This window comes from Portunus trituberculatus, chromosome 37 (genome assembly GCF_017591435.1).
Source record: "Portunus trituberculatus isolate SZX2019 chromosome 37, ASM1759143v1, whole genome shotgun sequence".
Taxonomy (NCBI): domain Eukaryota; kingdom Metazoa; phylum Arthropoda; class Malacostraca; order Decapoda; family Portunidae; genus Portunus; species Portunus trituberculatus.
This window is the reverse complement of record NC_059291.1, coordinates 25,557,339-25,701,517: the sequence shown is the minus strand read 5'-3', so window position 1 is coordinate 25,701,517 and position 144,179 is coordinate 25,557,339. Positions and strand designations below refer to the sequence as shown.

Below are 144,179 nucleotides of genomic sequence, written 5' to 3'. Positions count from 1 at the left end.
ATAAAAACTCAATGATCTGGTTTTATTTATATTACTAAATGAACATATCCAGATCAACTAATTGAATTTAACTTAGTTTTTTATGACTATCCTTACAGATGGGAGCAAATAAACTTTAGATGCGTATCCCTGCAGTGTTGTCAACAGTAGTATCTTGTGATTCCTGGCTGGTGCTGACGGGTCCTCTCAACACCACTCATTTCCTCACTTCTCGGTGAGATACTGTCTTTTCCTCCAGCAAACACGAGTGTCACTGTACTGTGGTGGTGGACGGCGTGGGGTGGCTTGTGGGTGTGAGTGGGCGTGGTGAAAGCGAGGGGCGGTGCGAGGTGGGAGGTGGAGGGCGTAACGGATACTTTCATCACTGTCATTGTCACTGGCCGGGTGATCTGCCTCTCCCTGGTCGCCATAAGTGCTAGGATGAGCCACAGCTGCCCTACAGGCCATGGCGCCACGCCCCGCTGACCTTTGCACAGGAAATGATAAACAAAAAAATATAGAATAAGCCCTGATAAAAATTTCACAACATTCAGAATCCAGCTGTCTCCTCCATGAACTGAGATAGAAAGGCAAGTTTCAGTTATATACGTAAAAAATCTGGGTATTACTAGAGTTTCCCGTCAGTCTCACTGACAAAAGTGCACCATTGGTAAGTAGACATTTTTCTGAGACACTCGGTTAATTTACATTTTTAGTCAGCCATGATGTGATGTGGCTTCTGTTTTTATGGTGGGAAATGTGGTGAAATGACTGTATATGTCATTTCCGTCTAATTAATATTTTTCGAGTTATGACATTTTTGGACTCTAACTTGTGCCTACCTCTCATTCCCAGTGATCTTGGGAGACCTGTGGGAAATCAAGGTTTTATGTGGGTAACATTAATTTGAGTGATGTGCCTTGCCAAAAATGTCGGAAATCAATAAAATCAACGGCAAGTGTTGTTTTGTTGGCATTGAGCAGTGTTGCCAACACTACACATTTGTCTGTATCCATTACACCACAGCCTAAAAGGGATACTTATCAAATCCAATCTTAAAACCTTCTAGCCAGCGCAGCCTACCTGAACCCTCCCAAGGGTTACTAACTAAACCTACGTAATAACCTGGCTGTTTATGTTGAGTTTGGTTGCCCATCCAGCTCTCCTCAATTCCTAGCTCACCCTTTGCAGGTCTCTCACTCAGCTGATATGATGTGGGAATGTTAACTAACCTAGCAAACATAACCTAGTTGAGGCAACACACACTGCTGATACATCTCCTCAGAAGCCCTCTGGGGCCATGAGGGGGGGGTGAAAGAAAATTCAAATGCAAGCACATGAACTACAGGCGAACTTTGACTAAGGAAACATATCATCTACTTTGACTACTAGAGTTGTAGAGTTGTTAGATAGCGACATACAGCGAATCCCACTGTATGATTAAGAGTTAAGAAGGGATGAATGAAATTTGGTCAGAGTAGAAGTCATGGTCCCTTTTACGCCTTCCGCTCCGACCAGCAGTGTACACTTTCCCTCACAAATTACTAATTTAGTAGTAATGCTGATAGATAAGTTTTGCACAGAACATGGAAATCCCTGCATTAAGTTAGGTTAGGTGTTACCTTAGGTCAGGTTTAATTAATGGTTAAATTTAGTTAGAATGCAGAAATGGTTCAATATGTGTAGAACATGAAATTTCTACATTAGAAAAAAAATCCCTAAATCTAGGAATTTTTTCCAAAGTCTTGGGAATTTTTCTTTAGTAGTTCTGACAGTCAGGAATACTCATTTTGTGTTTTAGGCATCAAAATTCAACCATTAATGCATTCTTTTATTACGTACTTAAAGTAATGTCAGATTGACTCTTTTTCTCCATATTTGATGATATATGGTGGGAAAGAGAAAGTACCCACACACTGGTGCCTCGCTGCTTGCCCTGCAGTTGCACCCAGGTACCTATAGTGCAGGCATTCTCAACCTTTTTTATCATTAAGAACCCCCTGAGTTATAAGACCATTTACCAGAACCCCCAGTAATCTGACATCTAACAGAATATTAATTTAGTGAGTGACATTAACACAATTTGCAATGGTAGCTATTGCAAATGATATTAGATCATCCATCTAGTACCCATGGAAATCTTGTGAACCCCTTTGGATTTGCAAATACCAAGTTGAAAACTCCTTCTGTATTGCCTCCTAGAGCTTCCTCAAATGCAGTCCAGTTCAACAATAAAAAGACAAAAGAAAAGTTAAGATAACTATCTAGAGCACTTTCCTGGCATTATTACTGGTCTGTTCTCTTCCATTTTCTCACATACACCTTTACATGAACCTATGATATAAACATAAGGTAGTGAAGCATCCCTGTCCTTGAAAGGAGTCCAGGGGTTAGGTTAGTTAAAGTTATATATAAGAGTCAATGGGGACTAACCTTCCCTACTGTAACGAAGGCAGAAGGAGCCAGTATTTTGCTTAGGTTATCATTAGATCTCACTGAATTTTTTACTGTCAAACTTTCAACTGTCAGAAATCGTTGGCCATATCTCACTCACCATCAGTTGCTAGAACACACACAATTTCTCAACTTTAAGTACCTATATAGAATGAGATAAGCTTCTTCACATGATTTTCTTAGATTTAAATGATTTTGACGTCGTAGTACTACTTTTCAAATAATTACTCCGTGTATCTAAACCAAAGAAACATGATATGTAGGGGAAGATTATGCCCATACGCTGGCTGTGCCTGGCAAAGTTTGTTTATTTTGGAGTAAAAGTGATCATACTGCAACCGGCAGTTATTTATAATAATACTTTATTGCATCAAAAAAGGACTTTATTTACTCATCATTACTGATATATATTTTCAAATTTATAGTAAAAGCATTTGGGGATCTTATTATGGTATATACAGCCATGTTATCAAGAATTCTGATGGTCAGAGGCTGTGCTAAAGCAGGGTGAACCCTATCATAGCATTTATGAACGATATCACAAGTTTATAGTAGCTGACTATATTAATTTGTGATAGATTTTGTCTTGCTATGACAGACATCATTAGCTATGACAGTTTGTAGATTACAGCTCCTGCACCTCTGTAACCTCTTCAGCACGAAGATGTGTATTTTGTGTCCTCTTAGCGCTCGTGACATATCTGAGGACATGCATAATGTGTCATTGCTTATACCAGGATAGCTATCGAGGTGCCCTGCTGGCAATAATTTATTATTTTCTATGGAACCAATATGTAAGTATAGGACTTATTATGATTTGTTTACCATAAAAGTGAACTACTTTTAGCTATTTTCTGTTGTACAGTATGTCATCTTCAGAAAATTGCTCAGAGCAGTCAAACTACAATTTTTTTCTGACTAAAATTTGCACGGGTTTGTTTCATAATGTACATACCTAGTATGAAAAATCACTTACTATTATCATTCTTATTTCCATTAAGAGAGAGAGAGAGAGAGAGAGAGAGAGAGCTGCCTCCGAGTCAGATATTGTCTCACCACCTCCCAGCCTAGATATGGTGCTGGGGTTATTCTATGTTGCTCTTGGCCAGCTTTCCCTTTTTACACACACACACACACACACACACACACACACACACACACACACACACACACACACACACACACACACACACACACACACACACACACGCAGTGGGTGGACCGTAATGTATACTAATATAGATGGGATACTGTCAAGTAGATTGGAATTGCAAGACTATATGATAGTGGAGAAGCCTGATATAGTGTGTTTGACTGAGACAAAATTGCATGAAAAAACAAAGATAAATTTGGATAATAAATATAATATATGGAGAAAGGATAGGGAGAGTAAAGGTGGAGGAGGAGTTATGATTATGACGAAGAAATAAATAAATGTGGATAAGGTTTGGTATGGGAAGAACAACGCAGAAGTGATAAGCATAAGGATAAAAAGTGATGGAAAAGAATTAATAATCATGGTGACCTATGTACCTCCTAAAACAAATTCTTGGACATTAAGGGAATACGACAATATGATCAAGGATACTTTACAGAGTTTGGAAAGTGTATTATCTGGAAAAGAAAGGTGATACTAGTAGGAGATTTTAATTGTAAGGAGGTGGATTGGGAAAATCTAGTAAGTGGTGTTGGAGAGGAAGCATGGGAGAGAGATTTCTTAATCTAATGATGGAAAATATGATGGAACAGAGGGTGAAGGAAAATACTAGATATAGAGGAGATGATGAACCGGCTAGACTGGATTTGGTGTTAACAAGAGAAGTGTACCTATGTGGAGATATACAATACAAGTGTCCTTTGGGAAAGAGTGATCATGTGGTTATGGAAATGCAGATAGCAACAACACAGCGAAGGAAGGACGAGACATACAGGAGTGGTAGATTGAATTATAGAAAGATGGACACAGAAAGTTTGAAAAATTATTTCAGAAAATTAGATTGGGAGGAGATGTTACAAATCAGAGAAGTGCAAAAGAAATATGAGATTTTTATGAAATATTATAAAGAAGGAGTTATGAAATTTGTACCAAAGTATAAACCGAGAGAGGAAGGAAGAAAGGATTGGTTTAATGCAACTTGTGTTAAGGCTAAGGAAAAGAGAGATGTGGCTTGGAAAAGATGGAAAAGAGCAGGAATATACTAAATAAGGAGAATTATAGAGTGGCGAGAAATGAGTATGTGAGGGTAAGGAGGAGGAAGAAAGAAAATTTGAAAAGATATTGTAGACAAGAGTAAGGAACATCCAAAATTGTTTTACAGGTTCATAAATGGTAAACTTAAAAGAGAGAGTCCATTGAAAGATTAAAAGGAGAGCAAGGGATAGTAGATGACCCTAAGAATATAGCGGAATTGCTAAATAATAGGTTTCAGCAAGTATTTACTGAAGAAACAATGTTTGTAAAGCCTCAGAATGTACAAGGAAATGTGCACATGGATGACATTAAGATACCTAAAAGGAGTTATATAAAATGTTGGAGGAACTTAAAGATGATAAAGCGATGGGACCAGATGAAGTTTCAGGAAAATTATTGAAGGAGTGTAGAGAAGAATTGATTGATCCATTATATGATATTATAAGGTGTTCATTAGAAACAGGGAAGTACCAGTAGAGTGGAAGAGAGCTGAAGTGGTGCCCATTTATAAGGGAGGCAGTAAGGAAGAGCCTCTTAACTATAGACCTGTGTCTCTAACAAGTGTGGTCGGTAAGATTTGTGAGAGGGTGATAAAGAAATATTGGATACGGTTCCTGGAGGATCATAAGTTATTATCGGATCATCAATTTGGCTTCAGGAAAGGGAGGTCATGTGTAACAAATCTACTGAGCTTTTATTCAAGAGTGGTTGACAAAATACAGAGAGAGAGGGATGGATGGACTGTGTATATTTGGATTTAAAGAAAGCTTTTGACAAGGTACCTCACATGAGACTGTTATGGAAAGTAGAGATTTATGGAGGACTGAAAGGAAAAGTGTTAAAGTGGATGGAAAACTACTTGAGATGGAGGGAGATGAGAACGGTAATAAGGGATGCAAAGTCGGACTGGTTGGTGGTGGAGAGTGGAGTCCCACAAGGCTCAGTGCTGGCACCAATACTTTTCCTGGTATATATTAATGACATGCCAGAGGAGTAAACAGTTATATTAATTTGTTTGCGGATGATGCGAAGTTGTGTAGGTGTGTGAAGAGTGAAGAAGATTGTGAAATTTTACAGGCAGACCTGGATAAGATTTGGGAGTGGAGCAAGAGGTGGCAAATGGAATTTAATCTGAGCAAAAGTCATGTGATGGAGATGGGAAGAGTGGAAGATGGCCAAGAGGGTCATATAAGATGGGTGAAGAAGTAGTGTTGAAAAAGGTGGAAAAGGAAAAGGATTTGGGAGTGATAATACAAGACCATGGGCAGTTTGAGGCTCATATTGATAAGATGTTTGGAGAAACGTATAATTTGATAAAAATATTGGATTAGCCTTCCATTATATGGATAAAGATATGATGAAGAAATTAATTAGTATGGTAATTAGACCAAGATTGGAATATGCTGGAGTGGTTTGGTCCCCTTATAAAAGAAGCATATAAGGAAGTTGGAGAGATTGCAGAGAATGGCAACAAAAATGGTTCCGGAATTGGCAGAAATGACCTATGAGGAGAGATTAAAAGAAATGAATTTGCCTACCTTGGAACAAAGAAGAGAAAGAGGAGATTTAATACAGGTTTATAAACTGTTGAATGGACTGGATGAAGTGGATAATGAGCAAATGATGTTGAGAGAGGAAAACTTAAATAGAACTACAAGATCGCATAGTAAAAAGATAGCCAAGGAATATGCTTGAAGGATGTGAAAAATATAGTTTCCCACAAAGATGTGTGGAGGTGTGGAATGGTTTGAGTGAGGAGGTGGTGTCAGCAAGGAGTGTGCATAGTTTTAAAGGAAAGTTGGATGTGTGTAGATATGGAGACGGGGCCACACGAGTATGATACCCAGGCCCTGTAAAATTACAACTAGGTGAATACACACACACACACACAAACACACACACACACACACACACACACACACACACACACACACACACACACACACACACACACACACACACACACACACACATCATGGTAAGAAAACAGAAAATTAGAGAATTGCTAGAAAAGGTGGATGTGAGGAAGGCATTGGGACCAGATGGAGTGTCAGTAGTGAGTGTAGTGAGCAACTGGCAGAACCAATTTGGGATATAATTAACAACTCTTTAAGGGAAGGAAAGGTACCAAAGGAATGGAAAAGAGCCAATATAGTCCCATTATACAAAGGAGCAAAAATGACTGAGCCCCTAAATTATAGACCAGTGTCACTAACTAGTGTGGTGGGTAAGATCTGTAAAATTGTTATCAAAGAAAAATGGTTGGAATATCTGGAGAGAAATTAAATAATTAATAACTCCCAATTTGGTTTTAGAAAAGGAAGATCATGTATAACAAACTCACTAAGCTTTTATACAAGAGTAATAGATGAAGTACAAGGAAGAGACAGAAGGGTGGATGCAGTGTATCTAGATATTAAAGGCTTTTGACAGAGTACCACACAGAAGACTCCTATGGAAAATAGAACACATGGGCAGAATTAAGGGAAATATCTTAAATTGGATGACTGATTATTTAACAGATAGGGAAATGAGGACAGTGATAAGAGATACACCATCAAGTTGGAGCACTGTAACCAGTGGCATACTACAGGGTTCGGTGTTGGCACCAATAATGTTCCAAATATATGTCAACAATATACAAGAGGGTTTGAGTAGCTACATAAATTTGCTTGCAGATGATGCCAAGCTTTTGAGTTATAAAAAAACAAAATGATTGTATGGAATTACAGAAAGATATTGATAAGATCTGGAGATGGAGCCAGAAGTGGAAATCAAAATTTAATACTAAGAAATGCCATGTAATTGTAAGATTAAACGAATATGTACTTACCAAGTGTGAAGTTTGATCATAATTTCATGAACAGTTTAACTGTGTCACTTAGGATTAAATGAGATGCCCGCGTCACCTGCCACGCACCAGTCATTTCAGAGAGTAGGTTTGAGGAAGCAGCGATAAACAGTAATAAATATATCTACATAAATCATCTGGTGATTTCCACACTCAACACTGTGAGAGCAGAGGAAAGGGAAAGGGGGCATTTAATCCTAAGTGACGCAATTAAACTGTTCGTGAAATTACGATCAAACTTCACACTTGGTAAGTATTCATTTAATCTTACAATTTCACTTCACGATAGTTTAACTGCGTCACAATGGATTCAATGAGAGCTTTAGAGTGATTCATCAAAGCTGTGTCAAGGGCCAAACAGAGTCACTCACCGGAAGCTGGTTTACTGGGAGGTTGATTGTCTGTGCGTCCCCTTCCCCTGGGACGCCCTCTGGCCTAAAAAAGGCTTCACCTGGTTCCTTGGTCTGTCCTGTTGGTAGGGTTGCCTAGGCAACTGCTGGGTATAAGAGCTACGAGGCACTTGTCTGTGCTGTGGATACTTCCAAGGTCCAGTTGTCTTGTAAGGACGGAAGAAGGGCCTTCGTCACACTTTTTGGCCACATCAAATGGAAACAGTTCATCTTTGCCAACCTCGCAGTCCCACCTGCAGAGATCTACTAGGGTTTGAATCATGCACATGGATACGTGCCACTTCTTTCCTAAGGTGGTTAAGAAAGTTCACAGAGGAGGTCAAAAGTCTAAGGCTGTTGTTAAGTCTATGTAGGTAGCTGTTGATAGAGCTGCCTTTCCTCTCCCCTATATCACTTATGCAGTGAGCAATTGGTACCAACGCTTTGGAAATCAAACCATTTGTATAGACAAGTCGGGGGTCAATAAGGCGACCTCCTATACTCATGGCCTTAGTGAGAGCAGAGTTGGTTGACGGCACAGTCAAGTTCGGGACATTGCTGGGCAGCTTGATTTTCCCACAGGTGAGTTTCATACCCTCAGATGTAGGCCGACGTCTCAAGCTTGTATTGAGTATGGTAGCCAAACGCTCTGACAGCGGCTCGCCCTTTTCCTCCTCACCTTGGAAGTGGCCAGAGAGTTCCTCAAGAGCTTTAAGGAAGTCTGAGTCATCCTTGGTTGTATTAGGATCAGGTTGCACACAACTGAACTGGTCCAGTTCATCCAGGCAGTCTGGGACGTGCTGGGAGAGTTCTCCTTCCTCACCCTCCGAGGAAGACAGGGTATGGAAGCCACTGAAGTCATGCCTGGGGATGTCCGTATCTGATCCCTTCTCAAGCTTATCGATCATAGATGAACAGTCAGAAGGACCGGGGACGTGACTTGGCCCTGCCACCAGCAGCGCCACCGCGATGTCCGCTGTTGGCTCTGCAGCCCCTGCCGCTCCCCTTGGGTGAGCATTGCAAGTTTCTGGGCCACCCTTCCTCTTCTTAATGTCCTTGTCAGGGGGAGCCATCTCACGCCTTTTCCTGTCCGAGGACAAAGAGGAGGAAGAGGAGTAACGCCTTGGCGTCCCTTTTCTCGGTCCGCCATATGTAAGCTGCAAACGAGAGCGAAATTCCGGCCTCCGGGTCACTCAACGGAGCAGGACACCAAACAATGATCCAAGGACCATGTATCTCCAACAGGTTGCTTACACCTTGGTGTAGCACTGGAAAAAACAGAAGAGGTGAAGGCTTACCAGGCTAAACTCCTTGGAGAGTGCCGGTAACCAAACAAACCGCTGACGAACACAAGGAGCGGCGATGTTTATGGTGCAGTAGCTGGGAGTGAACTGGTGCAGGCATCTCATTGAATCTGTTGACGCAGTTAAACCATCGTGAAGTGAAATGGAAATTGGTAAAAGTAATAGAAGACCTACATGGGAATATAAAATGGACAAGAAATTATAATGAAAAGAAGAGAAGAGAAAGACCTGGGAGTGATTATACAAGACACCCTGACTCCAGAAATACATATAAATGGATTATTTGCTTCAACTTACAAGACATCAACGAACATCAGGGCACCATTCAATTACATGGATAAAAGTATGATGCAAAAGATATTAACCACTATGATAAGACCTAGACTAGAATATGCAGCAGTGGTATGGTCGCCATGTAGGCAGAAAGATATCAAGAAACTAGAAAGGATACAAAGGGCTGCTACAAAGATGGTCCCTGAAATAAAAGATCTTCCCTATGAAGAAAGACTGAAGGAGATGGAGCTACCAACTTTGAAGGATAGACGGGAAAGAGGAGACCTAGTAATGATGTATAAGTTAGTAAACTGTATGGAGAAAATAGATAGACAAGACCTGGTAACACTGATTGAGCAGGGAGACAGGCAAGCAAAAGGACATTCAAAGAAAATGATGAAAAGTCAGTGTTATAGGAATATCAGGAAGTTCAGTTTTCCACATAGGACAGTAGACATCTGGAATGGATTAAGTGAAGAGATTGTAACAGCAGAAAGTGTGTGCAAATTTAAGAAGTTAGATAAATGTAGATATGGAGACAGGTCACTATGAGCCCTGCTTGAACCCTATATCATACAACTAGGTAAATAGCTACACACACACACACACACACACACACACACACACACACACACACACACACACACACACACACACACACACACACACACACACACACACACACACACACACACACACACACACACACACATAGAGATGAATCATACAAAGGAGACCGATTAAATTACAGAAAGGCTGATATTGAGAATCTCAAGAACTATTTTAAAAACGTAAACTGGGAGGAGATGGAAAACTCATTAACGGTTCAAGAGAAATATAACTTATTTTTGGAAATATACAAAACTGGGGTCAGGGAATATGTTTCGAAATATAGACCTAAAGAAGAAGGAAAGAAAGATTGGTTTAATGCAAGATGTGCTAGGGCAAAGGAGAAACGAGATGGAGCATGGAAAAGGTGGAGAAGAAACAGAAATCCAGAAAATAAGGAAAACTTCAAAACAGCAAGAAATGAATATGCTAAGGTGAGAAAGGAAGAAGAAAAGAACAATGAAAAGGACATTGTTGAAAAATGTAAGGAACAGCCAAAATTGTTCTACAGATTCATAAATGGAAAAATAAGACAAAAAGAAACAATAGAAAGGTTAAAAGGAGAAAACGGAATGGTGGAAGACCCAAAAAGTATGGCAGAATTGTTAAATAGTAAATTTCATGAGGTCTTTACTAAGGAATCCAAATTTGAAAGACCACAGGGTAATAGAGAGACTGTCTATATGAAAGAGATTAAAGTAACCAAGCTTGAAATAAAAAAGTTGATGACGGAATTGGATGAGGAAAAGGCAATGGAACCGGATGAAGTCTCAGGCAGAATACTGAAAGAATGTAGGGAAGAACTAGCAAGTCCAATATACAACATCATAAAATGCTCAATAGAAAATGGAACAGTGCCAGTGGAGTGGAAAAGAGCTGAGGTGGTTCCCATATATAAGAGCGGAAGGAAGGAAGAACCTTTAAATTACAGACCGGTATCACTAACTAGTGTAATATGCAAGATGTGTGAAAAAGTAATAAAGAAGCAATGGATCGAGTTTCTTGAAGACAACAAAATATTATCAAATAGCCAATTTGGTTTTAGAAAAGGTCGGTCATGTGTGACAAATTTATTGAGTTTCTACTCTAGAATAGTTGATAAAGTACAAGAGAGAGGATGGTTGACTGTATTTATTTAGATCTAAAAAAGGCTTTTGATAAAGTGCCTCATGAAAGATTACTATGGAAGTTAGAGGAGAAGGGTGGCTTAAAAGGAAGCACATTGAGATGGATGAAGAATTACTTAAGGGGGAGAGAAATAAGGTCGATAGTTAAAGATATGAAGTCCAAGTGGAGAACAGTAGACAGCGGAGTGCCACAGGGGTCAGTATTGGCACCAATATTTTTTCTCGTTTATATAAATGACATGCCAGAGGGAGTGAACAGCTACATAAATCTGTTTGCGGACGATGCGAAACTGGGCAGAGTCATTAAACAAAAAGAGGATTGTGAAATACTACAGGAAGACTTAAACAAGATCTGGAAATGGAGCAAAAAATGGGAGATGGAATTCAATGTGGACAAAAGCCATGTCATGGAAATGGGAAAAAGTGAAAGACGACCAGTGGGAATCTATAAGATGGGAGATGGAGTAGAACTAGAAAAAGTAAAAAGGAAAAGGACTTGGGAGTGACAATGGAAGAAAATAATCAACCGGTAAGCCATATTGATAGAATTTTTAGAGACGTATAATTTGCTAAGGAATATTGGAGTAGCATTTCACTATATGGACAAGGAAATGATGAAGAAATTGATAAGTACTAAAATAAGACCTAGATTGGAATATGCAGGAGTTGTGTGGACTCCCATAAAAGAAACACATAAGAAAATTAGAGACTACAAAAAATGGCTACAAGAATGGTTCCAGAATTTAAAGGGATGGCATATGAGGAGAGACTAAAGGCAGTGGATCTACCAACCTTGGAGCAGAGAAGAGAGAGAGGTGATCTGATACAAGTTTATAAATTGATTAACGGAATGGATGAAGTGGATAATGAGAAACTGATCCTGAGAGAAGAATATGACTTTAGAAGCACAAGATTGCATAGTAAGAAACTAAGGAAGGGACAATGTCTGAGAGATGTTAAAAAATTTTGTTTCTCGCAAAGATGTGTTGAGACTTGGAACAGTTTGAGTGAGGAAGTGGTATCAGCAAAGAGTGTACGTAGTTTTAAAGAAAAATTGGATAAGTGTAGATATGGAGACGGGACCACACGAGCATAAAGCCCAGGCCCTGTAAAACTACAACTAGGTAAATACAACTAGGTAAATACACACACACACACACACACAGTGTAGTGGTTAGCACACGACTCACAATCGAGAGGGCCGGGTTCGAGTCGTAAGCAGCGAGGCAAATGAGCAAGCCTCTTAATGTGTGGCCCCTGTTCACCTAGAAGTAAATAGGTACGGGATGTAACTCGAGGGGTTGTGGCCTTGCTTTCCTGGTGTGTGGAGTGTGCTGTGGTCTCAGTCCTACCCAATGATCGGTCTATGAGCTCTGAACTCGCTCTGTAATGGGGAAGACTGGCTGGGTGACCAGCAGGCGACCGAGGTGAATTACATACACACACATGGAGCACAGCCATCGAGCAGGACACATGCATCTGAGCAGCTCACAGAGATTACTACAAAAGTAGTTGGACTCAGCCCTAGACATATGTACAGAGGGATAGGGGGCCATAGGTTCTCATATCTCCAATTTAGATAAGTGTTAGATCACATATAAGGAATGAATAACAAGAGAGAGATGGAACCAAGTAGCGCTGCTGCTGCCAGGCGTATGGCGGAATCAAAACACATGCTGAGTGATAACCAACACTTTATAGAAACCCCTATTGGTTTAAGGAAACTGACTGATGATACTATGGAAAAGGATTTCTCGGGTTTCAGGGATGAACGAGGTAATATGAGAAGGCTTATTAATGTAGAAAGAGAATTAAGATATATGAAGGAGGTGATGTCCAGTCTCATGGACAAACAAAACTGACTGATAACGGAGAATACAGCCCTGAAATTGAGAGTAGCTCAATTTGAGAAATTCAGTGCAATAAACCAGGAACTGAAAGAGATTCTGGAAATAAGGAAGCAAAATTACGTTCTAAAAACCACTTGCCAAAATTATGAATGCTCTTTAAAGAGCTTGCAGGCCAAAGTGCAGGATGGGATTACAGACAGGGTAGAAGGTGGTCTAGGTGATAACAAGTTGAAAGAACTAAGAAATGAATGGAAGCAGGAGCAAGAAAAGGAAAAAGTCAAATTTTCAGAAGTGGTAAGGAGGCAAATTCAGGAGAACACGAAAGTCGCTGTAATAGAAATTATCAAGGAAGAGGAAGATTTGGTGCGGGATGCAGTGGACAAGAAAAAAAGCTTCGTGATTTATGGGATGAGGAAAAAGAAAAATCCAAACAAATTCACGAGAGAATGTGAAGAAAGGGAAATGGCCAAAACTGTTATCAAACGAGTACAAGACAGCACACAAGAATTTGACCAGGAAGAGGAGGAAGTGATTAGGCTAGGAAGATAGAGTGAAGGGTGTAGGAGACCAATGAAGGTGAAAGTGAGATCTCAAATGGCTGTAGAGGAAATTATGGCTAGGAAAGGGAAGCTGGCCGATGATGTTGATCACAAGGAAATATGAATAAAAAGATATATGAACTTAGAGGAAAGGGAAAAGAAGAAAGTGATAAGAAGTGAAGCTAAGGAAAAAAACAAGGAAAGGACAGAGATAGAGAAGAAGAATTTTTACTGAAGGGTTCTGGATATGAGACTAAAGAAGTGGTACCTAAGGAAAAAAGAGGAGGTCGTGGAGGAGGCAATAAATTAAGTGACTTATACTAACATAGATGGTTTGTTATCAAGTATATTGGAGGTTCGGGATTATTTGAAAGTGAAAAAGCTATATGTAATGTGCATCGTTGAAACAAAACTGAAAAAAGAGATCCATGTCAACTTTAAAGAGGAGGGATATAATACCTGGAGGAGGGACAGGAAGGATAAAGGGGGGAGGAGGAGTGCTAATAATGGTTCGTGGTAATATATGTGTGGAGGATGTGCAATATGGAGAGGACAAAGTGGAAGCATTGGGAGTAACAATCAGAACAGAAGATTTGAAGAAAAGAAAAATTATAGTTACATATGTTCCACCAAAGACTAATACATGGGGATCAGAAGAGCATAAAGATATGCAAAGAGAGGTGATAAAGTGCCTAGATAACATGATAAGAAGAGATAGAAGAACACTCTTAGTTGGAGACTTTAACTGTAAAAAAATAAACTGGAGAGAGATGGAAGTAATGGATAATGTTGGGCAGTGGAGTGAGAAAGTGTTACAGTTGACCATGGTTAATGCAATGGACCAGTGGGTGGAGGAGTCAATAAGATACAAGGGGGAAGAAGAACCATCATTGCTTGACCTAGTTTTCACAAAGAAACCAGAGTCCCCTCCAATCATACAATACCTTAGTCCAATGGGGAAAAGTGATCAGGTGATATTAGAGATGCAAATGCAGTAGGAAGATGAGATAAGTTACAGAGAGGACTATAAAAAAGAGAGATTAAATTATGCAAGAGCGGATTTTGAAAAATTAAGGATTTATTTTGCTGATATTGAATGGAGTAATATTATGTGCAGGAAGACTGTACAAGAGAAATATGACATTCTTACAGAAATACAATGAAGGAGTAAAAAATTTTGTTCCTGTTTATAGAGTTTAGAAAAAAATACATGCTTGGTACAATGCTAAATGCATACAAGCAAAAAAGGGCAAAAGATAAAGCGTGGAAGAAACTCTTAAAGCAGGGAAGTGACTACAATAGTCGGCAGTACAAAGATACTAGAAATTAATATATTAGAGTAAGGAGAGAGGAAGAAAGAAAGTTTGAGAAGGATGTAGTGGATAAAAGCAAAGATGAACCCAAGCTTTTCTACAAGTTTATAAACGGCAAAACAAAGAATAAGGAAACAATTGGAAAAATAATTAAAGAAGGGAACACATACCAAACAGAGAAGGAAATGTGTGGAATCTTCAAAACGGTATTCACTGCAGAAGATGATTTCACAAAACCTAATAGGACATGGGATTGCCAAGGATTACAAGAGATTGCAGTGCACAAAGAACATAACATAACATAACATAAATAATAGGATAACAAAGGGCCACCAGGGCACATCTAGGTTATCCTGTATCAGTCGCACAGCGACCTCGTCATCAGTACTTAAAGATACACTTACAAGTACACAATACATTATATACTAATTCTAAATATTTGGCCCATTAACAGGGCTAAGTCCTGCAGCGAATTCCTCTACAATCTGTGATCCCCATACATGGGGATCATGTCTTGTTTAACTATAGTAAATTTCTTATAAAAACTATCATGCAGCGCTATACATAATTATAAATATGATAAATTTAAGTGCTTATCTAATCTGTTTTTAAACATTGTCAAACTAGTGCTATTTACAACCCTCTCTGGCAATGCATTCCAGAAGTCTACCACCCTATGACTAAAGAAATATTTTCTTATATCTAACCTGCACCCTTGCTTTCTAATCTTCCTGCCATGATTTCTAGTCCTACTTCCCTCCTCTAAGGTAAAGAAAGATCTCACATCTATGTAGTTTGTATCTGAGAACATTTTAAATAACTCTATCATATCCTCTTATACATCTCCTCTCAAATGAAAACATGTTTAATTCCTTTAATCTATCTCTATACTCCAGGCGCTTTAATGCTGGTATCATCCTAGTTGCTCTTCTCTGAACTGCTTCTAACATGTTGATATCCTGCCTATAATGGGGTGACCAGGCCTGTATGCAATACTCTAAATGGGGCCTAACATAGGAATTATATAAGCTACGCACCACTTCCTTACTTTTATAATTAACATTTCTATTTATAAAACCCAGGATCCTATTTGCCCTATTTCTTGCTTTTAAACATTGCTTTGAAAATTTCATAGTCCTGTCTATCACTACTCCTAAATCCTTTCCTCCTCTACTGCCTCTAGCCAACATCCCTCCATCTTATAGCTAAATTTTGTGTTGTCTTTACTTAAATGCATAACCTGACACTTTTTAGAATTAAACTCCATCTGCCACCTGTCTGCCCATGCTATCAGCCTGTCCAGGTCTCGTTGTATTCTGTAATTGTCCTTTTCACCCTGTACTGCACATGCTATCTTAGTATCATCTGCAAACTTTAATACTTTGCTACTAATTCGTATATCTAAATCGTTAATGTACACCAAGAAAAGAAGAGGTCCTAGCACTGATCCTTGGGGTACCCCACTAACCACTTCCTTCCACTCAGACATTGCCCCCATTTAATTCTACTCTCTGTGTCCTATCAGAAAGCCATTCACTAATCCAATCAACTAACCTACCCCTTATCCCATGTAGTCTCAATTTGTACACTAGCCTCCTATGCGGTACCTTATCAAACGCCTTGCTAAAATCTAGATATATAACATCTATGCTATTTCCATCATCGAACTCCTTGGTAATATATTCTAAGATATCGAGCAAATTTGTAAGACAGGACCTCCCTGATCTAAAGCCATGTTGGATATCTCTAATTAATCTATTCTCATTTAAATGCTCCCAAATACTACCCTTAATGATTTTCTCTAGTATCTTACATACTATACTAGTTAAACTGATCGGTCTATAATTATTTGCATCATCCTTCCTACCTTTTTTAAATATTGGTGTAACATTAGCTAACTTCCAGTCCTGAGGTATCTCAGCAAACCTAAGTAATCTTTCAAAGATTAACTTAAGTGCTTCAGAAATACTGTCTACACCCTCCCTAAGTACTCTGGCATGTAGCTCATCAGGACCACTAGCTTTCCTATTGTCTAGTTCAAGAATGAATTTCCTAATAATTCCCGGTTTTATATCAATATTTTCTAAAGCTCTTAAACTACTCGTCGCACTGTTTGTAACAGGATTTCCTATTCTTTCCCTAGTAAATACTGAAGAAAATTGTTCATTCAATAATTCTACTATGTCTTCATTTTGATCCACTACTACACCATCTTTTCTGAGTGGTCCAATCCTATCCTTATTTCTTTTATCACTGACCTTGTAAAAACTATATGATTTTTTGGGATCTTTTTTTTTTTTTTACGTAGGGAAGAGGACCAGTCAAGGGCAAAAAAAAAGAAAGTTAGAAAAAGGTCCACTTGAGCGCTGGCTCTCCAAAGAGTTCAAAAAGTGCCAAAACCGTCAGCCAGAATTAGGGGAGCAAATGCCTCGATACCTCCCTCTTCAAAGAAGACAAGTTGTAGGAATTCGGAAATACAGATGCAGGGAGGGAGTTCCAGAGTTTACCAGTGAAAGGGATGAATGATTGAGCATACTGGTTAACTCTTGCATTAGAGAGTTGGACAGAATAGGGATGAGAGGAAGAAGAAAGCCTTGTGCAGCGTGGCGCAGGAGGAGGGAGGCATGCAGTTAGCAAGATCAGTAGAACAGTTACCATGAAAATAGCGATAAAATATAGAAAGGGATGCAACATTTCGGCGGTGAGAAAGAGACTGAAGACAGTTAGTCAGAGGAGGGGAGTTGATGAGACTAAGAGCTTTCGATTCCACCCTATCAAGCAAAGCTGTGTGACTGGAACCCCCCCAAACATGCGAAGAGTACTCCATACAGGGACGGTTAAGGCCCTTATACTGAGTAAGCAGTTGGAGGGGCGAGAAAAACTGTCGGAGACGCCTCAGAACACCTAATTTCATAGAAGCTGTTTTAGCAAGAGATGATATGTGAAGTTTCCAGTTAAGATTATGAGCAAAGGACAGACCGAGGATATTCATTGTGGAAGAGGGAGACTGTTGAGTGTCATTGAAGAAGAGGGGATAGTTGTCTGGAAGGTTGTGTCGAGTTGATAGATGAAGGAATTGAGTTTTTGAGGCATTGAAAACTACTAGATTTTCTCTGTCCCAATCGGAAATCTTAGAAAGATCGGAAGTCAGGCGTTCCGTGGCGTCCCTGCGTGATCTGTTGATTTCCTGAAGGGTTGGACGTTTCTGAAAGAATGTGGAAAGATGTAGGGTGGTATCATCAGCGTAGGAGTGGATAGGGCAAGAAGTTTGGTTAAGAAGGTCATTAATGAATAATAGAAAGAGAGTGGGTGACAGGACAGAACCCTGAGGAACACCACTATTAATAGATTTAGGAAAAGAACAGTGGCCATCTACCACAGCAGCAATAGAGCGGTCGGAAAGGAAACTTGAGATAAAATTGCAGAGAGAAGGATAGAAACCGTAGGAGGGCAGTTTTAAAATCAAAGCTTTATGCCAGACTCTATCAAAAGCTTTTGATATGTCTAACGCAACAGCAAAAGTTTCACCGAAATCTCTAAAAGAGGATGACCAAGACTCAGTAAGGAAAACCAGATCACCAGTAGAGCGACCTTGACGGAAGCCATACTGGTGGTCAGACAGAAGATTGTGAAGTGACAGATGTTTGAGAATCTTTCTATTCAGGATATATTCAAAAACTTTAGACAAGCAAGAGATTAACCCCTTCGCGCCGGATGTTAAAAACCCGCCTGTATGATATACGGGTGGTAGTGCCGCACCCAGCCGGAAATTGCAAGCTTGTCATAATTGTCGTCTTTGTGTATTATGCTGCTATTTTTTAGTCACTATATCGCCTTCGAAGAGGAAAGTGGACGCTTCTCTCTTCGGAGAAAAAGAGAGAGTGAGTGTGACATTTGCTAATATTTTAGACACAAGCGGGACGCATGTAGCTTATCTTCGAGAGGAAGAGGGGAGGAGGAAGGAGAGGAAACGAAGGGAGAGAGAGAGAGAGAGAGATTAGAAAATTTTTTGTTTTTGTATGTGTGTGTGTGTGTATTTACCTAGTTGTATTTACCTAGTTGTAGTTTTACAGGGCCTGGGCTTTATGCTCGTGTGGTCCCGTCTCCATATCTACACTTATCCAATTTTTCTTTAAAACTATGCACACTCTTTGCTGACACCACTTCCTCATTCAAACTGTTCCAAGTCTCAACACATCTTTGCGGGAAACTAAATTTTTTAACATCTCTCAGACATCATCCCTTCCTTAGTTTCTTACTATGCAATCTTGTGCTTCTAAAGTCATATTCTTCTCTCAGGATCAGTTTCTCATTATCCACTTCATCCATTCCATTAATCAATTTATAAACTTGTATCAGATCCCCTCTCTCTCTTCTCTGCTCCAAGGTTGGTAGATCTATTGCTTTTAGTCTCTCCTCATATGCCATCCCTTTAAATTCTGGAACCATTCTTGTAGCCATTTTTTGTAGTCTCTAATTTTCTTATGTGTTTCTTTTTATGGGGCATCCACACAACTCCTGCATATTCCAATCTAGGTCTTATTTTAGTACTTATCAATTTCTTCATCATTTCCTTGTCCATATAGTGAAATGCTACTCCAATATTCCTTAGCAAATTATCGTCTCTGAAAATTCTATCAATATGGCTTACCGTTGATTATTTTCTTCCATTGTCACTCCCAAGTCCTTTTCCTTTTTTACTTTTTCTAGTTCTACTCCATCTCCCATCTTATAGATTCCCACTGGTCGTCTTTCACTTTTTCCCATTCCCATGACATGGCTTTTGTCCACATTGAATTCCATCTCCCATTTTTTGCTCCATTTCCAGATCTTGTTTAAGTCTTCCTGTAGTATTTCACTATCCTCTTTTTGTTTAATGACTCAGCACAGTTTCGCATCGTCCGCAAACAGATTTATGTAGCTGTTCACTCCCTCTGGCATGTCATTTATATATACGAGAAAAAGTATTGGTGCCAATACTGACCCCTGTGGCACTCCGCTGTGTACTGTTCTCCACTTGGACTTCATATCTTTAACTATCGTCCTTATTTCTCTCCCGCTTAAATAATTCTTCATCCATCTCAATGTGCTTCCTTTTAAGCTACCCTTCTCCTCTAACTTCCATAGTAATCTTTCATGTGGCACTTTATCAAAAGCCTTTTTTAGATCTAAATAAATACAGTCAACCCATCCCTCTCTCTTGTACTTTATCAACTATTCTAGAGTTGAAACTCAATAAATTTGTCACACATGACCGACCTTTTCTAAAACCAAATTGTCTATTTGATAATATTTTGTTGTCTTCAAGAAACTCAATCCATTGCTTCTTTATTACTTTTTCACACATCTTGCATATTACACTAGTTAGTGATACCGGTCTGTAATTTAAAGGTTCTTCCTTCCTTCCGCTCTTATATATGGGAACCACCTCAGCTCTTTTCCACTCCACTGGCACTGTTCCATTTTCTATTGAGCATTTTATGATGTTGTATATTGGACTTGCTAGTTCTTCCCTACATTCTTTCAGTATTCTGCCTGAGACTTCATCCGGTCCCATTGCCTTTTCCTCATCCAATTCCGTCATCAACTTTTTTTATTTCAAGCTTGGTTACTTTAATCTCTTTCATATAGACAGTCTCTATTACCCTGTGGTCTTTCAAATTTGGATTCCTTAGTAAAGACCTCATGAAATTTACTATTTAACAGTTCTGCCATACTTTTTGGGTCTTCCACCATTCCGTTTTCTCCTTTTAACCTTTCTATTGTTTCATTTTGTCTTATTTTTCCATTTATGAATCTGTAGAACAATTTTGGTTGTTCCTTACATTTTTCGACAATGTCCTTTTCATAGTTCTTTTCTTCTTCCTTTCTCACCTTAGCATATTCATTTCTTGCTATTTTGAAGTTTTCCTTATTTTCTGGATTTCTGTTTCTTCTCCACCTTTTCCATGCTCCATCTCGTTTCTCCTTTGCCCTAGCACATCTTGCATTAAACCAATCTTTCTTTCCTTCTTCTTTAGGTCTATATTTCGGAACATATTCCTGACCCCAGTTTTGTATATTTCCAAAATAAGTTATATTTCTCTTGAACCGTTAATGAGTTTTCCATCTCCTCCCAGTTTACGTTTTTAAAATAGTTCTTGAGATTCTCAATATCAGCCTTTCTGTAATTTAATCGGTCTCCTTTGTATGATTCATCTCTATCTTCCTTTCCTTCTTCTATATCCATTTCTAATATTACATGGTCACTCTTTCCCAATGGGCACTTGTATTTTAAATCATCGTTAATTGGTATATTCCTTGTAAAAACTAGGTCTAATCTCGCCGGCTCATCGTTTTCTCTGAATCTCGGGTTTTCCTTTACTCTTTGGACCATCAAATTATCTATCATTAGGTTCAGGAATCTATCTCCCCAGGCATCTTCCCCCATACCACTTTCATAATTTTCCCAGTCTACCTCCTTACAGTTGAAATCTCCTACCAATATCACTTTTCTCCTTTCCTTAATGATTCTTGTGAGACTCCTTATTGTGTCATCTATCATGTCTCTATATTCTTGGTTAGTCCATGAGTTTGTTTTTGGTGGCACATATGTTCCAATGATTGTTAACTCCTTTTGTTAATATGCATCTTAACATACAGTATTTCTGATTTTCCTTCCCAAACTCCACTTGATTTACCACTATCTCCTTCCTTAACATCATCATGACTCCTCCTCCTCCTTTACCCACTCTGTCTCTCCTCCATATATTATACCTTTTATCTATGTCTATTTTTATTGCCTCATTTAACTTTGTTTCCACCAGGCATACAATATCTGGTTCTTCTTTCTTTATGTAATCTCTTAATTCTAATTTACTAGATAAAATCCCATCTATGTTTGTATACATCATTTTTAATCTCTTGTTCTTATCATTTTAGTTAAACTTGCTCCATTCTTTCTCTTCTTTCTCTTTTATATACCATTTCCTTATCCTGTCTCCTATAATTCTCCAAAAATGCCTTCTTCTCCTCCTCTGACCTTTCATTATTTTTTCTCTTGCTTCTGCCACCAGTTCATTGTGTCTCTTCCTTTCCTCCTCGTTTCTATTTTTCTTTATATATATATCTTTGCAACCTTCTGTTTCTCTGAGTTTCATTTTTCTATATAGTACTTCTTCTGCTGCTGCTTGTGATTTTAGTAATATCTTAATTGGTCTCACTGTTCCTTCTTGATATGGTCCCATTCTATGGATTTCTTCTACTTCCTCTTCTAAGTTCTGTCTATCCTCGTCATTCAGATGTTTTAGTAGGTCTTTTACTGATTTCATTTCGTCTTTTTCCCTTCTTGGTCTATATTTAACATTTTTTTCTTTCAGTCCAAAAATAATTACACTTCTTTTTTTCCGCAATTTCTCTTACTAAATTTTCTTTTTTCTTGAGGACTCCTATCATTTTGCTTGTCATATTTTCATCTCTTTCTTTTAACTGTTCTTGAAATACTTCCTGAAATGATTCCTTGTCTTATCTTGGATTCTCCATGCTTGTACTTCTTTTTTAATCACGTCTTGTACTCTTTCTTCTTCTTTGTTAACTAGATCTTTTAGATTTTCTTTTTCTTTCTCGGCTTTACCGAGTCCTTCTTCCATCAATTTCTTATAGTTCGCTATTTGCACTTTTAATTCTTCATTTTCGGTTCTTAGCCTAGTTTCGTTTTCTTCCACTCTTTTTATCCTTTCTTTCAATTTCTGGAGCTCTTTATCCTGTTCTTCATTCTCTTTCATTCCCATACTCTCCTTTATCAATTTATCTAATTTACGTTCGATAGTCAAGACTCTATCAAATAGTGAAGTTTGCGCCGTATCAAAGCCTTCAAATTCTTCTCCTCCCTCACCAACATTGTCATCATCAGCTTTCATTCTTTCCCTTGTCACATACCTGCATTTAGATGGAATATCTTTCTCACTCATTATTATTTAACACTGTATTCATGAAAAAAAATGAGTCCACACTTATCGCCCAGGCCACTGTAAACCCAAACAAAGGTAGTGAAGATCAGCTGATTCTCGGGAGCGACGGTATTGCGTCCTTCTTCTACCGCGTCTCGTGTGTGTGTGTGTGTGTGTGTGTGTGTGTGTGTGTGTGTGTGTGTGTGTGTTTTCACGAATGTTGCAAGGCGGACGATGTAACTTATCTTCGAGAGGGAGAGGGGAGGGAGGGAAGGAGATGGGGAGGAGGGAGGGAGATTGGGAGAGAGAGAGAGAGAGAGAGAGAGAGAGAGAGAGAGAGAGAGAGAGAGATGGGAACAGTCTATGCCATTGGGTAATTTTAGACATAAGGCGGATGCATGTAGCTTATCTTTAGTGATTGGTGGAGACAAGGATGGTGGGAGGAGCACTAGGATTTCAAGGACAGCATACGGCGTGTGTAGTTGGTATCCAACACACTATACGGGACAACTGAACTGAAGAAAGCTCAGAAAAGAAATATGACGTCTACGTAGGCGTCACTGTATTTGCTACTGGGGCTTCATGACGCCCACATAGGCGTCACCGTATTGAAGGGGTTAAAGCTATAGGACGGTAGTTTGAGGGGTTAGAACGGTCACCCTTTTTAGGAACAGGCTGAATGTAGGCGAACTTCCAGCAGGAAGGAAAGATAGAAGTCGATAGACAAAGTTGGAAGAGTTTGGCCAGGCAAGGTGCAAGCACAGAAGCACAGTTTTTGAGAACAATAGGAGGGACCCCATCAGGTCCATAAGCCTTCCGAGGGTTTAGGCCAGCAAGGGCATGGAAAACATCATTATGAAGAATTTTGATTGTAGACATGAAATAGTCAGAGAGAGGAGGAGAGGGAGGGACAAGCCCAGAATCGTCCAAGGTGGAGTTGTGAGCAAAGGTTTGAGAAAATAGTTCAGCTTTAGAGACAGAAGAGATGGTAATGGTGCCATCAGGATGAAATAAAGGAGGGAAAGATGAAGAAGTGAAGTTATTTGAGATGTTTTTGGCTAGATGCCAGAAGTCACGAGGAGAGTTTGAGTTTGAAAGATTTTGACATTTCCTATTTATGAAAGAGTGTTTGGCAAGTTGAAGAACAGACTTGGCATGATTGCGGGCAGAGATATAAAGTGCATGAGATTCAGGAGATGGAAGGCTCAAGTACCTTTCGTGGGCAACCTCTCTATCATATATAGCACGAGAACAGGCTGTGTTAAACCAAGGTTTAGAAGGTTTAGGTTGAGAAAAAGAATGAGGAATGTACTCCTCCATGTCAGACACTATCACCTCTGTTATGTGTTCAGCACACAGAGATGGGTCTCTGATGCAGAAACAGTAATCATTCCAGGGAAAATCAGCATAATACCTCCTCATGTCCCCCCAACTGGCAGAGGCAAAACACCAGAGGCACCTTCGCTTTGGGGGATCCTGCAGAGGGATTGGAAAAATAGGACAAGATACAGAAATGAGATTGTGATCGGAGGAGCCCAACGGAGATGAAAGGGTGACAGCATAAGCAAAAGGGTTAGAGGTGAGGAAGAGATCAAGAATGTTGGGCATGTCTCCAAGACGGTCAGGAATACGAGTAGGGTGTTGCACCAGTTGCTCTAGGTCATGGAGGATAGCAAAGTTGAAGGCTAGTTCACCAGGGTGGTCAGTGAAGGGAGAGGAAAGCCAAAGCTGGTGGTGAACATTGAAATCTCCAAGAATGTAAATCTCAGCGAAAGGGTAGAGGGACAGAATGTGCTCCACTTTAGAAGTTAAGTTGTCGAAGAAATTACTATAGTCAGAAGAGTTAGGGGAGAGATAAACAGCACAGATGAATTTAGTTTGAGAGTGACTGTTAAGTTGTAGCCAGATGGTGGAAAATTCGGAAGACTCAAGAGCGTGGGCACGAGAGCAAGTTAAGTCGTTGCGTACATAGACACAACATCCAGCTTTGGAATGAAAATGAGAATAGAGAAAGGAGGAGGGAACAGAGAAGGGGCTAGCTACTGTCAGTTGCCTCAGACAGCTGTGTTTCGGTGAGGAAAAGAAGATGAGGTTTAGTAGAGGAGAGGTGGTGTTCCACAGATTGAAAATTAGATTGTTGCAGAAGTTAATGTAGAAGAAGTTGAGGGAGGTGTCAAGGCATTTGTGGTCTTCAACAGGAGAGGTGTCCGACCTGGGGACATTTTTGGTCCCCTTCCCAGAGGGGACTCCGAGACGTTGTTTATTTCGGGTCCCATTTTTCTTTTAAATTTGATTTGGAGTGAAGGGTGTATGTGTGGTAAGTGCATGTAGTTTTGTGTGAAGAAGGAGAGCTGTCTTTAGAGGGTAGGCTGTGACTACCCCCTTGAGTTGTGAGACACAAAGGGAAACATTCAACGAGATCACAACTAGCTTTAATGGAAGATTCACAGCACCTCCTGAACTAGTGCTATTAGATCTCACTGGGAGTAAGTTATTGTTTCGGTAGGTGTCTACTACCTCCTCCTACCGAGGAGGTAGTAGCTCTAGCTAGTTTTATCTCTGCCTACCTTTTACTTTTTTTTATAACCTTACTCAAACCATCCCTGACCTGTCTGTACCTAATCAAATCTATATCTTCCCCACTTTTCTGCAACTCTCTATATGCCCTCTTCTTCTTTCTGATCTGTCTACCTATCTCGTGAGTCCACCATAATGGCTTCCTGTTTCTCTGCCTTATATCTTTGTAAGGGATACACTGCATCACTATAGCCTTTACTACAACCTTAAAAATATCCCACATCTCCTGTGCAGTCTTATTTCCAAAACTAACTTCCCAGTTTACCTCTCCTAATAACTGATGTAACCTACCATAATTGCCTTTCTGATAGTTTGGGACTCTTGTCTTATTCACTATATTATCCCTACTGGAATTAATGGTAAATCTAATTATATGATGGTCACTGTTTGCTAAAGTCTCTCCTATCTCAACTTCCTTTAAACAATGCTCAATATTTGTTAGTACTATGTCTAAAACCTTCCTCCCCCTAGTAGGTTTATCTACCATCTGCACTAAATAGTTATCCTGAAAACTTTCCATAAACTTATTTTCACTAGCATCTCCTACCATCCTCTCCCAGTTTACTGACTTAAGATTAAAATCCCCTAAGATAATTGTCTGACTAGTACACCCCCTATTTATCTCATCTACCATAAGGTTGTCTACATCTGCTGACTGGTTAGGTGGTCTATAAAAAGCTCCTACTCTGATAACCTTACTTTTGTTTACTCTAACATCCAGCCATAAGGACTCTACTCTGTTATCTACCTTAATACCATTAACCTGACTGGAAATGAAGGATTTTTTTTACATAAATAACTACTCCTCCACCTATCCTACCAATTCTCTGGTGTAAATACATAATGTATCCATCTACTTCATATTCTTTCCTATTTTCCCTAAACTTTTCCTCATTTACCCATGCCTCCTGGCATTTACATAAAAACATTTAAGTCCTGCTACCTTCCTAGATGCTGTCTCCTTATTTGGAATCCTAATCTTATTCTCTCCTATTTACACCTGGAAACCTTTCCTAATCTTTTCACTATCTCTGTTTATCCTATCTAATTTATGTCTAACATCTTTCTTCTGGAATGTATTTGCTACCTCACCCCCTACACTCCATCCCAACTCCCCCTCCAGACATCCACTCAGCACATCCACACCCTTCCTACTCAGATGCACACCATCCCTAGCATACAAATCCCTTCGCCCATAGAACCTATCCCATACATCCACAAAGCTGACACCCACATCCTTACACATCCCTTTTACCCGATCATTCACACCAATGGCCCTAGACAACCATTCCCTGCTAACATACACACGAGGCAAGATTCCTGACACTACACACCTCCTACCACTCTCCCTTATCTTGCCTAACATTTCTCAAAATCTTGCCACTAACTCCTCCGACCCACCTGCTCTGACATTGTTCCCACCTACATGCAAAACTACTACACCCTCCCTCTCCATCCCCCCAACTCTCTTCTGCACCTCCTCACTCACTGCCTTCACACCTGCACCAGGCATACACACGTTCGTCCTCCTATCCCTGTCTTTCCCACAGAAAGTGCTATCTAAGTACCTAACCTGAGAGTCACCCACCACACACACCTGAGGTGTGCTAGGCACAACCCTCCTGCTCCTCTTCTCTACCCCCTTTTCTCTCCTTTCACTCACCACAACCACCTCATTCACTCCACTCTCACTCTCCCCCTCCCCCTCCAACAAACCGAACCTATTTTCACACTCAACAGGTTTAGTCCTATCCTCCCTAACTGCCTCCGCTTTCCTTCTCCTCACAACCTGCCATCTCTGCCCATCCTGACTACTATCTTTCCCAGTCTGGCTCGCCTGCTCCCTCTTCCCCACTCTGCTCTTCCCGACAGAGGGCCAAGCCACCCTGTCGCCCTCAGAAGGTCCAACCTTCGGCCTAACACTGATCTCCTGCCTAAGTTTTTTCCACTGCCTCCCCAAGCCTCTTAACCTTTTTTTTTACTTTTTAGACAAAAGAATAGTAAGCATTGCAATAAGACCATTCCGGCTCACTAATTCTCTGCCACACTTCACTAACATACAACTCCTTCAACTCAAAGATGAGAACTTCGTTTGCACTCTTCCCCTCACTTAGCTTTCTCATTTCCTCTCGCAATTCTCGGTGCTCAAGAGAAAGAACTAAATTCTCACTCTTGAGCCTACACACCATACACTCAGAAAAGTCAACGACCTTCCTGTCATGCCCACACATCTCACACACAACAAACTCGCCCAGTCCCATCTCAACACTCTCTTTCACGCACTCAATCACACTCAGATATATTGGAAGATTAGTGGATAAATTGGAAGTTAGAAAAGCAATGGGGCCAGATGGTGTACCAGGCTGGGTGTTAAAAGAAAGAAAAGAGCAATTCAGTTTGGGAAATAATTACAAGTTCAATAAATGAAGGGAAAATTCCACTAGAGTGGAAGAGAGCCAACATAATACCGATATTCAAAGAAAGAAAGGCAACTGAACTATTAAACTACAGACCGGTATCACTTAGAAGTGATATGTGAAATAATTATCAAAGAAAAATGGGTTAAATATCTAGAAGAGAAGCAAGTCATATCAGAGAATTTGGGTTCAGGACAGGGCAGACATGTGCATCAAACATATTAAGCTTTTACTCGAGAGACATTGCAGGACTGGAAAACAGTGATGGATGGGTAGACACAGTATACCTGGACATTAAAAATGAGGAAAAAGATTTGGGAGTGATTATACAGGAAAATCTGAACCCTGAAAAACATATAAGCAAGATATTTGGCATGTCATAGAAAATGTTGACTAATATAAGAGTGGCATTTCAATACATGGAAAAAGATATGATGAAAAATTTATCACGAGCATGAAACATCAAAAGCTGGAATATGCAGCTGTGGTGTGGTCTCTGAACTCTGAAAGATATAAGAAGATTGGAACGGATACTGAATATTGCTACAAAGATGGTGTCGGAACTAAAGGACATAACATATGAAGAGCATGGCTAAAGGAAATAGGACTACCAACCTTACAAGATAGAAGAGAATGAGGAGACCCAATATCAATGTACAAGATAGTCAATGGCATTGAAAGATAGACAAGGAAGACCTAGTGCTGTTGACAGAAGATGGAAGGACAAGAGGTCATGTAAAGAATATCAGGATGTTTCGGCAGTACATATACTAAAATTGAAACGATACAGAGAAGATTAGCATGGCCCCTGCCACAGTTATCTGTGCCCCTGCATATGAAGAATATTGGAAAATACAGTTATCCACACAGAGCAGTGGAGAAGTGGAATGCATTGAATGATGAAGTTGTTACAGCACATAATGTTCATAACTTTAAGGAAAAATTGGATAAATGAGACATGGAGACAGGACACTATGAGCTCCACTCAAACCCTGTACAATACAACGAGGTAAAAAAAAAAAAAAAAAAAAAAAAATATATATATATATATATATATATATATATATATATATATATATATATATATATATATATATATATATATATATATATATATATATATATATATATATATATATATATATATATATATATATATATATATATATATATATATACCTATCTATCTATCTATCTATATATATATATATATATATATATATATATATATATATATATATATATATATATATATATATATATATATATATATATATATATGAAAGAAGATCAGGATGAGGCAGTGTGTGAAAGATACTGTAAAATGCAGTTTTGGACACAGAATGGTGGAGGAGTGGAATCCATTGAATGATGAAGTCGTTTCAGCACATAAAATGCATAACTTTAAGGAAAAATTTGATAAATGGAGACATGGAAACAGGACACCATGAGCCCTGCTCGAACCCTATATATATATATATATATATATATATATATATATATATATATATATATATATATATATATATATATATATATATATATATGTATATATATGTATATGAAAAATTTGAAGACTTTATGATAAAATATATAAGGTTTGAAAATCTATTAATTAATGTTTACATATCTTATGTTATCGTCAATACTCACTAAAAATTGAGATAAGCTATCACCCAGAACATGGTGATTGTGATAAGGTTGTGAGTTGTGGGAGAAAGCCAGTATTGCATGTGTGGATAGTGTTGTTTAACAGAGATGGGTGATGGTAATGTTTGAGTGAAAACCCTAGGATAACATGTTTCTATGCTTTTATGTATTTGTGCCCAGTGAAGTAACCATGAACTGACTTGACTGAAGAGTGTGTGTGTGTGTGTGTGTGTGTGTGTGTGTGTGTGTGTGTGTGTTGTGTATGTGTTATCTACATAAAGCTAGTAGTGAAAGATAGTGCAAACAAGTGAAGAGAAAGAGAAAGATGTTAGTCTCGTGTTAATTATACATTCCAGGAAACAAGGAGAAAAATGCCAGCAAAGTTCTCTCCTCTCACAGGAAAAAAGACCAAGACTCCTGCTGGCCAATCTCAGCCCAGCTCTGCCATGGACAAGCTTCGCAAGGCTCTCAGCGGCCGGGAGACCTCTGATGACCAGGATGAGGAGCGAGGGAACATCATCACTCAGGTATAGTTTGTCTGGACGTTACTTTTTTTTTTTTTTTTTTTTTTTGTGTGTGTGTGTGTGTGTGTGTGTGTGTGTGTGTGTGTGTGTGTGTGTGTGTGTGTGTGTGTTATTGTGGCCTGCAGACAAATGCGTGTGGGGTGTAGTAGTGAAGTGTATGTTATGGAATGGTTATGGTGTTGGTGTTTTTTATTGTTCAGTGTGGTGTGATGATATTTGTTTGTAGTGATTGATTTTGCATAACTAACTTATATTTGTCTTGGTTTTTTGCTTTATGTTATTTTACACTTTTACATAAAGTGTTGTTTGAGGCTTTTGATGTTCTCTGTAGATTTTGCTTTGTAGTAAAATGAAGTAAGACTTGAAGAGTGCATGTAATGGATTTCCTACTAATGAGGTACACATACATACTATAGATGTTTTTGCAGTACAGATATGCACATTTCTGTACATCATGAGAAAGCTGACATATTCACATAATGAAAAAGAAATTAAATAAATGTTATTTTTAACTATATTACTGAACTACCTTCACAGTCTATGCAGTGACACTGGACAGAAATTAATCCCTTGCTGGGTCATTAGTACTGTATGTCAATCTTAACAGTGTTAGAAGATTGTTGCCATCTTCCACAGATTATATGACAACCAAATCAATATCAGAGGAAATTAATTTTGAGATGCAACAAAAATTTATTAGAATTATTTGAAGGATTATGTTCTGTCTTGAGGAAGTATGAAAGTATGGAGAAATGTGAAAAAAAGTATCACAAGGATTGAGAAATTTATAGTGAAAAAAAGATCAGTTTTGTTTTCTTTCCTATTTCTTATTCCTTATTGATTAGATTTGAGAAGTAACTTATCTGTTTAATGTAATGAATATTTAGGAGACAGCAGTATGCTGTGTCATTAACACTGTCAATGCTTAATATATTTGTAACCAAAATCTTTATCCCTCTCTTATACTGTAGCTTCCTATTTCATTTTATTGCTTTGATATTGTATGCATGATGATCTGGGATTGAAAAAATTGAATAAATGTCTCAGCTTCTACAGAAGTATGTAGTCTATAATAATAATTCAGAATCCAAAAAGATAGGTAAGTACATATATGAAAAAATTCACTCCTGACTCATCAAAATATTTCTTGTTCCTGTTAGTGACAAGTATTACATATATACAGTATTACATATATACAGTATATATATATATATATATATATATATATATATATATATATATATATATATATATATATATATATATATATATATATATATATATATATATATATATATATATATATATATATATATATATATATATATATATATATATATATATATATATATATATATATATATATATATATATATATATATATATATATATATATATATATATATATATATATATATATATATATATATATATATATATATATATATATATATATATATATATATATATATATATATATATATATATATATATATATATATATATATATATATATATATATATATATATATATATATATATATATATATATATATATATATATATATATATATATATATATATACACACAGTAATACCTCGAGATACAATCGCCCCAACATACAATTTTTTGACATACGACAAAAAATTTCATATAATTTACGCCTTGAAATACGGCTATATTTTTAAGATACCAATAGCCATCAGTAGGTGGCACAGCGATCGCTCGGTGTTCACAAAACTCCACCGCAGCTTCAATTCCTCCCCTTGCTGTTGCAAATGATGGCCTGAGGGGGAGGGGATCATCATTGTCATCTCCCTCAGAAGCCATTTCTTCCAGGTCTCAACAATTTCATGTTCAGTCAGGACTTGCATGTCTGGGCCACCTTCATTACAGTCAAGCCAGTCTTGGACATCATCTAGTATAGCTTGTTCCCCTGTCTCAAGCAGCCAACGGTAGAAGTCATCTGCCTCGAAGTCCTCAAAGTCCACCACAGGATCATTTTCGTGCAGTAACCTTTTCCAGCCACTGGTTTAAGTAGAGAATAGCATCGCCATTACTCGATCTATTGGCGGGTGAGAGCGGAGTGGACCGGCAGCGTGGGTATGAGGGAGCGGGAGGGCATGGGAGTAAGTGCTGCCGCCTAGCGGGATCGAGGGATCACGTGCGGCAGGTTTGAATATGCTTGGGGACAGCTCCGGATAGTGACGATCCGGATACGCGGGTGATTTCTGTATATATACAAGCAACCTCCGCTCAACGAACGGGTTACATTTCTAAAAAATTGTTCGTTGCATGAATTTTCATTAAGCGAACCAATTATAACAAGTTTGACCCCTGACTTGAACTTCCATTGAAAGAAAACAAAGCGAGAGTGCATCATGTTACAATAAAAGGTTTAATGAAAGTAAAAATTATGAAGTTAAACATTTAAACAGTTTAATTTCAGATTAAGTCGTTATAATGTACACTAATGTATGTATGTAAGTAACTTTATAATGTTGATGATCTTGAATTTATGGGAGAGTGGAGCGGGAAAGATGCTAGCCAGCAACCCTTGGAGTGTAAACAAAGGGCGCATCATTGTACTGCATACAAAATTTATGTACCACATTTCCACAAGGCTTTCCATTTTATCCATTGCAGAGTCATGAGTTTGGGTGATTCTTTTAGCTTGCAAGGAAGATATGATCTCACCAGCCTTCTTAATAGAATCTGCTGACTTGAAAATAGTAGAGACAGTAGATGGAGTCAGGCCATGGTGGCGAGCAATGATATTAGTTTTCTTGTTTCTCTCATGTCTGTGAATAAAATCCAGCTTCACTTTGAGAGTAAGAGACTTCCTGGTCTTCTTAGCAACACTAGGCGACATTACAGGACCGATTGCAGGGCGTTTTGGTGGCATGTTGAGCGAGGGAAGACGAGCTGCTGCTGGACACTGTTATTGTTTTGAACTAAGAGCAAGGAAGGGTAGTGGAGTGAGTGGTGTGCGTTTTGTCCACGAGAGGCATTGGCACCAGTTACTCTAGCTCATGGAGGATAGCAAAGTTGAAGGCTAGTTCACCAAGATGGTCAGTGAAGGGAAAAGAAAGCCAAAGCTGGTGGTGAACATGGAAATCTCCAAGGATGAAGATCACTGTGAAAGGATAGAGGGATAGAATGTACTTCACTTTGGAATTTACTATAGCTGGAGGAGTTAGGGGAGAGATAGACAGCACAGATAAATTTAGTTAGAGAGTGACTATTGAGTCAAAGCCAGATGGTATGCAAACGCAGTCAATTTACACTCACACTGAGGTGCTTGGGTGGTCAAGGGGGAGTGACTTGCAGGCTTAGCAGGGGGAAGTTGGAATAACATACTACTCTGTTTAGCATACCAACCTCCTTCAGCCCTCATCACACCAGCACCAACTCCACATGGTAGCAAAATAAGCATCATGAAGCACCGATGCTATCAATACTACCTTGTTTAGCACCTCTCAAATTCATCTCAAGTCTTCATGTTAAGACCCATTTGTCTCGTCGCAGGTATTGTTACAAACCTTGTCTTGGGTATTGTTGCACACCTCATTTCATATCTTAAAGTTGTCAGATGTGTCTGTGATGTTAAGTCCCACCCAAGGATTATCTTATCCAATGTGGATTAATGCATAGCTGATACACGCATGCTTAAGGAGCTTCATCAGTACTCAGAGGTGGAGTTACTCAGACCCCACCTCCCTTTCTATTTATAAAGTGCATCAGCTATGGCTTCATAAACCTTAAGAAGTACAGTGGACCCATACTAACTTCCAGAGGAATCCTGCAACTCATATTCAAAAGACAGTCCTATTTGTGGATAGCTTCATGACACCTTAGGAGGATGTCAGCCAACCACACTGCTATGATGGGCTGGAATCATGGACTTGTACCTTTGGTGATGGTGGTGGTGGTTTAGTGTATGCTTGATCAAAATCTACAGAGGCAAGAGAAAGAGGTGTGTTATATTTTGTCTTGATAGTTGTTTATAATATTAAGGAAACTGACCAGGCATTTAGTGATTGTGGAGGATTTCATATTTCCAAAATGTTGAAAATTTGTGGAGTTTTTAATGTTTGAATAGGCTCCATCAAAGATAGTCTTTATAAATGAGACTTTGAAAGATAATGATGAAGTGACTGGTGGTTGTTGCAGCCCAAGTATCAAGGGATGGATATGAGGTACTTTGAGGAATAGAAGACTGTTTGTTGAGACTACAGAGAAATGTTATTTTTTAGTACCACTCTCTGCTGATGGTCTGTTTATCATGCTGAATTTTGTCTGGTAGCATTTCATATTAATAACTTTAATCTCCTTACCTATTTACCATGTTTCAGACTTTCATATACTGGGTCTGTATGGGAGATAATTTTCCTCTGACAGGAGAGTTGCTTGATCTATATAGGGCATATTTGATTAAGGCAGGGATCAAATGGCAACACAGGGAGCATTCTGTTGAGAAGGAAGTGGTGAAAGCCAGTGAGGATTGTGATGCACTTATGATGCCATTTATGAGTAATGTTAACATCCCAGACATGAGTCACTTGTGTGTTTTTTTATGTAAGAAGGTAAAGCTGGCCAAAGACAAAACAAAATGAATAAATAAGGCCCACTTAGTTGCCAGTCCCAAGTCTGAAAGAGTTAGCCAAAAGAAAGGGATAAATGTCTTGAAACCTCCTTCTTAAATTAAGTCAAGTCATAGAAAGTTGGAAATACTGAAGCAGGCAGGGATTTCCAAAGTTTACCAGAGAAAGGTATGAATGATTGAGAGTGCTGATTAAGTCTTGCATTAGACAGTTGGACAGAATAGGGGCAAGGGGAAATAGGAAAACTTTGTGCAGCGAGGCTGCAGGAGGAGGGGAGGCATGCAGTTAGCAAGATCAGAAGAGCAGTTAGCATGAAAACAGTAATAAAAGGTAGCAAGAGATGCAACATTGCAGCAGTGAGAAAGAAGCTAAAGACGGTCAGTCAGAGGAGGGGAGTTGATGAGATGAAAAACTTTTGATTTCACCCTATCTGATATAACTGTGTGAGTGGCAGAGTCTGGCCTGGGCCTGTAGGTCTTGGTGACACTTGATCTTAATTCTTAGGTGGTACATAAGTGATGCAGTCCATGAGACTATGAGGTGATTGCTGTGTCCAGTAGGAATTATGTAGGTGTCAGAGAGAGAGGGGGGAGGCAAGAAGAAATAGGAATTCTATTATGGTCACTGTGAGGAGATTACAGTGAAGTGGTGTTGTGGTAGATTTGCCTACAGTAAACCTTCTATAAACTGGATCGGTTGGCAGAATCCATTCATCAAATATCCTAGGATCCAATTTATTTGAAGTTTTTTAATATACCTAAGAATGGTAGTAATATTCTGAAAAAAATATTAGTTAATTGGAATGATTAAAACAGTACATATATTTATCCACTTAAAACAAAGACAAAATGAAGAGAGAGGCCACATAGCCCTGTGAGATGTGTTCATCAAGAGTCCCCATGTCCCCACCATATCAGGGTGCACATATCACCTGTGAGCTCCTGTAAGCCATGAGTGACATCATCACCCTGCTGTTGTGCACTATGGAACACTCCTAACCTTCTGGCATTCTCCAGACCCAATGCCCACTGTAGTGTTCTCTGACTAGCCAGAAATCGGATGGAGAAGTAAACCAGAACTGTTCGTTACTGCTGTTTATTATGTACAGACAAGCGAGCGGAGATGAGTCGAGCGGTGTGTGTGTCACGGAGTTTCGGTGCCGACTGACTGGAGAGTGATCCGCTGAACACCCAGGCTGTGACCTCACACCGTCCAGCTGGGGTCAGGTCACTGCACCTGGCCCGGCTTAGCGGGAAAACAGCGGGGTGCGAGGAATCCCCAGGCAGTGATCTCGCCTAGCCCAGCTGTTCTCAGGTAGTTCTACACCTGGGCCAGATTAGCGGGGTAACAGCATGGTGGTAGTAGTGGTGGTGGTAGAAGTAGTAGTAGTAGTAGTAGTAGTAGTAGTAGTAGTAGTAGTGAGGTTCACTACAGTACCGCCCCCCTCCCCCATAGAAGGAGGGAAAAAAAATGAGGTATAAGGGGAAAAGGAAAGCAAAGGTGAGTAGCAAGGAGCCTCTAAGATGCCTGGAAAAAATTAGGGGGTTGGCTTAACCTGCCAAAGTGGGTGATGACGCCCGGAGAAGTGATAGGGGGTGAAGGTGAGTGAACAATAGGCTGTGTAGCAGGAAGGAGAGGTGATACAGGAGGAGGAGATGGTGGCTGGGAGACAGGCGGGGTGGGTGGTGGTGGTTGGGGGCTTGCTGGCGGCTCATGGTCTGCCAGGGGGCGAGGTGAGGACCCCTGCTCCGACGTTACTGGAATCCCTGCGGTGGCGCCCCGTGGCGGCAGGCAGAGCAGTGCCACCTCCCTGGGGTGAGAAAGGCGTAAGGGCTCCACCACTGGAGGAAGGTGCTGCTTGGGGAGCAGGGATGGCACCGCGGGTGGAGTAGGAGGCAGGTGAGCCGCCTTCACCCGGTCCCGTGAAGCGACGTACAGGTGACCCTTAATCTCGAGGGTGACATATTTCTTGCCCCTGTGCAGCACGCAATATGGGCCCATATACGGCAGCTGGAGAGGTCCTGTGGTAGCGCCAGTCCTCAGGAAAACAGCTGCCACATCACGGAGGTCCGCCGGGAAGTGGGTAGGGCAGGAGGGGGGTGGACAAGGAGGAGTGGGCCGGAGGTTCGCCATAGCCTGCCGCAACACCAGAAGGAAGGCCAGGGCGTGTCCCCCGGGCGGCCCAGGTGCCGCGAATTGGCCAGGAAGCCTCCAGTCCTCCCCCGTAGACCAGCTCCGCCGGAGTGTGATGCACATCCTCCTTCTCCATGGCCCTCCAGGTCAGAAGGATGATCGGGAGGGCGTCAACCCAGCTACCAGGATGGGGAAGGGCGCGAATCACCTCCTTGTTACACCACTAATCTGGCCCAGGTATAGAACTACCTGAGAACAGCTGGGCTAGGCGAGGTCACTGACTGGGGATTCCTCGCACCCCGCCGTTTCCCCGCTAAGCCAGGCCAGGTGCAGTGACCTGACTCCAGCTGGACGGTGTGAGGTTTCAGCCTGGGTGTTCAGCAGATCACTCTCCAGTCAGTCAGCGCCGAAACTCCGTGACACACACACCACTCGACTCATCTCCGCTCGCTTGTCTGTACATAATAAACGGCAGTAACGAACAGCTCTGGTTTACTTCTTCATCCGTGTCCTGGCTAGTCAGAGAATACTACAGTTGGTGACCCCGGAGTGACCTCGCCTAGCCCAGCTGTTCTCAGGTAGTTCTACACCTGGGCCGGATTAGTGGGGTAACAGCATGGTAGTAGTAGTAGTAGTAGTAGCAGTAGTAGTGGGGTTCACTGCACCACCATATATATCGCCACCGTCTGATTTAGATGAAAATAATCAGATGGTTACATAGAATCTGGTTTATCTGATATCTGACTTATACATATCCAATTTCTAGAGTGTTTACTGTATATTGGATTAGGAAACATTGCAAAAGGTATTGCTTGAACAAAAATGAATTAGTAGTGATAATTTTTGTGTACATTTCTGATGACAAGTGAGAGGAGGAGTGAATCATGTGTTTGTGTCAGTTATAAAATGTAGTAGGATGTTAGTATATTGTAATTGTTGTATAATTTGCATTCAAGCAAGCATTGTTTTCCACAAAAGTCAGAGATATAGGTAAGATTTCACATGTTCAACTATTTTGAGGATTGTATTGATTATTTGTGTGGCTTTATCAATGAGTGATGAAACCAGTACAGGCAGGTTCCTGTGATCTGACCTAATTTGTTCAACATTACACTTCCTTACACAGTGAATACTCTTACATGTAACAAGACACATTGCTAATTAGAAAAAAAAAAGGATTGTGTTCCATTCCCTCGTCAAAGGTAGTTTTTGAAGCAAACCCATACAGTAACAAGTGCAACTAAGAGATCAGTAATATCATGTTTGTATAGTCCAGTGACAACACAAACATAAATCCTATAACCAGTCATTGACATAAAAACACTGCACTGCATACCTTAACAGTGAATGCAGTAAGCATGTACCTATTTGCATATGTTTGCAAGTAATTTTCTGATGAAAGCACATGTTATGTTCAGAATGATGGAACGATAATATATAGGGAAGTAAGGGGCAGGGGGAGGAATCTGTAGCTTCTTGCAAGCACTCATAAACTCATCTCTGCACATCTCAATCATCATTCATCACTATACAGTCCAAATAACAAGGCAAGTGTTTGTAACTTCCTGGCCATTACTGTCAGTCATATTCTTGTATCATCAGATATCTTTTGCTTGTACACTAAACTTACATTATTGGTTTCTCATGTAACAAATGCTCTTATAATGGAACCTGCCACTAATAGTTACAATGTAGCCACTATTATTTTATTTTATTTTATTTTTTTTTTCTCATCTCTTGAAATTAATGTTATTGTGGTGTTCTGTTAACAATATGCCAGTTAATATGAGGTCTGAAATGTTCTCTCCTTTATCATGTAAACTTTTAGACCAGAAACTAAGTCATACAACACACAGTCGTAAGATGCTATTGAGAATGACTTCCTACACTTTATAGCTTGTACAGAGCTTTGATTAAATCTAGCAAAGAAGAAATATTGCTGTATTTCTAATAATTTGCAAGCATTTCTCCAAGCACAAGGTCTGAAGTTATAAAATTAACAATATGTTTGCAAAGTGCAAATTTCTTGCATAAAGCACTAACTCATGAATGTTGCAACAAACAGTATCCATTGGACAGTGTTCTGTTCTGCAGCAGTCATTGATGACCTTAGATTATTTGTTTTCTTTGTACTAAAACTAACCTCTCTCTTCCCCTAGACAGAGGACACACCACTCCTGCGTGTAAGTGTCTCCCTCTGTCACAATGCCATGCCAGACCCTGCTCTGTGTAATGACAACAATCAGAATTCTGCCACCAATTATTTGAGATTTGAATAAGTTTAGTGCATGAATATGGCCAGTTTGGTATTAATGCAACATGTTTGCATGACAAATTTGTCCAATGTTTTCTATCAGTTAACAGTAGTGAATAGAGCTGCATGGCTTTAGGTCTGCATTCAGAGTAAGATGCATGGATTCTCATGATTGATTGTCCTTTAGCATTAGCTGTGTCTTTCTTATGCAACAGGTGATGCCCCTGAATGCATTGTGTAAAGACTCTTAATACCTTGTTGGAAAGAAAGATAAGAGCATCAAAAGTAGCAGTGCCTTGGCATTCCACATCACCACTTGATCCTTTCAGGTATCAGGCCCACTTTCTTTGATTTTTCACTTGAGTTTATAACATTTACATTTATTTCAGAGCATGATTTTTCTGAAATATTGCTGTAAATTGAGGAACAATAGAAATAATTGGGTAATAGTAGGAAGCAATTTTAAAACTAGGTAAAGAATTTTGTAATTTTCCCATCATGGAGAAAGGGTTTGCATCTTTTCCAACCATAATCAACCGTCACATAATGGTTGATATTATGTAAGTCTTTATTCTATGGTAACAATGTGTTGATAATACACTCACACTCACACATACGTGAAGAGGAATCTGAAGAATGTCTCATAAAAATAAAGGAGAGATATTGCAAATAGTATGTATTACAAATACAAAATACATACTTTTAGTACTTGTAGGGATCAAAAATCATTATTACTTGATTGTGGAATTCATCTGTGTGCTCTTAGAAGAATCATCTCTCTGTAATATGTTGTCAGCTGCAGTGGTTAACACCCAAGATGAAACTGGTTTTTAAGAAGTTTCAATTTGAAGAGCAGTTTTAGAGTTGTTTTCTTGTATGTCATTAAGTGCAATACTTTAAGCAGTATTTCAGAAATTCATACAATCTCCTTACCTTGTGTTGATGCCCACAAGAACCTAAGTTTGATAGATGCAAGTGTCACAGACCAGCAGGGAAAGTAACAGCAGCATGTAGACCTGTGTCATCTCTCTGCCCCCCTCTCAAAACATCATGAAGAAGTAGATTTCCAAAGTAAATGCAACATCATGTAACAATGTCCAAACATTCTGATAGAGTAATGTGTATGATTGTTTCTTTTGTCACCTGCAAATTATTTGGCTTACCATTTTGTAATTATCTTTAATCTGTAACAGTATCCAGACTAGAGATCTGTTGATGAATTTAGGAACTCTGGTCTGGCAAAACTGAAAGGCTCAGGAACCAGAGATAAAAGGAAATTGGTGGAGTACTTGTGTCAAAAGTACATGTAGAATAGGTGTTATGCATTTTTGATATGTGGTTGTAATGTTCTGAATTGTTATTATTAAAACTGCCAGTTTTGAATTTTATCTTATTGTTTAAAAAGAAGTGATGATACATAACTTTTTAATAATAAGTAGTGTGTGATATTATGAAATGCAAAAATGTAATCATTGCAATTTATTCCCCATCACATTGCAGAAAGCTGTCATGTGTTGCATTATGAGTGATGTATGTGATACATAGAAAGTATAAGACCATAATATTCCTTTATATTTACTGGTAAAAAAAAAAAAAAAAACAATGATAATGTGACACCAGGACAGACTAGTACACAAGTATGTATTTATGAATATAAACCCTTTATAAATCACAACCCTCTTGTCTAAATATCTGAGGATCTGATTTATCTAAAGTTTTAGCAATGCACCTAAAAATGGTAGTAGAATTCTGAAAAAGATTGTTAGTTAATTAGAATAATTAAATCAGTGCACATATTTATGTATGTACTTTAACAAAGACAAAAGGAAGAGAGAGACCACATAGCCCTGTGAGAAGTGTTTATCAACAGTCGATCCCCCAAAGGGATGCATGTATCACCTGTGAGCTTCAGTAAGCCATGGGCAATGTCATGATCCCACTATAGTGCACTGTGGAACACTGAAACCTTATGGAGTTTTTTCATAGCATAATTTTGGAACGAAGGAACATAGGAGTAGTGTTGGATGTATACAATCACCTGTGGGAGTCGGTAAGCCATGAGTGACATCATAACCTTGCTATGGTCCAATGTGGATCACTCCTAGTCTTCCAGAAATTTCTGGATTGGATACCTGCCGTATATATTGCCGTTGTCTGATTTGAATTAAAATAATCTGATGGTTATGTAGAATAAGGTTTATCTGATATCTGACTTATACATATCTGATTTTTGGACAGTTTACTGTGTGTATGTATGTATGTATGTACGGTGTGCTATATGCTTGCTTGATTTATTGCTTCAAATTACAATTCTTGTTGCTTTTGTAACTGCTTATTATCTTGCATTTCCATAATTTATATGTTTTTTTTTATATAACTTTATACCCATTGACATTCTCTTACTCTCTTGTGCCTAGTCCTAGTATGCAGTATAAGATATTGCTGACTAAATTTGAGTACATACATTTAATCTTGACAGTCAGCCTCTGATGAGCCAGTGAGAAATATTTTTCTATAAGTCTGTACCTGTTTTTCCTCCCTCAGGTGATTGATAACAACAGTCTCAGCTGGAGCACCAGAGTGAAGGGTTTTGCAATTTGCTTCATCCTTGGTTTTGTAATGTCCTTCCTTGGCTCAGCCCTGTTGTTCCTTCCCAAAGGACTCGTCTTGTTTGCTGTTTTGTACACCTTTGGAAATATTCTTGCTCTATCCAGGTGAGTGCATTATATGCTCACAAAGTAGAATAAATTGAATGTGATGAGGCAAAATTTAGTGTTCATATCTTGTCATCATATATCGATATTAGATACTGCATTTAAAGTGAATTATGTACTATTGTGCAGTGATGTACTGCAGTTTTAGTTACATGTAATATAAACAGCTGCCTGGATACCCTTCTGTCTCAAGGCTTCCTTGAGGCTTTTGTAATTCACTTTAATTTCTGCAGTGTAGGTTGACAGCAAGATTTTATTATTTAAACTATTTGAGCAATATAAGGAATATAACAAGGGTAATGTTAACAGAATTCTTTGGACTAATAATAAGAATATGACAAAAAATAAAGTTAGATCTTAAAAAGAGATAAGCAGAAATTGGTCCTCAAGTGGAGTGGTAGATGACTAGAATAGAGTCTATACTCAGCTTTTCATTGATGTACTAAATAGATAGGGAGCTTCAGGAAGCTCCCTATATATTCAGGAATTATATGGACAAAGATGATATATTATTATGTGGATATAGATGGATAGGTTTAGTGCTAGGGCTGCTAATTGTAGGCTTACTGGCTTCTTGCAGCTCCTCAATCTTTCTTATATTCTTTATGTTCTTACTACCATTTTTTTCATTTTCTACCCTTTTGTGTCCTGCATGAATGCTATTAATACTGATTAATGATGCATTTGCCACTCAAATTATTGTTAGGAAGATTTCAGATGAAGGCACATGGATGCCAATAATATGATTCTGCATAAGGCCCCAGCACTGTAAGAATTGCTCTTTTCTTGACCAGAGATTGACTGCAAACAGGCAACGATGCACAAACAAAATATGTATTGAGAGATATTTGTAGTTATTGTTGTATCATGTATTGTACTTTCTGTTTATCTTTGCAGCACGTGCTTCCTCATGGGACCTGTCAACCAGTGCAAGAAAATGTTTGCCAAGACCCGCATTATTGCCACCATTGTCATGTTTTTGGCACTCTTCATGACTCTCATTGCTGCTTTTGTGGTAAGTTGTCAGAGAGAGAGAGAGAGAGAGAGAGAGATTAGAATAACTCCAGAACCTGAAGCTTTCTATATTACAACTGGGACACTCTCCATATAACTGTTATTACTTATGGAATATTAATTATAGTATATACAGTGCATGTAGCTGCAGTACTGGTTTAAAGTTGAATGATTCTGCATTTTACAGCATATATTTGTTATTGATAGAAAGAATGATCTGAAATTCTTCCAGTTAGATTGATGTAAGTAAAATTTAAAACTTGTGAGAAATGTTTCATGTCAGAAGGATAAAGTTAATTGACATTGATTTGAAGGGCTTCACTGGTTTCATTTTTATTTTTTTTCCAGTAAAAGATTTCATGTTTTTTTTTTTTTTAATGTTACAGATTTTCTTATGATGTGGTTGATTTGACAAACCAAAGTAGATATGGTATAGTAAAAGCTCCCAAGGTTGTAAAAAAAAAAAAAGATAAACAGATGATAGGTGGTGGGTGGATCAGATGTGACTGCACAACTCTGGTCCACTGATTGCCGGCTGGTAGAGAGTAGTATATTGTAACCAGTAATGCCCTTAGTGTTATGTTCCATGATGAAAGAACACAACAAAGGCCATACCTGAAAAAAAAAAACATGCTTAAAGACAAAATATATTTGAAAGCTGTGGTGGTGCACAGCACCTTTGTGGCACCTTTTTTCTTGTGTACTATGGTTTGACCATAAGGAAGTATATTCCTTGAGACCATTGTTGGGTAATATAGTGGACCCTCAGACGAATTCATTCCAGAAGTCTGCTCCATGTCCCAATTTTTCCAAGTCTGAAACTATTTTTTCCATAGGAAATAATGCAAATCATTTTAATTCATTCCAAGACCCCAAATTTTTACCTAAATAAATAAGAATTGAACTATGTAAATTCAATAGTATTTATCTTTTGGTGGTGAGCTTCATGGCAAGGGTCACTTTACCAGGTACAGGTAACTCTCGATTTACGCATGTTTGATTTACGCGTTTTTGGTATAACGTGACCAAAAAATATTATAATTAATTTAATTTGCGTGATTGGTTTGCTTATACGCGATTTGGCCCAACCACATTTTCAATCTGAGCGCCAGACGCAATTTCAAACTGCGCGCCAGAGAGTTCTGCAGCTGGCCGATAGGTGGAAGCTCCGCTCTTCTCGTGCCTCATTTGCAGTCTGCCAGCACTGAGTACAGATGGACTCTCTTCAATTTGCCTATAATTCACCAAGATGGCCACAAAACATCCTTCATCTTCTTCTGCATGTGAGGTTATTTTTGATAAAGTGGTAAAGCTCAGAGGAAGATGGTGACTGACTGTGGTGTGAGTGATGAAGGCAGTGACGCAGTGAGTGTTGTGTTTACGTATTCTCTGTTTTGTTGTTTTCTCATATTATTTTTTGCTTTCTCTTATTATTTCTTGCTTTTCCTTTTACTTTAAATACACTTCTAGTATTTAGAATGGTAAATGATAGAAACGTTAATTTAGCCAAATAAATAGAGTATTTTGTAGGAATTTTTTTGGACCACATCCCGCTTCCCCCCTATTATCTATTGTTTCTTATGAGAATTACATGTTTGTTTTACGCAAATTTTGATATATGTGATGCATCTTGGAACGCATCTATCACGAAAATCGAGTTACCTGTATTAAGAATATACTGAGTGGTGGCAGCACTACCACTAGCATAGTCAGTTAGTCCTGTGTGGATTCTTTGTTTCATGCCTGTTACACCATGTCACTACAGTAGTTAAGAAGTATTTTTGTTAGTTACAAGATCAATGTATATACTTATATGAATATTACTCAGCCATCCTTCCTGGTTTAGTGACTATGATCAGATGAAAAACTGGTCAAATGTCCTGACCCCAGCTGGGAATAAGAGCAAGGCAACAACGTGGAACCAAAACAAAGCAGGAACTAATGTTTACCTCCTGCCACCGGTGCTAGTGTCATCCGAATTCGCCAGATTTGATCCCCTTCGGATTGTTCCAAGTCCAAATTTGTTCCAACTCCAAGGGTGAAAAATATTGAAATTTTTGTTCAAGTCCAAATTACTACTTCCAAGAAAGCAGAAATTATCTTCACAAAATCAGAGACAAAGCATACTTCATCATTAACCTGTAAGAGGTCAGCATTGATTTACCTCCCCAATACTCGTCCAGGTCACCAATAATTCCATTTTCTTTTTTTATTCCATATAACTTAAAATGGGCATAGTTAAAGTTTGAAATCTCCATTTTTAAATGTCCCGCCGGAGCTTGAAATTTAGCTCGCTTTGTGATGCTGCCAGACGTACAACTTCTGAGCAAGGCTTTTTTTTTTATCATTTTATCGATATTTTTCTCCTACAAGACATCTGTATAATGGTTACATATTCATAAAATTAACCCATGTTTTATGAAATGAAAAATACAAAAAATATTTGTAAATACAGGCAACCCCCGTTTAACGAAGGTTCACACAACGAAATTTCGCTACAACGAAGGTTTCGTTTTACTACCATCTGCTCGTTTAACGAACACCAAACTCGCTTTAACGAAGTTTTATCCAGGTCATTTTTTCCAAATTTGAAAGCCCCACTGTATCATGCAAGCTGACAGACTTTTGAATACACCAGGAGCTGCTGGTACTAAGGCCTGCCTCAGAAGAAATCCTGAGACACCTGTAGAATAAAGATCAAGATCAAGCCTCTCGTGGACAACACAGGCGCTGCCGATACAAAGGCCTAACTCAGAAGAAATTCTGTGTCACCTGTAGCATCAAGATCAAGATCAAGATCATGTGCACCACTCATTCCCCAGTCAAAACATAACAGCGTCACCAGCAGCTCATCTTCCCTAGTTCAACTTACCACCAAAACGCCCTGCAATGTGGCCTAACGTTCCTAAGAAGACCAGGAAGTGTCTTACTCTCGAAGTGAAGATGGGTATTATTCACAGACAAGAGAGAGGCCAGAAAACTAATAACATTGCTTGCCACCATCTTGACTCCATCAGCAAGTCAGCAGACTCTATTAAGAAGGCTGGTGAGACCGCATCTTCCTTGAAAGCTGAAAGAACCACCTGAACTCGTGACTCTACAATGGATAAAATGGAAAGCCATGTGGAAATGTGGTACATAAGTTTTTTTATGCGGTACCATGATGCGCACTTTGTTTACATTCAACAGGTTGCTGGTTAGTGTATTTCCCGTTTCACTCTCCCTCCCTTCATAAAGTTAAGATCATCAACATTATAAAGTTACGTACATACATACATTAGTGTACATTATAATGACTTAAATTAAACTACCTAAATGTTTAACTTCATAATTTTTACTTTCATTAAACCTTTTACTGTACTATGATGCACTCTCGCTTTGCTTACTCTCAATGGAAGTTCAAATCAGGGGTTAAACTTGTTATAATCGGTTCGCTTAACGAAGTTTCGCTTAACGAAGTGTTTTTAGGAACGTAACTCCTTCGTTAAGCGGGGGTTGCCTGTACTGTAAATATAATGTAAAAAATAATTTGTTAAATTGGAGTAGTTTACCACAAAATATTGTTTATTATTATTTCTTTCAGTATCTAAGCTTTTTAGTATTGCAGCAGGGTGTGATATTCTTCAAAACATGGCTCAATGCATAGAGCTACATCACACTCATGACAGTAATACTGAGCGTCGCTCCGTTTTTTTGGTCGCATCAAGGTAGGGAGGGTGGGTGAGGGGGGGTGACTAACCCATGTCAGAATGGTGGAAAACTGCTGATATATGCTAGACACTTTAAAGAACATAAATACTGAAGCTGGAGGAAATTTCAAACACGTAGAAAGCGAGAAAGGGGCGAATGTACTTGTACGTGATTGACCACAGATAGTAAGCAAAGACTCCATGTACATGTATGTGGTCGACTTCTTACGGGTTAAGAAAACTACATATTAAGTGTCTAAAATGTAGCACTGAGAATAATGGCTTTAAATTAAAAGTACAGTCGACCCTTGTTTTTCCGGAATTGATGATGCAGGCACTGGTCCAGATAATGAAAAAGTCCGGATAACACAAATGGGTCCTTCATTTGTCAAACATGGTTGTTTGTCTCCTTAGACTTTTTGGGAGTGCAAAATTTTTGGCTGTTTTGGTTTCCCTGAGCAACTAAACCAAAACATACTTAATTTAAGTTAACCTAACACATAAACTAACCTAACAGTAATAGCCGAGCACATACACAAAAAAAAAAAAAATTCATAGACATGAAGTACAGGTAACTCGATTTACACGATAGATGCGTTCGAAAAGACATCACGTATTTCAAAATTCGCGTAAAACAAACTTGTAATTCTCATAAGAAACAATAGATAATAGGGGGATGCAGGATGTGGTCCAAATCATGTATAAGCAAACCAATCGCGCAAATTTAATTAATTATAATATTTTTTCGGTCGTGTATTAACAAAAATGCTTAAATTAAACACGCGTAAATCAAGAGTTACTTGTACAATGAATATACTACCACAACATGCAGCCTTGTCATGCGATGCTGACTGTGTCCACATTGCCAGCTTCACTCTGCACAGTAGCATTAAAAAGTCTGTGTCAATTGCAGAATCACCACAGCCACCCATCGTTCCTCCTGAAATTCTCAATATCAATTTTTGTGCCAGCTGCTGCATATACCACTTCTTAACTGTGACATCTAATGCAACATGTTTTCCACTCCTTACATTTTTTCTTGGTGCACCTTTACCACTTTTACTTGATGATGCATCTACACAGAATTTGGCAGAATATTCTACTGCTTATCTTTTGATTCACTAATGTTCGACACAGTTTGCTCGGCTACACCATACTCCTCACAGACACTCAAAACTCTATCTCCTTTCTCTAATTTTCTTATTAATTCCAGCTTTTAAGTCACAAATAGGGCCACTTGCTTATGTCTAACATCCTTGGGAGTCATAATTAGGAGTTCTAGGTATTGAAAAATGCACAAACTTGTTCATTGATACTAAACAACACAGTGTTCACTAGCATCAGCCGGACTTGTTTATAACTGCTTACCACAGCAGTGCTGCCATCTGTTGGCCATTTCTGGAAGTGTGCAAGGCACTCATTGCTTTAATTCATTTGTTGGCCATCCAAACTCAAATTATCATCTGGATAATGTCCAGATAAACCAAAATCTGGATAAACAAGGGTCAAGTGTATATCTTGGATTGGTAGTGTTGTCACAGTGGAGGATGAAACTGCTCCTAGCATGATGATAACTTTCAAGTTTAATTTCCTGTTTTTCAGAATATTCAAAACAAAATTTTATGATATTCCATTGATTATTAATATCTACAGGCAACCTCCGCTTAACGAGGGGGTTATGTTCCTAAAAAAACCTTCATTAAATGAATTTTCGTTAAGTGAACCAATTATGACAAGTTTAACCCCTGACTAGAGCTTCCATTGAGAGTAAACAAAGCAAGAGTGCATCATAGTAGAGTAAAAGGTTTAATGAAAGTAAAAATTATGAAGTTAAATATTTAAGCAGTTTAATTTAAAACAAAGTCATTATAATGTACACTAATATATGTATGTAAGTAACTTTATAATGATGATGATCTTAAATTTATGAAGGGAGGGAGAGTAGAGCAGGAAATACGCTAGCTGGCAAACTGTGGAATGTAAATAAAGGGCGCATCATTGTATCACATACAAAACTTATGTACCACATTTCCACAAGGCTTTCCATTTTATCCATTGCAGAGTCACGAGTTTGGGTGGTTCTTTTAGCTTGCAAGGAAGATATGATCTCACCAGCCTTTTTAATAGAGTCTGCTGACGTGAAAATGGTAGACAGTAGATGGAGTCAAGCCATGGTGGGAAGCAATGCTATTAGTTTTCTCGCCTCTCGTGTCTGTGAATAATATCCAGCTTCACTTCGAGAGTAAGAGACTTCCTGGTCTTCTTAGCAATGCTAGGCGGCATTGCAGGGCGTTTTGGTGGCATGTAGAGTGAGGGAAGACGAGCTGCTGCTGACGCTGTTATTGTTTTGAACTAGGGGAGTGAGTGGTGAGCGTTTTGTCCACGAGAGACGCTGGTGTATTCAAAAGCCTGTCGGCTTGCGTGATACGGCAGGGCTTTCAAACTTGGAAAAAATTACCTGGATAAAATTTCGTTGAAGCGAGTTTGGTGTTCGTTAAACGATCAGATGGTAGTAAAAGGTAGCAAAATTTTGTTGTGTGAAACTTCGTTAAGCGGGGGTTGCTTGTATTTTATTATCTTATGTAGTTTGTACCATGTTTACAAGTTGCACGATCTTGTTGCATCCCTAATCTTCAAGACTGCTTTGTGGGTTCAAGGAAACACATCTGAGTTTTTATAACTTTGCTTAATTATATTATTTACAAACATTTACACCTTCCGATCCTATGACAACAATGAAAAATCACGAAAACCACAAAAATTTCATCACTCTCTTCACTCAAAGTCCACCTTCAAATACCTCAGATTCTGTCATATATATCTTGAACTCAAATTCATTACACACACACAAATGACCTCATTGATAATAACAACTCTGTCCTCACTCAAACTTCTTCAAATGTCCAGATTTCTTCACAGTATTCATATTACTCAACTTAAATCACTCAATTTAAACTCAATGATAAGATACATCCGAAACACCCTACAATTAACCTTCTAATAAAAACACCACCCTACACAACCTACACAACCTACACATAATCTTTTTCCCTTTATCCAAATATGACACCAACATTTTCTGTGACTGCATTACAACTGTCTGGCTACACTTACTGGTCTTGAGATAAGCGGCGTGGCCATCTTGACCCTCTGATCTGACAGCTCTGTCTTGCTGTCATCTCGCCTTTTCCTCGGCTTCTCTCTCTGCCTCTCTGTCTCTTACACCTTGTAATATACACGCATTACTTGACTCCTTCTCTTCCCAACAACTTCTGGTTCTACAATGTTTATTTTGAATATCTTCGGTAATATCAACTTATATCAGGAACAAGGCCTTCCTCATAGCTTGTTGCTCTCTGCCTCATCCATATCATTTGCTTCTGGCAATCTCTGTTATCACCAAATATGGGGAGAAGGTTCCAGAAGCTTCTTTGGCTCTGTTTGTCTTGTCATGACTCACTGCCTCTTGCTGTACTCAGTGGTCACAGGTTCTCTTATCTATCAGATCAGTGATAGCGTCTTATAATCTTGGTACCTGCTTTTGTGTCTCTCATCTTCTTCCTTCATTTATTCTTCTCCTTTTTACATCTTTCTTCATTTCTTCATTCTTCTTATCTTCTTTCTTACATATTTTATTTCTTCGTGATTTTGAAGTCACAAGATTTGTACACAGCCTGAAACTAATCCATGAAAAAGATACCATTGTAGTTTTGGTGATAGCGAGGTGAAAATGTATGCATTTTCAATAAACTGATAGCATGCTGGGCAAAGAAAGATGAGTTGGAGTGAAAATATATAAATCAGGTATTATTTGTTCTTCTATTAATATTATTATTAATATTATTATTATTATTATCATTATTATTATTATTATTATTAATATTATTATTTTATTTTTATTTTTATTTTTATTATTATTACTATTGTTATTATTATGATTATATTATTGTTACTGTTTTTTTTCCCCATTTTATTTATTTATTTATTTTTATTTTTATTTATTTATTTTTTTTTTTTTTTCCTTCCATGTTGTTAGGATTTGATATTAATACATGAAATGTCATTATTGATATTCAGTAGTGATCTTATAAGTAACTTTTTAGAATGTGGGAGAGACTTGCATTGGTCTAATATGCCATAGGATGTTTTTGTCATTGGTCCCGCATGAAACTTTATGGCAAAAAGTTAAAAAAAGATCACACATACTGACTAAGCTGCTGTGGGTCACTAGGCTTGTTGTAAAATATTGGAGTTAAGGATAATGCATTCCCTCTGTGGAAGGTAATATGTTATGTTTTTTTTTATTTAAAGCATCTTATATCAACTCATCCCCAGATCTCATTGGTCTAGGTATACAAAATAACTAACACCAACTGCTCACTGTTCCAGATCCACAAGAAGGCCCTGGCACTACTTATGGTGATCATACAGTTCCTGGCCATGACATGGTACTCCCTCTCTTACATTCCATATGCACGAGATGCAGCCAAAAAGTGTTTTGCCTCCTGCGTGGAGTAAGCCTTGGCTCATGATCAAGTCCTTCCATGTGTCCTGCTGTGCCTTGCACGTGATATGTGAGTCGTCAGTGCTACGTAATTAACCTGAGATTTTGTATTTATTGTATTTCACCCCAATATGTGAAAGTATATGCTAAGAGACTAGTTTATACATTTCTATGTTTGTGAAGATTGGTGACGATTTTAACTAAGAAAGCATCTGAATAGAAAGGCCCTTGGCTCCTGCAGGGATTAGGTTAATTCAAGATGTGTCAGTCAATATCCTTTTATGTTGTAAATACATAGAGCAATGACCACCATGGAAAATTGAAGCTTTCAGGTTTCATGTGGTATGTCATGGGAGTCTTTAATTGAAACAATTTGTAACATTTCATCTTAAAATGCTAGGTAGAGTGATGAGGGTGGCATATTATACTTTTTGTGATTTTTTTTTTTTTTTTTTTTTTTTTTCAACAAAAACTTCCATCTTGTAGAAATCACACTCATAACAGAGGTAATTTATAATGCTATTTTGACCCCAAAATAATTTGAAATTATGATAAATGAGATATTGATGTCTGAAATTGAACTGACTCATTATATAAAGCTTTCTATTAATGAAAGAACAGCAGAAGAAATTGTTTTGAGGCATAACTACATCATCTTGATCAGTATTTTATGGCTGTATTAACCCTGCAGTATCAAGGAAAAGTATTATGAATGTTATAAATGAGGGATGTTTCTGACCCACACTCTTACTTTTAAGATTAAACCAAATTTTTATTCATATTTTTCCACTAATAGTACGATACACCTCGCATCAGCCTAACTATATTATTTGTCAACTAATGTAGTATACAGCTGATACTTACATATATTTCTGTTAAGTACAACTAAGCTAGTATATAGGGGGTTTCATCTTGCTTTTACGTGAAAAAATTTGTAATTTGTGTACACTATATAACTCATGGTATGGTACAGAAAGCTGCTCCTTACCCCATGTCGCCCTCAAACCAATATCACAGCAACAGTGATGGATAAAAGCTAAGTGCAGTGGAGGCTCAATACGCAAACATCTTAATAGGCAAACTTTTCAATACTCGAACATGAACGTTTGACTTAATACTCAAAAAAATACCTGGCAGTGAAACGTCTGCACACATGGTTGTAAACAAAGGCTCCTGGGCTCTCCCTCCCCACCACAGCCAGTTGTTCCACCACAGTTGTGAGAACAACATTCCTCTGCATTTTGTCTGTAGTTTTTCATTTAGAAACTTACAATGGCACCAAAGAGGCTTATTAGTGAAAATATTTTTGATGAGGTTGTAAACAAGCTCTGGCCTCTCCCTCCTTGTTGCTGCCAGTTGTTTTGTTCTGATAGTGGTAATACTGGTAATACCAAAGCTAAAATACCAGTATACACCAGACATTTTCATGGATGGTGACTCTTACACCCACTAATAACCTCCCTCCTCTTCCCCACCCTTCTCCCCTCCTCTTCTGTGTTATCCTTCACTTACGGTATCTACAAATCAAAATTATAAAAGAATTACATTGAAATTTTGTAAACTTTAGGTTTTGCTAAGGTTAAAATGAATTACCTGATTTATAGGTATCGGTAGTTGAACTTTTGGATGCTCAAACAACCATTTGGAACAAATTAAGTTCGAGTATTGAGTCTCCACTGTATATTGTCAAATATTACATATATATATATATGCAAATATTGTATATATATATATATATATATATATATATATATATATATATATATATATATATATATATATATATATTCATATTCAATACCTTACAAACACTACATTCAAGGTAACAATATAATATGATATGAATGTTGGAAGTTACACTGGATGCCACAAAAACTTAAAAAACTAATCTTCTATTCGCTTGCAGTATCTCATAAGAAACAGAACTAGACATCTTGTTCACAGTCATTATGTCCATTTGCAGTGTTGCCAATACAGTTCTGCTATAAATTTTTCTTTTTTAATAGCATTTATATGATCCAACACCTTGTAAGGTATTACCCCACATCATTCTTCATTGAATTTCCACCTTCTAAATTGTCACGCTTATCAAGAAATAGATGTACCAGCAGGATACTACACTCAAAGGACAGCTTTGGTGTACTTGAGACCACTGCAGTGATAAACTATTTCAGACTTTAATAATTTTTGTGTTAGATATCACTTAAAGAACATATTTTCTTAGTATTTTTTATGAGTGAAGACGTTGGATGAAACTTACTTTCTGCACTGAAACCAAGGGTTTTGATCAAAATAAAACCTGTAGAAGCTGTGGGCCTTGTGAGGAGTCACAACTGTTTGTAGCCTTGAGAGCATTCTGTTGTATTGTGACTAGAAATATTGAGCTTTGATGGTATTGTTTGTGCCTTCCATTTAAACATTTATATATATATATATATATATATATATATATATATATATATATATATATATATATATATATATATATATATATATATATATATATATATATATATATATATATATATATATATATATATATATATATATATATATATATATATATATATATATATTCCTCCATAGTCTCACCAATTTACACAAATGTTTTTATATACAGGTAACATAAATGTGTGCATACTATTAACAGATGGATGGCAATCTATGAAACTGCCCTCTGCTGTATATTTTTTTCTAATAATTTAATGCTTGCTCTTACTGTTGAAGATATACAAATATAAATTTTTGCATACTTTTGGTAATATTGTTTCCAAAATGCTCTGTTTTATATGTGTAGATTTGGTAGAAACTACACTTTAGAGAGAAGTATCTCATACCAAAAGTAATTCACTAAAGCAAAACTTAAGTTGAATCTCTCAGTGTTTTGAGACAAAGCTTGTACTTTTTATCACTCTGTCATGTCTGTGAAAGTAAACTTTTTATTTATTATGCAGTAGCAGTCAAGCAGAAATGACCCCAGGTCAGACTAGCCTCTCATTAGCAACCCAAAATGTCTTGACACCTCCCTCAACTTTTTCTACAGTAACTTCTGCAACATTCACGGTCTTAGATTTAAATTTCAATCTGTGGAACACCACCTCTCCTTTACTAAACCTAATCTTCTTTTCCTTACTGAAACAGATGTCTGAGGCAACTGACAGTAGTCCCTTCTCTGTTCCCTCCTACTCAACAGTCACTCTCTAACTAAATTTATCTGTGCTGTCTATCTCTCCCCTAACTCCTCTGACTATAGTAAATTTCTTGAATATTTAACATCCAAAGTGGAGCACATTCTGTCCCTCTTTCCTTTTGCAGAGATCTCCATCCTTGGAGATTTCAATGTTCACCACCAGCTTTGGCTTTCCTCTCCCTTCACTGACCATGCTGGTGAACTAGCCTTCAACTTTGCTATCCTCCATGACCTAGAGCAACTGGTGCAACACCCTACTCGTATTCCTAACCGTCTTGGAGATAAACCCCAACATTCTTGATCTTTTCCTTACCTCTAATCCTTCTGCGTATGCTGTCACCCTTTCATCTCCGTTGAGCTCCTCCAATCATAATCTCATTTCTGTATCTTGTACTGTTTCTCCAATCCCTCCACAGGATCCCCTAAGCAAAGGTGCCTCTGGCATTTGGCCTCTGCCATTTGGGGGGACATGAGGAGGTATTATGCTGATTTTCCCTGGAATGATTACTGTTTCTGCATCAGAGACCCATCTCTGTGTGCTGAACACATAACAGAGGTGATAGTGTCTGACATGGAGGAGTACATTCCTCATTCTTTTTCTCAACCTAAACCTTCTAAACCTTGGTTTAACACAGCCTGTTCTCGTGCTATATATGATAGAGAGGTTACCCACAAAAGGTACTTGAGCCTTCCATCTTCTGAATCTCATGCACTTTATATCTCTGCCCGGAATCATGCCAAGTCTGTTCTTCAACTTGTCAAACACTCCTTCATAAATAGAAAATGTCAAATTCTTTTAAACTCTAACTCCCCTCATGACTTCTAGCATGTCGCCAAAAACATCTCCAATAACTTTATTTCTTCATCTTTCCCTCCTTTATTTCATCCTGATGGCACTACTGCCATCTCATCTGTTTCTAAAGCTGAACTTTTCTCTCAAACCTTTGCTAACAACTCCACCTTGGAGGATTCTGGGCTTGTCCCACCCTCTCCTCCTCCCTCTTACTATTTCATGTCTTCAATCAAAATTCTTCGTAATGATGTTTTCCATGCCCTCGCTGGTATAAACCCTCAGAAGACTTATGGACCTGATGGAGTCCCTCCTATTGTTCTCAAAAACTGTCCTTCCGTGCTTGCACGTTGCCTGGCCAAACTCGTTCAACTATGCCTATCGACTTCTACCTTTCCTTCTTGCTGGAAGTTTGCATACATTCATCCTGTTCCTAAAAAGGGTGACCGTTCTAATCCCTCAAACTACTGTCCTATAGCTTTAATCTTTTGCTTGTCTAAAGTTTTTAATCTATCCTCAATAGGAAGATTCTTAAACATGTCACTTCACAATCTTCTATTTGATCGCCAGTATGGCTTCCATCAAGGTCGCTGTACTGGTGATCTGGCGTTCCTTACTAAGTCTTGGTCATCCTCTTCTAGAGATTTCGGTGAAAATTTTGCTGTTGCATTAGACATATCAAAAGCTTTTGATAGAGTTTGGCATAAAGCTTTGATTTTAAAACTACCTTTCTATGGTTTCTATCTTTCTCTCTGCAGCTTTATCTCAAGTTTCCTTTCCAATCGTTCTATTGCAGTCATGGTAGACGGCCACTGTTTTTCTTCTTAATCTATTAACAGTGGTGTTCCTCAGGGTTTTGTCCTATCACCTACTATCTTTCTATTATTCATTAATGACCTTAACCAAACTTCTTGCCCTATCCTACGTTGATGATACCACCCTATATCTTTCACGTCTTTTTAGAGATGTCCAGCCCTGTAGGAAGTCAACAGATCACGCAGGGATGCCACAAAATGCCTGACTTTTGATCGTTCTAAGATTTCTGATTGGGGCAGAGAAAACTTAGTAGTGTTCAATGCTTCAAATACTCAATTCCTCCATCTATCAACTTGAAACAACCTTCCAGACAACTATCCTCTTCTTAAATGATACTCGACTGTCTCCCTCTTCCACACTAAATATCCTCGGTCTGTCCTTTACTCATAATCTTAACTAGAAGCTTCGCATCTCATCTTTTGTTAAAACTGCTTCTATGAAGTTAGGTGTTCTGCAGCGTCTCTGCCAGTTTTTCTCACCTGTTCAACTGCTAATTTTTGTACAAGGGCCTTATCCGTCCTTGTATGGAGTACTCTTCAAATGTTTTGGGAGGTTGCACTCATACAGCTTTATTTGATAGGGTGGAATCAAAGGCTTTTTGTCTCATCAACTTCTCTCCTCTGACTGACTGTCTTCAGTCTCTCTCTCACTGCCAAAATTTTGCATCCCTTTCTATCTTTTATCGCTATTTCATGCTAACTGCTCTATTGATCTTGCTAACTGCAGGCCCCCCTCCTCCTGTGGCCTCATTGCACAAGGTTTTCTTCTTCCTCTCATCCCTATTCTGTCCAACCTTCTAATACAAGAGTTAACCAGTATTTTCAATCATTCATACCTTTCACTGATAAACTCTGGAACTCCCTGCCTGCTTCTACATTTCCATCTTCATACGACTTAACTTCTTTTAAGAGAGAGGTGTTAAGACATTTGTCCCTGAATTTTGACTAATTCTTTTGATTCTTTTATAGAAACTATAGTTCAAGTGGGCCCTTTTTTTTATATTCATTTTTTTGCCCTCCCTCTTACTTAAAAAAAAAAGTATGATTGTATAAGTGTATTTTGAGTGGACAAGGAAAACAGCCATTGTTCATAATAGTTGAGGAAGAGAGAGAAAGTTGAAAGTGAAGGTTCTTCTGCTATGGCCATTCCCTTGTAAGATGGTCCCAGAGAGTCAGGTGTCAAAGAAAAATATAAGTGAGAAATTTACACATCAGCTCATCAAAGCAGACTTTAGCTTGAACTAGTGTTGATTCTAATTATGTACATATAATCTTCATTTTATCCATATATCTTCACTTATCATTGTTGTCAAAATATTGCCAGAAAATTATATATTATAAATGGAGACTTTTATCATGGTCATCTTGTCCTCTTGGAAACGTTCTCAGGAACAGAAATTGGACATATGTATTTATAAATAGATAGACCGATACATATCAACCTGGGGTAAGGCTCAAATGAAAAGCAAAATGCAGGAATCCTGATGAAATGAGTCATAAGTTTATATCCATATCTTCCACTCTAGATTATTTCACTGATGTGCTGCTTGCCTAGTTTCATTGATCAAGGAACAGTAGCAGTGAACTCTAATGTTTTGTAGAAATACAATAGGATTGATATTTCAGATGGAACCTTCCTCTGGTAGAAAGAGATAAGATTTTATTAGTTAATGTACTAATTTACACACACACACAGAGAGAGAAGGGAGAGAGGGGATCTGATACAAGTTTATAAATTGATCAACGGAATGGACCAAGTGGATGATGAGAAACTGATCCTGAGAGAAGAATATGACATTCGAAGCACAAGATCGCATAGTAAAAAGCTAAGAAAGGGAAGATGTCTGAGAGATGTTAAAAAATTTTCCCTCAAAGATGTGTTGAGATGTGGAACAGTTTCAGTGAAGAAGTGGTGTCAGCAGCGAATGTGCATAGTTTTAAAGAAAAATTGGATAAGTGTAGATATGGAGATGGGGCCACACAAGCATAAAGCCCAGGCCCTGTAAAATTACAACTAGGTAAATACACACACACACACACACACACACACACACACACACACACACACACGAGACGCGGTAGAGGAAGCACGCAATACCGTCGCTCCCGAGAATCAGCTGATCTTCACTACCTTTGTTTGGGTTTGCAGTGGCCTGGGCGAAAAGTGTGGACTCTTTTTTTTTTTTTTTTTTTTTTTTTTCATGAATACAGTGTTAAATAATAATGAGTGAGAAAGAGATTCCATCTAAATGCAGGTATGTGACAAGGGAAAGAATGAAAGCTGATGATGACAATGTTGGTGAGGGAGAAAGAGAATTTGAAGGCTTTGATACGGCGCAAACTTCACTATTTGATAGAGTCTTGACTATCGAACGTAAATTAGATAAATTGATAAAGGAGAGTATGGGAATGAAAGAGAATGAAGAACAGGATAAAGAGCTCCAGAAATTGAAAGAAAGGATAAAAGAGTGGAAGAAAACGAAACTAGGCTAAGAACCGAAAATGAAGAATTAAAAGTCCAAATAGCGAACTACAAGAAATTGATGGAAGAAGGACTCGGTAAAGCCGAGAAAGAAAAAGAGAAGCTAAAAGATCTAGTTAACAAAGAAGAAGAAAGAGTACAAGACGTGATTAAAAAAGAAGTACAAGCATGGAGAATCCAAGATAAGAAAGACAAGGAATCATTTCAAGAAGTATTTCAAGAACAGTTAAAAGAAACAGATGAAAATATGACAGGCAAAATGATAAGAGTCCTCAAGAAAAAAGAAAATTTAGTAAGAGAAATTGCGGAAAAAAAGAAGAGTGTAATTATTTTTGGACCGAAAGAAAAAAATGTTAAATATAGACCAAGAAGGGAAAAAGACGAAATTAAATCAGTAAAAGACCTACTAAAACATCTGAATGACGAGGATAGACAGAAGAGGAAGTAGAAGAAATCCATAGAATGGGACCATATCAAGAAGGAACAGTGAGACCAATTAAGATATTACTAAAATCACAAGCAGCAGCAGAAGTACTATATAGAAAAACAAAACTCAGAGAAACAGAAGGTTGCAAAGATATATATATATATATATATATATATATATATATATATATATATATATATATATATATATATATATATATATATAAAGAAAAATAGAAACGAGGAGGAAAGGAAGAGACACAATGAACTGGTGGCAGAAGCAAGAGAAAAAATAATGAAAGGTCAGAGGAGGAGAAGAAGGCATTTTTGGAGAATTATAGGAGACAGGATAAGGAAATGGTATATAAAAGAGAAAGAAGAGAAAAAATGGAGCAAGTTTAACTAAAAATGATAAGAACAAGAGATTAAAAATGATGTATACAAACATAGATGGGATTTTATCTAGTAAATTAGAATTAAGAGATTACATAAAGAAAGAAGAACCAGATATTGTATGCCTGGTGGAAACAAAGTTAAATGAGGCAATAAAATAGACATAGATAAAAGGTATAATATATGGAGGAGAGACAGAGTGGGTAAAGGAGGAGGAGGAGTCATGATGATGTTAAGGAAGGAGATAGTGGTAAATCAAGTGGAGTTTGGGAAGGAAAATCAGAAATACTGTATGTTAAGATGCATATTAATAAAAAGGAGTTAACAATCATTGGAACATATGTGCCACCAAAACAAACTCATGGACTAACCAAGAATATAGAGACATGATAGATGACACAATAAGGAGTCTTACAAGAATCATTAAGGAAAGGAGAAAAGTGATATTGGTAGGAGATTTCAACTGTAAGGAGGTAGACTGGGAAAATTATGAAAGTGGTATGGGGAAGATGCCTGGGAGATAGATTCCTGAACCTAATGATAGATAATTTGATGGTCCAAAGAGTAAAGGAAAACACAAGATTCAGAGGAAACGATGAGCCGGCAAGATTAGACCTAGTTTTTACAAGGGATATACCAATTAACGATGATATAAGATACAAGTGCCCATTGGGAAAGAGTGACCATGTAATATTAGAAATGGATATAGAAGAAGGAAAGGAAGATAGAGATGAATCATACAAAGGAGACCGATTAAATTACAGAAAGGCTGATATTGAGAATCTCAAGAACTATTTTAAAACGTAAACTGGGAGGAGATGGAAAACTCATTAACGGTTCAAGAGAAATATAACTTATTTTTGGAAATATACAAAACTGGGGTCAGGAATATGTCCCAAAATATAGACCTAAAGAAGAAGGAAAGAAAGATTGGTTTAATGCAAGATGTGCTAGGGCAAAGGAGAAACGAGATGGAGCATGGAAAAGGTGGAGAAGAAACAGAAATCCAGAAAATAAGGAAAACTTCAAAACAGCAAGAAATGAATATGCTAAGGTGAGAAAGGAAGAAGAAAGGAACTATGAAAAGGACATTGTCGAAAAATGTAAGGAACAACCAAAATTGTTCTACAGATTCATAAATGGAAAAATAAGACAAAAAGAAACAATAGAAAGGTTAAAAGGAGAAAACGGAATGGTGGAAGACCCAAAAGTATGGCAGAACTGTTAAATAGTAAATTTCATGAGGTCTTTACTAAGGAATCCAAATTTGAAAGACCACAGGGTAATAGAGAGACTGTCTATATGAAAGAGATTAAAGTAACCAAGCTTGAAATAAAAAGTTGATGACGGAACTAGATGAGGAAAAGGCAATGGGACCGGATGAAGTCTCAGGCAGAATACTGAAAGAATGTAGGGAAGAACTAGCAAGTCCAATATACAACATCATAAAATGCTCAATTGAAAATGGAACAGTGCCAGTGGAGTGGAAAAGAGCTGAGGTGGTTCCCATATATAAGAGCGGAAGGAAGGAAGAACCTTTAAATTACAGACCGGTATCACTAACTAGTGTAATATGCAAGATGTGTGAAAAAGTAATAAAGAAGCAATGGATTGAGTTTCTTGAAGACAACAAAATATTATCAAATAGCCAATTTGGTTTTAGAAAAGGTCGGTCATGTGTAACAAATTTATTGAGTTTCTACTCTAGAATAGTTGATAAAGTACAAGAGAGAGAGGATGGGTTGACTGTATTTATTTAGATCTAAAAAAGGCGTTTGATAAAGTGCCACATGAAAGATTACTATGGAAGTTAGAGGAGAAGGGTGGCTTAAAAGGAAGCACATTGAGATGGATGAAGAATTACTTAAGGGGGAGAGAAATAAGGACGATAGTTAAAGATATGAAGTCCAAGTGGAGAACAGTAGACAGCGGAGTGCCACAGGGGTCAGTATTGGCACCAATACTTTTTCTCATATATAAATGACATGCCAGAGGGAGTGAACAGCTACATAAATCTGTTTATGGACGATGCGAAACTGTGCAGAGTCATTAAACAAAAAGAGGATTGTGAAATACTACAGGAAGACTTAAACAAGATCTGGAAATGGAGCAAAAAATGGGAGATGGAATTCAATGTGGACAAAAGCCATGTCATGGAAATGGGAAAAAGTGAAAGACGACCAGTGGGAATGTATAAGATGGGAGATAGAGTAGAACTAGAAAAAGTAAAGAAGGAAAAGGACTTGGGAGTGACAATGGAAGAAAATAATCAACCGGTAAGCCATATTGATAGAATTTTCAGAGACGTATAATTTGCTAAGGAATATTGTAGTAGCATTTCACTATATGGACAAGAAAATGATGAAGAAATTGATAAGTACTAAAATATGGACTCCCCATAAAAAGAAACACATAAGAAAATTAGAGAGACTACAAAAAATGGCTACAAGAATGGTTCCAGAATTTAAAGGGATGACATATGAGGAGAGACTAAAGGCTATGGATCTACCAACCTTGGAGCAGAGAAGAGAGAGAGGGGATCTGATACAAGTTTATAAATTGATTAACGGAATGGATGAAGTGGATAATGAGAAACTGATCCTGAGAGAAGAATATGACTTTAGAAGCACAAGATCGCATAGTAAGAAACTAAGGAAGGGATGATGTCTGAGAGATGTTAAAAAATTTAGTTTCCCGCAAAGATGTGTTGAGACTTGGAACAGTTTGAGTGAGGAAGTGGTGTCAGCAAAGAGTGTACATAGTTTTAAAGAAAAATTAGATAAGTGTAGATATGGAGACGGGACCACACGAGCATAAAGCCCAGGCCCTGTAAAACTACAACTAGGTAAATACACACAGCAGACACCGCACTGAGAAAACGTGCTGAGCATCTCCCAGGGAAAGAGCTTCAGCAGGCATTGGAGTCTGAACTAGAGGGGGGGTAGGGGACCATAGGGTTCTTTTGTTCCCATAATAAATGAGTTTTGGATTGTATAGATGGAAAAATGGAGAGAGAAATGGAATCAACATCAAAACAAATGGCATCTTGTGAAAATCAGCGATTTATTGAAACATCTGTTGGACTGAAGAGATTGACTGAGGATAATATGGATAAGGACTTTTCAGGATTTAGAGATGAAAGAGGCAATATGAGGAGGTTGATAAATGTGGAAAGAGAGATAAAGTACATGAAGGAAGTGATGTTGAATTTAATGAACAAGCAGGACAGACTGATAATGGATAACACAGAGCTGATATTAAAATGAGTCGAATGTGAGAAGGTCAATGTAATCAATCAGGTATTAGAGGAGGAGATACAGGAGATAAAGAAACAAAATGATATACCAAAAGCTACATGTATCGACTACGAAAACTCCTTAACCCGAAAACTGCTGTACGTCTTCTGGGTGGCTTGGCGGCAAACTGCTGTACGCCTTCTGGAAGCGCTCTTTTTAAACAGGCACCATAAAGTTCCCGTGATTCGTATTTCTTTGAAATTATTTTTTTGTGTTCTAATAACCTTTCTTTTAGTAATTTATTTCCTTCTAATAAGAATGTGGTTATTTATATCATATTTATAAAGGAAACCAATGAAACCACTATGTTTTTATTTTATTTAGTAGTATAAAAGTTTTTTTGTATATCAGAAAAAAGAGATAAAGCGAATAAGATTATGGAAACAAGACCATCTTCACTAGACGTTTGTAACACTGTCAGACGTGTCGGCCCGGCCCGCACTGTGCGTCATGAGTCGTGACTCATCGTCTCTCTCTCTCTCTCTCTCTCTCTCTCTCTCTCTCTCTCTCTCTCTCTCTCTCTCTCTCTCTCTCTCTCTCTCTCTCTCTCTCTCTCTCTCTCTCTCTCTCTCTCACACACACACACAACACACACAGATATATAGTATGATATGTATGTTATTGTGGCTTACACGGAATTAATATTTCGTTACTTTATTTATTGTGAACCAAGCAAAAAGTATTTTTGTTTCACTTATTTATTTTGAAATAAGTGTGAGAGAGATAGAGACAAAAAAAAATTGTAAAACAATAGGAGGCTAGAGCAATATTTCGCATTACCATTACCAGTGCATATGCATTTTTATTTGACCAATTTATCCATTCCATATGTATGTTATTTACTGCATATACTTTGATGCCTTTTATTTTATTTGCGATTCAAAATATTAGTGTCAGAATAGTGGAAAGAATATTACTTATACGAAAATTGCCATTACAGAAATAAAATACTTTTGTTTTATCATTTATTTCTCTTGAAGCAAGCAAGAGAGAGAGAGAGAGAGAGAGAGAGAGAGAGAGAGAGAGAGAGACAACATTCGAGCGTTGACAACACTGTCCCGTCGACGAACAGTGGCAACAAGCGGTCTGTGTGTATCCCCCCTGCCGCCTCCTCCTACCTCCCCCCTCCCATCCCGCTCTCCACAATGCCTCCAGATACTGCCAGAAATCCATTTTTGTGGCGAAAAATACTTAGAAATATGGTAGCTACAGTAAATTTTGAGTTACAGAATTGTGAAATGAAGTATCTGTGACACATCTTTATAAAGTATATATCTTTCATTGAAAGTCAATCGTTCGCTGATTTAGCCACACCAGGTGACACCCTCTGAATGTGAATGCCGCAGTTTATGGGTTAAGGAGTGTACAGAAAAAAGTACAGGATGGGATTGAGGACAGTAGAAACTGGATTGAGTGAAAACAACCTGAAGGAATTTAGAAATGCATGGAAACAAGAACAGGAAGAGAAATAAGTTAAATTTCAGAGGTAGTAAAGAGACAAAATATATATATATATATATATATATATATATATATATATATATATATATATATATATATATATATATATATATATATATATATACACAGTCGGCGCCACAGGTATTGGCGCGAAAAATGTGCGCCAATACCCGTGACGAATTATTAAGGACCCCCATTTTACACCTAAGAAAACCGACACTGGTATTGGCGTGAAAGCACATGGTAGAGTAGGCTGAGCTTAAGACCCACATGCAGACAATAAAGATCTCAGTTGCCTATAGAATAACTCAGTTGCTTTTTGTGATTAGTCGTGACCGTATCAATTGTTTTTTCCGCTCTGACATGTTGTGTTTTTTGTGGGATTTTTGTAATAATGCCACGAGGCCCAGAGCTCACAAGGGAAAAAATTGCAGCAATAAGCTCACTTTATAAGGCAGGAAAGTCTAACAAGGATATATCAATCCAGACCAGAGTATCGTTGCGCAGTGTCCAGAGATGGACAAAGAAATGCAAGACAGCGGGAGGGGATTATCTTGGTTATATTACCTAAAAACACAACAGTGAACAAGGAATCATATTTGGAACTGTTGTGTGACCATCTCGAGGACTGCTTTGATGCCTGTAAGAGTGAGGTGTTCATGCAGGATGGTGCCCCTGCACACACAGCAAAACTAATCAAAGAATGGCTTGAATTTGTAGGAGTGAATTACATAAACGATTGGCCTAGTAATAGTCCAGATTTCAATCCAATTGAAAATGTGTGGGGACTGATAAAATGAAGACTACGAGGACGTACCACAGCAACTGTGGAACAGCTTGTGAAGGAGATTAACCCCTTCAATACGGTGACGCCTATGTAGGCATCATGAAGCCCCAATAGCAAATATGGTGATGCCTACGTAGGCGTCATATTTCTTTTCTGAGCTTTCTTCAGTTGTTGTCCCGTATAGTGTGTTGGATACCAACTACACACGCCGTATGCTGTCTTTGAAATCCTAGTGCTCCTCCCACCATCCTTGTCTCCACCAATCACTAAAGATAAGCTACATGCCTCCCGCCTTGTGTTTAAAATTACCCAATGGGATAAACTGTTCCCATTTCTCCATTTCTCTCTCTCTCTCTCTCTCTCTCTCTCTCTCTCTCTCTCTCTCTCTCATTCTCCCATCTCCCTTTCCTCCCTCCCCATCTCCCTTCCCTCTATCCCCCTCTCCCTCTCGAAAGATAAGTTACATGCGTCCCGCCTTGGAACATTTGTGAAAACACACACACACACACACAAAATCAACAAATTTTCTAATCTCTCTCTCTCTCTCTCTCTCTCTCTCTCTCTCTCTCTCTCTCTCTCTCTCTCTCTCTCTCTCTCTCTCTCTCTCCTCTCCTTCCCTCCCTCCCCTCTTCCTCTCAAAAGATAAGCTACATGCGTCCCGCTTGTGTCTAAAATATTAGCAAATGTCACTCTCTCTCTCTCTCTCTCTCTCTCTCTCTCTCTCTCTCTCAAGAGAGAAGCATCCACTTTCCTTTTCGAAGGCGATATAGTGACTAAAAAATAGCAGCATGATACACAAAGACGACGTATGACAAGCTTGCACGAGTTTCCCGGACTCGGGCGGCACTACCACCCGTATATCATACAGGCGGGCTTTTTTAGCATCCGGCGCGAAGGGGTTAAGGACATTTGGGACAACTTAGAACCCTCAATGCTCCAAAGACTGGCTGAATCTGTTTCTCGACACCTTGAGAGCTGTCTGAAAAGGAAAGAACTTCCCTCAAAGTATTAGAGGCTGGTAGGTTCTACATACATGTTAGTATTGCACTTGTTTTAGTGCTACAGATGAAAAAAAAACCGCGCCAATACCCGTGGCGCCGACTGTATATATATATATATATATACACATACACAGTGGAGACTCAATACTCGAATGTCTAAATAGTCAAACTTTTCAATAGTCGAACGCATAAGTTCGACTTAATACTCGAAAAAATACCTATTAGTCGAACGTCCATCCACATGGTTGTAAACAAAGGGTCTCTTCCTTCTCGCCGTCCCACGCACCCCACCAGGACACTGCAGCTAGTTGATCCTTCACTGTCTTAAGAATAACATTGTCCTGCACTTTCTCTCCAGAGATTTTTTGCATTTAGAACCTTACAATGGCACCGAAGAGGCTTGTTAATGGTGAGAGTAAGCCTACAAGAAAGAATGTAGTGACAACCATCAAAAGGAGAAAGGAGATTATTGATAAATGCGAGAAGAGGAAAAATAACCGATCTTGCAGCTGAGTACTGTATGGCTAAATCTACAGTAGCCACAATACTGAAGAAAAAGAGCTGATGTGGCGATTGGTGTGAAAAGGCAATGTAATTTAAGCGACCTGCGGCAGTGGAAGACATGAAAAAATTGTTGAATGGATAAACCAAAGGCAGATGACTGGTGATTCTTTGTCAGAGGCCATAATTTGTGCGAAGGCTAGGCTGCTCAATCGTGATCTTATTTCTGATACTACATCTAATTCCAATGATGATTTTAAAGCAAGTGAAGGGTGGTCTGTGAATTTCAAGAAAAGAACTGGAATTCTGTTGAGGCACGGTGAGCCCCCAGGTCAGAAGTAAACATAAGCTATATATCACTGTCACCAATTCCCACAATGGATGGTGGGAGCGAGTGATTTCATGGTGTCCGATTCCACCACCTCTCCCGCGCCTTACTTCTACACCTCGGGTCTCTCACCATGTTGTGGGATGACAACTTTTGAATGAGAGTGCTATCAGAAGGGCTATGGAATTAACAGTTTCTGCAATAATAGAGAGCAAAGATAGTGATGTTCTGGGCTCTTGATACGGGGGAGGACATTCCACCACCACCACTAGCAACTCCTATTGTATGTATTTTATATGTTTTTGCAAAAAATACACAAATTAGATCACTTGCAAACATTTTCATTGAGAGAGAGAGAGAGAGAAAACAAGGGGCCCATTTTCTATCGCTCAAGCCAAGGCTGCTGGACCAGATCGGACACAAAGCCACGTACACCTTTGATACCACCTCATTCAACCTGTGATATTTTGGTAACTATAGCATCTAGATTTTTTTTCTTTTTCTTTTTTTGCATTGCAAAGAGGAAGAATTGCTTGTGGGCAGAACACCATTTGTTCTTACTCATTTATTGAATTTCCAAGTGTAATCAGTATGTGAATACAGGCTGTTTTGTGTGTTAATTGTGATGAAACTGGCCTGTTTTTAAAAAAAAACTACCAAACATGGTCTATATAACAAAGGAAGAGATAAAAGACAGGCTAACCCTGCTTCTGTGTGCCAATGCTAGTGGCAACTGCAAAATTAAACAGGTTTTTTTTCTAAACTTGGGTTTGGCAATGGCTGGAACGAATTACCTGATTTATAGGTATCAATAGTCAAACTTTTTAATACTTGAACGGCCATTTGGAACTAATTAAGTTCGATTATTGAGTCTCCACTGTATATATCACATGAGCTTTTCACGGGAATTTATGAGCTAAAGGAGGCATCCTATCTGAAAGCCCACCCTTTAGGGAACCATTATCCTGAGTAAGGAAACCATTACCTACACTCGGACCATGGTCAGGAGGATTCAAACCTGTGCACTTGGAGACCCCTCGGCCCCCAAAGCACATGTGGTTCCACTGTACCACGGCAGCCCTATCCTATGAGACTGTAATGTGGTGAGTGTTCTGTAGTAGATTTGAAACATGGTTTACAATTCTTTTTAATCTTTAACCAGAAAATGTGACTGTTACATTCAAACACAAACATCCACAGTTAATGGGGAAAAAACTTCATTACATTAATCTTTTATTACAACACATATCTGTACAAAATGATTTTGGGTTTTTATAGGAAATATACTCTGTATAAGGAGAGAAGGCAAATACTTTCTGCATATCTAGAGATACAACCCTCAGTGTTAAGCTCTTGGCTGTGGTTATAGGACAAGCTGGAGAACATTCATCTGAAGATCGAGTACCACATAGTTTGCAACTCGGCATGTTGGTCAAGTGTTATAATAATGAGAACATTAATATAAAAAAAAAAAAACCCTGAGTGGACTTAGGTCTTACAAAAACAAAATATTGATAAAGAACAAACTATAAAACTATATGACCAACAAATTTTGTAGTTTGCTGAAAACAATGTCAATATATCAGTAGTTTAATAAAATCAAGTAAAATAAATAAATAAAAATTGCATACAAATTACTTTTACGCATGATACTCATATTTCTACATACAGCTTGTATCAAGTGACTGCCACCACCACAATGAATGTTTTACTCCAGGGTAAGTGCTCTCACACAACATACATCCATGCACAGAAAATGCAATTCCTGCCAGTGCACACATGAATGCTTACATAGACACACATCCTTATCAAATCTGCCCAAAGAATTCATCGGAAGAAAACAAACAGAAAGCTAAATGCTTTAGGAATCAGTTTGCATGTTTTACCAGTTAGTATATATTTTTTCTCTACAAAATTATTCTTTATGAGTAGTGCAAAAGCACAAGAGTAGTACATAATACTTTGTACTCTCTGTAGCCACCCCATAATAACTTGCTGTGCTTATGAATGTTTTGTTTAGTTACCTGATTTCAAGAGTAATTTGATCATGTTTCCAGAGTCTAAAGGGATATTTTACTAGGCTAGTCAAGAAAGGGAAGGAAGAACTATTCATTACCAAACAACGAAAATATCACATCCTCTCCAGCAGATGCACTACTTGTACCACAACAACTTAGCTGCTGTGAAGTAGTTGACATGGAGGGAAAATATGAAGTAAAAAATAAATAATATTTCATATCTGGCAAAAGTTTGAGGTGCCATTTGCCATCTATGGGTTTGCACATCTTTTTAGTAGTAATCAACTGAATAACTGAACTAGCTACTTCTTAATTTAAATTTATTTCAGCATTTTATAATGCCATCATGTCATTAATGCTCTAATCAATTTAATGCTGAAAATTAAGAATTAGTAAATATTTTTATCTGCTGAAAATAAAACTTTTCAAACAATAGCTACTGCTAGAAAACAAACCTCATCCACAAACAGTACTGGCTAAAGACAAACCACATTTATAAGCCACTCTAGGAGACAAACCACCTCTTCAAGATCATACTCATGGCATGCAATGACTTAGAATAAATATTTTTTCCAACACAATAAACAAAGAACCAACAAAATAGGTTTTACATGCAACTTACAATGTGAAAAAAGTATTACTTCATGACCAATCTTCCTTCAAAACTTGTGAAATGCTCAACACCATACACAAGTCAGAACTAATTATATAAATGCACCACAGACTAGTAATGGAAATGACATCATAATCTATTTTGTTAAAAATTATTTTTCACCAATGCACTTTAAAAAAGTCTCAGCTTTATGCAAAATCAAATGTATAATCAGATATATTTCACAAAAGTAATCATATATTCATACCTTCATTTAATTCACTACAAACTAATGTGAATAATAAGACATAACTATGAAAGTAGTTTTTGTAGGTCATATCTTCAAATGTTCAGTATCACGATGGGATAGTTTTACTTAATTCTTTCCTTAACACATTAAAGTGTGCTTCTATTTGTACACTCTGGAATAACTGAACAGTAAAGGAAGAACAAAACATAATACCTGTATAAAAATATTGAGAGAGAGAGAGAGAGAGAGAGAGATTGGAATGAATATTGATGCAAGTTTGTCTTAGAGTTAATTTCAAACATGTGACATGTGAACAGAAAAAAAAAAAAAAAAAAAAAAAAAAAACACTCCACATAAACTTCCCAAAAGGTGTAACACATGTAACTACCTGGAGTACATGATGGGCTGGGTGGATACAAGGATACCATAGGTGGAACAAATGCCCATGTCAAGGTCTTACAGCCAACTAAAACAAAGCTGCTGAGAGTGAGAGCAAACCATTTCCTATGTGATCACTCTTGGCAGAGTGGATATCCAGCATTGCTATGAGATGTTATTACACTGTTGAGAAAATACACATTTAGTTGCTTCACAGTAATTAAGTTTCACCCATCTATGGTGAACTGCTTGATCAACAGCACATCACCAAAATATAAAGGAAGCTACTCACTAGAAAATATATATATACTTATTTCAAGGATCTAATTCTATTCATAGTCATGTATATCATTGACTGTAAGGGGACTGGCAACTTAGTGGGCTTTTTTTTTTTTTCTTTCTTTTATGTTGCCCTTGATCAGCTTTCCCCTCTTACATAAAAAAAAAGTATGTTGTCAAAATTTTACTTTTTACGGGAAAAAAACTCTGCCAAGATAGTGCACATATTTTTACTCATCTTTGATATGACATGTGTTCCATCTCTCTGTTAGGCCTCTCATCCTCAGAGTAGTCTAAACACGACACTAAGCAATATTATTGACTTGGAGAAGTTTATGGTAAAGCTCTGTTCCCTTGTGTGAATGAGAAGAACATGGGCCATCCTTCCTTCACGTAATAATATATTCCTGTGTTCCCTATGGCTAGATAAATCCCTGGTGGCAGAATAAGGCTACTGGGTCACCACAGGGGCCAGACCAGACACAAACGTGATGCTCCGGTAAAGAGCATTGCGCAGGAAGGCTGGGGTATTGGGGGAGTTGGCCAGGTGTTCACATGCCACCCGCAGCTCGTGGAACATGTTGCGGGTGTACGGGTTACGGCGGGAGGAGTACCTCAGGGTCAGGAAACGGTAGTATGCAAATGGTGTTATGAGGCTGCCCCTGCCCCTGTAATGCAAGGTTTGTTTTACATAATACTCGCCACTGATTTCAATATTTTGCATTCAGAAATAAAACTTAATAAAAAAATACTATGGCCAGACTAATGCTTTCACTAAATATTTTTTCTCATTACTCTTTCATTCAGAAGAAATTCAGGTTGGTTACTTACATAAGGAGAGAGAGAACACAATGAGGCATGAGGAAGATTTCAACAAAGGCTGCTCCTCGTAAAATGTTTCTGTGGTGATATTCTATTAGGGAAATCAAGAACCTTGAACCTAGAGCATTATTTTGCCCAATGACCTGTTGAAAGAGGGAACATCTGATAGATTATGTATTAATGAATAACTTTTGAATTTTAACTGAATGACATTTACTCAGCTTGTGTTGTTTTATCTTTAGGAATGAAAACATTAGGCAACAAAACACCAATATAAAAGGTCTCCATCCACTCCATGCCAGATACTATCCTTATAAAACTACCTTGATATAAAAAAAAACACCCTGTGCTGGAAAACTATTGAATATATAGCAGGTGGTGTTATACAAATGTCTGTGGCGTGACTGCAATCCTTTCAATACTATTTTCTTTACTCTCTACAAGATGAGCTACATTTTGAAACATTTCCAGAAAAAAGTATCTTCTATACTTACATCAAGAAGGCCAAGGGAATAACTTGCAAAGTGGAGGAGAGCAAAGAGGAAGATGGGAGCAAGGACCATCGTCATGGGTGAAGTATACATGAAGATGATGGAGTAAAGGAGGTAGTGGGCTGAGTCTTCCATCAGCAGGTGAGCAAAGAATTCTCTTGAGAACTGAACAGAGGGGATGCGCTGAGTTAGGCGAAGGGCAGACGTTGCAGCATTGCTCATTAATACCTTCTGGTAGCTGCTATACGGGTTCCTGTCATACAAAAACAATGGATGTTTGTTAGGGCAGTACTTATGAATTGAACTTGACATCTAAAGTAGAGATGAAATTTTAATGAGCCAAACATAATCAGTATTCTGTGGTCTATGAGGGATTTACTGCAAGGCTGAATCCCTACAATTACTCACCCAAACACAGGGATGAGGTAGGATATGCAGAAGATGAGGGTGAGGGCACGAGTGGCCCAAAGTAGAGTCTCCACCTTGTGCTCCAAAATGTGTGTCTTGAGTGCCTCCATTCCTCTGGCCTGCTGTGTTTGCTCCCCGGAGGAACCCTCCTGCTGCCGCTCACTTTGGGTCTGTTCCTCAGGCATGGCTACTCCTTGTGGTACCTTTCTGCTTGAGAAAATATACCGTACATTGGTCATTCAGGATCACAATTTTCCATTCTTTTTTTATTTCTTTTAATCTTATTCTTTCTGAAATTCAGTATTTTCAATTTTGAACCAAGTGCACTGTAAACTTATGAAATTCTGCTAGACACCATGCTGTGTACTGTGTATGCATGATCTTTGCTACTGATATGACTGTCCTGAAGAGAGAGAGAGAGAGAGAGAGAGAGAGAGAGAGAGAGAGAGAGAGAGAGAGAGAGAGAGAGAGAGTTCCCTTCTGACAAGTTTATTTCATCCTAGAAGTACTTCTAATGGTCATCCAAACAAACCTGACCTTCCACACTTCCAAACTTTATATAGAAGGGAAAGTATAGCTAACTAACTAAGAAAGAAAAAAATCCAATGTGAAGAATTAAGATAAAAACAATCTATTTACTATCCTAATCACCAATACACATAGGGTACACCAGAGATCTGTTACTGAGTTCAAATTACAAGTAGTCCATGTTGGTTAGTTATCTTTCCTATAACTGAGGACCGAGGTGAAGCATCAGGGTCATAAAAATTTGACTCCGACTCCAGGAAATTTCAAGCACTTAACTCAGACTCTCTCCCCCACCCCACACCCATCAGGTGTTGGGTGGGGAGAGTATGTTTTCAGAGTATGAAATATTGAAAAAGTTTCAGAGAGTATGTTTCAGAGTATGAGATATGGATAAACAGATGTTTTATAGTCATTCAGCAATATCAGCAAGGAATGATAATAGCAGTGATGATGATGATGATGATGATACAAGTTTGGATGATTCATCTGATTCATCTTAGGCCCATACTATACGAGCGTTTACAACGCAGCAGGTCTGATGCAACGTTAACGCTAATTAAATTAATCAACGTTAATGAATGGAAAGCAAATTTTCTGTCTATACAAGCGTTTTTAGCACTTGGGTAGTCGGTGTTGATCATATGTCCGGCGCTGCTAACGCATCTGAAGGCGTTGGTGGCGCAACGTTTTCAGCGCTTGTCATACTATACTGTACATTTCACGGCAGTTCTGCCGCGGCGTCCGTAGAGTCTCTCAGCAAGAGGAATACTTTTCTGCATAACTGTATCATTTTTCCTTATTTTCTTGCATACTAAACACAGAAGTTCATCAAATGATGTCACTGACATTCTGTAATACTGGAAAAACTTGTCAGGATACATTCTATGCTTTTCAAAGATTATATAGAACTGTCCTGTTGATAGACGATTGGCTAAAACGGGATGAGTACCCCAACGTCTTTTTTTTCTTTCATGATGTTCATGCCACTCTTGCAAAAGATGAAGCGCCAAAATACATCCTGTTTGCACGACATCCATCTTGTACTATGTCCCAAGCAGTACTGCTCAGAAAACGACATGTATAGCACGAATAGCGCTTCCATGGCCTCTAAAACGCCGCGCTTTCAATGCCCCGTCTAGATTAAAATAAAATACAGGGAGGCGTCAGCAGCACAGACGTGGCGCTTTAGATGCTCGTATAGTATGGGCCTTACAGGACAGAGGCAGCTGAGTAAGATGATGACCCTGCTTCTGATAATGTTTCGGACGACACTGAAGAAGGTCCTAGTGAAGTAAACAATACAAATGATGTGCCAGCTTTCTCTGTGAGTCACTGGAAGAATGTTACATCCCACCAGAGGGCTGTTTTAATTCACAAGAATGGCAGAGCCATCCTCATATAACAATCTTCCCATTTGATGTTTAGTCACTATTCATTACATATAAAAAATACATGAAATAATAAAGGAAACTAATAGGAATACTTATGAGGTGAATACTGATTTAGTAGTGAAACATCAAAGTCACCAATGTGAATTATAGTCAGTAATACATAATAAGGTTTGAGTCAAACTTTATGTAACTTGATTTATAAAAATAAGATTAAGATCAAATTTATGAAACTGTTTACTTAGGTAAGACATCTATAGAATGATAAAATGTGCATCTTGCTTAGACAAGCATTTACATGTTTCAATTATAGCTACATATTGTTTTCTGGCTCATTCATCCGTGGCTGGTTGTGCATCAGTGTCCGTAATGAAGACCATTGCAGTGATGCACCTTGACTTGCTAGAGTTTTATCACTGCTACACTGACAAGCCCACAGATATATTATTATTATTTTTTTGTTTTTGTTTTATGGACTATAATGTGTCTGTAGGTATACTTGAAGAGTGTGGAAAGCGCTGTTAAGCTTCCACCCATCAGTGGCACAGACAATTTTATTTATAGTGGTACCAATATTAGGGCCCAAATCACCACCCAACCGCATCTTTGGTGTAAGGCAATTACACCTCCACCTAGAACCTGGGTATCATGGTGACAAGTAGGTAACTTTAACCCACTCTACAAATGACAAAGTTTCAAGACGGTATGTGGTGGGATTTGAACCTACGCATGGACGTCTGCCCATTCCCACGTTCACCACCTTATCACTACGCCATCGCCTCCCTAATAATTTAATTTAGGTATGTGAGTTTGACAATGTAATTCTGGAAGCAAAAAATATGATAAATGTGGAAAATATGATACACTGGGCTAGCTGCTGCACTGTATAACCCATGCAGTAACACCATCCATCCCCAGCACTGCACTCCTGCACCTCTTATCCCTCTGGTATGTATCAAATACATAGTAGTGGTACTATTCCAGTAGTCCTTAGCAATTTAGTATAGATGTGTCCCACATTTGATGGTGGGGGGATGGGTTGAGCGTTTTGCCTACTGGTGGAGCACCAACGTGAGTTTCAACAAGGAATGCTTGCAGCCTATGTCAATCTCAAGAAGGCATTTGATTCAGTGCATCAAAAGACACTCTGGGATCTTTTGTGGCTCTGTGGGATTCCTGCAATGATTATTGGTCAATAACTGGCCTCTACTCCGGGACTGTGAGTGCTGTGAAGTGTGGAGGGGGCATGTCCAGCTTCTTTCCAGTGAATACGGGAGTGAGGGAAGGATGTGTGCTTGCTCCATCACTTTTCAACACTTGCATGGACTGGGTACTAGGCAGAATTGTAGACCAAAGTCACTGTGGAGCATCTGTCTGCAATACTTGAGATTACAGACCTTGTTTTTGCCAATGATGCAGTAATCTTTGCTGAGTCACTGAAGGTTCTGGTAATGGCTCTAGAGGCACTGCACGAGGAGGCAAAGCCATTGGGACTCCAGGTTTCCTGACCCAAGGCCAAGGTTCAAGTGTTTGGAGACTTTTTTTTTTTTTTTTTTTTTTATGTTACTTATGGCTTAAAGCACCTGTAGGCGTACTTGAAGAGTATATGTGGAAGCACTGTTCAGCTTCAGCCCATTAGTGGTGCAGGCAATTACATTTACAGTGGTATCCATATTAGGGCCCATATCATCCCCCAAGCGCATCTTTGGTGTAACCACCTAGAACCTGGGTATCATGGTGACATGTAGGTAACTTTAAACCACTCAACAAATGGCAAAGTATCAAGGTGGTAGATGGTGGGATTCGAACCTACGCGTGTATCTCTGCCCGATCCCCATGCTCACCACCTTATCCACTACGCCACTGCCTTCCTATGAAACAGTACAGTCTGTCCATGTGTGAAGCGAGGACATTGAGATCTCCAAGAACTTCACATAACTTGGTAGTGTAGTGCATAACAACAGTGGTTTGAGTCAGGAAGTTGTACAGCAGATTGGCCTGATCCACAGCGTTATGGACTTGCTCAAAACGAGTATTTGGCATTGTCGGTACCTGTGCAGATGGACGAAGATTGAGATCTTCAAGTCGCTAGTGATCCCTGTCTTACTCTTTGGTTGTGAGATATGGACGCCGAACACCGATCTGAAGAGGCGAATTGATGTCTTTGGTACTAGATGCCTTCACAGGATCATAAGATGCCGCTGGTATGACTTTGTTCAAATCCGCGATTGCTCTATGAGACTGATTTGAGGCCAATTACCAGCATAGTCTGTCAATGCCAACTGCAACTATATGGGGATGTGGCACACTACCTGGAAGCCAATCCTGCACATGAGGTTGTCTTTAAAAGGGATAACCCAGCATGGAGGAGACCAAGGGGATGTCCACAGAACTCATGGTTGTGGCAAGTCAATGTCTCTTATTGGGAATTAATTGGCATGGGAAGGGAGTCTGCATGGAGACTCACAAGGCATGACCACCTTGAGTGGTGCCATAGGGTAGGTGAGGTGACGCGCCCCCTGGCATATGCTCCCCGTGATTGATTGATTGATTGATGGGTTGAAGGGGATGAGTCCCCTCACTAGGTTAGGTTAGGTTACATTAGGTTAGATTTTATCAGTTAGAGATTTCTATCAAATTTTGCCTCAAACATTTTTGGAATTATAAAATTTGGTTTATTTTGGCTTTCTCTACCCAAAAAACCCATCTTTTCTAATAGGTCCCCCAAACCTGCTGGCACTGGGAAGGGGCCTGGTTTACTCACCTCACCTGGTTAGCCACCCTTAGCTCCCAAACAAGAAAAATACAACGAAGAGTAGGAAAAAGGTAGCTAGGAAAATGGGTACACCAGTCAACTTTAGATGTAGATTACTGGATGATTGTAACAAACTGTGAGTGGACTGGAATGTGTACCCATTGAAACTGTTCAGAAATGCAGGATATATTATTGTGCAGCAAACAGCAGCACATGTGTGTATGCATATTACTCCACAAAGTCGTACAGAATGTCGCCTAAATGACTGTGAAGGGCTGATTTGAAGGATGGCAGCGAGTTCAGAGCAACAACATGGTCAGGCAAAGAATTCCATAAACGGACACACCGGAATGAGAAAAATCGAGATCTAAGATCCACTGAACTGTACTGGTGAGCTAATTTAAAACGGTGTCCACGAGTATGTGCATGTGGTGTTGTGATGAATAAATCTTCGGGAGAGATAGAACACTCAGAGTGGAAGATCTTCCAGTACTTTATTATGTCAGCACGAGTAAGGCGTCCACGTACAGAGTAGAGGTCAAGAGCTAACAAACGCTCTTTGTAGGACAGTCCAGTCATTCCGTCTATGTGTCGAGTCCACGACCTCTGAACACTTTCTAGCATCTTTAGGTCTCCAAGATAACATGTGTTCCATAGGCATGAACAGTATTCTAGTAGTGGTCTTACATGTGTAATAAACAGATTTAGCATAAAATTCTGTGATCTACAAATAGTTGCTTTTAGTAAATTTGCTGCCAGACCTGCAGCCTTGTTAACTGTAGTTTTTATGTGCATGTGGAAGCGTAAAGAAGTGTCAACCAGTATACCAAGATCCTTGTGGGCATTAACCTTTTGTATATCTGTACTATTGAGTGAGTAGGTGTTATATGGGCCTATGTCTTGCTCTGGAAAAGTGCCTCTGTTGAATCTCACTGTGACACACTTATCTATATTTAAAGAAAGCCCCCAGGAGTTTGATATTCTATATATAGAGTTGATATCACGCTGGCAGTTAGATATGTCAACAACTGTGTGAGTGTGCAGCAAGTTACGAATGGGCAGATAAATCTTTAGATTGTCAGCAAATATTTTGCAATCACTCTTTATGTAAGACGGTAAGTGGTTTACATAGATAATAAAAAGTAAAGGACCGAGAACTGAACCCTGGGGTACTCCACTGGGGATTAACCTGTGACTGCTTGGGACGCCTGTAACAGAAACAGACATTGTTCGCTGAGTGAGGAAGTCTTTGATCCACTGTAGGAGGACACCAGAGATGCCAAGACAGGAAAGTTTTTGTAGGAGAATAGTGTGGTTGACAACATCAAATGTTTTAGAAAAATCAAACAGAATTAAGTCTACTGTATATCCACTGTCTAGCCATGATGTGATAGTTGTAAATAAGCAGTAGTTGGTCCTCAGTTGATCTCCCACTCCTGAAGCCAAACTGGTCTGTAGATAAAATGCCATTACTATTAAGATATTCTGTAAGACCGTCAACCACTATGCGTTCAACACACTGATGTTAGGCTTATTGGCCCACAGTTTAACGGCTGATGGCGGGAGCCTTTTTTGAAAATGGGGGTAATTTGAGATACTTTCCACTTCCTAGGAAGTATGCCTGTTGACATTGACTTCTTAAAAATAAGAAAGAGTGGAAAAGTTAGATTTGGGCAAGACTTTAACAGTTGAGGGTGAATACCATCCAGACCCATACTGGAGTTAGGGTCTAGTAGAGAGAGTTTCTGACGAATGTCTTCCTGTTGTATGTCAATATGTGCTATTTGGGAGTCGCTATGTTAGTGAGGAGCAGGATACAAGTTTTTGTTCTCAAAAACAGAGGCAAAACTGTCAGCAAATAACTCAGCCATCTGATAACAGTCAGTAGTTAATGATCCATCTGTTAACTTTAAAGGACCTACTGTCGGGCACAAACTTTTTTCTTGCACACAGAGCTTTAGGGTTATGACACAAGTTTTTTACAAGAGCCTCTTCATGTTCTTTTTGGGAAATAATGTGGAAGTTTCTGAATTGAGAATTAACATGATTGAAATTATTTAAAGCAATTTGAGCTTGAGGGGAGCGACGACCATGTGTAGCCCTTTGTAATTTGTATGATGACCATAATCTGTTTCGCTCTCTTTTTAACTGGTGGGGAGGCTTGAAGGTTTTAAAAGTGGGTTTGGAAGGCTTTAGTGGTACATAGAAATCTATAAGAGGTGTGACACTGTCAAGAAACTTTTCATACATTAGATCAGATGGAAGATAAGCAAGTTCAAAATCCCAGTCAACATTGGAAAGGTAAGAGTTGATTTTATTATATTTTGCTTTGTTTCATGCTCTCTTAGTGGGAACTGTAGCAGAGTCAGAGTTAGTAGAAAAGAAATAGTCAAGTAATATAGGAACATGACCACATCCAGACAATTCATAAAATGTTGAGTAGAAATGTTATAATCCTTGTACACTGCTTCCTTCAAAGTCCAGAAGGGGGGAAGGCCTTATCCTCCAGTTTTACCATTTATATTTTTTAAGCTTTAACAAGTTTCCTGAAGTTGCTGTATAGGTATTGCATGACATTCTGCAACCTTATCATATCTGACATGCAAGTATTAACCTTGGGAGAATCGGCTATTTCTTATTCTATATATTTCTCCTCCTCAAAAATGCCGAAATACTACCAGAATAAAATAATAAACAAACAGCTTAGTTCGCAATAGACTGATGCAAGAGTAACAATTTACCGGATTAACATGTGATCTGAGTGGTGCTGTTAACCCGATTAAAAACAAAAAAAATACCCTCATTAAACCTAGACCTTCCCCTATCCTTTCTTACCAGACACTCAAACACGAAGTTAGGGTATCACTCAGACCGAGACATCCACAGCCACTCAGAGCCACACACTGCCCTGCTCACGGAAATATCACAAGTCACACCGCCACATTGCACAGGTCACCGTGACGCACCATCCAATCACTCCTCCACGCCAAACACTCGCAGCTCAGGACGCAGCCACAAAGCTTATACTTACGGAAAATTAAAAGTGAGAGTCAGGTGTACAGGGGTAGAGAGTGAAATAGGCTAGCGTAACAGCAGCCAAAAGTCACCTCACCAGCTCCTCAACCCCGGGCGGCCCACCTGTACTTATCTCCGGGTTACGCCACGTTTGCTGCTCCTTACATTTCTGTTGATTATAGTCAATTACCCAAAATTTCTCATCAACTTTTAAATATATACAGTTATTTATTAATGGCGCTAAATTCTTGGTGGTATTTTATATATGGATGTTGTTTTATCAATTATGTAACCTGGATTAAAGCTGTGGCTAATTTGTTTAATCATACTTAGAGGAGTTGTACATTTCACTGTAATAACATATAACATAACATAACATAACATAAATAATAGGATAACAAAGGACCACCAGGGCCCATCTAGGTTATCCTGTATCAGTCGCACAGCGACCTCGTCATCAGTACTTAAAGATACACTTACAAGTACACAATACATTATATACTAATTCTAAATATTTGGCCCATTAACAGGGCTAAGTCCTGCAGCGAATTCCTCTACAATCTGTAATCCCCATACATGGGGATCATGTCTTGTTTAACTATAGTAAATTTCTTATAAAAACTATCATGCAGCGCTATACATAATTATAAATCTAATAAATTTAAGTGCTTATCTAATCTGTTTTTAAGCATTGTCAAACTAGTGCTATTGACAACCGTCTCTGGCAATGCATTCCAGAAGTCTACCACCCTATGACTAAAGAAATATTTTCTTATATCTAACCTGCAGCCTTGCTTTCTAATCTTCCTGCCATGATTTCTAGTCCTACTTCCCTCCTCTAAGGTAAAGAAAGATCTCACATCTATGTAGTTTGTATCTGAGAACATTTTAAATAACTCTATCATATCCCTTCTTATACATCTCCTCTCAAATGAAAACATGTTTAATGCCTTTAATCTATCTCTATACTCCAGGCGCTTCAAAGCTGGTATCATCCTAGTTGCTCTTCTCTGAACTGCTTCTAACATGTTGATATCCTGCCTATAGTGGGGTGACCAGGCCTGTATGCAATACTCTAAATGCCTAACATAGGAATTATATAAGCTACGCACCACTTCCTTACTTTTATAACTAACATTTCTATTTATAAAACCCAGGATCCTATTTGCCCTATTTCTTGCTTCTAAACATTGCTTTGAAAATTTCATAGTCCTGTCTATCACTACTCCTAAATCCTTTCCTTCCTCTACTGCCTCTAGCCAACATCCCTCCATCTCATAGTTAAAGTTTGTGTTGTCTTTACCTAAATGCATAACCTGACACTTTTTAGAATTAAACTCCATTTCGTAATTCACAACTGCTCTGTCAGTAGTGATGGAGGTGAGAAATTGAAGATTTATAAAGGAACTCTTACCTTTAACTATAGTATCAAATGCCTTACCGATAACCTTTTCTTCCTCTGATAAGAACTAAACGATACAAAGAAAAGATAGAAAGAAAAGGAGAAAGAATTAAAGTAGCTAAGTAATATAGAATAGACTATACCAGCTACTAATATTTGGGTAATTTTATAAGAGATAAAATAGATCAAATATCTCAACACTGAAAATGCCAGTCACTTGCGGGAATGATAAGGGGCATGCACATGTAAGCTATATATAGAAGCCAGTACTAGCTACTACTACTTTTACTACTACTACCACCATTACTGTACTACTACTGCTACTACTACTACTACTACTACTACTACTACTACTACTACTAGTTCTACTAATATATACTACTGCTTCTAATACTACTACGTACTACTATATTACACATGCTACTACCTGTATTGTAGGGTGACCAGATTTCTGAGACAAATTCCGGGGACATTTTCAGTTCAGGGAGGTAAAAATATGTGTTTTTGCACTGGAAAAACTAAAACGGTGACACTATCCGTACCATTTCTAAACCAGCAATCAAAAGTTTCTCTCGCCTTATTTACCCAAGTTGCAAAGAAAAAAAATCTCTACCTGATGAAATATCTGAGATCATGAACACCCATTAGCTGTTAAAATGTGTCCGCCATACACTTCACCGTCTTCACGGAAACTATATAAGGCCTTCTCCTTATTCTTGACATTCTAAAAGAGTAATGATAAAAGGACATAATTATCATAATCAAAAGGAATAGTTTTTTTTTTTTTTTTTTTTTTAACGCATCAAGTGATCTTTCAGTTACAGAAAACCGGGGACAGCAGTAGCCGGGGACAGGTCACTGAAATCTGGGACTGTCCCCGGAAACCGGGGACGTCTGGTCATCTTACTGTATTGCTACTACTAATATTATTACTGCTACTACTACTACTACTACTACTACTACTACTACTACTACTACTACTATATTACACATGCTACTACTAATATTACTACTTCTACTACTACTACTACTACTGCTACTACTACTACTACTACTACTACTACTACTAATAATAATAATAATAATGATAATAATGATAATAATAATAATAATAATAATAATAGTAATAATAACAACAACAACAATGATAACAACAACAATAATAATAATAATAATAATAATAATAATAATAATAATAATAATAATAATAATAAGACGAAGAAGAATTATAGGTTCGCTGTAGATAAAGTTTTAAAATTAATCTCGCGAAGTTTGAACTAAAAGAAAAAAAAAACGTTTATAATGATCAACCATGATAACATAACCTAACATAACATAAATAATAGGATAACAAAGGGCCACCAGGACCCATCCAGGTTATCCTGTATCAGTCGCACAGCAACTGATACAGAATAATATGAATTAAAGAATTAGAGAGAAAAATAAATGACAGCAGACACGTACATCTTTGCGGCCCAACAGCAGTAGCAGCATCAGCAGCTAGCACCCAACAGCACCAGCAGTTGCATTGGTATGCACTGCATACCAATTATACTATGCAGCATGCACAATCACTGCCAACGACAACAACAACAACAAAAAGTGAAACAAGTTGTGGAAACAGCGTTGCTTTGTAGTCGGACTCAGTTTTACTTATCAACCAAATATTACGTTGTTCATGTCATGATGTATACAATGAATGGATCAGCTGCGAAACCAATGAAATGAATTATTTGATTAATCTAAATCAAACACAACCTACTACTTAGGTGTGTGACTAAAATAACAATTTCGAATAATTTCAAATTTCGATATTATTCTTTTTCTTGTTCTCCATCGTAGCAGGTAGTGTATGGTGCGTCAACTCCATAAGCACTGAGCACTGAGCACTGCACTGACATGTGACTAGTGGTGAATAACAGGCAGGGGGAGGGATCAGGGGCTGACAGGCTAAGGGAGGGAGTGGTGACACTGGTGACTGGTGAGTGGTGAGTGGCAGCAATAAACATGAGATGTGGGCGGACGCCGCACATCTCATGGTGATCAATGGTGACAACCAACGAGTATAGATTATATACTCGTTGGTGACAACCTTCCTGTTACGTCATGAGAGAATTACCCGAGGGCACCAGTAACGTGTTTCAGTGTGTTTTGAGAAGGATGGCAGACAGCCCAGCAGGACAGCCGAAGCGCGGCTAGCTGAGTGTCAGGTGAGGGTGGGGGCCACTGCCGCCGCACCGCCACTGTTGTCACTCTTGGGTTATGACAGGTGTGGTGCCGGAATGTAGTAGTCACAGGAAGAGCGGCCGTGTGCCTCTGTGCCCGGCGTGTTTGATGCTTTAGTGATGAATACATTGTAACAGTGACTCTGACCACAGGGAGTGAGGCGCGGCGCTGGGCAGTGGGCACTGAGGGTTGTGGGGGGCGTGGTGTGAACTATGCTGCGGCGGGACGCCGGGTGCCAGCGGGGGGCGGCTGGGGGCGAGGGCCTGCAGGAATCCCAGCCCTCCACCCCCGGTGAAGACTGCAAGTTTGTTAATTCTGCTCATCCTGAGTCGGTGGGTAGCCTACACTTATCTCCTTGCACAGCACTGCACGAAGTTTGGTGGCTGCTTAATTAGGGCGCTGTGGAAAGTACGGTAAAATTCCAATTTCTGCCCGTACTCCTACTATGCCCCCCCCAACAACAAGCTTGGGGACAGGTGGGAATGCGGGGTTTCGGGTAGGGAACATGAAATGCGTCGGAAATGCGTATTTTTATTATTATTATTATTTTTTTTTTTTTGCATAATTGTGAGGGAAGAATTGCCATCCAAAACTCTACGGAAGGTTCACTACAACTTTCGTAAGTTGATTAATTTGTATAAATTACATAAATTTGAAGTAAATTTCATCAAGGACGCTAACCTAACCTAATCTAACCTAATGTAAACCTACAGTAACCTAAACCTAACCTTACATAACATAAACCTAAGGAAACTTAGTGAAAATTCTGTAGACTTTTTAATGGGAATTTTTCCCCGTTATGCAAAAAATACACATTTCTGAAGCACCTCATGTTCCCCACCTGAAACCCCACATTCCCACCTGTCCCCATGCTTATTGGTCTGGGTAGGGGAGAGTATGGGCATAAACTAGAATTATACCAAAAGTAGCTACTATAGTAGCAAACTTGATAGCACCTAAGTTGAGACTTTGACCTAATGAGAAGTAGCTAATGTGAGCTTTCAAAAGGAAAAAGAAAAAGCATTATTTTGTATAACCAATAAAAAATTCACTATTTATTCACATGTAATATACATACTGCCTTCATTCAAATATAAGATTCACTAATGTGAAGTACTAAATGGATGTCAAGGATATCCAAGAATTTCTCCACCGCTAACATCACATGTAATCATTTTGCCACTATGCTTTATGCTTACCACCACCCTACAGTATTCAGGGTTTCTGTCAAATTTATCACCTCACTTTTCAGGTTCACATCTCTCTCTCCATTTCCACTTTCACCTGATTTACTTCCAGCTCTACTTACACAAGTAGATGGTGTAATTCCTCCTATAAATCCAGGACATGATTTATTGACTTGAATGTAACATTAGATTCTCCTTTGCATTTTGAATTCATGTGGTGGTAACAAACTTTGTACCTTCCTGGCATCCACTTTGTGGTAGTAGTGAAATCTAGAACTTGTAATGCAGTACTTGCAAGATTGAAATTTGTGTGTTTGTGTTTCTTTTTTGTCTCTCCTCCAAAGATGGGCAGTTTAGTCTGTTTCATATATTTTGATGTGTTAGATCCTTCCACCATGTTTATAAATGCTCTTTATATTTTGTCAGGTCTTTTTATATGTTTCTTCTTCTGGAGTTTTCAGACGACAGTAGCATATTCTAATCTGAGTTGAATCACAACACTAAGTTCTTCATTGTGTCCATGTGATTATAATGGGAGACTACCCAGATGTTGGTCAGTTATTTATATGATTTTGATTTTGTTGAAAGCTTCTCTGGGCATGTCACTTAAAATCACCACCCTTATACATGTATACCTTTTCTTTTCCATTTTTTTTTTCCCCCATTTTTGTAATCAAGCTTGGATGATTAGAGCCTCTCCTCATCTTCATAACTATATTTTTTTGGTGTTGAATATAGTAATTTTCCCACTACATAATGCTCTGTGGCTAATTTTTTAAACGTTGGTGTTAGTAAGTATCAACAGCAAACCCCACATTGTGCTTCCTCTTACTAACTTTGCAAATGAGTTTTTTAAACTCAGATAAGGAGATACAATGTGGTGTTGGTTAGACCTAACATCATCATTGCTCTTCGCACAGGTTGGCAGCTCTGAAGATGCACTTTTCGTCCCAAGCTGATCAGCCAATGAATATTTACATAATTTATGACTGTGCAAATACATTTGTTCGTCTAGCCAGTGCTCACCAATTAAGCATCATTATGGCAATGATGAATGGAGCTCCAATAGCTGAGACTCAAAAGATTTCCTTGCTTGAGCTGGTGTCAGAAAAGCCAGTCCTACAAGATATGGCGGTATTGTGAGCATGGTGATGGAGACAGGCAAGAAGGCATACCCTGAAATTGGTGCAGGGGTGGGTGGTCTGTTGCAGCCCAAAGTATTAAACAAGCTGCAGACACCATCAAGGATGCAGCACACTCCTTGAAAAGTTCTGGTCTCTTTACAAGGAAATAAATGAGTACCAAATTGGACTTTGTGCAAGATAATGGGAAGGATGTAATAGATTTTTTTTTTATAAAAGAGGAACAAACACAAAAATAACATTTGTCAAATGTATCTAAAAAATAACTGTTTACACATGGTAAGAATGGTGAATCCAGGATTTTTGGATTGTTGGGGGATCTAACCTAGGTTAGGCCAGGTTGGTTTGATTAGGTATATTAATTTCCAAAGCAATGGCCAGTTGTAGCCAGATCTACACATTGAACATATATTTTCCAAAACAAAATGTTGATAATAAGGGTCTGCCACATCAATATTCCTTTACATTACCCAATGATAGCCTACAGCACAGCTACACTGCAAGGAAACTTAAGCAAATAAAAACTGAAAGTAGCCAAATGGAATATGGTAACTCAGTCATTAAACCAGAGATTGAAATAATTGGGGTAGTATTAACTTATTTATCAGGTCAAGGATGTGTTCTACACTTTGAAAATGATAACACACACCTCAGTACAGGGCTGCCCAAATATTTCAGTGCTACAGCCACATTGAAAAAAAAAAGAAAAAAAAAAAAAAAGAAATGTTATAAACTTGCATACTATATTAACCTAAAATTATTAATGTTTAAAATATAAAATAAAAGTCTTAAAGAAGAAGCCACCCTCCCAGACATATGCACACCTACAGGAAGAAAATTAAATACTTGCAATATTATTTGCCATTGTTTATTAACTTTCTCTTTCAAATTTAGTAACATTTGCTGAGTCACATGAAATTGTTTAGCGGGCTGTAGTTTGCCAACACCTGCCTTAGTACCATAGATATACAATTTAAAACCACTGCTCTATAATCCTCCCATGCAGTGCCCTACCTGTTGCTTCTTCCAAAAGAACATACTACATGTTGTGGCACAGAATCTGGAGCAGGCAGGCCGCTGTTCACAGCAATATTATGCAGTACTGCTGTAACAATAATCATCTTGTTTGTCTCTATTTTGCATGTAAGTGCATCAATACTGCAAAACTGTCATTTTCACACCCCAAAGCATCTCTCAACTGAGTTGTGTATGCCTATATGTGATCTAATTTCTTGTTCAGTTTGGAGATTCTGTGTTGGTGTCAACAAGTAAGTTATAGATGGATATCCTGAAGCTTACAATAAGTACCCTGTATAACCTTTATTTCTAATTTTTTGCCAAAGCCTAAAATAATAAAAAATGCAGTAGTCATGGGCACTTCTTGGCCAACTGTTAATGATATTTGTGAAACATTTTGGTATCACAAACTGTCATCACATTCAGTGTGAGGTAGCCTTTCCTGCAGCAATACAGTTCCGCATTGTTTCCCCCAGGGCTAATAATTGGAGTTAAGGTCCATCTACACAGCCGATGACACCTAGCATGCCAGCAATTCCTCTGCAACCTGACACATGTTGGTCGGTTCAGGAAACTTTATATAATTTGGTGACATATGTATCAATGTAGCTGCTATGCAGTGAACAAATTTCCAGATGTCCCCAAACCATCTGCCATTGTCAATCCCACTAACACAGTAGCATAGTGGTGCAAGAAGCTGTAGGTAACCAGGAACACTGCAGCCTGTGGAGAAGGAGAGATAATATTAGTTGTCTGGTTGTTTCCAGTTCTGTGTGGGAAAACACCACATATGCTACATAGTTTTTCATGACATTTCATAATGAAGCAAAGCAACAAAAAAAAAAAAAAAAAAAATATCAATGTTCATTCACTTTCATTTATTAACGTTAACTAGTTCTTTGTTAAGGAAGTAAAGAAGATATGTAATAATTAGTACAAAAATTAATGATGTGTTGTAGGTGTATGTAATTTATTTAATGAATCTATTAGAAAAATATTCTATTGTGATCAAATAAAAAAAATCTTGCTAAACACTTAGAACACAGTTCAACACACCAACTAATATATAGCATACTCCTCCACCCATGTTACTTTTATACCAATTTTCATTTACTGCATAATTTATTCATTCATTGAGCTGGCATGACAGCAGTTGTTTGGCCCACCTGTTTCACACTGCTATATAGCTGTCGTGTCATGCCACAAGTAGGCTACGCCAACCAGCTGGGTGAGTTAAGCCCCTAATCCCCTACCACTGGAGTTGTTTTGTTTCTATTCCTAACATAACATAACCTTACATAGAGGAACTGAAATGGAGTGAAAGAAGCAGAGGCAAACAGGTGATTGGGGCAACACAACTGGGCACATATATATTACTTTCCCTCCCATCCCCTGAGCTGTTGTCAGTTCCCCAAAATATAACTGCTACCGTTTTATGTGTATGTATTGATGCTTGAAGGCATGAACAACAATTAAATGATATACTTACCACGTTAAAATCCTGTAAGAACTGAAGTCTGAAGAGACTTGAGACTTCACTGAATTTTCTGTAAACGTCAAAACAAACCCAAAATTCACTGTGGTAAGGGAGCCTGAATGCACCCATTTATAAATGCCATTATCTCTTCCTTACAATGATGGTCACTATTTTCCATTTACAAGGAAACATTTTGACATATTATCATATTTTTAACATAAGTTTTAATCATATTTGATTTGTGAATAACATTGGTGTCTCCTGTTGGGGAGGGATAGGAGACACCAACAATTATTTAAGAAACCTTTAGTGTTTAGTGTAAGGTTATACTAACACCAACGTTTAAAAAACGGGACGTACCAAGAAACAGCTACATTAGTATTAGCAATTACTAACACAACGTTTAAAAAATTGGCTGCTAGTGTTAAATTTTAATAGTAGTTCTTGACAGACCTCATGCCACTTATCTTCATGTCTTCAATACCAGGAATATCATTGCCACTAATACTGACTCTGCTTATTACAAATTTTACTTTTGTGTGTGTTGAAAGGGAATCTCCTAAGTCTAACGTTTTCTTTATGGTAGTCAAACCTTGGAAATATTTTAAAGCTATCACTGAACTGGACTTAAGCAATCTTCGTGTTGCCAGACTTAGTGCAGTGTTTTACTTAAACAGAATTGGTTTATGAGGTATTATGTGCAATGAGATACGTGTAGTCATTGTGAAATTACTCACTTTATGTATCTGATATCATACCTTATTCTGCTTTGATTTTTGTTTTCTTTTGTTAATGTAAAATGAATTGTCTGCTCAAAATGTTCACTAATTCCTCTTTCATGTGTACAGGTTTATCCTTCATTTGCTATATGTTTGATTTTATCTTTCATTTTGGTTTTTCTGTTGATTTAGGTATAGAATGAGTAAGATTGATCCTTACATTTATTTATATGTTTTGACTGACTCCATAAGCTTCATTTCTTATGGCTGATAAAGGATTTCTTTCTATTTTGTTTCTGTGTGTTTCAATTAATGCATGTCCCTTTTTACCTTACTTTCATATGCTGTGCAAGACTCTTCTTCATCACACTTGTTTATGTGGGATGGGTGTATCTTCTCTTCACATTTCATAAAATTTCAAACATTAATTACCTACTTGAATTATTAATTGAAGTACATATACTTCACAATTTGTGGTTTGAAAGTACTTTCAACTCATTATAAATTCCCATTTTTAAAGTTAGTCTGATTTAATTTGACAATTTCTAGTACCATTTCAGCACAACAGCCTTATCTGTCTATGTATTTAGTATTTTTCACATGTAATGGTGGGTTTCCATTCACACTGCTCTTTTAGGTGAGGTGGAATAGAAACTATTTCATGTTATCAGTTCCACTTCTCTAACTGACTGTCTTCAGCCTCTCTCATCGCTATAATGTTGCATCTCTTGCTACCTGTGCTCTGTCCTTATTTTCACACTAGCTGCTCTTCTGATCTTGTTCATTGCTTGTCTTCCCTCTTCCCGTGGCCTCATTGCATAGGACTTTCTACTTTCTCTTGCCCCTTTCATTTCCACCTTTCCAATGCAAGAGTTAACCAGTACTCTCAATCTTTTATCTCATATTCTGATAAACTATATATGTATATATGATAAGTTACTGGTCATTGTATACCTGTATACAGTATTAAACACCAGAAGACTCATTGACGCCTTTGCAGGTTCTGAGTGGTCTGAATGATTTACGCAAGAGTGGGCATTTTTGTGATGTAACGTTGTGTGTGGATGGACAAACCTTCCCCGTCCATCGGTCTGTTCTAGCTTCCTTCAGTCCTTACTTCAGGGTAAGCAGGATGTAGTATTAGTTCACATATGTTAAGTTGACTGGACACAATTTTTAGCACTTCATAGATTGAAAACACATTTGTAGTTCATTGTAGTTCATTAGTAAGTTCTTGTATAGGCTTCTGATCAGTTACAGCTACAGTTCGTGGTAATGTTTTATTTTCAACAGTTTTATGAGCAAAGTATTATGTGTGGTGATGGCTGGATGTTTCCTGTGAAGTAAAGGCTAGACATAGGTTTTACATGTGTCTTTGTCCCTTTCACTCCATCCAGGCAATGTTCCTGAGCAACCTTGCCGAGTCTCAGCAGGAACACATCACTCTGAGTGGTGTCGAGGCAGGCATGGTGGCACTGCTGCTTGACTATGCATACACCTCAACCATCACCATTACTGAGGCCAATGTACAGGTGAGGGGAAAACTTGCTTCCTTTTTATCCTCATGTCATGATTTCCCTCTACTTAGGGATTAAGTATTCTCTACCTTTCTAACTTCAGCATATAGAGCTTAGGTCACACTGTAAGTCAGACAGCCTTCATTCATAGTATGATAGCTCAGTCTAGGTAAAAAACACTGTTGTCTTGGCAGTGTGTTTAGTGGGTGTGCAGTCACCCAGCGTAATAAGAGAACATGAAGATATGTAAGTTGTGCTAGAGTAGATGACGAGATTACCATGATTGACTGTGTCATAAGAACACTAAGAAATTACATGAAGATGGAAAAGGTTTTTTAGTCATGAAAAGTGTATTTACCAGTTATTGAATATCTGGTATGAAGGTGCACAGTAGAGTGCTTTAGATATTGGGACAAAATTATTATGAAATTTCAAGGTAATCTTTTAGGCCCTTTTATTGTGAATCACTACAGAAGAAGAGAAAAAAAACCGGTGCTGTAAAAGAAATTATTGCTATGAATATCTGTTTCTTTAGAATTGGAAATTTATGTTTTTGTCAATCTCAAGACAAATTTAGGTGTGTTTTTGTCATCCTTAATATCCTTGAGAATATGTTAGATGCAGGTGTGGGTATGTGTTGAATTTATATGGATATGTACCAGTAGTGATGGTCTGTACCATGCTTCAGGTTTGATAAATAAGTGCTTAAAGGAGAAACTTTCATCTTTTCTTTTTGCTGAACAGGCCCTTTTGAGTGCTTCAAATTTGCTGGAGGTGGTGGCAGTGAGGGATGCTTGCTGCAGGTTCCTTGAGCGCCACATTGATGCCACTAACTGTGTGGGCATCCACTGCTTTGCTGAGGCCCATGCTTGCCATGACTTAACGAAGAAGGCTAAAGCTTACACTTTGAGGTTAGACTAACCCTGGTTTTCCTGCAATATGTAGTAGTATTCTTCCATCAATAGGGAAGATAAATTGAGATTAATGTAGATATAATTGGTAATACATAAATTACCTGACACAGGATCTGAGGCTAAAGAAACTCAAATAAGGATTGAGTTCAGACTTATCATTGCATATTTAATTTGCCTATTTGCCTTACTGTCATAATGCATCTGTTTGCTATGCAGTACATATTCCATTTCTTCTTTTGATAAAGCACAAACACTGATTTGTCACATCAGTCATGTCTGTTTTTTTAATTTTCCTTTGAGGGATTAGCTGATTCCCTATGGATCCTTGTCAGTACCAACCATACTACTTGACAAATAAATGTATTAAAAATGAATAAGTTAATGCATCCATTGGAAAAGAAAGGCTGATCACTCAAATCACTTCATAGGCACTTGTCTCAGCATCAGTGCTTAGAAATGTCTCCTGGTCAAAGAGATGCTAAGTTGCCTCTTTACTTATAGTGTGGTTTTGTATTTTCCAACAGGAACTTCAGTCAAGTCATGAGTGGGGACGAGTGGCTCAGTCTGCCCATGGAGAAAGTGGTTGAGATCTTGTCATCGGATGAGTTGGAAGTGGAGAGAGAGGAGTATGTGTATGATGCTGCCACCACTTGGCTCCACCATTCCTATGCCACTCGTTCCTCCATCTTTCACAAGGTAACTTTGATTTTCCATGGAAAAACATTGGTCAAGAAGTGAATATTCATGGAGAGATAAAATAAAGATGTCTGATTGTAATGCATCAGAAACAGAACTGGAAAAGTCATGCAGGACAGGATCAGTTTTTAATTGGAAAGTGTCTTGGAATTTCTTGATCTGATCATTGAATCTCTTTGAATCTTTTCATTAGTGAGTCTCTTTATTTATTTGTCCTTTTTTTTTTTTTACATTACAAGGGCACTGGCCAAGGGAAAACAGTGTTGGAAAAAAAAATCCCGCTGGTTGCCAGGCCCTGTTAAGAGGAAAGTAGGAGAAAGAAAAACAAAAAATCTAAAAGGAGGGTCCAGTTAACGTAAGAGGTGTCTTGACACTCCTCTTTTGAAAGAGTTTAAGTCATAGGCAGGTGGAAATACAGACACAGGTAGAGAGTTCCAGAGTTTACCAGTGTAGGGAATGAAGGAGTGAAGATACTGGTTAACTCTTGCATTAGGAAGATGGACAGAATAGGGATGAGAAGAAGTAGAGAGTCTTGTGCAGCGAGGCCGCAGGAGGGGGAAGGCATGCAGTTAGCAAGTTCAGAAGAGCAGACAGCATGAAAACAGCGGTAGAAGACAGATAAAGATGCAACATTGCGGCGGTGACTTAAAGAATCAAGACAGTCAGTTAGAGGAGAAGAGTTGATAAGACGAAAAGCTTTAGATTCCACCTTGTTTAGTAAAGCTGTGTGTGGATCCCCCAGACATGAGAGCCATACTCCATACACGGGCGGATAAGGCCCTTGTACAGAGCAAGCAGCTGGGAGGGAGAGAAAATGGACGAAGACGCCACAGGACACCTAACTTCTTGGAAGCTGATTTAGCAAGAGTAGAGATGTGAAATTTCCAGTTTAGATTTTTAGTGAAGGATAGACCGAGTGTGTTTAATGTAGAGGAGAGGGAAGTTGAGTGTTATTGAAGAAGAGAGGATAGTTGTCTGGAAGGTTATGTCGAGTAGATAGTTGTAGAAATTGAGTTTTTGAGGCATTGAACAAAACCAGGTTTTCTCTGCCCCAATCAGAAACAAGTGAAAGATCAGAAGTTAGGCGTCCTATAGCATCTCGCCTTGAGTCATTTAATTGTTGTTGGGTTGGGCGTCTGTTGAACGCTGTTGAATAATGCAAGGTGGTATCATCAGCATAGGAGTGGATAGGGCATTGAGTCAGATTTAGGAGATCATTGATGAATAATAGAAAGAGAGTGGGTGATAGGACAGAACCCTGTGGAACACCACTGTTGATAGTTTTAGGGAAGAACAGTGACCGTCTACTACAGCAGCAATAGAACGATCGGAAAGGAAACTGGAGATGAAGGTACAGAGAGAAGGATAGAATCCGTAGGAGGGTAGTTTAGAAATTAAAGATTTGTGCCAGACTCTATCGAAGGCTTTCGATATGTCAAGGCCGACAGCAAAGGTTTCACCGAAGTCCCTAAAAGAGGATGACCAAGATTCAGTTAGGAAAGTAAGAAGATCACCAGTAGATCTGCCTTTACGGAAACCATACTGGCAATCAGAGAGAAGGTTGTGAGCTGATAGATGCCTCATTATCTTCCTATTAAGGATAGACTCAAAGGCTTTAGAAAGGCAGGAAATCAAAGCTATAGGGCGGTAGTTAGAAGGATTGGAGTGGTCACCTTTTTAGGGACAGGTTGAATGTGAGCAAACTTCCAGCAAGAAGGATAAATAGAAGTAGAGAGACACAGATGAAAGAGTTTGACCAGGCAGTGAGCGAGTTCGGAAGCACAGTTTTGAGAACAACAGGAGGGACTCCATCCGGACCGTAAGCCTTCCGAGAATCAAGGCCAGAGAGGGCCAGGAAAACGTCTTTATAAAGAATTTTAATTTTAGGGATGAAGTAGTCAGAGGGTGGAGGAGTAGGAGGAATATGCCCAGAATCATCCAAAGTTGAGTTGGTAGCAAAGGTTTGAGCGAAGAGTTCAGCTTTAGAAAAGAAGAGACAGCTGTAGAGCCATCTGGATGAAGTAAAGGAGGGAAAGACGAAGAAGTAAAGTTGTTAGAGATATTATTGGCTAGATGCCAGAAATCTCGAGAGGAGTTAGAATTGGAAAGACTTTGACATTTTCTATTGATGAAAGAGTTTTTAGTAAGTTGGAGAATAGATTTGGCATGATTACGGGCAGAAATATATAGGGCATGAGTTTCAGCAGTTGGATGGCTACGGAACCGTTTGTGAGCCGCCTCTCTATCATTGACAGCACGAGAACAAGCAGAGTTAAACCAAGGCTTTTTAGCTTTAGGGTTAGAGAAAGTATGAGGAATGTATAGCTCCATGCCAGAGATAATCACCTCTGTTATGCGCTCGGCACAAAGAGAAGGATCTCTGACATGAAAACAATAATCATCCCAAGGAAATCAGAATAGTACTGCCTTAGTTCCTCCCACTTAGCAGAGTTAAAATGCCAGAAGCACCTCCGCTTAGGCGGGTCCTGAGGCTGCACTGGAGTGATAGAACAGGTAACGGAAATTAGATTGTGGTCGGAGGAGCCCAACGGAGAGGAAAGTTTAACAGAGTAAGCAGAAGGGTTGGAGGTTAGGAAAAGATCAAGAATGTTGGGCGTGTCTCCAAGGCGGTCAGGAATACGGGTAGGGAACTGCACTAGCTGCTCTAGGTCATGAAGGATAGCAAAGTTGAAGGTTTGTTCACCAGGTTGGTCAGTGAAAGAAGATGAAAGCCAAAGCTGGTGGTGAACATTGAAATCCCTAAAATGGAGATCTCAGCAAAAGGAAAGTGAGATAAGATGTGCTCCACCTTGGAAGTCAAATAGTCAAAGAATTTTACATAGTCAGAGGAATTAGGTGAGAGGTATACAGCACAGATGAATTTAGTTAGAGAGTGACATTGAAGTCTTAGCCAGATGGTAGAAAATTCTGAAGATTCAAGATTGTGGGCACGAGAGCAAGTGGTGTCGTTACGCACGTATGCGCAACATCCAGCTTTGGATTGAAAATGAGGATAGAGCAAGTAGGAGGGAACAGAAAAGGGGCTGCTGTCAGTAGTCACAGACAACTGTGTTTCGGTTAGGAAGAGAAGATGAGGTTTAGTAGAGGAGAGGTGGTGTTCCACAGATTGAAAATTAGAACGAAGGCCACGAATGTTGCAGAAATTGATAGTGAAAGTATTAGATGAAGTGTCAAGACACCCAAGGTCGACAGCAGAGGGGCAGTCCGACCTGGGGACATTTATGGTCCCCTCCCCAGAGGGGGACTCCGAGGCAGGGCGTGGTAAAGCCATTATTAAATTTTGATTTGAAGAGAGTGTAAAAGTGTAAGGTGTTGTAGTGTAGTGTAGGAAGTAGTAGAAGTTGTCTTTAGAGGGCAGGCTGCAGCTGCTCAATTGTATAAATGAGACCACAAAGGGAACTTCTTTTCAGTGTAAAAATCAATTTTTCATTTATTTTCATGGCATTGATTATTTTCTGCATTTATATTATAATTCATTTCCTTTGTATTTTATAAGATTAGTTTTCCTGTGTTCCAGCAGAAAAATGTTAATTGTCATAGTTCAAAAGTTGTATTACCTCTTGAATTCAAATAGAAGATGAATTTCGTGTTGTAGACAATGTTCACTGATGCTCACTGCAGGAGGGGGCATTGCCTTTCAGGAGATGAATGCAGAATAGTAACATACAGTAAAACCTCGCTTGACGAACGTCTCTAGGGACGAACAATTCGGGAGACGACCAAAAAATTTGTCAATATATCGACCAAGGGGACGAACGATATTTCGGGGGACGAACGCGGTGCGAGCCGTTTGTGTGATAGCCAATCCGGCTATCACACAACAACAAAACAAAACATAAGCACAAAAGAAAATAGAAACAGGAACATACGAAAAATATAACATAATCTCCGTGCCACCACGATTTTCTCCTATTTTTCCTGTGCATGGTGATGTTACCGGCACGCTCTACTGTAGCTTCCTCGGCGTTATCCTCGCTGCTCTGGTGGCTCTCAGCGTTGCTGTCATCATCATCCTGGCCATGTCCAGGTACTACAGATTGTGGCACATCCATCGCAGCTGTTTCCTCGCTCGCCTGGCAAGGAACACCACCCTATTGCCCGCTCCTCTCACACTGAGCATCACCTCCGAGGATCAAAGGAACCTGGCCACGTACCTTTAACTTCCCTTCTTGGAAGTCCAAACTTGCTCCCACACGCATGAGGAAGTCAATCCCCAGCAGGCAAGGGTCTTCCAAAGGCAGAGACGAAGACTGGCAATCTTTCCATGTTTCCCACGTCGATGTTCACTATAATGGGACCCCACATAGTGGCACTGACTTGTGACGCTACACAGCTGTTGTGTAGCTCTGGCACGCTGTGCACATCCAAAGTCCTCTCTCATGACTGTCTTCTCCAATCTTGTCTGTCTTCCTCCCCATCCTCCTCTCCTCCATTCCATCATGCCATCAACGTCCAGTCTCTCAAGTAAATAACCTTTTATTTTTTATTCATTTTATTACCATTTTGATAGCATTTAGGTAAGTAAAACAATTTAGGCTTTTATAATTATTTCGTTCATGTCATGCATACATTAAAGGTCTATTTTGAATGGGTTTTATGGACAAAAGTATGATTTTTTTTTTTTGGTTTGGAACGGATTAATGGTATTTCAATACATTCTTATGGGAAAAATTGATTCAGGGGACGAACAAATCAGGTGACGAACAGGATTTAGGAACGAATTATGGTCGTGAGCTGAGGTTTTACTGTACCTTTTGCATGTTCCTTGCAGATCCTGGAGTGTGTTCGGCTGGCATTGGTAAGCCCGTATTTTTTAGTGGATGTTGTGGAAGGAGAGACGGCAGTGCGGACGTCCCCCGAATGCAGAGTCATTGTGGAGGAAGCCCGACTCTACCATCTCCTTCCAGACCGTCGCCACCAGCTCACCTCACCAAGGACACGCCATCGACGGAACACCAACACCACCACAGTACAAGTTCCCCCGTCTTTTCTGTCCTGAGCTACTGATCATAATGGAGAATACAAAAAACAGACAAATTTTACTATGAATGCAATGAAATTGTTATTAATTGATCTTTTGAAAGGATAAGGGAAAGAATTATTTTTGTTTTCATGTATATTGACCTGTATGTTTGTGTTGCAGGTGATTGTGGCAGTGGGTGGGGAGGACAATAAATTGGTACTTCGTTCAGTAGAGTGTTTTGACCCACTGGCCCACAGCTGGAGGAGCCTCTCATGCCTTCCCTTTGCTGTCAGGTCAGTCATTAGCTTCGCAATGTCTCCCTTTTATTGTTTGGATTAAAGGATATTTTTCTTTCTCAAATCTCAAAGCTTTAACATTACAGTAAGCTCCCGCTCTTGGCGAATCTCAGCTTGGCAGAATTCACTTTTGGCGGTTGGGTGGTCACGGACCACTGTGTTTACGCTTGGGGATTTGAATTCAAACTTGGCGGTCCCCTGGCGGCCGCACGGTGAACCACGCAGGTCCCCTGTGACGTCAGACCTCTCTCTAAACCTATCAGAACGCAGTGTGAGAGTCTCCTTCAGCCATTTTGTTTGTGCTACCCTCTGTTCTGCTAGCATGGGAACGAATTCTGGTGATTTACCACTAACATGGCCTCTACCAGCACAACAGGTGGTACCGGTGGGGGCAAGGACAATGGTGGTGGTGGGAGGGATGAAAGTGGGCAAGGGAAACGGGTGGAAAACCGGGAGTACAGATGAGGAAAGCATAATAAATGTTTGTTTATTTGTCTGTTTTGTACATGTGTTCTAATATGTGAAGGCAAAAGATTTTATTTCAACTCAAAAGATGGTATTTTAGGGGTCAAAAGAGGGATTTGAGCAATGACCAAAGACTGATTGAGGCATTTTTTAGGTAATTCATATGGTATAAAGAACTCGTGTTAGGCGAAATTCGCATATGGCGGTAGTTTCGCCAGACTAATTAATTCGCCAAGTGTGGGGCCTTACTCTACTGTCTTTTTTTGATGGCTTATTTACATTTAGGTTTATTCATAAAAATATTAACTTTGGTGGTTATGTTCTTATGAATATTGAAATCTTTAACCTACATATGTATTATAGAAATCTTTTTGGAAGTGACGATGCAGACAAAACACACACACACACACACACACACACTTTTAGATGAAGAAATGATGAAGAAAATAATTACTGCAATGATAAGACCGAGGCTTGAATATGCAACAATACAGTGGGCTCCGAACTTAAAGAAACACATAAGGAAACTAGAGAAAGTACAGAGGGCTGCAACAAAAATGGTGCCTGACTTAAGAGATTTGACTTATGAAGACAGACTGAAAAGAATGCAACTTCGACCCTGGAAAACAGAAGAGAAAGGGAGACCTGATAGCAATATACAGAGTGATGATTGGCATGGAAAAATGGATAGGGAAGATCTGTGTATGTGGAATGAAAGAATGTCGAGAGGGCATGGGAAAAAACTAAAATGGCCACTTATAGGAGAGATGTGAAAAATATAGCTTCCTCATAGAAGGGTGGAAGCATGGAATAGTTTAGACGTGGAAGTGGTCAACGCAAGGAATATTCATGATTTTAAGAAAAAGCTGGACATTAATAGATATGGAGACGGGACAACACGAGCATAGCTCTTTTCCCGTATGTTACAATTAGGTAAATACAATTAGGTAAATACACACACACACCGTGCAAAACACTCTGTCACCGGAGAAACACATCAACAAGATATTTTGGAAAACATAAAACATGCTCCAAAATATTGGCCTTGCATTCCACTACCTAGATGAAGGAATGATGAAGAAGATATTATGCACCTTAATAAGACCCCAGTTAGAATATGCAGCTTGCGTAAGAGACGAGAACATGGCAACCAAAATGATAGGAGTCCTGAAGGAAAAAGAAAACATAGTAAGGGAAATTACAGAAAAGAAAAAGAGTGTAATCATATTTGGAATGAAAGAAAAAAATGTAAAATATAGGCCAAGACGGGAAATAGAAGAATTGAAATAAGTTTAGGATCTACAAAAAAATCTAAACGACGAAGATAGGCAGAACCTAGAGGAGGAAGTAGAGGAAATACATAGAATGGGACCTTACCAAGATGAAACAACAAGGCCAATAAAGATACTACTAAAATCACAAGCAGCAACAGAAGAGATATTATATAGAACTACAAAACTCCGTGAAACGGAAGGCTGCAGAATATATATATATATATATATATATATATATATATATATATATATATATATATATATATATATATATATATATAAGAAAAATAGAAATGAGGAAGAAAGGAAGAGATACAATGAACTGGCGGCAGCAGTAAGGGAAAAAAATAATGAAACGTCAGAGGAGGAGAAAAAGGCATTTTTTGGAGAATTCTAAGAGACAAGATAAGGAAATGGTATATAAGAGAGAAGGAAGAGGAAACAGTGGAACAAGTTTAACTAAAAGTGATAAGGGCAAGAAACTAAAAATGATGTATATGAACATTGACAGGGTTTTATAAAGTAAATTAGAACTAAAAGATTACATAAAGAAAGAAGAACTGGATATTGTATGCCTGGCTGAAACAAAACTAAATGAGGCAATCAAAATAGACATAGATAATAGATATAATGTATGGAGAAAGACAGAGAGGGTAAAGGAGGAGGAGGAGTCATGATAATGTTAAGGAAAGAGTTGGTGGTAAACCAAGTGGAATATGGGAAGGAAAAGCAGAAGTATTGTATATTAAGATGCATATTAATAAAAAGAGTTAACAATCATTGTAACATATGTGCCACCAAAACAAATTCATGGACCAATCAAGAATATAAAGACATGATAGATGACACAATAAGGAGTCTAATGAGAATCATTAAAGAAAGGAGAAAAGTGATATTAGTAGGAGATTTCAACTGTAAAGAAGTGGACTGGGAAAATTATGAAAGTGGTATGGGGAAGAAGCCTGGGAGAAAGATTCTGAACCTAATGATAGACAATATGATGGACCAGAGAGTAAAGGAGCACAAGATTCAGAGGAAACGACGAGCGGAGATTGGACCTGGTTTTTACAAGGGGTATACAAATGAACGATGATATAAGATATAAGTGCCCATTGGGAAAGAGTGACCATGTAATATTAGAAGTGGATATAGAAGAGGGAAAAGAAGATAGAGACGAATCATACAAAGAAAACCGACTAAATTACAGAAAGGTTGATATTGAGAATCTCAAGAACTATTTCAAATATGTTAACTGGAAGGAGATGGAAAACACTGAGAGGGTGCAGAAGAAATATAACTTATTTTTGGAAATATACAGAACAGGAGTCAGGGAATATGTCCCAAAATATAGACCTAAAGAAGAAGGAAAAAAAGATTGGTTTAATGCAAGGTGTGCTAGGGCAAAGGAGAAAAGAGATGGAGCATGGAAAAGGTGGAGGAGAAATAGAAATGCAGTAAATAAGGAAAACTTCAAGACAGCAAGAAATGAATATGTTAAGGTGAGGAAGGAAGAGGAGGAACTATGAAAGGACATTGTCGAAAAATGCAAGGAGCAACCAAAATTATTCTACAGATTCATCAATGGAAAAATAAGACAAAACGAAAGAATTGAAAGGTTAAAAGGAGAGAATGGGATGGTGGAAGACCCAAAAGTATGGCAGAACTGTTAAATAAATTTCAGGAGGTCTTTACTAATGAATCCAAATTTGAAAGGCCACAGGGTAATAGAGACCATCTATATGAAAGAGATTAAAGTAACCAATCTTGAAATAAACGAGTTAATGAAGGAACTGGATGAAGAAAAGGCAATGGGACCGGATGAAGTCTCAGGCAGAATACTAAAAGAATGTAGGGAAGAACTAGCAAGTCCTATATACATCATAAAATGCTCAATAGAAAATGGAACAGTACCAGTAGAATGGAAAAGAGCTGAGGTGGTTCCCATATATAAGAGTGGAAAGAAGGAAGAACCTTTAAATTACAGACCGGTATCACTAACTAGTGTAATATGTAAGATGTGTGAAAGAGTAATAAAGAAACAATGGATCGAGTTCCTTAAGACAACAAATTGTTATCAAATAGTCAATTTGGTTTTAGAAAAGGGCAGTCGTGTGTAACAAATTTACTGAGTTTCTACTCTAGAATAGTTGACAGAGTACAAGAGAGAGAGGGATGGGTTCATTGTATTTATTTGTTTGAATTTAAAAAAGGCATTTGATAAAGTGTCACATTCAAGGTTACTGTGGAAGTTAGAGGAGAAGGGTGGCTTAAAAGGAAGCACATTGAAATGGATGGAAAATTACTTGAGGGGGAGAGAAATAAGGACGGTAGTCAAAGATAAAAAGTCCGAGTGAAGAGCAGTAGAAAGCGGAGTGCCACAGGGGTTAGTACTGGCGCCAATACTTTTCCTCATATATATAAATGACATGCCAGAAGGAGTGAACAGCTACATAAATCTGTTTGCGGACGATGCAAAACTGTGCAGAGTTATAAAGCAAAAAGAGGATTGTAAAATACTGCAGGAAGACCTAAATAAGATCTAGGAATGGAGTAAAAAAGTGGGAGATGGAATTCAATGTGGACAAAAGCCTTGTCATGGAAATGGGAAAGAGTGAAAGACGATCCGTGGGAATCTACAAGATGGGAGATGGAGTAGAACTGGAGAAAGTAAAAGAGGAAAAGGATTTGGGGGTGACGATGGAAGAAAACAATCAACTGGTAAGCCATATAGATAAAATCCGTCAGCCCCAGCTTCCTCAGTCTTTCCTCATAGTCTAACTCCCTGAGTCCTGGTACCATCCTTGTTGCCAGCCTCTGTACCCTTTCCACCTTCTTCACGTGTGGTGACCAGTTTTCCACACAGAACGGGGGAAAAAATGGAATGCATTGGATAAGGAAACTGTCGCAGCACATAGTGTGCATAACTTTAAAGAAAAACTAGATAAATGGAGATATGGAGACAGGACACTATGAGCCCCACTTGAACCCTGTACAACACAACTAGGTAAATACACACACAGCAAAGAGTGTGCATAGCTTTAAAGAAAAATTGGATAAGTGTAGATATGGAGACGGGGCCACAGTAAGCCCAGGCCATATAAAACTACAACTAGGTAAATACACACACACACACACACACACACACACACACACACACACACACACACACACACACACACACACACACACACACACACACACACACACACACACACACACACACACACACACACACACACAAAAGTGAGATGTGACAAAGATTGCGAACTACTCCAGGAAGACTTGGACAGAATATGGAAATGGAGCTGTACATGGCAAATGGAGTTCAACACGACAAAATGCAAGAAAATAGAGTTTGGCAAGAGTGAAAGAAGAATCAGGAGTATGTACAAGATAGGAAATGAAGACATAAAACCAGTCATGAAGAAAAAGACCTTGGGGTGACAATTACCAATGACCTATCGCCAGAGAGACATATAAACAAAATAATTGGAGAAGTATTGAACTTATTGAGGAACATAAGAGTGGCGTCAGATATCTAGATGAAGAAATGATGAAGAAAATAATTACTGCAATGATAAGACCGAGGCTTGAATATGCAACAATACAGTGGGCTCGAACTTAAAGAAACACATAAGGAAACTAGAGAAAGTACAGAGGGCTGCAACAAAATGGTGCCTGACTTAAGAGATTTGACTTATGAAGACAGACTGAAAAGAATGCAACTTCCAACCCTGGAAAACAGAAGAGAAAGGGGAGACCTGATAGCAATATACAGAGTGATGATTGGCATGGAAAAAATGGATAGGGAAGATCTGTGTATGTGGAATGGAAAGAATGTCGAGAGGGCATGGGAAAAACTAAAATGGCCACTTATAGGAGAGATGTGAAAAATATAGCTTCCTCATAGAAGGGTGGAAGCATGGAATAGTTTAGACGTGGAAGTGGTCAACGCAAGGAATATTCATGATTTTAAGAAAAAGCTGGACATTAATAGATATGGAGACGGGACAACACGAGCATAGCTCTTTTCCCGTATGTTACAATTAGGTAAATACAATTAGGTAAACACACACACACACACACACACACACAGCCAAAATTGGTTGAGAAATAGATGAATCATTTCCAAAATAATTCCAAATACTAATTAGTGAGCAAGAGTGGCGGTCATCTCTGCATTCACCTCAGGTCTTCCCTGCTGCCATAACGGCCTGGCCTATTCCGTATTACTTGATTGTTAAGTGTAAAAAGGTTTTGGGGTTATTTCTTTTTCATACTGTCATACAAGAAAGAAAATCCAACTGGAGATTTTATTGCTTCAAAAAATTTTTCATGTTTTCTTGTAAGTTTTTCCTGCCTGATGAGTTAGATTTGTGCTCTTGCTGCTGCTGATGCTATTTCTGCCTCCTTCTGCTGGATATTAAGACAATGAGGAGATATGAGTTATGCATGTGTTGCTTCTTGTTTGTTGTTTTGATAGAAGTGTAGTAAGAGTCATATAGTAGTTCTGAACAGCTCTTTCCACAAGGTGCCCATCACCAATACCACTTCAGTGAATGTTTAGAGTTAATTGGCAATCATGACAAACTAGATAACAGAATGTGGAAGCATCCACATTCCTCCCAGTGTGAAAATATTACACTTTTGCAGTATAATGGTGACAAAATCAATGGTAAAAAATAACTTGCAGAAAAATACTTCACTCTGTATCATGTCCACTTCATCTGTCACAACACCACAACCTCCTTCACCAAAATTATTATGTGTCAGGTATGAAATTATTTCCATGCTGCCACTTCCACTACATGCCATCAACAGTAGTGAGCACGTCTTTACACACAGTCACCTTGGGTGTGCACCCTTGTTACCTGAGAGATGGCAAGGCTGTGAGGATGGTGTCACAGGAGCACAGCTACGTAGTTTGTTAAGGTCCTCATCAAGTTTGGACATTACCTACTACTATCACAGAGTCATGAACGCTGACACAAATATGGACTGACACAACCCAATGTATAGCTTGAGGAGTTGGAGAGGGGATTACGTGGATGGTTAGAAGGATGGATAGAAAGCAGGGCGGATGAGGAGAGTAGGTGGATGGATGGGTGAGTGGAAAACGGATGGATGGATGGGTGAGTGGATAGATGGATGGATGGATGGGGAGTGGATAGATGGATGGATGTATGGGTGCATGGATAGATGGATGGATGGATGTATGGGTGAGTGGATAGATGGATGGATGTATGGGTGACTGGATAGATGGATGGATGGATGGATGGGTGAGTGGATAAATAAATGGATGGATGGATGGGTGAGTGGATAGATGGATGGATGGATGAGTAATACACCTGCAGTTGAAGGTGTAATGTTATACAGTATATGCTTCACACTAGCTGACTGGGTATGGTAGGAGAGAGGAAATGGACCATGGTGGTGGTGGTGGTTCGATGGGGATGGAAGGGGTGAGGGGATGGTTTTAGCCATGGGTAGCAGTTCTTTGATAGTGAGGAAAGTTTCAAATAATGACACAGTCTTGCATTTGTGGATGCCTAGCTTGAAATATGAACAAAACATCAATTCACGTCATAATCATCCTGGCCCTGCATCATGGGATTGTCCATTGATGTTATGAATATGTATGTGTCAGTGGATGTCTGAAGATATGGACATAGGAGAACAATATGTTCATTGCTATTTAGTGTAAGCCAGTTATGTAAATATAAGCAGGCTAACATGTCCTCCCACATGCTCTCTCTCTCTCTCTCTCTCTCTCTCTCTCTCTCTCTCTCTCTCTCTCTCTCTCTCTCTCTCTCTCTCTCTCTCTCTCTCTCTCTCTCTCTCTCTCTCTCTCTCTCTCTCTCTCTCTCTCTCTCTCTCCTTGTCTTTGTAGCAAGCATGGACTGGTGGTTTCTGGAGAGAATGTTCTGTATCTGGCTGGAGGAGAGTTTCCTGATGGCACTGTGACTCGCTGCCTGTGTCGTTATGACCCTGTGCTGGATGAGTGGCACGACCTGGCCCCCATGTCCCGGCCTAGGTCTGAACTGGGTAAGGAGTGCTGCTGCAGGACATGCATGGTGTCGCTAGAGAAAAGAGATTGAAGTTTACCTCTTGATTTTTTTTAATCTTTTGTATACTGGTAACTTGTTTTTGGTTTCAAAACTTGGCATTTAAAAGAAAATTTTGGAAGAAAATTTCATCTAGTATAGGAAAACACAGTATACATGATAGAAATAGGTAAATGAAACAAAATATGAACGATTAATTCACAAAAACGCAAGCTGTCACATGAGAAAAGTTTCTTTGTCAACATTTCACAAGGTAGAAGTTTTTTCAGCTGGTGGATGTCCTTGAAATTCTTTTTGATATGTTAATGATACAACATTGCAGGTAGGGAGAGGTAAAAGCTACTCAGATATTAAATGTAATAATGTAGACACCACTAATAAGCTCATGAATGACATTAACCTTTTCTTTTATTGAATCATGCAATGTCTGCTTTTAGATTTTGAAATAACAGTACTTTAATTTCAATTTCACCTGTAGCAATAATTATTGTCTTCAATTACATGACCATTTGTGCAGGACTAGCAACGCTGGATGGTTATGTGTATGCTGTGGGTGGATGGGATGGTTCTAACCGCCTGACTGATGTGGAGCGTTATGACCCACGCAGCAATGCCTGGAGTCCTGTAGCCTCCATGGAGCTTGGCCTCACTTCCCCTGCCATTGCAGCATGCCAGGGCAAACTGTATGTGTGTGGAGGTGCCATTTTAGAAGATGGAGATGGCACTGAGTGTGTTCAGGTGGGTCAGTGAATGGATGCAAATAGTTAACCAAAAAATATGAACAACCTTCCATACCCCCAGTACAGTAAGAAGGATATTTTCATGGCAGATTGATTTGGTCTGATGTTCATATCTAAATTGATAATGATTGAATAATTTTGCATGAAGCTGTCAATTTTGTAGGATCTATTTGTTGATTAAGTCTGTTGATGGCAGTCTATGTTACATAAATAATCAATAGACTTAAAATTATCCTAATATGCTCTCTCTCTCTCTCTCTCTCTCTCTCTCTCTCTCTCTCTCTCTCTCTCTCTCTCTCTCTCTCTCTCTCTCTCTCTCTCTCTCTCTCTCTCTCTCTCTCTCTCTCTCTCTCTCTCTCTCTCTCTCTCTCTCTCTCTCTCTCTCTCTCTCTCTCTCTCTCTCACTGTTTGCTTTCTAATTTTTCCTTTAGAGTATTGATATGACTGGTTTTGTGTTGCCCTCTCCCCACCAGATGTATGATCCCCACACAGACACATGGGAGCAGCTGCCCCACATGATCATTCCCCGCAGCGGGTCAGCAGCGGCAGTGCTCCATGGCCTTATCTACATCATTGGTGAGCCTCTTGAAGGAAGGAAGTGTAGGGGTATGATGCTGTTGTAGATGCTCCGGGGACTGGGGCCATGCATCACTTGTTTTCTGTAGGAAAGAAAAAGAAGAAAAGTTTAAGGTGTGGCAATGTAGAGGATGTTATCAGAACTTGTCATGAAATTGTCAAAAAAGAAAAAAAAATGGTATGGATATGAAAAGAAAATAAGAAAATATATATTATCTATTCATGAAGAACATCTCATATAAAAAATGAAATACATTTTAAGAAAAATAATTTATGAAGATAGAGCATGTAGAATCATTTGTACTGATTATTAAAGGAACTGACTTGAAATATTCAAGATACAATAATATTGATAAAAAACTAGATTGTGGAGATTTACTCTGTATTAAAAGATATGGTAAGAAATATGGAACATATTTAGTATGTGTCTATCAACACTTATTTTCTATATGTTATGTATTTGAATTTGAAAGAATGCTATTATATAGATTTCTCAGTCACATAAAAAGTTTTAACACTAAGGAATATAGTCTCTAATGTCCATTTTTGCCAAAATTGATTTTATTAATGTTATTGTCTATACATTACTGTTGCAATTGCATTATGATGATATCTCTTTATGACAACTTTTTGTTTGCTCAGGAGGATGGCATGCCTCCACAGAGAACACAAACAAAGTGGAGAAGTTTGACCCAAGGACCAAGAATTGGGAGACTGTGGCAAGCATGTTTGAGCGCCGCTATAGACCAGGTGTGTGTTTGACGTGATGTGTGTTTACCTTATATTTAACAAAACCTCATATAAACTCATGGGATCCCATCTCCTTATTAACATTTTATCCACCCACTTAATTGGGCATATTCTATTCTAATACTATCTACTCTTCTTGTTTTTCTTTTATTATTCAAGCATTTCCCTTTTGTTAGATTTTGAAAACTCAAATTGATTATTTTTTGTTATATTCTGCATATTCATATTCTCTTCCTTCTTTTAAAAGTACATCTTAATATCTATTTCTTCATTTTACTATCTGCTGTTTCTATTACATGACACTTTCTTATTTCTTGTTCCATTTATGTATCTTATTCTAGTAATTTTGCAGAATTTTACTGTAATTGACTTTGTATTTCTCATAACAATATTGCATCTATATGTGTATGGATGTATGTATATATACTCCTTTGTATGAAGACTTGAGGTGATGTCTTTTCATTATATCTATTTTTATCTAATGATTGAAATTCATGGATTTTTCTTACATTTTGACATATCTTTGTGCATCATGAATTATTCTGTGTAATTTGGAAGGTAAGATATATAGGATTGATTACCTAAGTGCCAGTAATTTTGCATATGAATCAAGTGACTCTAAATAATTGACTTTGTTATGTATTTCATAGATTAAAACAGTAGTGTTAGATTGAGAAAATGTCACAGTGGTCTTAACCGTGACAGGCGTAGCTGTTGTGGATGGCAAGCTGTACATCCTTGGTGGTGAGGATGGATGGGAGCACTTCCACGACACTATTGAGTGCTACAATCCTGACACCAACACATGGAGCCAGGTTGGAGAAATGCTAACAGGACGTTCTTGGCTCTCCTGTGCTCCCCTCAGGGTTAGTAGAGAGAGGAAAAACAGAAAAAATAAAAGGAAATACATGTTTGATAAGTAAGGAAAACTCATTCACTTGGCTTGCCATTTGCACAATAACAATAGATAAGTCACATGAGCAGAAACTATAGTTAGCAGTACTCCAAGGTGTAATGAACTCATGTGCACTTCCAAGGAACAGGGATAAATTGATCTGAAGGTGGAATAAGTTTGCTGTGAGACGCTCATGCTGAGGATTATCAATGTCCCTCAACCTCACTATAAATCTTATCCATCTACAGTAATTGCCCGCGTATCCAGATATGCGGATATGCGAAATATCCGGACACACGGAATTTCCTCTCCTGACCCCTTATAAATTGAGAAAAAACACGTACATAACCCAAATGGGTAAGAAAACAATGGATAAAAGCATGTTAAATGTATAATCTGTAACAAAAAAGGGTACATATACAGTACAAGGGGTGGTGAGATGTACACACAATAGTAAGTGGTGGTGGGATGTACGTACACTCCTGCCGTGCTGGAATGACGAAGAACGTTACAAACTCGCTGAATAGCATTTCCATTACTTGAGCTGTAGGCGAGTGAGAGCGGGAGGGCATGGGAGTAAAGGTGTGTCCACAATGGGAGCGAGAAACTTTAATACATGGTAAGCAATGGAGGTGGCCGCACTGCCAGCAGCCAGAGGATGGCTGCCCCGCGGGTTGAAAAGCGAGAAAGTGAGAGAAGTCAACAGTTTACTTTTCTCGCACGAGTTCGTTGGGTCGGAATGAGTGACACTGCAGAAATGTTTCTATATTATCTGTTGTATCTCACCTCAGAAACTAGATATGACATTTTGGTTGATACTGTTAGAGTCAGAACTAATTGCACAACAGACGTGTTCACAGAATTTTGTTAGGAACAAAGATAAAGAAATTATGACAAGTTGAAGTTAAAACACCACTTGGAAATGTTTATAACACATTTTACTTATACCCGTTGTATTCAGCGGTTATGATATGAACACTAGAATAAAATCTTTCATCTTCTAAAGAAAAATTTCTTTAACACAATGGTGTAAATAGATTTTTCAAATTCTGCTATGTAAACGAACGATGAGACTTTGCAATAACATTTTCACCTCTATTCTCAAATGCACTTTTCATAGGCAGTGGCATATGAGGGATGACATGCTGAGGTTTGTCTTTGTTCCCCTTATGGCAACACAGTTGTTGCCTTTTACAGAGCAGTTATCATTATATTTTACCATATTATGATGTTAATTTTCTTTCTCATCACTTATTGACTTTACACGCTCATCATCTAGTTCCATGAGCATCATCTTTACAGAGCTTTCGTGATAAATTTGTCAATCATGAATGATGACCTTGAACTCACTGCCCAGTGTCTGATAAATCAGCTGATGTGAGGTTGGGGCAGGACAAGGAAGGGGGTGGAGTTACTCTGGCAACCCCTGCCTCAGTTGCTCATATCCAAGCCACAGATAGGGAAATTGAAACTGATTCAGACAGTAGACATGGATATTGAACAGATAATTGGTGAAGACTTCCTCACATCCTGTTTTTCAGACACATGAAATAATAGACAGTGACAGTGCATTTGTAGCATCACAGAGAAAAAAGGGTAAGTGAAAAGATTAGAGTTTTTGGTAAGTTCATTTCCATTCATGATAATCATCTCTCTCTCTCTCTCTCTCTCTCTCTCTCTCTCTCTCTCTCTCTCTCTCTCTCTCTCTCTCTCTCTCTCTCTCTCTCTCTCTCTCTCTCTCAAATCACATGGTTTTGCCATTTCACTGCTTGACAACTGAACAAAAATATTGAGTGAATTCCTCTCTCACGGTCTTAGGCTCTTAGCAATATTTTGAATGACTTTTTTCCCATGTGGTGGCTGAATGTTCTCTTCAATTTCATCGCCAAAGCTGTTACTCTATAATTTAACTCATCCTCCTCCAGTATCATGTTATGTAAGACAAACAAGAGGCATTGGTGATAGCCACTGGTGTGTCAACACATGTTTCAATGGCCTTTGTTAGCATCATTGAATTTTGAAGTTCAAATTTTTTAAATTCAAAAGCACACTTGACACATCTTCTCACTCTAAACCATAATTGAATACTCTTTTCTAGATATTCAAGTCTAGTTTTGGATATGCTTGCATTGAAAGAGAAAGAAGGGATATGCTTCATTACCCACAAGCACATACAGCAAAGTATGAGAAAAATTTGGAAGCTTACAGAAAGAAAAACAATGGGGCTGTCAGATGGTGGTATTCGCCTAATTACTATCTTTCTTTATATAATTTGTGTATCCACACATTCTTGAATCTTGATAAAACCTGAGATTTCATGACACTGTTTTCAAGTAACAAATTTTAGGATGTAAGCCATGGGGTAAAGTAAAAAATCTGCTAATGAGTGTCTGTCAAGCGTCAAGCGTCAACTGACAATAGTGACAATGCGGGCAGAAACTTATTGCCATGGTAACTCTCGCCTGAAATTGCTTTTTAGTGTGGCCACTCAAATTCACCAGCCCTTGCTCGCTCTCGCTCTCGCCCGCTTTCTCGCTCCCAGTGCGGATGCGCCTTAGAGTAGGATTGAGGATCGTGCACAAGGTAGGTTTGAATATGCTTGGGGGCAGCTCCGGATAGTAGCGTATTCTGGATAGTGGCGATCTGGATACGCGGGCGATTACTGTATTTAGTTACCTTTCTTTTGTTTCACTGTTTCCCTACCATGATGACAAATGCAATTTTCTTTCTAGGCTGATAATCAGAGAAATTGACATATGTCAATGATAATGCCTATATAGTGTGTGTGTATTTACCTATTTGTGTGTTACAGGACCTGAGCTAAGCTCTCTGTGTCCTGTCTCCTTGTCCACTCTTGTCATATCTCTCTTTCATCTGATTGACACACACTGCGTCAACGATATCACTGCTCAGTTTATTCCACTTATCAATACTACGATGCGGGAAACTGTATTTTCTCACATCATTTAGACAGATGTATTTTATTAGTTTTTTTCCATGTCCTCGGAGATGATTACTTGTGGTCACCTTTATCAATTCTCTGTCCAATATGTCAATCTTGTTCACCAATTTATACATAGTTATCATGTCTCCCCTTGTTCTTCTGTCTTCTAATGTGGTCAGCCCCAGTTCCCTCAGTCTTTGTGTGTGTGTAATTCACTGTAATTCACTGTTTGATCTGCTGCAGTCTCTGACAAGACAGCCAGACGTTACCCTACGGAACGAGCTCAGAACTCATTATTTCCGATCTTCGGATAGGCCTGAGACCAGGCACACACCACACACCGGGACAACAAGGTCACAACTCCTCGATCTACATCCCGTACCTACTCACTGCTAGGTGAACAGGGGCTACACTTGAAAGGAGACACACCCAAATATCTCCACCCGGCCGGGAATCGAACCCGGTCCTCTGGCTTGTGAAGCCAGCGCTCTAACCACTGAGCTACCGGGCCGGTTGTGTGTGTGTGTGTGTGTGTGTGTGTGTGTGTGTGTGTGTGTGTGTGTGTGTGTGTGTGTAATTCACTGTTTGATCTGCTGCAGTCTCTGACGAGACAGCCAGACGTTACCCTACGGAACGAGCTCAGAGCTCATTATTTCTGATCTTCGGATAGGCCTGAGACCAGGCACACACCACACACCGGGACAACAAGGTCACAACTCCTCGATTTACATCCCGTACCTACTCAATGCTAGGTGAACATGGGCTACACGTGAAAGGAGACACACCCAAATATCTCCACCCGGGAATCAAACCCGGTCCTCTGGCTTGTGAAGCCAGCGCTCTAACCACTGAGCTACCGGGCCGTGTGTGTGTGTGTGTGTGTGTGTGTGTGTGTGTGTGTGTGTGTGTGTGTGTGTGTGTGTGTGTGTAATTTCACCACCACGGTTGCCTACTGGTCATCCAGTCAGCCTTCCCCATTATTGAGCGAGCTCAGAGCTCATAGACCATTCTTTGGGCAGAACTGAGACCACAACACACTCCACACATCAGGAAAGTGAGGTCACAACCCCTCAAATTACATCCTGTACGTACTTGCTGCTAAGTGAATAGGGGCTACACATTAAAAGGCTTGCCCATTTGCCTCACTGCTCCCGGGACTTGTACCCAGGTCTCTTTGGTTGTTAGCCGAGTGTGCTAACCACTACACTGCATGGTGTATTTACCTAGTTGTATTGTACAGGGTTCGAACGAGGCTCATAGTGTCCTGTCTCCATGTCTCCACTTATCCAATTTTTCCTTGAAATTATGCACATTATGTCCTGTAACAACTTCATTATTCAATGCATTCCACTTCTTGAATCTTGATAAAACCTGAGATTTCATGACACTGATTTCCGTTCTATGTGGAAAACTGTATTTTCCAATATCGTTCACACGATGCCTCATCCTGATTTTCTTTATACGAGCTTTTGTCCTTCCATCTTCTTCTGTCAACAGCACTAAGTCTTCCTTGTCTATCTTTTCAATACCATTGACTATCCTGTACATTGTTATTAGATCTCATTCTCTTCCATCTTGTTGGTATTCCCATTTCCTTCAACCGCTCTTCATCATATGTTAGGTCCTTTAGTTCCAGCACCATCTTTGTAGCAATCTTCTGTATCCATTCTAATCTTCTCATATTATTTATAGAGCTCAGAGACCATACCACAGCTGTATATTCCAGCTTTGGACGTATCATTCTTATGATAATTTTTTTTCATCATATCTTTGTGCATGTATTGAAATGCCACTCTTATACTAGTCAACATTTTATATGACATACCAAATATCTTGCTTATATGTTTTTTCAGTCTTCAGATTCTCCTGTATAATCACTCCTAGATCTTTTTCCTCTTTAGTCTTCATTATTTGTTTCTCTCCCATCAAATAATCCCATACTGGTCTTCTTTTGCTCTTTCCTAATTCCATTACGTGACATTTCTTGGCATTGAACTCCAATTTCCACTTCCTACTCCACTCATAGATATTGTTTATATCATCTTGTAATAGCAAACAGTCCTCCTGGGTTTTGATAACTCTTAGTAGCTTTGCATCATCACCAAATAAATTAATGTAACTGTTTATCCCGATGTGAATGTAGTTTACATAAATCTGAAACATAATGGGGGCTAACTCTGACCCTTGTGGCACTCTGCTTGTTACTTTACCCCAAGATGAGTATGTATCTCCGATCATGGTTCTTATCTCCTTGTCCTTGTCCACTCTAATAAAGTTCCTCACAGTCCTCCTATGTTCTATAGTTTCCAAAGTAGTCTTGCATGAGGGACTTTATCAAAAGCCTTTTTTATGTCCAGGTATACTGTGTCCACCCATCCATCTCTGTTATCCAGTCCTATTACCCTGAAGTAGAAGCTTAATAAATTCAACACACATGACTGTCCTGTCCTAAACCCGAATTGTCTGTTTGTTATGACTTGTTCTTCTTCCAGATGTTTAACCCTTTGTTATGACTTGTTCTTCTAGATGTTTAACCCTTTTTTTCTTTAATAATTATTTCAAACAACTTTCCCATAATGCTTGTAAGTGACACCTGTCTGTAATTTAATGGCATAGTTGCCTTTCTCCCTTTAAATATCAGTATTATGTTGGCTCTTTTCCATTCTAGTGGAACTTTCCCTTCATTTAGTGAAATTGTAATTATGAACGTTCGTCTAACAAATTTCTGGTTTGACATACTATATAAAGTTAGACCAAAAAGTCTGCATAACTTACAACCATATCCATTTTAGTGAATTTTCTGGGTTTGAATTTGCCGGGTGAGGGACCGAATGCGGCAGCTTCACTGTGATTGGCTGGCTCCCCGCCTCTGTCTCTAGCGCTCCTGGGGCCGGATCCAAGAAGCAGGTTGTTGTCTATGTTGGTACAGACAACCTCCATAGTAACTTCCTGCTCTCATACCTACCTTCGTAAAATAGCATCCACAAAGATTCGTTGCTGTTGGTAGGTAGAGGTTGGTAGCCCGCCTAAAAGTGCTCATTGACTGCCAGGAGCTGGATCCAAGAAACTTTAACAACATCAGAGCAACCTCCTGCCGCGAAATGGCATCCATGAACGCTTGGAGGGACAGTGACAAGGTTGCTCTGAGGTTGCTGGGAACACCACCTCTCCAGGTGGTGTTACTGTCTTATATATGCATTTATGTTTACAAAACATATTTCATTAGTAATTCACCATCACTCAGTGCCACAAAGTCGAAGTTATCTTCATGGCATGAGCGTATATGAATACTAAGATATGATATTCATTATAGCAGGTAATAGAGGAGTGAAAACATAAATTTAATATCATGGTGAAAGCAACACACAAGCTAAAAGGGTCACAAGAAGAAGAAGCGGTCGAGTTGCCGCGAGTCTCTGCCTCGTCTGTGGCCAATTTCATCTCTGCTTTATTTTTTGGTATTCCATGTAAGATTTCACTTTATGCATTACAAAACAATCCTTTCTTGGGGGCAAGGTTTGTAAAAAGCTAATAGAAATGTTGTTCTGTGAATATAAATGCATATATAAGACAGTAACACCACCTTGAGAGGTGGTGTTCCCAGCAACCTCAGAGGAACCTGATAGCAACCTCGTCACCGTCCCTCCAAGCGTTCATGGATGCCATTCCATGGCAGGAGGTTGCTCTGACGTTATTAAAGAATCCTGGATCCAGCTCCTGGTGCTGGTATTGGCTGCCTCTGTCTCACTCTCCCGCTCCGCAGTATGAACAGGTTGACCTGTATTTCTGCTCCGCTTAACAATGTGTTTTTGCCGCTTAACACATTACCCGCGTTAGTGCAATACGCTAGACTCTGCCTCACAGTGGCGAACTTTGATCTGCTCCTGCACAAATTACAGTGGAGCTATCAGTGAGAGAATTTGTTCATAGCTCCTATAACTTCCAATGACTCATATGACATCATAAAAGTAGTGGTACACCAGTAGCCCAATACGCGGGAAACGTATATGTAATTTTTTCTTAACCCATGTGGTATGTTGGGGACCAGCCCAGAACGCATCCCCCTTATTCCCATTATTTCCTATGGGAAAATTACGTCTGCTTAACAAATTTTCGCTCTACGAACAGCTTTGACACCCCCTATCCTGTTCATTAAGCAGAGTATTGCTGTATATCCCAAATTGGATCCAGTAGTTGCTCTTTACATTCTTTTAGCACCCAGCCTGAAACACCATCTGGCCCCATTGGTTTTCTGACATCCAAATTATCCAATAATCTTCTTTGAGCACTGTGATTTAATGCAATCCTTGGCAATCCAATGTCCTATTTGGTTCTGTAAGATCTTCTACAGTGAACACCGTTTTCAAGCTCTCAGTGTGTGTGTGTGTGTGTGTGTATTTACCTAGTTGTAGTTTTACAGGGCCTGGGCAGTACACTCTTGTGGTCTTGTCTCCATATCTACATTTGTCCAACTTTTCTTTAAAGCTATGCATACTCCTTGCTGACACTACAGCTTCATTCAGGCTATTCCATGCTGCTGTACATTGGGGAAAGCTGAATTTTTTCATATCCTTGAAGCATCTTCCTATCCTCAACTTTTTACTACGACATCTTATGCTTCTACTGGTGACTTCATCTTTTATTAACAGCTCCTCGTTATCTATTACATCCGTGTGTATGTGTGTGTGTGTGTATTTACCTAATTGTATTTACCTAATTGTAACATACGGGAAAAGAGCTATGCTCGTGTTGTCCCGTCTCCATATCTATTAATGTCCAGCTTTTTCTTAAAATCATGAATATTCCTTGCGTTGACCACTTCCACGTCTAAACTATTCCATGCTTCCACCCTTCTATGAGGGAAGCTATATTTTTCACATCTCTCCTATAAGTGGCCATTTTAGTTTTTCCCATGCCCTCTCGACATTCTTTCATTCCACATACACAGATCTTCCCTATCCATTTTTCCATGCCAATCATTACTCTGTATATTGCTATCAGGTCTCCCTTTCTCTTCTGTTTTCCAGGGTCGGAAGTTGCATTCTTTTCAGTCTGTCTTCATAAGTCAAATCTCTTAAGTCAGGCACCATTTTGTTGCAGCCCTCTGTACTTTCTCTAGTTTCCTTATGTGTTTCTTTAAGTTCGAGCCCACTGTATTGTTGCATATTCAAGCCTCGGTCTTATCATTGCAGTAATTATTTTCTTCATCATTTCTTCATCTAAATATACGAACGCCACTCTTATGTTCCTCAATAAGTTCAATACTTCTCCAATTATTTTGTTTATATGTCTCTCTGGCGATAGGTCATTGGTAATTGTCACCCCAAGGTCTTTTCTTCATGACTGGTTTTATATCTTCATTTCCTATCTTGTACATACTCCTGATTCTTCTTTCACTCTTGCCAAACTCTATTTTCTTGCATTTTGTCGTGTTGAACTCCATTTGCCATGTACAGCTCCATTTCCATATTCTGTCCAAGTCTTCCTGGAGTAGTTCGCAATCTTTGTCACATCTCACTTTTCTTAACAATTTTGCATCGTCTGCAAATAGGCTCACATAACTGGACACCCCATCCACCATGTCATTTATGTAGACCGCGAACATTACTGGTGCCAACACTGATCCCTGTGGAACTCCACTCTCCACCAAGCCCCATTCTGATGGTCTGTCCTTAATTATTGTTCTCATTTCTCTTCCTACCAAAAGTCTTCCATCCATTTTAGTAAACTGCCATGCACTCCTCCTACCATTTCAAGTTTCCAGATCAGTCTCCGGTGTGGTACCTTATCAAAGGCCTTTTTTAAATCCAGATATATTCCATCAGCCCAACCATCTCTTTCCTGTATTACATCTATCACCCTCGAATAGTAACATATCAGGTTTGTCGTGCATGAACGCCTTTTCTAAAACCAAATTGACACTCACAAAGTATGTCATTTTTCTCCAAGAAGTCTGTCCATCTATTCTTCACCACCCTCTCACACATCTTAGCTACCACACTTGTAAGTGACACTGGTCTATAGTTCAATGGGTCTCTCTTGTTACCTGATTTATAGATTGGGACAATGTTAGCTCTTTTCAGTCTTGGGGCACTACACCTTCCCTTAATGAGGCATCAATTACTTCACAAACTTTTTCTGCCAGTTGCTCCTGCATTCTCTTAAAATCCATCCTGATACCCCATCAGGTCCCACAGCTTTTCTCACTTCTAAACTCCCCATCATATTCTTGATCTCCTCCACAGTTACTTGAAACTCCTTCATAATCCCTTTCTGTTCCATTACCAGTGGTTTGTCAAAAGCAGTCTCCTTTGTGAATACCTTCCGAAAGCATCCATTCATAGCCTCTGCCATTTCCTGGGATCTTCACTGCATACTCCATTTACTTCTAAACTTTCAATACTTTCTCTATTTTTGATGTTGTTGTTCACATGTCTGTAAAAAAGCCTTGGTTGGTCTTTACATTTATCAATTATATCCTTTTCTTGTTTCTTTCTTTCTTCTCTTCTAATCAACACATATTCATTTCTTGCTCTTTTGTAACTTTCCCACTGCTTAATCCGTGTGTGTGTGTGTGTGTGTGTGTGTGTGTGTGTGTGTTTACCTATTTGTGTATTACAGGGCCCGAGCTAAGCTCTCTGTGTCCTGTCTCCTTGTCCCCTCCTGTCATATCTCTCTTTCATCTGATTGACACACACCGCGTCAACGACATCACTACTCAGTTTATTCCACTTATCAATACTACGATGCGGAAACTGTATTTTCTCACGTCATTTAGACAGATGTCCTTTATTAGTTTTTCCATGTCCTCAGAGATAATTACTTGTGGTCACCTTTATCAATTCTCTGTCCAGTATGTCAATCTTGTTCACCAATTTATACATAGTTATCATGTCTCCTCTTGTTCTTCTCTCTTCTAATGTGGTCAGCCCCAGCTTCCTCAGTCTTTCCTCATAGTCTAACTCCTGAGTCCTGGTACCATCCTTGTTGCCATCCTCTGTACCCTTTCCACCTTCTTCACATTTTTTTTCATATCGGTGACCAGACACAGCTGCATATTCTAACTGGGGTCTTATTAAGGTACATAATATCTTCTTCATCATTCCTTCATCTAGGTAGTGGAATGCAAGGCCAATATTTTGAAGCATATTATATGTTTTCCCAAATATCTTGTTAATGTGTTTCTCCGGTGACAGTGTTTTGCAGTTATTACTAAGTCTTTCTCCTCATTGGTCTCTTCAATTTTCTCATCACCCAGCCTGTAATCCCTGTTTGGTCTGTATCTACTTCTTCCCATTTTCATAACATGGCTCTTGTTTATATTAAATTCCATCTGCCACTCTTTACTCCACTCATATATTTTATCAAGATCTTCCTGTAACTTGTTACAATCTTCCACATTCTTTACTCTCCTCATAATTTTAGTATCGTCACAAACATATTCATGTAACTGTCAATTCCTACTGGCATATCATTAACATAAATCAAAACATGATGGGACCAAGCACTGACCCTTGTGGAACTCCACTGGTTACCTTCTTCCACTCGGACTTCCTTCCTCTCACCACTGTTCTCATTTCTCTTCCCACTAAGTAATTTTCCATCCATTTTGCTAGTTTATCATTTACTCCTCCAATTTTCTTTAGTTTCCACATCAGTCTATTGTGTGGTACTTTATCAAAGGCCTTTCTCAAGTCCAGGTAGATAGCATCCACCCATCCCTCTCTATGTTGTAGTATGTCAGTCACTCTTGAATAAAAACATAATAAATTGGATATGCACGATCTTCCTTTTCTGAAACCAAACTGCCTTTCACTCAGAATGTTTTCACTTTCTAGATACTCACTCCACTTTGCTTTAATTACTTCTTCACATACCTTGCACAATATACTAGTCAACGATACTGGTCTGTAATTTAACGGTTCCATTCTACTACCATTCTTATATATAGGCACAATGTCAGCTCTTTTCCACTCTTTCGGGACTAATCCTGTTCGTATGGAGGTTTCCACAATATCAAATACAGGGTTCAACAATTGATCCTTACATTCTTTTAGCAACCTTCCAGATATGCCATCAGGCCCCATTGATTTATTAATATCCAAATTGCTTATAATTTTCCTTACATCTTCTTTAGTAACCATGATGTCCTGCATTTGCTTTATCTCTGTTGGCCCTTCTATAAAATACTCCTCCTTTGTAAACACTTTGCAAAAGTTGTCGTTCAAAATTTCAGCTATATCTCTAGCATCCTCATATACTTCTTCCCCATTTTTTACCTTTTCTATTGCCTCCCTTTTATTTAGTTCTCCATTTATGAATTTGTAAAACATTTTAGGGTCACTATCACAGTTTTCCACCACTCTCTGTTCATATTCATTTTGTGCTGTTCTCCTTACTTCAACATATCTATTCCTTGCTGTTTTGTAAACTTCTCTTGATTATACATCACTGTTTTTCTTAAGTTTCTTCCATGCCTTTTCTTTGTTCTTTTTTGCTTCTTCACAGTTTCTATTAAACCACTGTTTATTATTTAAAATCCTCTTTCTGTGATATGGCACAAACCTCTTCACAGCAGAGTTATATAAATCCATAAATTTATCGTATTTCAATTGCATATCTCCTTCCTGGTATACCACGGACCAGTCAATTTCATTAAAGAACTCCCTCATATGGTTATAATTTGCTCTAGTATAATTTAATTTTTCCTCCCTGTGTTCCACAATCTTATCCGTGCTTAATTCCATATCCAGCTTAAAGTTTAGGACATCATGGTTGCTTTTCCCTAAGGGACATTCATGCTCAATTTCTTCTTTTAGGGAGATGCCCCTGGTAAATACCAAATCCAACCTTGCTGCAACATCTTGTCCCCTGCACCTTGTTGGTGATCTCACCCACTATGTCATCAAGTTATTTGTTGCTACGTTTAACAATTCCTCTGCCCACTCTCCACCGTTTACCACTTCGTAGTCTTCCCACACTATTTCTTACAATTAAAGTCTCCAACTATCATCACTCTGTCCTTTCTGGTGTGTGTGTGTGTGTGTGTGTGTGTATTTACCTAATTGTATTTACCTAATTGTAACATACGGAAAAGAGCTATGCTCGTGTTGTCCCGTCTCCATATCTATTAATGTCCAGCTTTTCTTAAAATCATGAATATTCCTTGCGTTGACCACTTCCACGTCTAAACTATTCCATGCTTCCACCCTTCTATGAGGAAGCTATATTTTTCACATCTCTCCTATAAGTGGCCATTTTAGTTTTTCCCATGCCCTCTCGACATTCTTCCATTCCACATACACAGATCTTCCCTATCCATTTTTCCATGCCAATCATCACTCTGTATATTGCTATCAGGTCTCCCCTTTCTCTTCTGTTTTCCAGGGTTGGAAGTTGCATTCTTTTCAGTCTGTCTTCATAAGTCAAATCTCTTAAGTCAGGCACCATTTTGTTGCAGCCCTCTGTACTTTCTCTAGTTTCCTTATGTGTTTCTTTAAGTTCAGCCCACTGTATTGTTGCATATTCAAGCCTCGGTCTTATCATTGCAGTAATTATTTTCTTCATCATTTCTTCATCTAGATATACGAACGCCACTCTTATGTTCCTCAATAAGTTCAATACTTCTCCAATTATTTTGTTTATATGTCTCTCTGGCGATAGGTCATTGGTAATTGTCACCCCAAGGTCTTTTTCTTCATGACTGGTTTTATGTCTTCATTTCCTATCTTGTACATACTCCTGATTCTTCTTTCACTCTTGCCAAACTCTATTTTCTTGCATTTTGTCGTGTTGAACTCCATTTGCCATGTACAGCTCCATTTCCATATTCTGTCCAAGTCTTCCTGGAGTAGTTCGCAATCTTTGTCACATCTCACTTTTCGTAACAATTTTGCATCGTCTGCAAATAGGCTCACATAACTGGACACCCCATCCACCATGTCATTTATGTAGACTGCGAACATTACTGGTGCCAACACTGATCCCTGTGGAACTCCACTCTCCACCAATCCCCATTCTGATGGTCTGTCCTTAATTATTGTTCTCATTTCTCTTCCTACCAAAAGTCTTCCATCCATTTTAGTAAACTGCCATGCACTCCTCCTACCATTTCAAGTTTCCAGATCAGTCTCTGGTGTGGTACCTTATCAAAGGCCTTTTTTAAATCCAGATATATTCCATCAGCCCAACCATCTCTTTCCTGTATTACATCTATCACCCTCGAATAGTAACATATCAGGTTTGTCGTGCATGAACGCCCTTTCCTAAAACCAAATTGACACTCACAAAGTATGTCATTTTCTCCAAGAAGTCTGTCCATCTAGTCTTCACCACCCTCTCACACATCTTAGCTACCACACTTGTAAGTGACACTGGTCTATAGTTCAATGGGTCTCTCTTGTTACCTGATTTATAGATTGGGACAATGTTAGCTCTTTTCCAGTCTTGGGGCACTACGCCTTCCCTTAATGAGGCATCAATTACTTCACAAACTTTTTCTGCCAATTGCTCCTGCATTCTCTTAAAATCCATCCTGATACCCCATCAGGTCCCACAGCTTTTCTCACTTCTAAACTCCCCATCATGTTCTTGATCTCCTCCACCGTTACTTGAAACTCCTTCATAATCCCTTTCTGTTCCATTACCAGTGGTTTGTCAAAAGCAGTCTCCTTTGTGAATACCTTCCGAAAGCATCCATTCATAGCCTCTGCCATTTCCTGGGATCTTCACTGTATACTCCATTTACTTCTAAACTTTCAATACTTTCTCTATTTTTGATGTTGTTGTTCACATGTCTGTAAAAAAGCCTTGGTTGGTCTTTACATTTATCAATTATATCCTTTTCTTGTTTCTTTCTTTCTTCTCTTCTAATCAACACATATTCATTTCTTGCTCTTTTGTAACTTTCCCACTGCTTAATCCGTCTTTTCCTTCTCCACCTCTTCCATGCATCCTCTTTTCTTGTTCTAGTGTGTGTGTGTGTGTGTGTGTGTATTTACCTAATTGTATTTACCTAATTGTAACATACGGAAAAGAGCTATGCTCGTGTTGTCCCGTCTCCATATCTATTAATGTCCAGCTTTTCTTAAAATCATGAATATTCCTTGCGTTGACCACTTCCACGTCTAAACTATTCCATGCTTCCACCCTTCTATGAGGAAGCTATATTTTTCACATCTCTCCTATAAGTGGCCATTTTAGTTTTTCCCATGCCCTCTCGACATTCTTTCATTCCACATACACAGATCTTCCCTATCCATTTTTCCATGCCAATCATCACTCTGTATATTGCTATCAGGTCTCCCCTTTCTCTTCTGTTTTCCAGGGTTGGAAGTTGCATTCTTTTCAGTCTGTCTTCATAAGTCAAATCTCTTAAGTCAGGCACCATTTTCGTTGCAGCCCTCTGTACTTTCTCTAGTTTCCTTATGTGTTTCTTTAAGTTCGGAGCCCACTGTATTGTTGCATATTCAAGCCTCGGTCTTATCATTGCAGTAATTATTTTCTTCATCATTTCTTCATCTAAATATCTGAACGCCACTCTTATGTTCCTCAATAAGTTCAATACTTCTCCAATTATTTTGTTTATATGTCTCTCTGGCGATAGGTCATTGGTAATTGTCACCCCAAGGTCTTTTCTTCATGACTGGTTTTATGTCTTCATTTCCTATCTTGTACATACTCCTGATTCTTCTTTCACTCTTGCCAAACTCTATTTTCTTGCATTTTGTCGTGTTGAACTCCATTTGCCATGTACAGCTCCATTTCCATATTCTGTCCAAGTCTTCCTGGAGTAGTTCGCAATCTTTGTCACATCTCACTTTTCTTAACAATTTTGCATCGTCTGCAAATAGGCTCACATAACTGGACACCCCATCCACCATGTCATTTATGTAGACTGCGAACATTACTGGTGCCAACACTGATCCCTGTGGAACTCCACTCTCCACCAATCCCCATTCTGATGGTCTGTCCTTAATTATTGTTCTCATTTCTCTTCCTACCAAAAGTCTTCCATCCATTTTAGTAAACTGCCATGCACTCCTCCTACCATTTCAAGTTTCCAGATCAGTCTCTGGTGTGGTACCTTATCAAAGGCCTTTTTTAAATCCAGATATATTCCATCAGCCCAACCATCTCTTTCCTGTATTACATCTATCACCCTCGAATAGTAACATATCAGGTTTGTCGTGCATGAACGCCCTTTCTAAAACCAAATTGACACTCACAAAGTATGTCATTTTCTCCAAGAAGTCTGTCCATCTATTCTTCACCACCCTCTCACACATCTTAGCTACCACACTTGTAAGTGACACTGGTCTATAGTTCAATGGGTCTCTCTTGTTACCTGATTTATAGATTGGGACAATGTTAGCTCTTTTCCAGTCTTGGGGCACTACACCTTCCCTTAATGAGGCATCAATTACTTCACAAACTTTTTCTGCCAATTGCTCCTGCATTCTCTTAAAATCCATCCTGATACCCCATCAGGTCCCACAGCTTTTCTCACTTCTAAACTCCCCATCATGTTCTTGATCTCCTCCACAGTTACTTGAAACTCCTTCATAATCCCTTTCTGTTCCATTACCAGTGGTTTGTCAAAAGCAGTCTCCTTTGTGAATACCTTCCGAAAGCATCCATTCATAGCCTCTGCCATTTCCTGGGATCTTCACTGCATACTCCATTTACTTCTAAACTTTCAATACTTTCTCTATTTTTGATGTTGTTGTTCACATGTCTGTAAAAAGCCTTGGTTGGTCTTTACATTTATCAATTATATCCTTTTCTTGTTTCTTTCTTTCTTCTCTTCTAATCAACACATATTCATTTCTTGCTCTTTTGTAACTTTCCACTGCTTAATCCGTCTTTTCCTTCTCCACCTCTTCCATGCATCCTCTTTTCTTGTTCTAGCCTTTTCACATCTATCGTTAAACCAGTCCTGCTTTCCAACTTCTCTATGTTGTCTTATTGGTACAAATTTTTCTCACCTTCTTTGTATATTTTTATAAATTCCTTCCACTTTTCATTTGCTCCTTAGCACTCTTGAATTTCATCAATTTGTCTCTTGAAAGAATTTCTTTAGGTTTCCAAAATCTGTCTTGGCATAATTCCATCTTCCCACTTTATATTCTTCATTTCTTCTAGATTTCTCTTCATCTATCACCTTGAACTCCAAAACTGCATGATCACTCTTTGCTAAAGGGCACTCCACCCTCATCTCCTCAATGACCATTGGCTCTGTACTAAAGACCAAGTCCAGTCTTGACGATGCTCCCTCTCCTCCAAACCTAGTATCTTCTTTGACCCACTGAGTTAACACATTTTCCATTGCCAGTGTCAATAGTGTATTTCCCCATGTTGTCTCTGATCCTTCCATTGACCAGTCCTCCCAACACACCTCTTTACAATTAAAATCTCCCATCATTATAGTTCGTTCACAGCCACCCAACATTTCTTCCAGACATGTTCCTGTATCACTTATCATTTCTTCATATTCCTGTACTGACCATGCATTTGTCTTAGGTGGTACGTACACCACTATGTAGTGCCTCTTTTTCCTTCATTAGTTTCTGCTCTGATCTTTAGCACTTCTGCCTTTCCCATACCTTCTTTCACTTGATCCACCTTTATATCTTTTTTAACCAGCAACATCACTCCTCCTCCCATCTTACCTACTCTATTTCTTTTCCAAACATTATATTTCCCTTCTCCAACCATCATCAGGTCTTCTCCCTCTCTCAGTTTTGTTTCAGTAAGACCCACAATATCTGGGTTCTTGTCCCTCAAGTAATCGTTGAGTTCTAAAATCCCCGATATCACTCCATTTATGTTGGAATACATTACATTTCGCTCATATGTAAGTTTCTTTAGTCCTTTCTTGCTGTACTTTTCTGGGTTATGAACCACTTCCTCAGTCTCATATCCAAGATTCTCCAGAAAAACTCTTTCTTCTCCTCTTCTGTCCTCTCTTCATTTTTTTCAAAGCCTCCTTTCTCAACTCATTTAACATTTCTCTTTCCTTTTCACCGAGATCTCTTCTCAACCAAATCTTCCTTGTTGTTTCCTGCTGGGCTAGCCTCCATGACTTCTCCACCAATTCATCTACATCCTTTTGTGACTTAAGTTTGATTCTTATTGGCCTCATACCTTCTCTTGTGAACTTTCCAATTCTATGGAAGTCCTCTATTTCTTGTACTAGGTCTTTTCCTCCTCCTGCACCACATTAATGATATTATTTATCACCTTTTTATGTTTTCTCTCTCTCCATTTTACTCGGTGTCTTATCCTCCTCCACACCAAATATCACCACACATCTCTTTTTGTCTACAGTTTCCCTCACCAATGTCTCATTTGACTTAATAACCTTCACCACTTTCTCAGCTATCTTCTCTTCTATGATCTGTTGATCTATAATTTCAGCAAGGCCCAAAGTTTTCTCCCCAGACTCTTTGATTTCCTTTTCCAGACTTGCAACTTTGTAATTTACCTCCTTTCTTTCCACTTCCTGACTTTTTCCATTCAGCCTGCTTCTCCATCACTTTTCCTAGAGATTCTCCACATTTTCGCAATTCACTTTAATTAGCTTAACTTCCTCTTTCAGTGCTGCATTTTCCTTCTTCATATCGGCACAGTCTTTCTTTACATTGTCATAACTCGTTTCCAGGCCCTCATACTTTTCAAACAGTTTTCAATTTTACCTTCTAACTCCAGAATTTTCTTCACATAAGCGCTCTTCTCCATTATTCCTTGAAACCCTGTGAAGTCTGATTCATCTTTCGAGTTCACGGCCGCCATGTTGCGCAGATGTAAACAAACCAGCTGATGGCTCAAACGCAGGCTACAGTTTATATTTACCTTCACTGGACATTATTTTGCTAATCAACAGTTAACATGACTATATGGAGACGGGACAAACATTACCAGCTCCTTTCCCACCTTGGTTACTCTTAGGCAATGGTAACTGTAGAATTATAGATGATTGCTCTGGAGCTCAGCGACCACCTCCGCCATCGACGATGTCCCGTGTGTGTGTGTGTGTGTGTGTGTGTGTGTGTGTGTGTGTGTGTGTGTGTGTGTGTGTGTGTGTGTAATTTACCTAATTGGAAAAGAGCTATGCTCGTGTTGTCCCGTCTCCATATCTATTAATGTCCAGCTTTTTCTTAAAATCATGAATATTCCTTGCGTTGACCACTTCCACGTCTAAACTATTCCATGCTTCCACCCTTCTATGAGGAAGCTATAGTTTTTTTCACATCTCTCCTATAAGTGGCCATTTTAGTTTTTCCCATTCTCCTGTTTTCTCGACATTCTTTCATTCTGTCTACACAGATCTTCCTATCCATTTTTCCATGCCAATTTTCACTCTGCTATATCTCCATATCTACACTTATCCAATTTTCTTTAAAACTATCACTTGCTGACACACTTCTTCAAACTGTTCCAAGTCTCAAACATCTTTGAAACTATATTTTTAACATCTCTCAGACATCTTCCTTCCTCAGTTTCTTACTATGTGATCTTGTGCTTCTAATGTCATATTCTTCTCTCAGGATCAGTTTCTCATTATCCACTTGATCCATTCCGTTAATCAATTTATAAACTTGTATCAGATCCTCTCTCTTCTCTGTTCCAGGGTTGGTAGATCCATAGCTTTTAGTCTCTCCTCATATGTCATCCTTTAAATTCTGGAACCATTCTTGTAGCCATTTTTGTAGTCTCTCAATTTCCTTATGTGTTTCTTTTATGTCCACACAACTCCTGCATATTCCAATCTCAATTTCTTATAGTCCAAATGAAATTATCCAATATTCCTTAGCAAATTATATGTCTCTGAAAATTCTATCAATATGGCTTACCGGTTGATTGTTTTCTTCCATCATCACTCCCAAGTTCTTTTCCTCTTTTACTTTCTCTAGTTCTACTCCATCTTCCATCTTATAGATTCCACTGGTCGTCTTTCACTTTTTCCCATTTCCATGACATGGCTTTTGTCCACATTGAATTCCTGCAGTCTTCCTGCAGTATTTCACAATCCTCTTTTTGTTTTATGACTCTGCACAGTTTCTCATCATCTGCAAACAGATATATGTAGCTGTTCACTCCTCTATGTCATTTATATATGAGAAAAAGTATTGGCCAATACTGACCCTGTGGCACTCCGCTGTCTACTGCTCTCCACTTGGACTTCATATCTCTAACTACCATCCTTATTTCTCTCCCCCTCAAGTAATTTTCCATCCATCTCAATGTGCTTCCTTTTAAGCCAGTCTTCTCCTCTAACTTCCATAGTAATCTTTCATGTGGCACTTTATCAAAGCCTTTTTAAATCTAAATAAATACAGTCAATCCATCCTCTCTCTCTTGTACTTTATCAACTATTCTAGAGTAGAAACTCAATAAATTTGTTACACATGACCGACCTTTTCTAAAACCAAACTGGCTATTTGATAATAATTTGTTCTCTTCAAGAAACTCATCCATTGTTTCTTTATTACTCTTTCACACATCTTGCTTATTACACTAGTTAGTGATACCGGTCTGTAATTTAAAGGTTCTTCCTTCCTTCCACTCTTATATATGGAACCACCTCAGCTCTTTTCCATTGTACTGGTACTGTTCCATTTTTTTTTTTGTTTGTTTTTTTTTTTTTTTTTTTTTATTTCACCATCATCTCTGATTACCCAGCCATTTTTCTAAAACCCATCTTATCATCTTCATAACTGAGACTTTGTGTGTGTGTTTGTGTGTGTATGTGTGTGTCTGTATTTACCTAGTTTTTACCTAGTTGTATTGTACAGGGTTCGAGCGGGGCTCATAGTGTCCTGTCTCCATATCTCCATTTATCAAATTTTTCTTTAAAGTTATGTACCCTATGTGCTGCAACAATTCCATTATTCAATGCATTCCATTTTTCCACCGTTCTGTGTGGAAAACTGTATTTTCCAACATCCTTCACACACTGCCTCTTCCTGATCTTTTCATGTCCTCTTGTCCTTCCATCCTCTTCTGCCAACAACACCAGGTCTTCTTTGTCTATCTTTTCAATATCATTTACTATTTTATACATTGTTATTAGGATCCTGTGTTCTCTTCTATCTTTTAAGGTCCCCTCGTTCTCTTCTATCTTTTAAGGTTGGCAATCCCATTTCCTTCAGTCGTTCTTCATATGTGAGGTCCTTTAATTCCGGCACCATCTTTGTAGCAATCTTTTGTATCCTTTCCAGTTTTCTTATATCTTTTTTTGAACTTGGAGACCATACCACTGCTGCATATTCCAGCCTTGGGCGTATCATGCTTGTGATGATTTTTTTCATCGTATCTTTATCCATATAATGAAATGCCACTCTTATATTAGTTAACATCCTATATGATAGTCCAAATATCTTATTTATGTGTTTATCAGGGCTCAGATTTTCTTGTATGATCACTCCAAGATCTTTTTTCCTCTTTAGTCTTCGTTATTTGCTCCTCTCCCATCAAATAGTTCCTTACTGGTCTTCTCTTACTCTTTCTTAGTTCCATTATGAGACATTTCTTGGCATTAAACTCCAATTTCCACTTCTTGCTCTATTCATAGATCTTATTGAAATCTTCCTGTAGCAGTATACAGTCCTCTCTGGTTTTGATAACTTTTAGCAACTTTGCATCATCAGTGAATAAATTCATATAGCTGTTTACTCCATCGTGAATATTGTTTACATAAACTTGAAACTTAATGGGGACTAACACTGACCCTTGTGGCACCCCGCTGGTTACTTTACTCCAAGACGAGTATGTATCTCTGATCACAGTTCTCATTTCTCTATCCTTCAAATAATCTCTTGTCCATTCGAGCAAGGTTCCATGCAGTCCTCCTATGTTCTCTAGTTTCCAAAGAAGTCTTCCATGAGGGACTTTATAAAATGCCTTTTTAATGTCCAGGTATACTGTGTCTACCCATCCATCCATCTCTGCTTTCAAGTCCTGCAATAACCCTGGAGTAGAAGCTTAATAAGTTTGATACACATGACCGCCCTGTCCTGAACCCAAATTGTCTGTTCGATATGACTTGCTCCTCTTCTAGAAATTTAACCCATTTTTCTTTGATGGTTATTTCACATAACTTCCCTACGACACTTGTATGTGACACTGGTCTGTAGTTTAGTGGTTCAGTTGCCTTTCCTCCTTTAAATATCGGTATTACGTTGGCTCTCTTCCACTCTAGTGGAACTTTCCCTTCATTTATTGAACTTTTAATTATTTCCCAAATTGGCTCCAGTAATTGCTCTTTACATTCTTTTAACACCCAGCCTGATACACCATCTGGCCCCATTGCTTTCCTGACTTCCAACTTTTTCAGTAATCTTCCAATATCCTCTTTATGAACTGCAATTTCCTGTAATCCTTGGCAATTCAATGTCCTATTAGGTTCTGTAAAGTCGTCTTCTTCAGTGAAAACCGTTTTGAAGCTCTCATTCATTATTTCACACATTTCTTTCTCTGTTTGGTATGTCTTTCCTTCTTTAACTATTTTTTCAATTGTTTCCTTATTCTTTGTTTTGCCATTTATAAACTTGTAGAAAAGTTTGGGTTCATCCTTGCTTTTATCCACTACATCCTTCTCAAACTTTCTTCCTCTCTCCTTACTCTAATATATTCATTTCTAGTATCTTTGTACTGCCGACTATTATAGTCATTTCCCTGCTTTAAAAGTTTCTTCCACGCTTTATCCTTTGCCTTTTTTGCTTGTAAGCATCTAGCATTGTACCATGTATGTATTTTTTCCTGAATTCTATAAACAGGAACAAACTTTTTTACTCCTTCATTGTATTTCTGTAAGAATATGTCATATTTTTCTTGTACAGTCTTCCTGCTCATAGTATTACTCCACTCAGTATCAGCAAAATAACTCCTTAATTTTTCAAAATCTGCTCTTGCATAATTTAATCTCTCTCCTTTATAGTCCTCTCTGTTTCTTATCTCATCTTCTTCCTGCATTTGCATCTCTAATGTCACATGATCACTTTTCCCCATTGGACTAAGGTATTGTATGATTGGAGGGGACTCCGGGTTTTTTGTGAAGACGGGTTTTTTGTGAAGACTAGGTCAAGTAACGATGGTTCCTCTTCCCCCCTGTATCTTGTTGACTCTTCTACCCACTGGTCCGTTGTATTAACCATAGTCATCTGTAACACTTTCTCACTCCACTGCCCAGCATTGTTCATTACTTCCATCTCTCCCCAGTTTATTTTTTTACAGTTGAAGTCTCCAACTAAGAGTATTCTTCTATCTCTTCTTAACATGTTATCCAGATACTTTATCGTCTCTTTGCATATCTTTATGCTCTTCTGATCCCCATGTATTAGTCTTTGGTGGAACATATGTAACAATAATTTTTCTCTTCTTCAAATCTTCTGTTCTGATTGTTACTCCCCATGCTTCCACTTTGTCCTCTCCATATTGCACATCCTCCACACAAATGTTATCTTGAACCATTATTAGCACTCCTCCTTTCCCTTTATCCTTCCCGTCCTTCCTCCAGGTATTATATCCTTCCTCTTTAAAGTTGACATGGATCTCAATCTTCAGTTTTGTTTTAACGATACACATTACATCTGGCTTTTTCTCTTTCAAATAGTCCCGAACTTCCAATATACTTGATAACAAACCATCTATGTTAGTATAAGTCACTCTTAATTTATTGCCTCCTCTACGACCTCCTCTTTTTTCCTTAGGTACCACTTCTTTAGTCTCATATCCAGAACCCTCCAGTAAAAATTCTTCTTCTCTATCTCTGTCCTTTTCTTGTTTTTTTCCTTAGTCTCACTTCTTAGCACTTTCTCCTTTTCCCTTTCCTCTAAGTTCATATTTTTTTTTATCCATATTTCCTTGTGATCAACATCATCGGCTAACTTCCCTTTTCTAGCGATTATTTCTTCTACAGCCACTTGAGAGCTCATTTACAGCTTCATTGGTCTCTTACCCCCTTCAGTGTACTTTCCCAGCCTAACCACTTCCTCCACCTCCTGGTCAAATTCTTGTGTGCTGTCTTGTACCCTTTTGATAACCGTTTTGGCCATTTCCCTTTCTTCACGTTCTCTTGTGAATTTATTTGGATTTTTCTTTTCTCTCATCCCGTAGATCATGAAGCTTTTTTTCTTGTCTACTGCATCCCACACTATACTTTCCTTTTCTTTGATAACTTTGATTACAGCAACTTTTGTGTTCTCCTGAATTTGTCTCTTTACCACTTCTGAAAATTTGACTTTTTCCTCCTCTTGTTCTTGTTTCCATTCATTTCTTAGTTCTTTCAATTTGTTTTCACCTAGAGCACCTTCTATCCTGTCTGTAATTCTCACTTTATCCTGCAAGTTCTCATGTGGTTTTAGAGCGTCATTTTGCTTCCTTATTTCTAAAATCTCCTCTTTTAATTCCTGGTTTATTCCACTGACCTTTTCATATTCAGTTATTTTCAATTTCAAGGCTGTGTTTTCTGATACCAGTTTTCATGTTTGTCCATGAGACTGACATCGCCTCCTTCAAATATCTTAATTCTCTTTCTACATTTACAAGTCTTCTCATATTTCCTCGTTCATCTTGGAAACCTGAGAAATCCCTATCCATAGTATCTTCAGTCAGCTTTCTTAACCCACACTCAGAGACATCAATCTCTCTCACAGGCCAACTATATATCTCTCTTCCTCTGTTTTCATATTTCCTCAAAACCTACCATTATCTCCATCATGCACTGTAGACATTCTCATCTCCTCCTCTTCCCTCTAACATGAATCTTCCTGTATTTATTTATTACATATCTGAACTTTAGCATTTCTCTCCTTTAGCTCTCTTAAACTGATCCTCAACTCCACTAATATCACTTTTCCATTCTTCTTCCATTTCTGTTATTTTTGGTACTGTTATATTTTATCTTTGTATTTTTTCCAATCCTTTGTTATGCAAGTACATTTCTCATATTTTTTGCAACAACACTCTCATATCTTTTCATTTTTCCACAACTCCCAAACAGCCTCATTTGTTTTTCTTTCAACTTAGGAACATATTATCATTTCCAACTCCATCACTTACATTCTTCACATCTTTCTTCGCTAACCTTAGTCAAATCATCCACCTTAATCCACTTCCATCAGTTCTATGACTGTCATTTTCATTGTTTCACATCATTTGACTTTTAATAAATTTTTTCCATGATGTCCACACTCTCACAGTCTCAGATCTCTATCTTACATTAAACCATATTTTGTATATACTTGATTTTCCCTTATGTTTTGTTTCCTTCATCCCTCATCTACTTTTCCATATTTCTCTCTTTATCTACTCCTTTCATAATTCACTTATTTCATTTAACAAGAACACTACTTCTCCCCTGTCATACATCTCCTATCCATCCTTCTGTCATCTCTTTCTCTCACATCTCCTCTCATCTGTGTTTTTTGTGTATTTACCTATTTGTGTATTACAGTACACCCACTAATCTCTGTGTCCTGTCTCCTTGTCCATTCCTGTCATATCTCTCTTTCATCTGATTGACACACTCATCAACACATGACTCTCATTTATTCCACTTATCTCTCATCAAACTGTATTTTCTCATGTCATTTAGACAGATGTCCTTTATTAGCTTTTTTCCATGTCCTCAGATAATTCTTGTTCACCTTTATCAACTCTCTATCCATTTCAATCTTGTTCACCAATTTATACATAGTTATCATGTCTCCTCTTGTTCTTCTCTCTTCTAATGTGGTCCCATTCCTCAGTCTTTCCTCATAGTCTAACTCTGAGTCTTACCATCCTTGTTTCCAGCCTTTGTCTTTCTACCTTCTTCACATTTTTTTTATATCTCCAGACACATCTGCATATTCTAGCTTCTTATTTGCATAATATCTTCTTCATCATTCCTTCATCTTAGTAATCTCAATATTTTGAAGCATGTTGTATTTTTACTTATTTGTATTTACCTATTTGTGATTACACCCACATCTCTCTATGTCCTGTCTCTTTTCCACACTTGTCCAATTTTTCCTTCATTTTCTCACTCTTCACACAACTCCACACTCAGTTTGTTCCATCATCAATCTCTAACTATCTTCTTGATGTCACTCTCAATCCTTCATATTTTCTATTTCCTCTTTAATTCTGAATCCATCATGATCATTCTCCTATCCAATATGTCCACTCCATGTACTATTTTGAACATTGTTATCATATCCTCTGACTCTTCTTTCTTCCAACATCTTAATTCCAGCCTTTTTGTGTGTGTGTGTGTAATTCATTGTTTGATCTGCTGCAGTCTCTCAGACAGCCAGAGCCTTACGAACCTCAACACTCAGAGCTCTTTTTTTATTTACCTATTTGTGTATTCACACTCTCTTTCCTGTCTCCTTGTCCATTCCTGTCATATCTCTCTTTCATCTGATTGAAACACACCCCTCAATGACATCACTGTCATTTATTCCACTTATCTGTGTGTGTGTGTGTGTGTGTGTGTGTGTGTGTGTGTGTGTGTGTGTATTTACCTAATTGTAACATACGGAAAAGAGCTATGCTCGTGTTGTCCCGTCTCCATATCTATTAATGTCCAGCTTTTCTTAAAATCATGAATATTCCTTGCGTTGACCACTTCCACGTCTAAACTATTCCATGCTTCCACCCTTCTATGAGGGAAGCTATATTTTTCACATCTCTCCTATAAGTGGCCATTTTAGTTTTTTCCCATGCCCTCTCGACATTCTTTCATTCCACATACACAGATCTTCCCTATCCATTTTTCCATGCCAATCATCACTCTGTATATTGCTATCAGGTCTCCCCTTTCTCTTCTGTTTTCCAGGGTCGGAAGTTGCATTCTTTTCAGTCTGTCTTCATAAGTCAAATCTCTTAAGTCAGGCACCATTTTGTTGCAGCCCTCTGTACTTTCTCTAGTTTCCTTATGTGTTTCTTTAAGTTCGGAGCCCACTGTATTGTTGCATATTCAAGCCTCGGTCTTATCATTGCAGTAATTATTTTCTTCATCATTTCTTCATCTAAATATACGAACGCCACTCTTATGTTCCTCAATAAGTTCAATACTTCTCCAATTATTTTGTTTATATGTCTCTCTGGCGATAGGTCATTGGTAATTGTCACCCCAAGGTCTTTTTCTTCATGACTGGTTTTATGTCTTCATTTCCTATCTTGTACATACTCCTGATTCTTCTTTCACTCTTGCCAAACTCTATTTTCTTGCATTTTGTCGTGTTGAACTCCATTTGCCATGTACAGCTCCATTTCCATATTCTGTCCAAGTCTTCCTGGAGTAGTTCGCAATCTTTGTCACATCTCACTTTTCTTAACAATTTTGCATCGTCTGCAAATAGGCTCACATAACTGGACACCCCATCCACCATGTCATTTATGTAGACCGCGAACATTACTGGTGCCAACACTGATCCCTGTGGAACTCCACTCTCCACCAAGCCCCATTCTGATGGTCTGTCCTTAATTATTGTTCTCATTTCTCTTCCTACCAAAAGTCTTCCATCCATTTTAGTAAACTGCCATGCACTCCTCCTACCATTTCAAGTTTCCAGATCAGTCTCCGGTGTGGTACCTTATCAAAGGCCTTTTTTAAATCCAGATATATTCCATCAGCCCAACCATCTCTTTCCTGTATTACATCTATCACCCTCGAATAGTAACATATCAGGTTTGTCGTGCATGAACGCCCTTTTCTAAAACCAAATTGACACTCACAAAGTATGTCATTTTTCTCCAAGAAGTCTGTCCATCTATTCTTCACCACCCTCTCACACATCTTAGCTACCACACTTGTAAGTGACACTGGTCTATAGTTCAATGGGTCTCTCTTGTTACCTGATTTATAGATTGGGACAATGTTAGCTCTTTTCCAGTCTTGGGGCACTACACCTTCCCTTAATGAGGCATCAATTACTTCACAAACTTTTTCTGCCAGTTGCTCCTGCATTCTCTTAAAATCCATCCTGATACCCCATCAGGTCCCACAGCTTTTCTCACTTCTAAACTCCCCATCATATTCTTGATCTCCTCCACAGTTACTTGAAACTCCTTCATAATCCCTTTCTGTTCCATTACCAGTGGTTTGTCAAAAGCAGTCTCCTTTGTGAATACCTTCCGAAAGCATCCATTCATAGCCTCTGCCATTTCCTGGGATCTTCACTGCATACTCCATTTACTTCTAAACTTTCAATACTTTCTCTATTTTTGATGTTGTTGTTCACATGTCTGTAAAAAGCCTTGGTTGGTCTTTACATTTATCAATTATATCCTTTTCTTGTTTCTTTCTTTCTTCTCTTCTAATCAACACATATTCATTTCTTGCTCTTTTGTAACTTTCCCACTGCTTAATCCGTCTTTTCCTTCTCCACCTCTTCCATGCATCCTCTTTTCTTGTTCTAGCCTTTTCACATCTATCGTTAAACCAGTCCTGCTTTCCAACTTCTCTATGTTGTCTTATTGGTACAAATTTTTCTCACCTTCTTTGTATATTTTTATAAATTCCTTCCACTTTTCATTTGCTCCTTAGCACTCTTGAATTTCATCCAATTTGTCTCTTGAAAGAATTTCTTTAGGTTTCCAAAATCTGTCTTGGCATAATTCCATCTTCCCACTTTATATTCTTCATTTCTTCTAGATTTCTCTTCATCTATCACCTTGAACTCCAAAACTGCATGATCACTCTTTGCTAAAGGGCACTCCACCCTCATCTCCTCAATGACCATTGGCTCTGTACTAAAGACCAAGTCCAGTCTTGACGATGCTCCCTCTCCTCCAAACCTAGTATCTTCTTTGACCCACTGAGTTAACACATTTTCCATTGCCAGTGTCAATAGTGTATTTCCCATGTTGTCTCTGATCCTTCCATTGACCAGTCCTCCCAACACACCTCTTTACAATTAAAATCTCCCATCATTATAGTTCGTTCACAGCCACCCAACATTTCTTCCAGACATGTTCCTGTATCACTTATCATTTCTTCATATTCCTGTACTGACCATGCATTTGTCTTAGGTGGTACGTACACCACTATGTAGTGCCTCTTTTTCCTTCATTAGTTTCTGCTCTGATCTTTAGCACTTCTGCCTTTCCCATACCTTCTTTCACTTGATCCACCTTTATATCTTTTTAACCAGCAACATCACTCCTCCTCCCATCTTACCTACTCTATTTCTTTTCCAAACATTATATTTCCTTCTCCAACCATCATCAGGTCTTCTCCCTCTCTCAGTTTTGTTTCAGTAAGACCCACAATATCTGGGTTCTTGTCCCTCAAGTAATCGTTGAGTTCTAAAATCCCGATATCACTCCATTTATGTTGGAATACATTACATTCCGCTCATACGTAAGTTTCTTTAGTCCTTTCTTGCTGTACTTTTCTGGGTTATGAACCACTTCCTCAGTCTCATATCCAAGATTCTCCAGAAAAACTCTTTCTTCTCCTCTTCTGTCCTCTCTTCATTTTTTTTCAAAGCCTCCTTTCTCAACTCATTTAACATTTCTCTTTCCTTTTCACCGAGATCTCTTCTCAACCAAATCTTCCTTGTTGTTTCCTGCTGGGCTAGCCTCCATGACTTCTCCACCAATTCATCTACATCCTTTTGTGACTTAAGTTTGTGTGTGTGTGTGTGTGTGTGTGTGTGTGTGTGTGTGTGTGTGTGTGTGTGTGTGTGTGTGTTACCTTTATAATACACCTCCTAATCACACCATAAAAGCAGTCAAATTTGTATACAACGGCAGAAGTAATAAGGTATAAGAGGCTCTTGGTGATGATCCAATCCCTGATCTGAAGAACAGTGCCTTAAATGTTGTGACCATAACAGTTGTGGGATCCCAAAATTATTCTTTGTATCCCTGGTCCTTCAGTCACCACTAAGATAATCTTACACCTAGAGATTGAAGCACAAGGAAAGATGCTTTTCTTGAGCAGGGATATCCTTGCTAAATCCATCCATTAGTGAGTTAAAGTAAGATAAATGCTTCTTAAGGGAATATTTTTCTATGTACACAATAGGACTTTAAGTTAACAATAGACTTTTTTGGAAACTTAACATATTTGATGGTACAGTAATACCTCGAGATATGAATGCCCCAACATACAATTTTTTTTATATACAACGAAAAATTTCTTATGATTTATGCCTTGAAATACGAAGATATTTTTAAGATATGATACTTAGTCAATGCACATGTCTTGATTTGATATCTTTACAAAGAAGAATGTCTGTAATGAAAGCATGAATAGTATTCATGGACATTTAGAGGCAAACTTACTTTCTTACCTGATTGGTGAGCATCACTCTCCTGCTTCATGCTCCTCACCAGCTAATAAACAGTTAGTGAAGAACTAAAGTATATATATGTAAATGATGGGCTGACTTTACCTGTTATCCATATAGAAATCATTGTAAAGAAAAAAAAAAAAAAATGTATGTATAAACAGTATGTTTATGGGATAATTCACTTTTTGCTTTCAGGTCAAGAAAGAAATTTTGGGGAACCTTGCGACTCCCATGTCTTGACATCCCCGAGCCTCCACCAACCAGGCACGTCAGGCCCTCTGGAAGTAGCTGGAGTGCGTACGTGCCAGCACTGATCTTTGTCTGGCGGGATGGAGAGCAGAAGCAACATCTGGCATGCTTGAGGTCTTGTATATAGAAAAGTAGGCCTAATATGATTTAATATCTTCAGTACTACAACTTTGAAGTGTGCAGTAATTAATTCTTTTATGTAACCTATTTACTGAAAAATTGACACACACAACAATTAATTCCTAAGCTTCACTTCATGCTGATATTTAAGAAAAATCACATTGCACAATCTGCTTCAAATGTTTAAGAGTTAAAAAAAATAAATTCATTACTGCTCATTATTATTACCAGTGTAAATTTTTAGGATTGACAAGAATCTCAAGGATCTCCTAGTGTATCATGGCATTAATGATAAGTAATAGCCTGTAGTAAAACCACATGCAAACATTCCATCATCTTTACACACTAACTACAAACAAACAGTGAATTGGATAATTTTTTAATGTTGGTGTTTTTGTGATATTTTTTTTGTGACTCAAGCATTTGTGTCTCAATGTTTTTATTGTCACTGATGTGTAACTATTATAATTTTGTTAATTTTCAGTGAGACTGAATCTAGATGTAGTACTGACTTTTTTTATGTAGATCTGACTTTTACAAGGAGAGAGGCAAGTGCTGCTGGACAAGGTCAGTTGTGGGTTGCCACCTCCCACATAGCTGGGCCCTGGTGGAGGCTCTTGCTCAGCTGAGAGGAAAGGGTCATATTTCTTGATGGTTGTTGTGTTCATGATATGTTCATTTACTGTACTCATACAAGGATGGGATAACAGGTAGCTCTTAAGGAACTAGTCTGTAAAATTAGATAACATATTTACACTCATTTATATGCATGAGGCATAATGGATGTTGAAGTTTGGCTTTGGTTGGTTTAGAGGTTCTTTTTTGTCCTTGTAATTGCTCTACATTCATATCATGGATGATATGATAGTTTTGTTGAGTGGATAAGAATCTTCATTGAATCTTGTGACGACATTAGGATTACTTATTTATGTATTTATTTTTAGTTATGTATTTATTTATTTTTTCAAATCACATATGAAAGGTCTTAAGAGTGCCATACTGTTCTCAGTATCATATGTGTTAGGTTAGAGCCAGAATGATTTTTTAAATTCAGTGTTAGTGCGAGAAGAAATTATTTCATATTGCTCATTTATGTCCATACTTGTGATTCTGCATGATCTCCTTTAGCTTTCTGTTGAAGCTAGGTATAATGGTAGTGACTGTCAGAGTGTAAGAGCTAAGAGCACAAAGTAGTGGGTAAGTATTGAGCAATGTTGTCTGTCCTTGCAATAATCAAAGGATATTTATTTTTTAAAGATGGATGTGGTTGTATTGACAAGAAGTATTTTGCTGTGACTGTGTCTTTGTGTCATGTTGTTAAGGACATTTGTTGTGTTGTATGCACTGAAATCTCTCTTTTAGCTATGTGACTATTGATGTATCTATTTATGCACTTACTATTTTTTTTATAGTGAATGTTTCCAGAATTATTGAGGTGTCCATGGTGAAGCATTTTGAATTTCTCGCACATATTTTTCAATACAGCTTTTTCTATTTCATTTATAGCATAAGGTATAATTTGGCCACATGGGAAGAGTGACAGAAAGTGAGACAGCCAAGAGAGTGTGTATGAGTCTGGTAGTTGTGTGAGGTAAAAGGTGATAGCCCCCAGTGATATGGGAGGACAAAATGATGAAGTATGCAAAAGAAAGGGTTAGAAAAAGAATGGGAGGATTAAAAGCTAAAAAGAAGGAATAGTAGAACTGATTTAAGTGTAAATCTGTCACAGTCATCTTTGGGGAAGCTTTGAGAGCAATCATCTGATACAGATATAGAGGTAGATTTTAGAGAGAGAGAGAGAGAGTATGTGTGTGTGTGTGTGTGTGTATTTACCTAGTTGTATTGTATAGGGTTCGAGCGTGGCTCATAGTGTCCTGTCTCCATATCTCCACTTAATTTTTCTTTAAAGCTATGCACATTATGTGCTGCAACAACTTCATCATTTAATGCATTCCACTTATCCACCGTTCTGTGTGAGAAACTGTTTTTTCAAATATCCTTCACACACTGCCTCTTCTTAATCTTCTTAGCATGTCCTCTTGTCCTTCCAACTTCTTCTGTCACCAATACCAGGCCTTGCTTATCTATCTTTTCAATGCCATTAACTATTTTATACAATGTTATTAGGTCTCTGCTTTCTCTTCTATCTTGTAAGGTTGGCAGTCTCATTTCCATTCCATGCTGCCTTTCTTCATATGTTAGGTCCTTTAGTTCCGGCACCATCTTTGTAGCTGTCCTCTGAATCCATTCTAATCTTCTTATATCCTTTTTCAAGCTCGGCGACTACACCACTGCTGCATATTCCAACTTTGGACGTATCATACTCATTATGATTTTTTTCATCATATCCTTATCCATGTATTGAAATGCCACCCTAATATTAGTCAACATTTTATACGTCGTTCCAAATATTTTACTTATATGTTTTCCGGGGCTCAGAGTTTCTTCCATAATCACTCCCAGATCTTTTTTCTCTTTAGTCTTTATCATTTGTTCCTCTCCCATCAAATAATTCCATACTAGTCTTCTGTTACTCTTTCCTAATTCCATTACATGGCATTTCTTGGCAATGAATTCTAATTTTCTCTTCTGTGTGTGTGTGTGTGTGTGTGTGTGTGTGTGTGTGTGTGTGTGTGTGTGTGTGTGTGTGTGTGTGTTTATAGATGCAAATGTGGACTCTTGACTTTGTTCTTGAAGGCATTCTTTGGTTGGCTTGTCCCTTGTGATATGCAATTGAGGGTCATTAGCTTTTATGAATGTTGAAATTTAGTGTTTGAGTAAGTCAATATATTTCAAGAAAGAAAAGCATAATGGAATCCTATATGGTATAAAGTCAGAATTGAATGTAAGAAAAGGATACCAGTTAAAACAGTGGACAATGGATAAGAAATTAAAGAACTTTCCTTAACTCCAACCAGTGATGTTTTGAGTCATTGGATGCAATATTGAGCTGTGTTTTTGTGGTCAGCTTGTCTTGAATTCAAGCCAACTTGAGAAATGAGATTGGTGTGCTTGCCAAAACGCTCCACCTTTCTCCTTAGGTTTCCAGGATGCTTATGTTATTCCAAAATGTTATAAATATACATTTGGGAAACAAAAAAAATATAATGAGATTCTTCTGAGGCCTTCAATATTCATTAATTAAAGACACTCATTCATGGCAGCTAGATAAACCTTATGCAGCAAAATATTTGAATGGCAGCTACTTTGGTGGCCAGTGTTGGTTGCCACACCGTCTCCTCACCACATTATATAAAGAGCGTCACGGGCAAGTGGTATGTTGCTCATGACACCAGTAAGGCAGTCTACTTTCATTAATGTGAAAGTATTATAGTTATTATGTGGTGTATAGGCACGGAAACACAACTTGTGTGTATCTGATGTCATGACTTGAGCTTGTGATGTCATATCAATGGCGGTTTGGAGCGCCTTGAGCTGGAGGCAAGATCAACTCATCATCAGGTCAAGTTAACTTGTGTGCAAAAATGGTTCTGAGCAAGGCAGATGCAAGTTGTGACTTAGCTATGATGTCATCTCAAGACAACGTGACCATGAAAATGCAGCTTTGATCTAATAATAGAAAAGGAAAGTTTGACAGACAGGCAATTTAGCTGAAATTATTTGCTTTTACTACATGTAGATATGGTTGGTCAGAAGTTGTGCAATAACATCAGTCTTGCTTTGTAGTGCTAGATTTGGTTGTGTATCCTGCTGACTTATTGTAGTGGCATTCATTCAGCATTATAATGTAGATAATACTGCGAGTGTACCTCTGTTAGTAGATGACTTGTAATTGAAACCCATGTCACTGTCCACTTAAGTTCTGAGAGGGATTATGTTAAGAAAATGTCAGTTAACTTTGTGGAGTGATGGTATGTATTTTGGTAATACATATGCTGTGAAGCAAAATGATTGTTGTTAGTCATTTGTTGAGTGGGAATGTAAAACAAACAATGATGATGACCAGTATTATGATAACTTTTATTGGAAAGGTTATACTGCAGTTATAAGATGTCTTTTGCATTTTTTTTTTTTTTTTTTTTTTTTTTTTTTTTTTTTTACACATTGAGGCCTATAGCACCTGTAGGCTCACTTGAAGAGTGTGTAGGAAGCGCTGTTCAGCTTCCGGCCATTAATGGCGCAGACAATTTTATTTATAGTGGTACCCATATCATATGTTATTTCAGCAGATTTGTGTTGACTGGTTGTGGCTTTACCAGATAGGGTCTTATTCTGTGCTTTCATTTAATGCTAAACTTGAAAACATCTTGCATAATATAATTGATTCATCTTTAACTGTAGGACATTAGGTAAATAGTTAAAGACAGACAGTAGGAAAGTAGACAGTGGTAGGCTGGATGACACAACTTGTCCTTCTATTGCTGCAATGATGAAACACTGTCATGATTACTACTCATCACTTTGGTTCACAGTGTTTAGTTGTTTCCCGTAATATTATTTTTATATTTTTGTATTTATTTGTCAATTTTTCCCTGTTACTGTTGAGGTCAAATAATTTTGTATTTATCTCAAGTTACATCTATTTGTGTTTAGGTGAATAAGTGTAGACTTAACAGTGAATTCCTTTGTGTGAACAGCTGGGCAGTCCATGGTTGAAAGAATATCTTTCCAGAGAGATAGACAGAAGTGTTGTAATGCCATGTTGTAGGTATCACTAAGTCCAAATTGTAGCCTGCAATGCTAGTTCCCTTTTCAGTGCCTGCAATTTGACATTAAAAATAAAACCTGTCTTTCTTTCCCTTTTCTGTGAAGTCTTTTTAAACTTTTACATTCAGAACAGTTATATGTTTTTCTTTTTTTTCTCCCAGCTTCAAAACTGTTGGTGTTATCTTTAATTTTATGTTCAGTTACATAAAAGTAGATATGAAAATAAACATTGCACAAATGTTTTTAACCCATTCTTTGGCTTAACAATAACATCTTAATTTCAAGCACAATATACAAGGCTGTCCCATGAATTAAGGTACATACTTTGGGATTTAATATTTAAAGTAATTCCAAGTTGAAAATACTGTATATGCATATGCTTTGTATTTTGTGAGAAATTAGTATATAAGCTGTTTGTAGTGGGAGCTGCTCATCTACCTCCCACCTCCTCGGCTCGTGTACTCTAGTGGCGCTGTGCGGTATTAAGTGATTATTATCTTTTTATGTAAGAAGGGAAAGTTGGCCAAGGGCAACTTAAAACAAAAAAGAAGGACAGTTCTCTTGCAGGTCTGAGTCAGCCAAAAAATAGATAAATGTTTTGAAACCTTTTTCAATGAAGCTAAGGAAGTTAGAAATACAAAAAACAGGCAGGGAGTTCCAGAGTTTACCAGAGAAAGATATGAATGATTGAGAGTACTGGTTAACTCTTGTTAGAGATCTGGACATTTAGAGTAGGGGGTGAGAGAAAGAAGAAAGCCTTGTGCAGTTAGAGCACAGAAGGAGGAGAGGCATGCAGTTAACAAGATTAAAAGAATAGTTAGTATAAAAAGTGATAAAAGTTAGCAAAAGATGCAATATTGCAGCAGTGAGAAAGAGGCTGAAGATAATAAGTCAGAGGAGAGGAATTGATGAAATGAAAAGCTTTTGATGCCACCCTATCTAATAAAACTGAGTGGAACCTCCCAATACATGTGAAAAGTACTCCATACAAGAGTGGATAAGGCCCTTGTATAGTGTTAGTATTTGGGGGGTTGAGAAAAATTCCCAGAGATGCCATAGATTGCTTAACTTCTTAAACCCTGTCCAGGCAAGCAGGTGTGTCCATCAGGCAGCATGCTTAGTGGGCAAATTCTGTTGTCCACACGACTGAGTTGATGAATTGGCTTTTTTGCTTAACTTCTCTCCTCTAAATGACAGTCTTCAGCCTCTCTCTCTTTATCACAAGGTTGCATCTCTTACTACTTTATTGCTAATATCAGGTTAACTGGTCTTTCTAACTGCCTGCCTCATCCCCTCCTGCAGCCTCACTGGGTAACACTTTGTACCCTCAAGCCAATCTGGTCCACCTGCCTAATGGCTGCCAAATTTACCAGCACTCAATCTTTCACCAATCATTGTTAAACAAAAGAATTCTCTTGCTTGCTTCTGTGTTTCATTCTGCCCATAACATATTAACATGTATAACACAAAAACAGTGTGTGTTAAACAAAGGTTTGGAAGGTTTAGGTTGAGAGAAAAGGTGAGGAATGCCAAGCACACAATCACCTCTGTTGTGTACCCAACACACAAAGATGCAGAGGGGGATGTTTGACTCTAAAGTAGCAATCATTTCATGAAAACGCAGCATAATACCTCTTTAGGTTCCACCAATTAGTTGAGGCAAAATGCCAGATGCACCTCTGCCATGGTGATCTTGAGGAGGGATTGGAGCGATACGACAATATATACTTGTAAATGTGAGGTTGTGATCGGAGGATCCCAATGAAGATAGTGTGGCAGAATAAGCAGAAAAGATCAAGAATGTGGGGCATATCTCGAGACAGTCAAGAATACACTTGGGGTGTTGCACCAATTACTCTAGGTTTCTTCCAGCCTTGAATTTTTTTCTTCCAGCTTTGAATTTCTATGTAGTAATTGTTTACTGTCCCCCCTCATATACTACCAATGAAAATGCTGGCCTTTTGTATTTTTTGGATGACTTTTGTTCTGGGAAAGAAATTGTTGTAATGGGAGACTTTAATCTCTCTAAAATTCAGTGGGCTACTGACACCCCTTGTAGAGGTCTTCCACCCACTGAACTCCAATTGTACCATTGTTTTTTGGCTCTGGAATTAACTCAGTGGGTGAACGAGTCTACAAAATTTTGTTCCTTCTGGTAACATACTTAATTTAGTCTTGACTTCTGAGGAAGACAGGATTGGTGAAGTCTGTGTGTTGCCCCCTTTTCCTAGCTGTGGTCACAACCCTGTATCTTTTAGTTATTTCTTTCAACAAGATCTGGGA

At 38.6% G+C, this 144,179-nt stretch overlaps 2 protein-coding genes, 1 long non-coding RNA gene and 1 pseudogene across 10 annotated transcripts; 3 read left to right on the top strand and 1 right to left on the bottom strand.

Moving 5' to 3' along the window:
* The first annotated feature begins 119 nt into the window (after positions 1 to 119).
* LOC123514029 (vesicle transport protein SFT2A-like) lies at positions 120 to 53,640 on the top strand. Of its 7 annotated transcripts, none has more exons than XM_045271600.1 (6): positions 120 to 214; positions 29,808 to 29,978; positions 38,873 to 38,896; positions 41,512 to 41,681; positions 42,579 to 42,696; positions 50,774 to 53,640. In XM_045271600.1, exons 2-6 carry the CDS (start codon positions 29,823 to 29,825, stop codon positions 50,900 to 50,902), a joined length of 597 nt encoding a protein of 198 aa, XP_045127535.1. In that variant the 5' UTR covers positions 120 to 214; positions 29,808 to 29,822; the 3' UTR covers positions 50,903 to 53,640. The 7 variants fall into 7 exon arrangements, with proteins under 7 accessions (XP_045127535.1, XP_045127537.1, XP_045127539.1 ...); XM_045271604.1 differs by having other exon boundaries at positions 122 to 214; positions 29,851 to 29,978; XM_045271605.1 differs by lacking the exon at positions 120 to 214 and adding an exon at positions 329 to 569 and having other exon boundaries at positions 29,851 to 29,978.
* On the top strand, positions 28,550 to 28,613 carry LOC123514427 (annotated as a pseudogene).
* On the bottom strand, positions 43,013 to 49,694 carry LOC123514031. The gene is made up of 2 exons (XR_006677497.1): positions 49,499 to 49,694; positions 43,013 to 43,310 (listed from the first exon to the last, which is right to left on the bottom strand). It is a non-coding gene; the product is annotated as an uncharacterized LOC123514031 (long non-coding RNA).
* A 29,029-nt stretch (positions 53,641 to 82,669) lies between the features above and the next one.
* Positions 82,670 to 139,017, top strand: LOC123513875 (kelch-like protein diablo). Of its 2 annotated transcripts, XM_045271309.1 has the most exons (14): positions 82,670 to 82,894; positions 83,063 to 83,242; positions 89,453 to 89,575; positions 89,850 to 89,984; positions 90,714 to 90,880; positions 91,408 to 91,579; positions 96,372 to 96,569; positions 96,744 to 96,856; positions 104,489 to 104,643; positions 105,181 to 105,401; positions 105,877 to 105,979; positions 106,622 to 106,729; positions 107,435 to 107,595; positions 137,055 to 139,017. In XM_045271309.1, exons 2-14 carry the CDS (start codon positions 83,123 to 83,125, stop codon positions 137,097 to 137,099), a joined length of 1,821 nt encoding a protein of 606 aa, XP_045127244.1. In that variant the 5' UTR covers positions 82,670 to 82,894; positions 83,063 to 83,122; the 3' UTR covers positions 137,100 to 139,017. The 2 variants fall into 2 exon arrangements, with proteins under 2 accessions (XP_045127244.1, XP_045127245.1); XM_045271310.1 differs by lacking the exon at positions 82,670 to 82,894 and having other exon boundaries at positions 82,936 to 83,242.
* Positions 139,018 to 144,179: the final 5,162 nt, after the last annotated feature.

What these genes read in the sequence shown, in the direction of transcription:
- LOC123514029 (XM_045271600.1), top strand. Translation starts at nt 29,823, where the DNA reads ATGCCAGCAAAGTTCTCTCCTCTCACAGGAAAAAAGACCAAGACTCCT. An exon ending in AATATTCTTGCTCTATCCAG is followed by an intron (nt 41,682 to 42,578) that starts GTGAGTGCATTA and finishes TTATCTTTGCAG; the next exon opens with CACGTGCTTCCTCATGGGAC. An exon ending in CTCTCATTGCTGCTTTTGTG is followed by an intron (nt 42,697 to 50,773) that starts GTAAGTTGTCAG and finishes TCACTGTTCCAG; the next exon opens with ATCCACAAGAAGGCCCTGGC.
- LOC123513875 (XM_045271309.1), top strand. Translation starts at nt 83,123, where the DNA reads ATGCTGCGGCGGGACGCCGGGTGCCAGCGGGGGGCGGCTGGGGGCGAG. An exon ending in GTTCCTCCATCTTTCACAAG is followed by an intron (nt 91,580 to 96,371) that starts GTAACTTTGATT and finishes TGTTCCTTGCAG; the next exon opens with ATCCTGGAGTGTGTTCGGCT. An exon ending in TCTCCTGTGCTCCCCTCAGG is followed by an intron (nt 107,596 to 137,054) that starts GTTAGTAGAGAG and finishes TTTTGCTTTCAG; the next exon opens with GTCAAGAAAGAAATTTTGGG.